The sequence below is a fragment of the Olea europaea genome, chromosome 23, assembly GCF_002742605.1.
Source record: "Olea europaea var. sylvestris chromosome 23, O_europaea_v1, whole genome shotgun sequence".
In the NCBI taxonomy this organism is placed as follows: Eukaryota; Viridiplantae; Streptophyta; class Magnoliopsida; order Lamiales; family Oleaceae; genus Olea; species Olea europaea.
Genome location: NC_036259.1, coordinates 5,410,217 through 5,511,753, shown reverse-complemented (window position 1 = coordinate 5,511,753; position 101,537 = coordinate 5,410,217). Strand labels below are relative to the sequence as shown.

Below are 101,537 nucleotides of genomic sequence, written 5' to 3'. Positions count from 1 at the left end.
GACGGCCAGAGCTGTTCAAAAAGAGGGTGAATGGCGTGGCTAGAATTGAAGGGGGCTAATGAAAAATGGCTGGTTAAAAGAAGGTTACGAGCATCTATAGCCTCTACCTTCGCTTTAGTAATGGTATAAAAACGGTCAACTAAGTTCCTTGAATAGCAAGGAGGAATAAGCCAAGTTTGGCCAAAACCAAACTGACGAGCAAAAAATTGGGGAGCATAAATCTCTACCCCCGCTTTGGCATTGGTCCCAGTTAGAATATCATGAAATACCTCCCTCCCGGTTAAAAACTTGATCCAAATGAGTAGGGAGGTGCTCACGCTATCTATAGTGGAAGGGAGATGTACATAGTTTGGAGTCAAAAAAGGAGGAAAAGGAAAAAAGGAAGGGATTGAATCCAAAGAATAAAAGAATGAAAAAATGTCCCTTCTGGACATATTTACAGGGGCTAAGGGCTCCATGGCTAGCCCATAACAGCTAGCAGAAGAGCGAGAGATGGATGGAGCATCAAATAATGGAAAATAGGATCTCAACCACAGTTGAGTGAACCAAAGAGGTCCACTGCCAGTGGGAGATGCACCATTCTTCAATTGAACTTGAAGAGAGGCCATGCCTCTATAAAAAGCAACCAAAAACAAAGAACACAAATTCAAAGGCCTGCCACGCGCCAATTCGTGCGCTATAGGTAAATAACTCAGGGAGGGCTTTATGCTTGGCACGCACAAAACATATTTACAAAGCCAAACTAGAAGGAAGCCCACTCGCTCAGTATGGAAAGGTTCAGCACTCGAATGATTGTGAAGGGTTTGTAGGCTTGAATAAGAATCGGTGTAATTTTTACCAAACTTTGGGACACTGCCTCCGCATTGTTGAAGAAAGGACCCAAGTAAAACTCATTACGTCCAACGTCGGCGGGCGCGAGAAAACTTGGGGTTATGTATGGGCGACTCAGAAGTTTCTGAAAGTCATCAAAACTAAAGGAATCGCTAGTTTGAGATTGTGAAGTAGCCATTGGAGATGGAACGAAGTTTTTTCAGGGTTACGTAGCAGGGAAGTAAAAGATGAACAGTAAAATCGCGAAGGAGACGTGAAAAATTGAGGCTGATTTAATGGTACAGTGAAATGGCGTGTTTGAGGGTTATAAGGGTTTGCAAAACGACGCACCTTTTCAAAGATATGGAAGGAAATAATGATTGAAATTCTCGGGACTCTCGAAAGTTGCTGGAAACACAAAGTAAATATGGCAAAATTTAATAATTTATTAATTCTGCCATATTGGGAGGTAATTGTTGACACATAAAAATTCAGTCCAAATCGAACGGCCCAAGGAATGAAGCCCAGTTGGAGGATCCCCAAATCAGATAGCCCAAAGAACGAAGCCCAATCAGACAATTCAAGATGAAGGCCCAAATAAGGAGGCCCAAAAACGCAGTAACGCCATCGCCCAAGTTTACAAGTCGCCCAGAATCTGAGCGAATGGAGTGCCATGCAGTCGCCCAGAGCTGTTACCCTATTCTCGCTCAAGCCTTCAGGTCGCCCAAGGTTTTAACAATCATAAAGCGTTGTGGTGCAGTTATCAAAGCAGTTATCAAAGCAGCCCCATCACGTTCCACGATTCAAGGAATTCAATCGAAAGCGGTTGAACGATGAAGAGTAATGACAGCAGTTAAAAAAGGCAGTTTTCATGACAAGTTGGCCATTACGAAGAAAGTGGGCAGTTATAGGACGATCAAGCAGTTTTTAGGGCGGTTGATCACAAAGAGATCGTCCATGAAGTATAAAAGGAAGAAAGGACATAGAAACAAAGGACAGAATCAAAAACTCTCGAACAGAGAATATGTAATTTTCATTTCCTTAGTTTTTAAATTTAAACATTTTTCTTTCAGTAACTCGTGTGCTTGCGCCCCTTGGAGGCACGTTGTTTTTCATTTCCAATTGTAAAGTTATCGTCAATAAAAGAACACCCCTTTTTGGGACTTTGTCTCAAGAGGTTTGTCCCTTACACAATCGTCTGATCCTTTTTAATTGTTAGCGACTAACCCGCGCGAAACACTTCCTTAATGAAATTTTTGTTGGGGGCACCAGGGGATGCGTGAGGTTCTTTTTTGTCCCTTCTAACTTCCATGGGGCACAATAAATAAGCTCTACAGCCGATTTTTGAGATATGGAATTAAATTTCTTGTAGGCACAATGTACAGGCAGCTCTTATTCTCTGGTCTGTTGGGGTACATCCCACGATTTATCTCCCTCACAAAACTCTAAGGACGAGGCAGTGAAAACCCTCAAGATTGAGGTTCAATTTTTTTTTTTGTAAAATAAGCTCCATCACGCGCGAGCCAATAATTTAATTTTTCTCACCAACTAAAATTACGTTGAATCACTTTATCTAAAAGTTTAACTCCTTAAAAAATAGTAACTTATTTATTCAAATTATATTTTCTATGTGTACCCTCACGTTCAAGTTGGATTTACTTTTATCGTTCAATTAACGTCTATTATAGGCACGATTTTTATAAAATAGGTGATAGCGAGACTTATCCACCTAAACTATTTCCAAACATATAATTTAATCTAAAATTTGGAATCTCAACCATGTCAAACCATATGTTGCACGTTTCAATTTCCAGCCCGTACAAATTGAAAAAATGGGCAAATGAAAGTAAGGGTGCTTGGAATTGATATTTATGTACATTTTGTTCGCATCCACCCATATTTGTACGATGAATTGAAACTTCAGACAATAATTTAGGTTTCGAGTTTGTCAAAAATGTCAACCAAATGGCCAATTAATGTTAAAGTTTTCAAATCTTCCAAGGCTAGATTAATGTCAAGGAATAATTTAAAGTCGTCTAAATACAATGTTAATGGTTAACATATAAGAATTCGTACTACTTGGATAGAACTTGATGAATATATATATATATTTTCTATCGAAAGTTTAAAGTTTGAATTTTATTACTACTTGGGATGACAATTTACCCCGCCCCGAACGGGTTGGCGGGGAGGCCGAACCCGTCCCGTGAAGAAAAAAATAAAAATAATTTAAAAATAAATTTATTTCTAGACAATTTATCTGTTAAAAATTTATTTTGAATTTGTATTTCATTCTCTAATAATAACATAATTCGAAACTTTTAAATTGAAAAAAAATTTAAAAAATTAAACGGGGCAACAAACGGGTCAAAAAGTTGCCCCGTCCCGTCTAAGGTGGGGCTAGGCGTGTCCCGCCCCGAACCCATCCCGTTGCCATCACTAATTACTACATTCATAGTCTCTGTCATTCCTTTTTGTAAGTAGGCCTTTATTATTATTATTATTATTTATTATTATTATTATTATTTTTTAATTTCTATCCCTCTTCCTCAATTAGTTAAAAGTAATCTCATTAGTGTTTAGAATATTTTCCAAGATCACACCACCATTTCTTCCCCGGTAACGATTATCTAGGCTCTCAACAGACTAAAGATCATAATAGGAATTTGATATTTACACGTTAGAATATTTTCAAAATACTCTCTATTTCTAAATGTCATATTTTGTAATTTAGAGTGTATTTATATATTTTTAAGTACTCCAACAGATTTTTTATATTTAATACATAAATTTATTACTTTGAAATAATATTTATTTTATTTCTATCTATTACTTTCACTAGTTTTTGTCCAAATTATTGTATTATTTCCCTTCATTTAAAATTAGAATACTTCGAATGCATTTAATTATAGAAAATAAGATTGACTATCTACATTTTTCGAAAGCTAAACTCTCTTTTTATTTCAAAATTTTATTTTAAAGAGTCTCTCGTTAAATAAATTTAAAGCTGACTCTTTAAAATAGATATATCTTCTTGAATATACTTTTATTGTTAAATAATAGTAAAATGTAAAGCTTATGAAAAATTATCAGCCATTTATTGTCATATATGTCAGTTCTCCTTTTTCTCCTAATTTATAGATGTTAGCCCGCCACTACAAAATTTATTATAATAAAAAAAGGTTTACAAGAGAAAATTACTCACCTATTTTCTCTAATATCTCTCTCTATTATGATGACGATCAAAAAGTTTAATGACAACTCTTTACTTATAAGACAAATTAGGGTAAAATAAAAAATTTAAAATGATTCAAATTTCTAAGACGAAATTTATAAGAACACAAATTCCTAAACTTCCTTAATGAAACTTTTGTTGGGGTATCCAGATGGGGGGGGGGGGGGGGGGGGGTTTTTTTTGTCCCTTCTAACTTTCATGGCGCCACAAAAAATAAGCTCCACAACTGCACAATTGTACCTTTCACATGTGCAAGCCAATTATTTTATTTTTCTCACCAACTAAAATTACGTTGAATCACTCTATCTAAAAGTTTAATTCCTTAAAAAATAGTAATTTATTTATTCAAATTATATTTTCTATGTGTACCCTCACGTTCAAGTTAGATTTAATTTTATCGTTCAATTAACGTCTATTATAGGCACGATTTTTATAAAATAGGTGATAGCGAGACTTATCCACCTAAACTATTTCAAAGCATATAATTTAATCTAAAATTTGGAATCTCAACCATGTCAAAACATATGTTGCACGTTTCAATTTCCAACCCGTACAAATTGAAATAATGGGCAAATGAAAGTAAGGGTGCTTGGAATTCATATTTATGTACATTTTGTTCACTTGCTACCTATATTTGTACGATGAATTGAAACTTCAGACAATAATTTAGGTTTCGAGTTTGTCAAAAATGTCAACCAAATGTTAAGGAATAATTTAAAGTCGTCTAAATACAATGTTAATGGTCAACATATAAGAATTCGTACTACTTGGATAGAACTTGATGGAAAAGAAAAAAACATATTTTCTATTGAAAGTTTAAAGTTTGAATTTTATTACTACTAGAGATGACAATTTACCCTACCCCGAACGGGTTGGCGGGGAGGCCGAACCCGTCCCGTGAAGAAAAAAAATAAAAATAATTTTATTTCTAGACAATTCATCTGTTAAAAACTTATTTTGAATTTGTATTTTATTCTCTAATAATAATATAATTCGAAACTTTCAAAATGAAAAAAAAAAAAAATTAAAAGAGGCAACAAACGAGGCAAAAAGTTGCCCCGTCCCGTCTAAGGTGGGGCTGGGCGCGTCCCGCCCCAAATCCACCCCGTTGCCATCACTAATTACTTCATTCATAGTCTCTGTCATTCCTTTTTGTAAGTATGCCTTTATTATTATTATTATTATTTATTTATTTTTTTTTTTAAATTTCTATCCCTCTTCCTCATTTAGTTAAAAGTAATTTCATTAGTGTTTAGAATATTTTCCAAGACCACACCACCATTTCTTCCCTGGTAACGATTATCTTGGCTCTCATTGTTGACTAAAGATCATAATAGGAATTTGATATTTACACGTAAGAGTATTTTCAAAAAACTCTCTATTTCTAAATGTCATATTTTGTAATTTAGAGTGTATTTATATATTTTTAAGTACTCCAACAGATTTTTTATATTTAATACATAAATTTATTACTTTGAAATGATATTTATTTTATTTTCTATCGATTACTCTCACTACTAAAAAACATGGCTTCAGGCACGAATTTTCCATTCCTAAACCCTTGATATCCGTTGCTATTACTCTTCACCAACAGAATATTTGCAACCACAAATCCGTTGTTAATTTAGGGGTTGCTGATAGTTACCAATAGATTATATCATAGGTAAAGAATAAACATTTTACGAATGAAAATTTTGCTGGTAATGTGTGAATTTTTTACCAACGAAATTTTCGTTGGTAAAAATCTTTTGTCCCTTATCACTTTCATGGCAATTCCGTTGGTAAAAATCTTTTGTCCCTTATAACTTTCATGGCGCCACAAAAAATAAGCTCCACAACTGCACAATTGTACCTTTCACATGTGCGAGCCAATTATTTTATTTTTCTCGCCAACTTAAATTATGTTGAACTACTTTATCTAAAAATTTAACCCCTTAAAAAATGGTTTACGGGGATAAGTCTAGCACATTGAGGGTAAACTTATTTATTCAAAATTGCAAATTATATTTCCAATGTGTACCCTCACATTCTAGTTAGATAAACTTTTATCGTTCAATGTCTAATACATGCACGATTTTTATAAAATAGGTGATAGCAAGACTTATCCACCTAAACTATTTCAAAGCATATAATTTAATCTAAAATTTGAAATCTCAACCACGTCAAAACATATGTTGCACGTTTCAATTTCCAACCCGTACAAATTGAAAAAATGGGCAAATGAAAGTAAGGGCGCTTGGGAATTGATATTTATGTACTTGTGTTCACTTGCTACCTATTCTTGGCTGTCATTGTTGACTAAAGATCCTAATATGAATTTGACATTTACAGTTTCAAGACACTCTTTACTTTTAAATAATATATTTTATAATTTAGAGTGTATTTATATATTTTTAAGTACTACAATAGATTCTTAATGTTTAACACTTAAATTTGCTACTTTGAATTCAACAAATTCTTTATATTTAACACCTAAATTTGCTACTCTAAAATAATATTTATTTTACTTTTTTTTTCACTAGTTTTCGTTCAAATTATTATATTATTTCCCTTCATTGAAAATTAAAATAATTTGAATACATTTAATTGCAGAGAGTGAAATCGACTATCAAAATTTGGAAAGCTAAACTCTCACTTTATTTTAAAATTTTAATTTAAATAGTCTCTCGTAACATAAATTTAAAACCGATTCTTTAAAATAAAGATATCTTCTTGAAGATACTTTTACGAAAAATTATCAGCCATTTATTGTCATATATGTCAGTTCTCCTTTTTCTCACGAGTACCACAAATGACACACAAACAGCGCAGCTGTATGGTATTTAATAATTGTAGAAGAATTAAAAAAGAACAAAAGCTTTGTTCTACATATGTCTTATCGACCCTTCACAGGGGTCGGTCCCACACGAGTCCTGATGTAATAAAACATGAAGAAAAAAATTCCGACCCCACCCTTTTGTAATGTCTGCTCATTAAAAAAAGGAAAAAGGAAAAAATGGAAAAGTCCCTTGTGCACTCTATAAATGAAGCAGTGGAAATATGCAGGCCCTTATTATGTAGAAAACCAGAAGAAAACAATTAGCAATGGCAAGAAACGAGAGTAAAATCCTTATAATTGGAGGAACAGGTTACATTGGCAGCTATATGGTGAAGGCCAGCATCAAATTAGGCCATCCCACTTATGTTTACTCAAGGCCAAACTCCTCCAAGAAAGAATCGCTTAACGAGTTTGAGTCGATGGGCGCTCTTATTGTCAAAGTATGTAATTTCTAACTTTCCAGTGTCGGGTTTTATACACTCCAAAGTGATATTTACTCGTAAATCTTAATGTGCATGTAGGGAGAGTTACAGGATCATGAGAAGCTTGTTTCAGTGATTAGGGAAGTAGATGTGGTGATCTCTGCAGTAGCTTATCCTCAAGTTCTTGATCAACTCAACATCATAGAGGCTATCAAGGTTGCTGGTGGCATAAAGGTACACCCCAAATCATTTAAGGAAAAAAATGACAATTATTAAAACAAATGTAAAAGAAAAAGGGACATTAATTTAATGATCCACCCTAACTTTTTAATATTTTAAGTGGATTGTACTGGTCATTATGAGATTAATATTTTGTGAAATATTTAATAATTTTTTATTTTTTAACCACTAAACCGGCATGTCTTATTGAAAAGGAGGATAAAATCGAATACAGATTGAAGGGTTCTCGGCTTCACTTTCAACTAAATCTAAAGGTGCAAGAAGATAAACTGCAAAGAGTTCCTAATTTTCTACGTATTTAAAGATTTTTTGCTTGGAAAATTAGTTATAAAGAACTAATTAAGGCCTTTCCCATTTGTTTTTCACCAAGGTCGTATATTGAACCTCAACATCTCAAAATGATTATCGTTTCTCGTTCAAACTATGTTAGATTACCAGTAAACTTGTATTTGAAGATCCATTTCGCTACAAAGTTTTAGCTTTTTGGTACAAAGGTACGGGAGAATATTGAATTTAATCGTATTGTACACTTATTAGCTCGACATGTTACGGTCTTTGGGTCAATTGTGCAAGAGGAGTGGGAGACTTGTAACCTTTTCACCATTATAGTTTAAACCAGCATGTGTGTGGGCCCACAGTGGATCCTTGTGGGTCACTTGACCTGCCAACTTAAAATTTATTTATTTATTTTTTTGTTTCCTCATAAATCAGATTTGAAGCCTTAGGAAATTATTTCTTTTTGATGATTTCTTTTGTATTTTCTTATGAAATGGAATTAGGGATTTCTTTGAGTGTTCCAAATTCTATCTTGTTTTGACGATTTTATGGTATTGGATTCTTGCAATGATTTTTTTTGTCTTTATTTGAACTGTAATGTAGTTGATAATGTAACATTCAGAATTTGCTATGATTTTTGTATTTTTCACTTGAATCGATTGTTTTCATTAATTGTGATGGAAAAATAATTAAAATGTAAATATGGTTTATCTTTTGATGACACATTGTTAATGAAAAGATTATTCGATATAAAAGTGATGAAAATGATGTTTTAGATAAAAAAAAAAAAATGACAAACTTGGTGATATTTGAGATAAACATATTTGTATTCTTTGCGTGTTTGATTGTGCCCCACCAACTTAAAATATTTGCGTCCGCCACCGTGTGTGAACTTTGCTCCTTTTATCATCTCTCAATTTAATTGATATAAAACTTACCATCCTTTATTGAAATTTAACTTGTTTAAATGCTGAACCTTAAATGAATTGAATGGAGTAATGAAAAACAATTCATTCGACTTCAAATTGTAGAGAATAAGACTCGTTTTATTGTCGTTGCAGAGGTTTCTTCCATCAGATTTCGGCTGCGAAGAGGACAGAATCAGTGTGCTGCCTCCATTCCAAGCATTCCTTGACAAGAAGAAGAAAATCAGAAGGGCAATAGAGCAAGCAAATATTCCATACACTTTTGTGTCTGCGAATTGCTTTGGTGCATATTTCATAAATTACTTGCTTCATCCACATGAACTAAAGGAGGAGATAACTGTATATGGCAGTGGTCAGGCCAAAGGTAAATCCAAAAAGACTACAAGCTCTCAAAATAATTTTTTATTTTATTTACAAAAAAAAAAAAAGAAAAAAAAAGAAGGAAAATTGGTGTCCAAGTGATTATAAGTACATAAACTAAGCAAAACTCAGGGTATACGATGCAATTAGAGTCGTTACAGTCCAACCTCAACGGTCACAACTGCCCATAACTAGGTAACTTCACGGAACACAATCTTCTACAAAAAATAACCCTCTTTAGATTACCCCGTCCACAATGAGAGTCATCCGTAGAGGTGTTTGCTTTGACAATTTACAAAGAATTTTGCTATTTGTATATTAATTTTTGATATTTTGATTGACACTTGTATTGTTGTCAAATATCAATCGGATAAAAAATCTGTTTGAAATTTAAACTATTTAATAGGATAATGTCACATTGCAAAGTGTACATCATAGTGTATATGTAGCAAGATTCATTTACAAATGCATTGGGTATATAACCAACCCTTAAAGCAACTTATAAATGGAGGTTGGCCATGGTTATGATCCCAGAAACAAAGCATTCAAGTTAACTATGTTGGATGCAATTAGATTCATTACTTCTCTCCATTTAGACGTAGATGTTGCAAAATACCAAATGAAATGGCAAATAAAGATTTATATAGCTTCGAATTAAATGTATTGAGAATAAGGCGCCACGAAGATAGCATGGTGGCACCTCGACGTCATCTCTCTTGATGATTTCAGTACTGTACCTCCTTTAATATTTTCATCATAACTTTCTTTATCGAAATCTGTTTGAGGTGATTTAAAATAGGCTGTAAAGATAACTCAAAGGGTTATAATTTTACTAGATATAGATCTTTTCCAATTTGAATGTTTACTAGATCAAAAATGGGTCTCAATCTTCAACTGAAAATCTAGAACATCTTTGTGCGGTTGAAAATTGACTTGTAAAAATATTTTGATCATATTTCACTCCTCTTGACTTGTAATTATATCCGATTGACCCATAGCATTTTTGAATCTTCACTGTGAGGTTTAACACAACTTTTGAATATTTACACTTTAGTATCCAAACTTTAGATCTGACCATTTTTTGCTTGTTTCTTTTAATTTCAGTTCTATTCATCGAGTTTCACATAATAAACGAAATATACAATAAATTTATAATTGTTCAAAAGAACTAGTCTATATTTCTAGGTCCAAATAAGTGTATACAATACACTTATCAACTCATTTTGTTATCATTGTTGTTTCACTCCATTCAATCTATTTCTACATTTGTTCACCAAAAAAACTCATTTTTTCCCCATGTTTTATACGTTCAAGCTGTGCTGAATTTTGAAGAAGATATTGGAATTTATACTATAAAAGTGGCAACTGATCCAAGGGCATGCAATCGGGTTGTTTTATATCGGCCTCCAACCAACATTATATCGCAGCTGGAATTGATCTCTTTATGGGAGAAGAAAACTGGTCGGACTTTCAAGAAAATTCATGTCCCTGAGGAAAAAATTGTCACTCTTTCAAAGAGTAAGTCATCTTTTTCCCATTCAGTTTTACATCAAACTGCAAAAGTATTTTTTCCAATTCGATGATGTTTTATATATTTCCTATTGAATGTGAAATACCAAATGACATGTCTTCAACAAGTAAATCTGATGTTTGACAAAATAAATAAGTTTGATTTACTTTTAAGGACAACTAAACATAACTCTTAGATAAGGAGTATATTTAGCTAAGTGGAAAGTTAGTTTTAAGTAGTTAATTTAGGGAAGTATGTTTAAGGTTTTTGAAAAGTTGCTATCTTTCTCGAACTTTTAGTACAAAATCTCGTTATGGTATACTTTTCGTAAGCTTGACCACAACCCTAAAAGTCTACCATTTTCCGTGTATCTTTTCATTTTGCTTTCAACCTACTTTCAAGTTTTGTTGTACTCTTTCTTATACTTCTGAGGATTCAATTTGGTACAATAGCCAAGTGGAGTTATCTAAACGACATTTTTGGCTATTGGAGCTAGACCTCCTGCATTCCTGAAACCTTAAAAGCATGTCCAATGGGCTTGTAGATTGCACTAAAGTGTGTCACATCACCCCAAAATATTTACGTGCAAGGAAAAAGAGTGGAGGACTTGTGGAGGATGACCTCGACAAGCTAATTTTTTATAATTTATCCCCACTCTCACTACATCCTCTTTCTTCCTCATCACCAAATTATGTCAACAATTGTTGTACATGTCCACCACAATTACCCCAATCGACATTATTGCATTGGAGAGGCTTTTCTCCCCATGCATTATAACAATCCACATTGTTACATTAATAATGCCCAAAACTTTGGTGGAGATATATAGCATGCCTTGGTGAACTTTTAAGCGGGTCTAAAAAAGCTTGCACTTGCCCCCTCGAGGCGTAACTCAGTGGTGCAAAGGACATGAGTGAGATAGTCTCAGCCTTGCTGGCAACTGTAGTGTGAGGGTTCAATTCCTGAAATATGGAATTGGACTCCTTGTGGACATTAGTGTACGAACAAGTTCTTGTTCCCTAACCTATTGGGGCACATCCCATGATTTACTTCCTTCACGATGCTCTAGAGACGGGATAGTGGGGGTTCTCAAGATTGGGGTTCAACTTTTTTTCAAAAAAGCTTGCACTTTTTTGATATTTATTGATTTCCTAAAACTTGTCCTTTTGTGAACCTTTATCTCTTGTTTGTAAGGTAAGTTTTACAATGAAATATTAAAAAATAAATTATAATATGAATTGTACTACCTTGTAACATTTGAGATACTCTAAGCTTTGGGGGAGATCCATAGCAAGCTTTGGTGCATCTATCAAAAGAGTTAGAAAAAATCTGACTTCTAAGTGTGGGTCTGAAAATGCTTCCATCCTTTTGAGTTTCTTGATTTTCCAAAACTCGTCTTTTCTACTTTTAAGGAACCTTTATCTCTTGTTTGGTCAGGAAAATTTTGTAAGAATTATACTGTATTAATAGTCTGTTTTGTTTCTTCGGCAGCTTTACCCGATCCAAATAATATACCAGTCTCCATCCTTCACAGTGTCTTCATAAAGGGAGTTACAATGAATTTTGATCTTGGAGAGAATGATATTGAAGCTTCACTGCTCTATCCAGACATTAAGTTCACTACAGTTGATGATCTTCTTGACGTTTTCTTGCGCAACCCACCAAAGCCCGCTTCTGCTGCATTTGAATGAGCCTTAAAGAATGATGTACTCTGAATATGAACATGGAAAGGGACCGCTTTATTCCTTTTTAGTTATTGCCCATATAGCTTCTATGTTAACGTTAGATTCTTATTTTAATATGGGAATTTTTTTATAGATGTCACAAAATTTGAAAGTGCGATGAACTGTAGTGAACTTGGAGAACTTTTTTGGGTGCATTTAATGCTCATTGATGCCATGATTTGATATTTTGACCAAATTTTCTTTTAAAAAAATCTCAGGGCCTGTTTGGTACCCATTTTTTTCAAAATGCATTTTTCTCTCTTTTTTTTTCAACCACACATTCTTTATTAAAATAATATTACACGTAAATAAAAAACTTTTCCTTATTTTTTAACCACACATTTCCCATTAATTTACTATTCAAAAATGCATTTTCCCATAAAAATCTCTACCAAACACCCTCTCAATTCATCTTTCATTTTGAGAGTAGCATTTATGAATTGTTTTCCGTTTTTATCTTATAACTTACTATTTTGAAATTGTTAAATGCAACATGCTTATATTAATTTGCAAATTAGTATCCAGTCATTTGGATTGACTTTACAAATATTTATGAATAAAGATAGTAACATCCTCCTTAAAATGTTGTAAAGGATTGAATGCAATAAAAATTTCATCAATATCCTAACAACTAAAAATGCAGAATGTCAAAATTTAAAAACCATCATTTTTCCATGTCAGTCATGAACATTCATCTATCATTGCCTCTTCATATGCATTTTCGTTTTACCTCATTTATATATCACGAATCCATTTCCTGCAACACCCATTCATTGTCTTTGTTATAATTCTTATCTTGGTTCTTCTTGGTATAAACATACAATTGAGCAACCAAGTTTCATCTGATTTGTAGAATGTTATATGTCTTTGGCATTTCATTTAACTTTTTATTGATGAAGTATTCTGCATACCTAATGACATAAAAGAAAGAATTAAGATAATTAAAGAACTAAACATCGAATAAAAAAAAAATGAACATATCTTTAGAAAGTAATCTAACCCTTTTTTTGTTGAGGAAGTTTTGGAATCATGTTTACAACTAATGGTTTCATAGCATCTTCTTCTGTAATGCCTTTCCCCTCAAAGAAGTCGATGTTTAAAAGTAGAAGAGGAATTTTAACTAACAACACATGCATGTTTCAAGAAAGTGACAGAAATTAAAAAAAAAAAAAAGTGATAAACACTAAAAAAAAATTGACAAACAATAAAAAAAAAAGTGACAAAAATTCAAAAAAGTAACAAACACTAAAAAAAAGTGACAAAAAAATGATAAACATTCAAAAAATTAAAAAAAAAAAAAAAAGTGCCAGAAATTGTATGATCGTGACTGTCTTTGAATAATTAGTATCTATTTTAATTTGTTAAGACTTTTGATAGTATTTAGAAATATAAGCAATTTTCATTCTATTTCTAAAGTTTATAAAATAGCACTTTGTAATAAATATTTAGGTAACGATTTAGCAATTTTCATTCTATTTCAATTAAAAAAAAGTTGCCATTTCTCTCATCTATTTAGGAAACGAGTAGTAATAAATAAAGAACATTAAACTTTGTAATTTTGCAATTAAAGGTATTTGAAATTTGCAGAACCTCTTAACCAACATCCAAAAAGTGAGAAAATATATTTATTTAAGAAAAGTTCTCAAAAAAAGAAAAAAGAAAAAAATGGAGGGCACATTCTGATATATAACGCTGCTCACTGGCTTTCTCATAATGAGCCAAGGCAATCAAGAGCATTTAAATCACACATTTAACTAATTGTGCTACTATTCCTATCTCCAAACTGTCTAGTTGAAAGAATAATTCATGTACAAACTTTTAGGGGCATCTAAGGATGACAATTGGGCTTGGGTCTCTCGTGGCTCGGAAGCACCAAGCCAAAACTCGGGTTGAGCCTCATTTTTTAGAATTGGCTTGAACCAGGCTGGCCCGTATCATTAAAAAAAAAGAAAAAAAAAAGAGGAAAAATCTGCTGCCTGTTTGGCAGCTAAAATAGTTGCCAAACAGGCAATTAAACTGCCTTAATCGGCAGCTATATCAAGCTGCGAACCGGTAGCAAATCTGCTGCTGGTTGACAACAGATTAGCTACCTGTTGGCAGCTAAAATAGCTGCCAAATAGGTAGCAAGATGTATAAAAAAAAAAAAAAAATTCAGAAAAGCTCGATAAAACCCGAGCAGAAAGCTTGGGTGGAGCCTTAATTTTCTGACCGAACTTTTGCTCGGTCTGACTAAAGCCAAAAAAAGCCCGCCTTACAAATGCTCAAGCCAAGTTCGAGCCAAAAATTTTGGCTCGCGAGCCGACTCGTTGACATCTCTAGAGGCATCTCAGATTTTCAAAATTCACTAAGTTTTCAATCAAATACTAGCAGGTGATTTTTCGGACCTTAAATACCAAAAGTGCAAGCTTTTAACAGAGTTTCATTCACCATTAGAGGCGGATCAAACAATGGCAGGCCTAGGCTATAGTCCAGCCTTGCCTCCAACCCACATGGTAAGACAAAAGAATTTTTATGGTTAAATTGGCCCAAATTCAATATTAGCCCATGTTCATATTGAGTCTCAGCCCAATTCCAATTATCCACATATGATATTAATGAAATGTGAACATTACCAAATTAGATTTTTATTTAATGCATTTTAATTTTAATTATATATTTATAATAAATAAAATTGTATTGATTAGAGTTGAAACAAATTACTTATTTTATTAGTAGGAGATACTAAATATTTAGCTAAGCTTAAAGTAATTAAATCTTTTAATTCTAAAAATATTTTCATATATAACTTATTCATACTTATAAGAAAGAAATTTAGGGTCCGTTTGATTATAAAGATGTAATTGAATTCAATTGAAAACAAATTCAATGGAATTAAATTGTTTAGAAATTATTTTCCTGAGAAATTATTGTATTTGATTAATATAATTTTTCACGTGGAAAATGTTGAAATAAATTTATTTTTTAGTGTTCGTTTGTCTTTAATTTACTAGTATTGGGGATGAAATTTATTTTAATTGTCTACCAAAAAAATAAATAAATCAAGAAAATCAACTATCTTTGGGTGTTCGTTTGACTTTGTTTTACATAAAATTTGTTAGTTAAAGAGAAATTTTTTTTACAATAATTCTTAGAATTTGTTTCCATTGCCAACAAAATAATAATAATAATAATAATAATAATAATAATAATAATAATAATATCGAAAAAAATGCTATAGTAACCCGGAAAATGAATTCTCACAAATATGGTGAGAATTCGAATTCAAGAAAAAGCTAGAAAATGTTGACATGGCTGCCAAAGGTGGAAAACGAATTCCTTGAAAAATTTTGTCAATCAAACAGGCCAAAAGTGAAAGTTTGAATTTGTTTTCCATTTTCCTTATAAAATAAGTGGCTATCAGACATAGCCTTAGAATATGTTTGATAGGTGAAAATTTTCCCTAAAAAATGGAAAATCAATTCCATCTTCAATGTTAAGAGTGTCTAATAACCAAAATTTTCCCTAGAATTCTATTTCCAAGTTTCTTGTCACATAAGCCATTTTCTAGGTTTTCCTTGAATTGGAATTCTCATCCAATTCTAGTCACTGAAGCTTTTTTTTTTTGTTGGCAATGGAAACAAATTATAAGAAATATTGTAAAAAGATATTTCCCTTTAATTGATAATTTCCATATAAAACACAGTTAAACGAACACAAAAAGATAAATGATTTTCCTTATTATTTATTTATTTATTTTTTGCAGTGGAAACAAATTCCATCTTCAATACCAGTAAATTCTATTCCTTTATTGACGGTTTTCATATAAAACAAAATCAAACGAATACCACAAAATACTTTTATTTCAAAATTTTCTACACAGAAAATTATATCAATTAAATACAATAATTTACAATTTCCAAGAAAACAATTTTTAGGCAATTCAGTTCCCTGGAATTCATTTTCTTTCCATCCAAATTTCATCTTCGTAATCAAACGGACCCTTATTTATTTTGACCATGAAATAAATGTTACTTTCAAAATAAGTAAATTACTTTATATTTAATCTTATAATAAAAAAAATATTTAAAAGAACTTATTCATATATAAATAATAAGATTATGTGTATATTATAGAAGTCGATCAAACATGGACGTGAAAGAAATAAATTTTTTTACCCTCGAAATTCCTTGTCTTTGTTTTTCTTTGGTTGGATTCTTTACTCGCCGTGGAATGTGTTGGTATAAAGTCCACATTAAATAATCTTTTGAGAATGGTGGAGTACAATAACATATTTTCGATTGCCTTTTTGGGTCAAACCTTTCAGCTGTTTGGATTAGCTGGTTGTAAAATTCTTTAGAATAGTACTCATTAAGTTTTTTTTTTTTTTATTGGTGGATATATAACACTGGCTTATGTTTATCATGCTTATATCAGTTTATAATTTCTAAGGTGAGCGTAATCTTCTAAACTCGATATATTATAATGTAAGTTTATTTAGAATTTTGAAATTTTAGCCCACCCCTTAATCATTTTCTGGCTTCGCCCTTGTTCACCATAACAAAAGCATGGAGGTTGGACATATTCTGGAAATTAAAGAGATTAACCAACCAATCAACTGAGAATAAACAACAAACAAGAGAATTATCGATCATTTGCAGATTACAGAATACAACAGTACCCAATTCTTGTTCCAAGTAAACTTGGGGTCAGTTACATGAATTCCTTTTTGTCATCGCTCATTCAATCCAAAAGTACCTCTTATGAAATGTCCAATGAAATCAATCTTTTGCAACTCCGTAACGTAACATTAATTTGGTCTAGCTATTCCTCTTTTAACATAAAAGGGAGTGCATATTTTACATTTTCTTCCCTTTTTCTGTCTGTACGTTCAAAGGAGGGGGCAGGGGTAAAGCACTCCGGGACAGGCTAATCTTATCAATTTCGAGTTAATTAAAGATTTTGGTTATGAAAAAAAACAATCTCTTGTACATGAAATTACAGTCTTGTGGTCTAACAATAAAAGTGACAACGATTTATTCTTGGAAGGCAAGGATTTATTCTTGGAAGGCAAGTGGGAACTTGGAAGGCAAGGATTATTCTTGGAAGGCAAGGTGCAACTTGGATTGACTTGCTTGGCACTTTGTCAGACCAGGTGGGGAGCGCTCGGACCCTGGCCAGTTGGAGGCACATCCTGCGATTAACCGGACTGTGTGAAGAGGGGCCGGATCACAGACCCAAGGATTAGTCTAGAATAGGACACCTTGTAAAAAAAAAAATAAATAAATAAAAGTGACAACGAAATCGAAAGGCAATGCAATTTGAAAATTCAAGTACCTGCCACACTATGCTGACCAGTGACTAGTATGGTTCAAAAGGGTTTATAATATCCATTGGATACCTTACATAAATTCCATCCAATTGGGATAGATATAATGGCTAGATATCGACCCTACAGGTGGAAATAGCAATCAAATCCTAGTCTTGCCTCTCCAATGTCACTAAGGATATTAAACACTCTAGATACTTGCCTCTCCATCTTTAATAAGAGTAGAAATACTAGTCTCATTTGTGCTGAAAATAAAAATCGTGATCTCTAATGACTGAAAATGGAATAAATAGTCAAAATCCTTAAAACGTTTTGAAAAAAATTCTTTTCTTCTTTGAAGATGCTTCTTCATCAACAATTATTTTTATCTTCGACCCACTTTTTCCAGCCATTGCAGACTTCAAAGTCAGGTTAGTTTTTTTATTTCAAAGTAAGAATCAGGTGAGGGTTTTTGCTATTAGTGATTTGGGGCTTTTAAGGCTTGATGTTTAAGAGGTCCTCGGAGAGGAGACGGAGGAAGACAGCAGAGCTTCGAGGATGACAGAGATGAGGGTTCTGAAATGAGAGAGAGAGAGAGAGAGAGTTGTGGTTTTGTAAGGAATAATGTGAGAAAGGGTTGAGGTTCGGAGATTTTAGCCCCCGTTTGTTTCCCATTTTCAACACATATTCTGTAAATTTTTGCCCATTGAAACAGTAAGTCGGCCATACACAGGCATCTTTTTTGACTCAACATCATGGAAATTTCCTGAAATGCTCCCTCCTTAACTTTGAAATAAATGCAAAAAAGGGTAAAAATGTAAAAACATTTCTGATGGACATTAAATGCACCTGCTTTTTTACTGTGTAACAATGCAAATTCTTCTACAAATGAAAATGAAAATGGCAACCAAACACATGTTTAGTAAGGACATAAATAATACAGTTTATACGAAGTTTAATTTTTATTTAGAGCATTAATAGACTCTTTTCAATTTTTAGAGTATTTGGCCTAATTTTCCCATAATTAGTGGAAATTACATAGTAACTGATGTTTAAAGACTACTTTTCAAAAATCAGGTTCAACATTTGATTAATCATAAATCAGGTATTGATTTATCCAAACGTCAACCCCAACCTCAACCCACCACACCGTATCCCAATTCACACCAAACCTATTTTCATCTTCACCAAGGTAGCTTTTTCCTCCTCCACCTCATTTTCTCCATTTATTTTTCTTTTCTTTCTTCATCAGAACGGCGTCTCTGCGAAGCCCAGATCGAAATCTAAGTCACGACGCTCAGATCGAAATCTGAGCCGTGATATGCAACAATGAATTGAGCCACGACTGGCATGTTGCTGCTTCAGCAATTTTGTGTTGTTCTATGGTGGTTTGTGGTGATTTTTGTAACGATTTTGTGGTGTTGTTGTCAGTGTTTCTTGGCGGTTTTAAGGTGGTGTTAATGGGTGTTTTGTGGTGGTCTTTCTATCTTCATTGGAGTGGCACTGTTGGAGACGAACCCTGTTCTGTACATTTGGTGCTTCTAGAATTTGAATCTTGGTAAATCGTGTTTATGTGAAGTGCGACTTAATAAGTGGTGGTAACTTAATTGGATGACTAACACGTGGATAAATTCTGGACGTTGGATGGAAGATATTCTTTGGACTCCTTGTGCCAGTTCATCTGCCTTCTTTAAAAGGCTAGAGTCTTTTGCAATGACTGACTTTTTCATTCTCTTGGTTCATTATGTCTCTAGCATTTTTGGAGGAGAAAAAGGGCGATTTGAGAGAGATGATCTTTTCTGTAGTGTTTCATGCTTAAAATCTTTGATTTTTTGTATAGTGTATTGAGGTCTTCCTTCGATTTGTAATATTCTATGTGGATAGTGAAGAAATCTGAGTGATTTCTCTATTGTAACTTCGTGGTGATGTTCAAAGGGTTTGAGGGCTGAGATCTTAGTGAATCTCTGTAGATCCATCACTATTCTTGAGAGATAAGTCTCATTTTCATCTCTCTGAATAATATGTAATTTTTGTTGCCATTTTGGTTGTTTATTGCAACCGAACGTAATCCAAATCTTTGGATGCTCAACGGGGGATGTAGGCGTTAGAAGCGGTCATCGAATTTTCGGGGCTTAGGCCGAAATAATTCCTTTCTGTTCATTTTCAATTTTTCTGCAATTTTTATTTCTATTCGATTAAGGTTTTTCTTGTTTCTTGGATTTAATATCGTGTGAAGGAGCCTTTCAGGCGCCTCTGTGAGCACCAATGCAACCATTGCTTTGGCAATAGCGGAGATATATCTCTCCACTATCTTTTTTTCTTCATTGAAGTGGAGCTCTCGTTGTTGGAGTAGTAGCGGTTTGTGGTGGTTTTTGTGGTGATTTTTAAGATGGATTTGTGGTGGTTTTTAACTGATTTTGTGGTGCTGTTGGTGGGCTGGTTCCGAGATTTGATGTTCATCCGCTCGCTACAGCTCAGCGGGATCTTGTGAACGACGGTGCTGCGTGTGATCTATGACCACGGTAGTGTGTCTGCTTGGTTTGTAGTATTGCCGTGGTGGTGGCTTTTGTTGGATTTGTTGGTTTTTCATGTTTTAGTGTCCGGTGGTTTTTGTTGGAGTTGTGGCGGTAATGGAGGCAATGGTGACGACGGGATGGGATGAAGAGTGTTTGTAGTCTATTTGGTTGATTTGTGGTCAAGTATTAGTGGTTGATTGGGATCGGGGGTTGGGTATTTGGTGTATGTGACCAATTATTTCATTCTTTTAACTTACTATTAAACTGCGATCTTAAAATTTGATAATTTGTGATCAACAAATTTGAAAATATGTGATCGATTGATAAACTGTGACCTGTAAATATTTTTAATCTGTAATCAACGAAATAAATTGTCACCTATAAATTTTTTGATTTGTGACATCGAAATAATTTGTGACTAATAAATACGTTGTGACATATAATTATGTACATGTGACCATTAATTATATAATTGTGATCTTATCATATTTAATTAATAAATAAATACCCAATTTTTCATTTTTAAACCTAAGACATGAAAATTGAATTGGTGATACTTGACACTTGATTTATGATTTTTTCCCCCATTAATTATTGGGGACAATAGCCCATGAATTGGCTCGTACAGAGTGTAGAAAACGATCAGGCCCCCTACCCTAGCTTGGCCTTTTTAATGGTCTACTCATCTTAACGGGCTATCATCCTCGTCGGTTGAGAATGTGCATTGCCAAACCCCACATGGTTAATAGTGTGCCGCCTAATATGTATAGCATTTGAAAGTTAGTATAGTGATACTAAGAAAGTCCATCTAGAGTTTTACTATTTCACACGAATTTAATACTTCTCCATTGACTCATTTATTTGTGTCAATATCAAATGACAATAGAGATATGGTCTTTGCACAACTTCAACTACCAATTTTACTCTAATTCGACTTTCATAGCTCTCTTCAAATAAGTGGATAATATTTGTGGGTTAATGGAAATATGTGTTTGAAAATAAAGTTTGACTATTTACAACTAATTTATAAATTAGCTCGACGAAGACTAAATCTATTAGATAGATGCGCTACTCCATGAATTTTAGGCATTCTTTGCTGATTAGAATAGTAAACTTATAGCGGAGTTGGATCCGTTATCTTGATCGTATTGTCCTTTTAGTTGTCTTTAATCCATTTTGACAATTCTTATTAGCAAACGGGAAGACGCAACATATTTTGTGAGACGTTAACATATTCTCAGTTGCTTATAAGAGGTGGTGTGTCGAAATGTCAAAAATGTATCTGGAGAACAAATAGCACAAATGGACCCCTTAAAACATGTTGGATTTGATTTGTTTATCTTACTTATAATAAATAACATAGTGTTCAACATACATTTATAGTTTGTTTGATAATTCGTACAACATAGCACAAGAAATAAGTGAAATGAAAAAAATCCATCTACAGTTGTACTGTTTCTCTATTGACTAATTTTAATGTGCCAAAATTATTTAACATAGAAGTTAGTTTTCCATAACTTCAACTACCATTTCTCACTTGAATTTGTTTTCCATAACCCTCTCAAAATTCCAAAATAGTTAAATTATTCCATACTTGTGTGAGTAGTCACACCGTGAATTTAGACAACCAGTTGTCATAAAAAAGTTATAATGACGTTATGGCTGATACTATTCATTTCTTAGTCGGATGACAAACATGCACTTATAACACTGTGCAAATATCTAACTACCAAAATAAAACATGGGAAAATTTCATAATTAAGAATTTAAGTATCACACATTTCAAAATTAAGAAAATAAGTTCCAAACTTCAAAAATCAGATTTTTATTAAAATGTATTTATGATTTAATTAGTTAATTAATTATTTTATTAATGAAATATATTTACGTCACATATCTACACAATTTGGTCACAAATTAACAATTTAATTAGTTACTTATTAATTTGACCAAATCAAAAATTTTATGTCAAATTTTTTTATGATCATAATTCAAAAATTTTGTAAGTCACAGTTTGTTCATCGAACATAAATCAAAAAAATAATTAGTTACGGTTTAATTTTTAGTCACAACTTAGTTTTCGGTCACAAATCTAAATTTTTAATATCACAATTTTGTACGTCGATCACAGACAAAAGATTTGTACATCACAATTTATTTATAGATCACAAATCACAAATATTATAAGTCACAACTTATTAAATAGCTACAAATTATCAATTTTTTAGGTCACATATTATTTTTTCGTCACAATTTATCTTTCTTATTGGTCACAGATTAACCAAGTTAATGGTCACAATCAACCAATGAATCTATGACCATCACCAAACAACTACTGTCTCAATCACAAACGCATTGTCACGGCCAAAACCACCACCACCATTACCCCACAGCAACACCACTATCCCAAACAAAATCAACATACATCACTCCCACACACCCCCACACCATCACCACACATTGCCACCTCCACGCCACACACATCTTCACACCACCGCCACACACTGCCACACCACTAAACAAATAACTTATCACCACCAACTCCAAATAGCACAATCACCGTCGTCGCTGTCTCAAACAAATCCACACGTCACAGGAAAATAACACCACATACGAGATCCACCACAACCTCAGTAGACCTATCTCCACCACCATCTCACTCACAATCACCGCTGCTGCACATCATTGAGTGCAACCACCCGTTGCCATCGCTACAACTACAGTCGTATGAATCAACAATCACCACAACCACCTCCTCAAGTCCACCATCTCCTTTATCTCTATCACAGATGCAAATGAAGATCGTGCCGAATCACAGCAAGTGCTTCACTCCAGTGGGCTACTTTCCGAATCGTAGCAAGCGCTTCACGCTGAATCGCAGCAAGCACTTAACTTCGTAATGGTACTGTGAGTGGAAGCACCGGTGAATGAAGGGGTGATCGTGCGACTTCAGTCCGGCCGAGAGAGAGACAACAATATACAGAGAGAGAGAAATGAGGATTCTGGCAGAGCTGAGAATAGAGAGCGACGTGGGGAGAAATAAATTAGGGATTGAAATTGTGTTTAGGTAAATTGATTAATTAATTTTTTAATATATTAATAAATTTAAAAATTTTGATTTTTGAAAAACTAAACTTCACATATGATATGTGAAATGGAATTTGTAAATGTATTAGATTATGTAATTTCCACATAAAACATTCATGCCAGGTTGGATTGGATAAGACTATATAAGATGGTATATACAAGTCCTTTAATGAACAAATCCCGCGTACTAAACCTACATTTATGACTTGTTTGGTAAGGTCGATCCTAGACCTCTCATTGTCCAATTTTGCTTAGAAAACATTGCCTTTAAGTATGTTTTAATATATTGGGCCAAAATTTCTATTATCATATTGGACAGCTTCATCTAAATTCAACTAATATCTCCTCCTCCTGAGCAGGAAGTCAAGCATGTCTCAATCTCCTGTACATGGCATCACTCTTTATTTTCTGTCAATCACTTTTGCATGTTATGGGTCTTCTATTTATGTATTGACTTCTTATTTTAGTTTCTCTCTCGTCTTCTTTCTTTCCCATTCCACTGAAATTGATCCCAAATCCACAATTTTCTTGGAAAAAAATGAGTGGCTCATACTCAAGAATCAGACACGTCAGTAAAACCAGATCAAAATCTATAGATCTTTCTGATCTTTCTTTCCCATCGTATACACCAAGATCCAATGCTAAAAACACCCCGAAATCCATGGAAATAAAACAAAAGAGCCCTAAAAACAATCCCAGAATGCCGGATTCAATAGCCGAACACAAAATTGAGGATGGCATAGGAGAGATTTTTGGAGAAATATTGAAGAGAAAATGCTCTGTCCCTTCCCATAGGGACATGACTGAGAAATCATATGTTCAAACAGCGGTGAAGAGGTCTTTTTTTTTAAAGAAATCTTCTTCAGTGTCTGAAGGGTATAGTAGAATCCATCAACAGACTGATTTAACTGCTGATCATGATGATGATGAACACTTGAAGAACTCAAATTCACTGGCAAAACCCAAGAAGAAAGGCAAGATTCTTCAAGCTTGTAGGCGTTTATTTGGATTTTAGATGAATTACATTTGTTTCGAGGCTTGTTGGGGCTGAATCTATTTCAGGGTTAACTATATTAATATAATGATTGTACCTCGTTCGGATCAGGTTCATTACTAGGTTCACCTGTAAGATCTATAGTAATTGGATATTTTTCAAGTAGATTAGTTGCACTATGAATATTACCTACTACAAATTTAGATTCTTTGAAGATTGTAAACATTTATTTGGATTTTAGATGAATTACTTTAGTTTCTATTTATATAAGTTGTGACAATGATGACAACAAACAAATTTATTTTTGTTCTCAATAAATTTTTAATAAGTTGCATATATCCTTTTCCACAACCCAGTTAACTTGAATATTAAATTTATTAGAAGATATATAAAGCAAGTTTTTACTATCTCAAGTGATAGATGGTAAATAGTTACGAGAGGTGCAAGCACAACCATGGTGTCTTGGATGCAAGAATCGATGCATAAATTAACTTTTTGTGTAATTGACAAATGCAAGGCAAAAAATATATATTTTATTACATCAAGCTCGAACTCGAAAATTATTGCTTTTGTTCATCATGACATACATTTGAAAAGGAAAAGAAATATGAATTCTGCGAGGCTAAGGGGTGTTCTCTTTGTGTTTCAGTTTTGTGTTTTGAGTTTTGAATTCATTTTGAGTTTTGTATTTTGAGTTTTTGTTTTGAAATTCTTGAAAATGCGTTCTTTTTGTTAGTTTCTCAAAACAAAAAAAAAATAATTTTTTTTTTAGAATTTTGAGAATCACCACAACACCACCTCAAAACACCAAAAAAAAAAAAAAAAATTAATTTTTATTTTTATTTTTTAAATTTTGAGAATCATCACACTATCTCCTCAAAAAAAAAAAAATTTTAATTTTTAATATATATATATATATATATATATATTTTTTTTTTTTTTTTTTTTTTTTTTTTTTGAAAATTGAAAAAACCCCCCCCCCCCCCCCCAAAAAAAAAAAAAAAAAAAAAAAAAAAAAAAAAGTGTTTCTCGCGTTTTCAATTTTTTCAAGTTTTACACTGAAAACGCCCAAAACGACAAAAAAGTCGTTTTGTGTTTTCTTCACAAATTTTTTTCGTTTTCGAAAACGTTTTCGAAAATTCGTTTTCGAAAACGGGAAAGAGAACACGTTTTCACCGTTTTGAAAAATCGAAAACAGAAAACGACCCGAAAACGGTAAAGAGAACAGGGCCTAAGTGCCTAAGGACCGACCCACACAGCATGGGACATGAAACAACAAAAGAAAAATTTTAACATAAATAATTTCATACTTATTGAGAATAAGATTTAGGTTTTATCATATTGTTAAATATATCGACTTTAAAAAAAGAAAATTGTATTATATTTTTAATATTATGTGAATTTACTTAAAATAGACATATATAAAATTAAATAAAAATATATCATTCTAAATTCATTCACTAATATGTACTTTCATTAAATTCTTTTTGACCCTTTTATAAAACCCTTATATTCACAAGAGCTTCAGTGTTTGAAGTTTAATCTTAAGTTATTAAAAAATAACTTGGATTGTTTCGTCTTGTTCCACTTGAGAAGATCATGTTTATGTCACTAAATATTGAAACTTAAGTTACACATCAAAAGATCAACTTTATTTTGAAGTGTAGCTTGAACCATTATATATTGATAATCATTATTATTGTATTAAAACGATATAAATTTACTTCAAATATATTGTTGCAAGATAGTGAGTCATTTGAAAACAACGATTATAAATTTTGGCGGCATATTTAAGCTTTAGATAGATTGATTACTCTACTAATATATTTACATAACCAATAGAAAATGAATTAAATTAAAATTTTATAAATCTAGTCAATAATATGCATAATGATTATCCAAGCTCCTATAGACATTATCTTACCCTAAAGAAAAATAGTGATAAATATTTATCTAATATTCTATATAACCTAGAGTTAGTACATGTTGAAAGTAAATTCTAAACTGTTTGTTAGTTTTATAAATTTTATTTAATTGTTTTATTATTCAATAAGAAACTTTATAACCAAAGAAGAAAAATCATATAATTACTGCCTCTGCCCAGGATAAAATCAATGAAACTATTTTCGAGGAAATAGGATTCAGGTGAAGAATAAGACAGAGAGAATGATACTCCTACTATAGTAAAAAACTATCTAAGTCGAAGTTCAAGGTAAAGCTGGTGCTGGTGTTGATGTTTTAGAATAGGGAACACCAAGTGAAAGAGCTGATATCTAGAACTTAAGAAGGGGACGGACTACTTTGATTGATTCTTGTATACGATCTGAACTCGCGGATATTGAAATGACAAACGAGAGAAAATGGAGAGGTTTTTTCAACCTTTTTAGATATTTTAAGCTACACTCCAAGGTAAAATCAATGTTATATATGCATAATGTGTTGTGTTACCATATATTATTTGTGTGACTTTTTGATCCATAGATTAACGTTTATGTCACTGTGTTACTTGTTCTCAAACCCAAACACTACCTCGTCAATCACTATTTTCAACCATCATCTTCATCTTCGCCTTCACCACTGCTCATCTCCATTGCCTACTACCACCATTTAGTGGTGGAGTTTTTAGAGCTAACATTGATTTGGGATTGAGATCGATATGGTTCTTGAGACATTCCCTAAGATGTTCTCAAAGTCTGAAGTTAAATAAATCTAGACAAGATGAACACGTCTTTGATGGAATTGACGAAGGAGCTCCAAAATGCCAAGGCTTTTTTCAAGGTTGTTAGGTCCAATGTTGTAATTGGCAATTCTATGAACAAAAAGGACTTAATTGATCATGTGTAAAAAGTCAATTTGTATAGATGGTTTAGACTAGTGTTTGAGTTTGAAACAAGGTAGAAGACTCACTGAATTTTGGCTAGCTTTTCACCAAGTTGTTGCTCAAGCGTTAAAAATAGTTTTTGATCTGGCAACCAAGTTTTGGAAAAACATCAAAGGTTCGAGAATCCAAAGGACCTGGCTTCCTTAATTCTTTGAGGAAGTGACTCTCTCACTGGAGATTGAGAGATGTGGACTTCAAGCTCATGAAAAGCACAGGAGGTTCTTGAAATTCCACTTATAAGAGACAATTGGTATAAGATCTGGAGGCTGGAAGAAGATAGTAGATCTTGGAGGTTGTAGGAGGTAGATCGGGAAGTCTAGTTGAGTGGCTAGATAGTATCTACGGCAGCAGATCATGATACTTGAAGATTGATAGCCAATCTTAGAGATTACAGGAATTACAAGAGCTAGAACTAGTGAAAGTTGCTAGAGTGGAATCACACTGTATCCTTAATCGTCTATAGTGGAGGTAACTGGCTTAGTCCCGAAGTTTTTCCCACGTTGGTTTTTCCATCAACAAATCTTGTGTTTTTACTGCTTTCCATATTATTATAGATGCATTCAAACTTAGGAAAATTTGACTTGTATATATAATCATCTAAAAAACTAATTAAAGGTGACTTGTTTTTTAATTAGTCAATTCCACACGTAAGGCCGAATTAATAAATTGTCTAGAACATAAACTTGATAACTTTAAAAGTTGAAGTATTGTGTAACGTCCCAGACCCAATTTCACAAGTGGTATCAAAGCCTATTTGCGTGTCCTGCCCTTATGTTATCTAGATGAGTACCTCGTCCACAATTTTGCCCCATCTTGACGGTAACAAGTACACATATTGGAAAGTTAGGATAATGCCATTTTTGGTCTAAGGCTGAATTAGATAGATATAACTAGAATAGCAAAGCCTTTGATGCCATATTTATGGCTATTTTCCCAGAAAAGTTTAGGAGAGTGTCCATGTGTAAAGTTGCGAAAAAAGTTTGGGATATCTTAGAAAACACGTACGAGGAAACTCAGGTGGTTAAAAATTTGAATTTGTAGATACTGACCACTAGGTTTGAAAAAAATCAGGATGAAAGATGATTAGACTTTTGATGTCTTCTATGAGAGCCTAAATGATATAGTAAATTCTAGCTTAAACCTAGGAGAGAAAATCCCTGAACATAAGATAGTAAGAAATATTCTTAGATCTTTACCCGAGCGTTTCAGGCCTAAAGTCATAACGATTGAGGGAAGTAAGGACATAGATACTATCAATGAGGAAGAGTTAGTTGGATCCTTCCATATCTATGAGCTGACCTTAGATAAACCCGTTATGGAAAAGCCTTTGGCCTTGAAATCTGTGAGGAATAACAAGATCGAATATTCTGATTTAGATTCATCCAATGATGAGGAGTTGGCCTACCTAATAAGAAGAAGCCTCAGGAATGACAAAGGGATTGCCAGAGTGAATCTAGGAAAAGATAGAAATCAGTGAGATGTCATAACTGTCAAGGTTTCGGTCATGTAAGGAATGTGTGCTTTGGTGCTAGGAGAGTTGAGGAAAAGGCTATGAATATTACTCTCACTGATGACAAGTCTAGCTCAAACAATTAGAGTAAGAAATCCACTCGTGAGGAAAGTGAAAAATATGTAGCTTCGTTGCAAGGGTTAAGAGTAAATTTGACTAGGGAAGTGAGAGAAATGATGACATAAATATTGGTGAGGAAACTGAAGGAGAATCTGAAAGTGAGGAAGATATCCAAGAGGCATATGAGAAAATGTATCAAAAGAGTTTTAAGATTCTCAATAAGAACAAAGCCTTAAGTACAACGGCTAAGGAGCTTCAATTGGAAAAAGAGAAGTTAGTCGCATACATTAAGGAATATTCCTCAATCCTGAGTGAACTAAAATTGATGAATGAATCTTCAGGGTCTCAGGTTAAGAATCTCACCGATGAGCTTGAGAGGTCCTCTAAGAAAGTCAGTGAGCTGACCGTCAAGAATGAGACTTTAGAAATCCAGGTTACGAACCTTATGAGCGATTTAGAGCATTCTAAGTCTCAACTGCTTGCCTTCACTAGTGGTTCATCAAAGTTAGATAACATTCTATGAATGGGCAAGCCGTTGAAAACTAAGGAGGTTTAAGATATAAGGGAAAAGATCATGATGTTGCTAGCACGTCCAAGACCACATTTGTCCTTGTCACAAACCAGTCTAAACATGTGCCTAACCCCAAACCTAAGGATAAGGATCTGTAGGACAAAAGTCTATCAGACTGCGTAGGACCCATCAACCTACGAATAGATGTCAGCCTCTACATAAAATTGGTCCTATGTTTATCCCTACATGTTATCACTGTGGAAAGTTAGGTCACGTATGCTCGAGATGTTATCATTACCTAAAAAGAAATAGGAACATGACCATCAATAGAAACAAAAAAAATCAGCTATTTATTGGTCAGATTGGATTCCTTATTGATCAGGCGAATTGTTTGACCAAATTGGTGACACAACTATCTGGGATCTCCTCTCCCACTGGACAAATATGGGTGGAAAACTATGATTTGCAAAATCTTGAAGTAGATCACGGTGATCTTAAGGAAAAAAGCACTCATATACCTAACTGATTAGTATTTTTTATGCATGCTTATTCTTAACCGTCATATGATTTATGCATGCATCCCCTGGATTTGTATATTTCTTTTTTGTTTCATGCATGTGCATTTTCATTGGTTTGCATTGATGCATGCATATTTTACTTTGTTTTGTGTGCTTGAAATTTAATTTAATTTAATTTTTTTTTTGTATGCTACACATTCATTTTTGAAAAGGAAAAACACAAAAAAAATTTAAAAGATGAAAAAAAAATACAAAAATTTGGGAAAATGGAAACTTCCACTACAACATGATATATAATTCTTGAAATTACAAGTTGTGATCATGTATTGGTAAAATTGATATGCTGCAGCATAATTTCCATTTCTTGCTTAGGTTATAGTGGAGTGCTTAATATAGGTGTTTTCATGTGCTATCTGTACTATACACACTATGAAATTGTTAATGGGACTTTAAAGTGTGTGTAAGATTTGGGATGGCTGTCGCACTTAGCTAAAAAATATTCCCCAATCATATAAAAGCTCAATATCTTAATGTTTTTCTTGGGGCCTATTTGATTCGAGTAATTAAGCCTGCGGGGTTCCTTAAAACTTGGTATTTGTGGTTAACTGACTTGAGTTAATCGGTCTAAAGCTTGCTTCGGGGGTCATCTTAGTTGCCTAATGGATAAGAACCTACACTTAAAATAAAAATGAATGAGCTTGAAAAATTTGAAAAATATAATGAGCTAGAAAAATGTGAAAATTTGAAAAATATAAATGCTAAAAGTCAGGAGAAGAAAAATGTAAATAATAAGTATAGGTTTTAATGCGCTTACATTGTTTGACTTTCGTAAGTAGGAGACTATACTTATTGGCAGTGATTAGCATATCCCTTCTTACATAATTAAGGTTTGGAGTTCTGCTTGCATTAGATTAGTGACGCTTTACACACATGAGCCACTTATATTAGTTACTCCATTTTTAATTAAAATGAGTACATAAGGAGGTTTGCTACTTGTTAATTATACTTCTGTATGCTATCAACTACATTTTTAAGTGGTTATATTTTATTGTTCTAATTGATTTTGATATAATTTCCTTTAGCATTTGTGACAAAAAGGGGGAGAGAAATATGAAACTGAGGGGAAGAGAGAAAATAAAAAGCGTATACATAGGGGGAGAGAGATAAAATAAAGAGCATATACGTAGGGGGAGAGCAATTGAATTGCATTTGTTGATATTTATGTCCAGGGGTTATTGGGGAGAGACATAGTACATAGTATTACTACTTAAAGGGTGAGTTTTGCATTTCATTCCATATCATGTCCATTGATGTTTGAATTTTGATGTTTAGTGATGTTAGTGATTCGATTGGTGTTTTGATTGACAATAATGTCACGTCTCAAACTAGCATGTTGATTTGTAATTAAGTGTTTTATTTGTTATATTTTCTGTATCATGTGCTTTCAAATTGGGTATGTGAGTTTTGGATTTCAGGAAACAAGTTTAACAAGGAATGCAAGACTCAATGATTGGGTATACTGGGTAGACTAATTTATTTATTTTCAAGTCTTGACTTAATTTGCATAGTTTTGTTATAGAATGTCAAATGGGGAGATTGTTAGGTTCAATGTTGTAATTGAAAATTTTGTGAACAAAAAGGACTTAATTGATCATGTGTAAAAAGTCAAGGACTTGGGTTGAAATTTGTATAGATAGTTTAGGCTAGGGTTTGAGTTTGGAACAAGACAGAAAACTCACCAAATTTTTGCTAACTGCTTACCAAGTTGTTGCTTGAGCATTAAAAATAGTAAGCTTGTCGCTCGCTTGTCGCCCCTGCGTCGCTCGAGCAAAAAGTCGTTGCTCGTTTTTCGTTGAGTTGTTGCTTGAGTGATAGTGTTACATAGTCAAACCCTAAGTCATGATTTTGGAGAATTTTACACGACCCATGACACCTATTCGCCCCCAATTATAAATATACAAGTCATGGACGAAATCTTGAAGGTTGCTAAATTGTGCTTCATCTTCATAACATCTTCACAACATATTTTGAGAAATCCAAGGAGTGTTTCAAACATTGATCCATTCATGTTGATCTTGTAATCCGGCAGCCGAGTTTTGGAAAAATATCGAAGGTTCGAGAATCCAAAACATTTGGTTTTCTTAATTCTTTGAGGAAGGAAATCTCTCATTGAGGATTTAGAGAGGTGGACTTCAAGGGCATGAAAAACACAAAAATAGGAGGTTCTTAGAATTCCAATTAGAAGAGACAATCAGTATAAGATCAGGAGGCTGAAAGAAGACATCGGATCTTGGAGGCGACAGGAGATAGATCGGGAAATCTAGTGGAGTGGCTGTATAGTATCTACAACAATAGATCGTGAGATTAGAAGATTGACAGCGAATTTTAGAGATTATTGGAATTACAATAGCTAGAACTAGTGAAAGTTGCTAGACTGAAATCGCATTGTATCCATAATGTCTATATGGAAGTAACTGGCTTGATTCTAGAATTTTTCCCACGTTGGGTTTCTCCATCAACAAATCTTGTGTTTTACTGCTTTTCATATTATTTTTGCGACATTAAAACTTGGGAAATTTGACTTGTATGTATAATCATCCAGAAAACTAATTAAAAGTGACTTGTTGCTTTAATTAGTCAATTTTCTTTTATAAAGTCGAATTAATAAATTGTTTGGAACGTAAACCTGGTAATTTTAAAAGTTGAAGTAATGTGTAACGTCCCAGACCCTATATCACAAAGCCTAGCAGTGGAGATGATTTGACTTTGATGGTTGGACTTTCTCATCCCAAGTCTCCTAGTATTAAGAGAGGTAAAAAAGGAAGATGTCTAACAAGAAGATCGATGAGAAACCAAAAGAGAAGAAGGCTAAGACCGATGATAAAACAAGGAAAACTGATTCATTTGTGTAGAAAGGTCAATGGAAGAGAAATTTCTTCAAATAGCTGGCTAAGGGGAAGAAATGTAAAGGTAATGCTCATTTTATTGAGCCTTGCTTTGTGGTTGATTCTTCTAACATATGTTCTATGGATTCTAGAGTCAATAATCTTATTTGCAACTCCTTGCAAGGGCTCTAGGTAACAATGGATCCAGTGATGAAGAGTGCTCTCTGAGTGTTGTCACATGAGCAATAGTGCAGACTGTAGCTTGAAATCCTTAATTTATGTTATCTAATTATTTATGTTTGTTTTTGGATGAATGTTATTATGCTTGCAAAGTTATAGAGAACTTGGTTTCCAGTGCAAAAGTGCTAGGTATTAGGTACTTTGTATTCTTCCAAGGCTAATATTAAGTTGAATAATTTTCCTAATTGATCGGCGTAAGGTTAACAATCTATATGGAATAAATCATTATGATTGGGGATGTCTATCACATGTATTAAAGGAAAAGGCAAATAAAACAGAGTCAAGGTCGGAGTTTTGTCTATTTATGGTTATCCAGAATGAACAAGTGGTTACTACTATAGCCCTCTAGAGGAAAAGGTATTTGTTAGTTTAAACACAACCCTTTTACAAGACAACTCTACTAACATGGTTCAAACAACTCGGCTACATATTTCCACATAGAGTAAACACTAAAGACTTAGAAACCTCTCATGGAACCAATAGTCACTAGATCTAATGAGACGAATGTGCAAGTGGTTCCACCAAGAGTTGCGCCCATAGACCATAAATGAACACGTGAAAAATTGGAGGTAATATTGAATGAGGTACCCATTATTCTACCTCAACTGTATGTCATGATAAGGAAGTCGAAAAGATTAGTCCCAGTAAGGGATAAGACCTAGAAGTGGGAGGAATGAAATAACCATTAGTCGAATAAGTGTACGCCAAAGGTTCCACATAGTCGGAGGATTGTGATACCATATTCTAGATACTTGTTCAATGGAGTGTCTTATCAGGATGTCTCTATTGAATAAGAGGAGGATCATTTAAGAAGGCGTGATAGAAGATGTAGATATTAACTCGTGGAAAGCTTCCATGAATTTAGAGATAGAATATGTATATATACCAACAAGGTTTTGGATCTTGTAGACGCATCTAATGTGGTCAAATATATGGTAAGCAAGTGGGTCTTTAAAACTAGAAGAGGGGTAGATTGGAATGTTAAGACCATCAAGGGCTAAGGTTTTATCTAAAGAGAAGGTAGCGAGTACGAGGAAACATTCTTGTCGATCGTTATGATTAAGTCTATCCAAATTCGTTTATATATTTATTGCTCATTATGACTATAAAGAGTGATGAATGGATGTTAAGAATTGTTGGGCTGTGATGCCATTTGATCCAGTCCAACTATTAGGCAATGATGAAAAGACCCAAATATGGATTCAATACTTGGTCCATTAATTAGATACCTAGAAGGCCCACTTAACCGAGCCCAATACCCAGCCCACACATCTTAGTCGCTCTTGGACCGTTGGATTGACCCGCTGATCAACGGTTGATGATATTATCTATAAATAGGATCCTTAGCTCGTGTTTGGGAGCTGGATCGTCATTCTGTTCTCTGATTTTTCTCTCTGCCTTCTGGAACCTTCGTGTTCTTCGTCTTTGTGACACTTCCTTCTTCTCTGTGTGAGAGTTCTGGTTGATTATCTTTGTGATAATTGTGTTCTTGTGTGATTCTCCTTTGTGTGAGTAATCTGTTGAAGGTAGGCAGTCCTTTTTTGGTTTCCAGTGAAGCGACCTTGATGTGTTGGGGTTATGAGGGCTTGTGTTTGAGTCTCGGTGCCTCTGTGATGGTAAAAGGGGCGTGGTCTGAGCCTACAATTGAAAGATCTAAACCTTGATGTAGTAGTTTAGGATTTATATTGTAATCTGCAGTTTCCATAATTAGGTTGAATATTTTTAGATCTTGTTTTAATAAGAACTCTTTCCTTAATGGATATCTTGAGAAGACCATCTACATCATGAAACCTTAGGAGTTTGCAAAAGAAGGCCGTGGGAGGAAATTTGTCAAGTTGCTAAGGCTCATTTATGTACTTAAGCAAATGTCCAAGTCTTGATATGTTAAATTTGATCAAACTATTAAGACCTACTATTTTGATCAAAATATGGATAAGCCTTACATATACAAGCATAAACAAGGAACTTGGGAATATCTGGCGTTGCTCTAGGCATCCGTATCTTTGCAGATACAAAGAACAAATGGATAAATTTATCCTAAACTTTATTTATTGATAAGATATTGTCTAAATTTGCAGTGCATAATTTCAAAATACTATAAATTATTTTACACGCTAAATTTATCTATCTAAGGAGCATTCTTCCAAGACTTCTAATGAGATGATTACATGAAAATGCTCTTTACGATTTGACTGCTGAAAGCCTCACGTATAATATGTTTTGCATTAGACCACATATCTAATTATAGTATTGTTAGTCACTATCAACCTAACCCGAGACTAGAACAATGGACAATGAGTATCAGAGAACAAGAGATTTTATGCTTTGTCTATTTAGGGGATGATTTGACTCCAATTGGGTATGCCCACTCGGACTTTTGTTCCAACTGAAAATCTAGGAAGTCAACATTGAGATTTATGTTTTTGATTGTTGGAGTTGTGGTATTAAGAAGTATCAATCAATCTTGAATGATCATTCCACCGTAAAGGAAAAATATCTAGCAGCTTGTAAAGCTACTAAGGATGCTATATGGCTTAGGAAGATTTTGATAGACCTTGAAGTTGTACTTTCAGCAAAAGAGCCTAGGAGTTATTAATGTGATAAGTATGTCTAATAATCTTGCGAACCTATTTAATAAGCACTTATCTGCTTAAGTTTTTGAAGGTCTTCTCGAGAGGATAGGTATGCTTGATATGTCATACTTACTCTAAAGGACAAGTGGAAGATTGTTACTTCAGTGCCAACAGAAAGAATTTTGTGAATGACATATATTTGATTTTATCATTTTATTGGTATCTGATATGAGTGATTAATCTAAGTTCCCATGATAATATGAGATTATACAAAATGTAGAATTGATAGGTGTAGTGACACAATTTGTAATGTGATCGGAAGTCATCATTGGCAATTAGTAGATATAGTTGGACACTTTATCTTGATGACATTGAATTGATTTCATTAAGGTTTGTCTAGATTAAGAACAATGATGTGTTAGGAATACATTAAACAAGACCTCGTAAATATCTTATTTGTGGCCAATTGGAGTAAGATTTTACTCAATTATCGAATGAGTCACCTTAATCTTGATGGGCTAATGTAGCATTAATCGCTATTCATATTCTTTGAGGCCCTAATGAGTGGGATCGTATTTAGGAGATCAACGCTTCGATGTTTTGGGAATGAAGAATCAACGATTTCGGAGAGTATATTTCCAATACATAGTTCATTAATCAATTAGTGAGACAATCGTGACTCCAAGGGGGTTTAACTTTAAAAAGAAATAATTTTGTGCACTATCATATATTGTGCTTTCATAGTTTTCAAAAACTTGTCTTTCAGATTATCAAAAAAATAACATCTTGTTTGGTAAGGTTGCAGTGACAATATTAGAGAATCTGTTATATCGTCAAGTCTTATCCAATACTCTATTTATTTTTACGGTTTTTTTTTTTTCTTTGGCAGCTTTGTCAGATCCAATCAACATACCAGTCTCCATACTTCATTGTCTTTATAAAGGGAGTTACCATGAACTTTGATCATGGAGAGAATGACATTGAAGCTTCAGTGCTATATTCATACCTCAAATTCACTAAAATGGATGAATTCCTTGATATTTTCCTGCATCCTTCAGCGCTTCTCCTGCTTTTGAATAAGCCTAAAACAATGATGTCATCTGAATGCAGATGTGGAAGGGAACTGCTTTAATCTTTCTCCTTTTTTTTTTTTTCCCGCTTTTTATGGATTTTTTATTAAAATTTAATGCTTATTTGTATGAGACTAGAAGCTATAATGTAATTACGATTAAGTTGCATTGTGTTTGTTTAGAAGTTGCTGCCGCAAGCATATGATTTTGTTAATTGAAATATTTAATTTTGAGATCATTTGTCATTGTTAATCAAATAACTTATTGATCGAACAAGTGCTCAATATTGTGTAGAATCAACTAGATAGTGATTTTAAAGAATCCTCCGTATTTGGTTGAAATAAAGAGTATTTATTGGTCAATTTAATCTTGATTTCTATCTCCATCAAATGAAATGTGTGAAACAATGAAAGTCAATCACATTCATGAGTCTTACAACTTTTTTTGACATGCTCGACTTGATTATAGGAGGAAAAAATAAGTTAAAGCTTTGTATTATCATTATATGGTAGTATTGTTCAATACTGTGTACCATAAGATGAGTAAGTGTTGAACTCAATTGCAAATTATTGGTCGTTGGAGTAGGCCAAGCTTCCTTGCAGAGGTCCGCACAACCAACTCAAATGCATGACACGACTCACATTTTATAAAAGCTATGTCAATTTGACCCTAGAGAAGAATTTGAGGCTCAAAGCGGTCTACCATGTCGTGGTTGGAGTACGAGCCTAATTGCATCTTAATGTGTTCTTCGGTTTGTTATTGAGGGAAAAAAGCCGATGAGCTGGCTCGTACAGAGTGGAGAAAACGACTAAGGCCCCTTACCCTAGCTTGGCCTTGTTTAATTGTCTACTTGTCTAGATAGCCCACCATCCTCGTCCACCAAGAATGTGCATTGCCAACCAACACATAATTTGCAACATCCCATGTTGTCTACAAGCAGACACAACAAATTCCACAAGGCTAATAGAGTGGAACCTAATACTTATAGCATTTAATATCACTGCTAAGAGAGTCCATCTAGAGTTCTTCTATTTCACACAGATATAATACTCTCCAATCTCCATTGACTCATTTATTTGTGCCGACGTTATATGACAACAGAGAGATGGTTTTTCCACAACTTCCAACCACCATTTCTAATCTAATTTGACTTTCATAGCCCCCTCCAAATCCAAGTTTTTATCTTACACAATACTTGGCCTCTGTTTGAGAAGAATTTATCAATGGTTCAATTTACGAATACATAGAAATGAGTCGCAAATAAGTGGATAATATTTGTGGGTTAATTGAAATGTGTGTCTGAAAAAAAAGTTTAACCATTTATAAATAATTTACAAATTATTTATAACTTAGCTAGACGAAGGCTAAATCTAATTGATACATGCGTTACTCCATGAATTTGGGCCTTATGTGCTAATCAGAATTGTAAACTTGTAGTGGAGTTGGATTTTTTTATCTTGAACTTACTATCCCATTAGTTGTCCCTAATACATTTTGACAATTCTTATTAGCAAATGGGATACAAAACATATTTTTTCACACCTTAACTTCTTCTCAGTTGCTTTTAAAATGTGATGTGTCGAAGTGTCAAAATTGTATTTGAAAGACAAGTTCGGAATAGCAAATATGGACTCCTTATAACATGTTGGATTGGATATGTCTCTCTTACTTGTAAACAACGTAATATTCAATACTTACATACAAACGTTTATAGTTTTTTCAATAATTCGTATGACATAGTCCAAGGTATAACTAAAAGGAAAAACCCATCTACAGTTGAACTATTTCTCCACTGTCTAATTTAAATTTGCCAACATTATTTTGACATCGAAATTAGTTTTCCATAACTTCAACTACCATTTCTCGCTTTATTTTTGCCATGTGAAACTGTGACAAATAGATGTCATAAAAAGTTACTGTTATAATATTCATATTTTAATGAGATGACAAACATGCACCTACTGCAATGCAAATATCTATTTACCAAAGTACATGTTGGATTGGATAAGACTAATCGTTTGTTTTATTTGGATTAAAATCTTATTTTAATTTAAATTAAAATCAAATAATTAATATTAGCCACATTTTTCATGAATCCTACAACTTTTTAACCACACATTTTAAAAATTTCTATCACAATTTACTAAAAAAAATCTAATTTTAATCATTACCAAACATCCTCTAAGTCAGATAGTATATAGAAGTCCTTTATTGAACAAACCCCACGTACCAGACATACGTTTATGACTTGTTTGGTAAGGTTGATTGTAAAACTTCGGCATTCGTAAACTTGTAATAAAGTATGTTTAGTACACTAGTTAAGCTTTTTTTCTCTTACCATAATCACTAGCGAATCTAGCACCTGGCAAGCTCCAACGGCTGCGAGTGCTGGATTTGCCAGGAGTTTTTTTTTTTTTTTTTTTTTTTTCTTGGCTAAGAATAGACAAGGATTTAGGATATATTACTAGTATTTCATTTTTCTTTCAACCATTCCTTCTAGATAAGTTGGCTAACGCTTGCAAATGTTTCTTGGATGTCCCGAGTTCTAAACTTTTGTCCACCAATTTATTGTATAACATTTTCAGTTATACAATTTTTACCAAAAACCATTGAAACAAGGAAAGGACCAGTGGGGAATTGAACCTGCGAGCTATTCAAAAATACATTGAAAGCTTGACTTTTATGACACTTGCTAAATTCAAAATAATATATGTAAGATTTTAGTGGTTTTAATGCAATTGTAAAAGTTCTAACACCGTGCTCTTTCTTTGAATTATATAAAACAACAATATTATTTGGTGAATACGATTTATTCTTATAACAAAATTATGTATGTTCAACTTCAACAAAATAATTATTTTATTTAAATTTTAAGCGTTGTTTGATTCTCATTTAGTTTAGAATACATTTTTCTTTCCCTTATTTTCGATCAAACATTCTTCAATAAAATAATATTACGCGCAAATTAAATTATTATTTTTTTTTAACTACACATTCTCCATCAAATTACTATTCCAAAATGCTATTGGGGAAGAGGTCATCTTCTTTAAAGAAATCTTCTTCAGTGTCTGAAGGGTATAGTAGAATCCATTACCAGAGTGATTTAACTGCTGATGATGATGATGAACACTTGAAGAACTCAAATTTACAGGCAAAAGCCAAGAAGAAGAAAGGAAAAATTCTTCAATCTTGCAGGCGTTCATTATTATTATTATTATTATTTTGGATGACAGAAGAATCCGTAGTCACTACGTTCGAGTGTATATTGGGTAAACCTTCGGGTTGATGCAATAGTCTACAAACCACGTCAATCAGATAAACCGCACTAGACAAACCCGAAGCAATAAATAAACCGCACTCGATGAATTATATTTGTTTCGAGGCAAGTTTGTCGGGGCTGACCACATATCTTTGGGGTCGGCTACAAAAGCCTAAATTATATTTCTAAATCTATCTTAGGGTTAAACTTCATTACTCTATTTTTATACCTTGCTCAGTTCAGGTTCATTACAAGATTCACTTGGTCGATCTAAAGAAATTGGAACTTTTCAAGTCGTATTAGTTGCATTATGAATATTACCGTGTATTTAGATTCTTAGAAGTTGAAGGCATTCATTTGGATTTTAGATGAATTACTTTTGTTTCAATTTATACGAGTGGCGACAACAATGATAACAAACTGTTGGTATTTCAACAACGTGTTTGTTCGATTTTGAGAAATTTAAAACGAATTTCAGAAAATAGAAATAAGAACACAGAGAATTTTTCACCCATAAAGGGTCCGGATGTTCGGTCACAAAACCTACTCACCCGTTGAGCATCGATTGCGCGATTAAACTCTAGATCCACTAAATCACCAAGAAACGTACAAATGTATGAAGAAATTACAGATTTCTTCAATTTCCCTCTAACCTCTCTATTTGAAATATGGTAACACTAAACCTTACACAAAGATTTTGTATACAACTCTAAACACTAATTGCAGAGAAATCATCACGAAGATGAATAGTTACCAATTTGAAAAGAACCCTAGTTCATACACACAAATAGAACATTCGAGAGAGAAAGAAAGAACTGCACAGCCGAAGAATGAAGAGCCCAGAGTTTAAATACTTAAAAGCAATCGTCACAGATCAAGGGCAGCCAAGAAGCCACGTGTACGGCAGATGGCTTCACTTGAGGGAGGCCAAAAACGTTATTTGCAAAGGACACACGTTTGATTATAATAATGAAATTTGGATAGAAAAAAATAAATTTCAGATAAATGAATTGCTTAGAACTTATTTTTTTGGGAATTATCAATTAAATATTTTTGATTGGTATAATTTATACTTGAAAATGTTGAAATTTTCTATTTTTTGATGTTCGTTTAGTTTTATTTTTCATAAAAATTGTCAATTAAAGGGATTAATTTATTACAATTGGAAATAAAATTTGTTCTAATTGCCAAAAAAATAAAAAAGCTGAAAAATCAATTTCCATCAAAATCGAAGGAAAATCAATTCCTTGAAAACATGAAGAAATGGGTCACATCAAAGGTTTGGTGGAAAACCAATCTCTAACATGGAAAATGGAGCCTATCATGCCCTAAATCACTTTTGAGCAAGAAGTCAAGCATGTCTTAATCTCCTTCTGAACATGGCATCACTTTTTATTTCCTGTCACCCACTTTTGCATGTTATAGGTCTTTTCTATGTATGATTGACTTCTTATTTTAGTTTCTCTCGTCTTCGTTCTTTCACATTCCACTGAAATTCATCCCAAATCTACAATTTCTCTTGAAAAAATGAGTGGATCATACTCAATAATCAGACCAAGTTTATAAAACAAGATCAAAATCTATAGATCTTTCTGATCTTTCTTTCCCATCTCATACACCAACATCTATTGCTAAAACCCCCCCAAATCCCTGGAAATAAAACAAAAATGCCCTAAAAATTATCCCAGAATGCCGGATTAGATAGCCAACACGAAATTGAGGATGGCCTAGGAGAGATTTTTGGAGAAATCTTGAAGAGAAAATGTTCTGTCCCTTCTCATAAGGACGTGACTGAGAAATCTTTTATTCAAAGAGTGGGGAAGAGGTCATCTTCTTTAAAGAAATCTTCTTCAGTGTCTGAAGGGTATAGTAGAATCCATTACCAGAGTGATTTAACTGCTGATGATGATGATGAACACTTGAAGAACTCAAATTTACAGGCAAAAGCCAAGAAGAAGAAAGGAAAAATTCTTCAATCTTGCAGGCATTCATTATTATTATTATTATTATTTTGGATGACAGAAGAATCCGTAGCCACTACCTTCGAGTGTATATTGGGTAAACCTTCGGGTTGATGCAATAGTCTACAAACCACGTCAATCAGATAAACCGCACTAGACAAACCCGAAGCAATAAATAAACCGCACTCGATGAATTATATTTGTTTCGAGGCAAGTTTGTCGGGGCTGACCACGTATCTTTGGGGTCGGCTACAAAAGCCTAAATTATATTTCTAAATCTATCTTAGGGTTAAACTTCATTACTCTATTTTTATACCTTGCTCAGTTCAGGTTCATTACAAGATTCACTTGGTCGATCTAAAGAAATTGGAACTTTTCAAGTCGTATTAGTTGCATTATGAATATTACCGTGTATTTAGATTCTTAGAAGTTGAAGGCATTCATTTGGATTTTAGATGAATTACTTTTGTTTCAATTTATACGAGTGGCGACAACAATGATAACAAACTGTTGGTATTTCAACAACGTGTTTGTTCGATTTTGAGAAATTTAAAACGAATTTCAGAAAATAGAAATAAGAACACAGAGAATTTTTCACCCATAAAGGGTCCGGATGTTCGGTCACAAAACCTACTCACCCGTTGAGCATCGATTGCGCGATTAAACTCTAGATCCACTAAATCACCAAGAAACGTACAAATGTATGAAGAAATTACAGATTTCTTCAATTTCCCTCTAACCTCTCTATTTGAAATATGGTAACACTAAACCTTACACAAAGATTTTGTATACAACTCTAAACACTAATTGCAGAGAAATCATCACGAAGATGAATAGTTACCAATTTGAAAAGAACCCTAGTTCATACACACAAATAGAACATTCGAGAGAGAAAGAAAGAACTGCACAGCCGAAGAATGAAGAGCCCAGAGTTTAAATACTTAAAAGCAATCGTCACAGATCAAGGGCAGCCAAGAAGCCACGTGTACGGCAGATGGCTTCACTTGAGGGAGGCCAAAAACGTTATTTGCAAAGGACACATTTTTGTTAATGGGCCGGGTACTAAACCAATGAGATAGGCCCAATTCTTTAGAAATAGCGAGGTAGCCCAAATAATAACAAACTCCACCTTGATGAGCTATTTCTTGTTTAATTAATGGATAGCCAATGAGTTTCACCTGGGTTTGCCATGAATCTACTCAAAATACTTATTCCATGAGCTAGATCTGGTCTAGTGCATACCATAAGATACATTATAGATCCTATTGCATTAGCATATGGGACATTTTTCATTCTATCAATTTCTTCTTTAGTTTTTGGTGACTGATCACATGATAATTTGAAATGATTTGCAAGGGGCAGGGATACAGATTTACATTCAATCATAGAAAACTTATCTAGAATTTTCTTTACATAGTTTTCTTGTTTTAGACATAGCATGTAATTATTTCTGTCCCTTTCTATATCCATTCCTAGAATTCTTTTAGCTTTACCTAGATCTTTCATTTCAAATTCTGATTTCAGTTTAAACTTGACAGATTCTATTTCAGATTTATCATGGCATGCAAGTAACATATCATCAATATACAATAGCAAATTAATGGATTCAGGACCATCAGATCTCTTGAAGAAGAAACATGAATCATAATTACTTTTCATAAACCCCAAGGTATTTACATATGAGTAAAATTTAATATACCACTGCCTAGGAGCTTGCTTAAACCCATAAAGTGATTTTTTCAATAAACAAACCTGTTGAGTTTTTGATTTTATTTGATACCCCTTTGGTTGGTTCATGTATATTTTTTCATCAAGTTCTCCATTAAGAAAAGCTGTCTTGACATCCAATTGTTCTAATTCCCAGTTAAAATGTGCAGTTAGTGCAAGAAGGATTCTGATTGAGGTGTATTTAGCAACTGGAGAGAAAATTTCATTGTAATCTACATCTTCTTTTTGGATGAAGCCTTTTGCTACTAATCTAGCTTTATACCTCTTATTTTCTGAGTTAGAGTCATCTTGTTTTATTTTGAAAATCCACTTACAATCAACTATCCTTTTGTCTTTTGGTTTATTTACCAATACCCAAGTTTCATTTTTTATCAGAGAATTCATTTCATCATCCATAGCTTCCTTCCAGAAATTTGAATCAGGACAAATAACAGCTTCTTCATAGGTGTTTGGTTCTGAATTCAAAGTATCTAGACCAGAAAATAAGGTGACAAATTCATCAGTATTAAATCTGGTAGAGGGTATTCTATTTCTCCTCTCCCTATCTCTTGTTAGTTGATAATCAGTAAGAGATGCATTTTCAGATTCAAATACAGGTTCAGGTAGATCACTTTCAGCTTCAGATTGAGTGGTCTCCACCTCAATCTGATCATTATGATCAATGGGGCTATCAATTTGATTTTTCAGAACAGTTTCTTTTATGATTGTAGATTCATTTGATTTTGGTCCAGATGAATTTAAGCATGACATATCCTTTTCATTGAATATGACATTTCTACTTATAATAACTTTGAAACCATTTTGTTCCTTCACCCAAAGTCTATATCCTTTGGTTTCCTCTCTATAACCAAGAAAGACACATTTTTGCGATCTAGGTTCCAATTTCCCTTCATTTTGATGAGCATAGGCAGCACAGCCAAATACTCTTAATTTTCTGTAATCTGGTATAGTTCCTGACCACAATTTTTCAGGTATTTAAAAGTTAATAGCACTTGATGGACTTTTATTTATAAGATAGGTTGCAGTTTTGAGGGCTTCTTCCCAGAAAAATTTTGGTAAGCCAGAACTATGTAACATACAACTGACCTTTTCTAATAAGGTCCTATTCATTCTTTCAGCAACAACATTCTGTTGCGGAGTGTATGTCACAGTTCTGTGCCTTAATATACCATTTTCTTTACAAAAGAAATCAAATTCAGTATTACAAAATTCGAGTCCATTGTCAGTTCTAAGTGCTTTAATTTTCTTGTTGGTTTGATTTTCAATAATCAACTTCCATTGTTTAAAGATTTGAAATGTATCAGATTTTTGTTTCAACAGAAAGGTCCATGTTTTTCTTGAAAAATCATCTACAATTAGTAGATAAAATCTAAAACCACTCAGTGTATTTACAGAGGCTGGTTCCCAGAGATCAACATGTAAATATTCTAGAATGGATGATTTTTTATGAATTCCAGGTTTGAAAGATTGTTTTTGGTGTTTTCCAAAAATACAGTCTTCACAAAAATCTAACCTTTCAATGTTATCTTTTCTAAAACAGCCAAGTTTATTTAAGAGAAGAAGACCTTTTTCTGAAATGTGACCAAGTCTTTTATGCCAGATTAGAGATTGATTTGTTTTAGGATTTACAGCTGTGGAGGTGGAACCTACAATAGATTATTTTTTGAACGAGTTTTCAATAAAATTTAATAACCTGCATTTATCCTTTTACTCAAAACCGGTTAACTTGAATATTAAATTTATTAGAAGATATAAAGCAAGTTTTTATTATCTCAGATGATAGATGAGAAGTAATTACGAGAGGTGCACCTAAGTAGCACGGCCATGGTGTGTAGAACATGCAAGAATCGATACATAAATTAACTTTTTATGTAATTGACAATTACAGGACAAAAAACTTATATATTATTACATCAAGCTCAAACTCAAAATTGTTGTGCTCGTTGAGCATGCCATTCCATTTAAAAGGAAAAGAAATAAAAAAAAAAAATGCGTGAGACCAAGTGCCTAAAGTAACATTCCTAATTTGGGGTTAGCTACATGAATTGAAACAACAAAAGAAAAATTCACATAATTTATTAACAATAAGATTTAATTCTCTACGTTATATTTTATTGAGTCCTTAGACCTCAAGGTTCGAATTCATATCCAAAGCAAATGCCGATCAACTCCAAAACCGGATCAAAAGCAAGCAGTGAAATAAATTTTCAATCATTCATGTAAAATTTTCAATCATTCATATATAATATGAACTCCTTATAACATGTTGGATTGGATATGTCTCTCTTACTTATAAATAACGTAATGTTCAATACGTACATACAAAAGTTTATAGTTTTTCGATAATTCGTATGACGGTCCAAGGTATAACTTAAAGGAAAAGCCCATCTACAGTTGAACTGTTTCTGCATTGTCAAATTTAAATGTGTCATTATTTTGACATCGAAATTAGTTTGCCATAACTTCAACTACCATTTCTCGCTTTATTTTTGCCATGTGAAACTGTGACAAATAAATGTCATAAAAAGTTACAATGGCGTTATGACTGTTATAATATTCATATTTTAATGAGATGACGAACATGTACCTACTGCAATGCAAATATCTATTTACCAAAATACATGTTGGATTGGATAAGCCTAAGTGCTTGTCTGATTTTGAGGATTGGATAAGACTAAGCGCTTGTCTGATTAAAATCGTGCAAATATCTATTTACCAAAATACACGTTGGATTGGATAAGACTAAGCGCTTGTTTGATTTTGATTAAAATCTGATTTTAATCCAAGTCAAAATTAAATAATTAATATTAGTCACATTTTTCATAGATCATATAACTTTTTAACTATACATTTCAAAAACTTTTATTACTATTTACTAAAAAAATCTAATTTAATCCTTGCCAAACATCTTCTAAATAAGATAGTATATAGAAGCCCTTTATTGAACAAATCCCACGTACTAAAACATACATTTATGACTTGTTTGGTAAGGTTGATTGTAAAGCTTTGACATCGGTAAACATGTAATAAAGTATATTTAGTATACTAGTTAAGCCTTTTTTTTTTTTTCCTATTACCATATTGAATCATTTCGTCTGAGGGTTCGTTTGATTGCAAGAACGGAATTTGGATGGAAAGAAAATGAATTCTAGGGAATTGAATTGCCTAAAATTTATTTTTCTGAAAATTGTTAATTAAATGCATTTGATTGATATAATTTTTTATCTGAAAAATATTGAAATTCTCTATTTTTTGATGTTCGTCTGGTTTTACTTTTCATGAAAATTATCAATTAAAAGGACTAATTTGTTACAATTGGAAATAAAATTTATTCTAATTGCCAAAAAAAAAATTAAAAATATAAAAAAATCTGAAAAATCAATTTCCATCAAAACCGAAGGAAAATCAATTCCTTGAAAACATGAAAAAATGGGTCACATGAAAAGTTGGGTGGAAAACCAATCTCTAACATGGAAAATGGAACCTATCAGGCCCTAAATCACTTTTTAGCAAGTCAAGCATGTCTCAATCTCCTTCTGAACGTGGATCACTTTTTATTTTCTGTCCCCACTTTTGCATGTTATGGGTCTTTTCTATGTATGATTGACTTCTTATTTTAGTTTCTCTCGTCTTCTTTCTTTCACATTCCACTGAAATTCATCCCAAACCAACAATTTCTCTTGAAAAAAATGAGTGAATCATACTCGATAATCAGACCAAGTTAGTAAAACAAGATCAAAATCTTTACATCTTTCTGATTTTTCTTTCCCATCTCGTACACCAACATCTATTGCTAAAAACACCCCCAAATCCCTGGAAATCAAACAAAAATGCCCTAAAAACTATCCCAGAATGCCGGATTATATAGCCAAACACGAAATTGAGGATGGCATAGGAGAGATTTTTGGAGAAATCTTGAAGAGAAAATGTTCTGTCCCTTCTCATAAGGACGTGACTGAGAAATCCTTTTTTCAAACAGTGGTAAAGAGGTCATTTTCTTTAAAGAAATCTTCTTCAGTGTCTGAAGGGTATAGTAGAATCCATCACCAGAGTGATTTAACTGCTGATCATGATGACGATGATGATGAACACTTGAAGAACTCAAATTCACAGTCAAAAGCCAAGAAGAAGAAAGGAAAAATTCTTCAATCTTGTAGGCGTTCATTTGGATTCTAGATGAATTATAGGCAAGTTTGTTGGGGCTAGGGATGTCAATTGAGCTCATCGGCTCAGGCTGCCCGTGGCTCGGGTCGAGCCCAATTGTTAGGTTCCGGGCAAAGCCCAAGTCAAAAGATCGGGTCGAACCTTGTTTTTTTGGTTGAACTTTTGCTCGGCTCGACTCGAACTCGAAAAAAGCCTGTTTAATTTTACTCTCGGCTCGATTTGACTCGTTGACAACCCTAGTTGGGGCTTACCACATATCTTTGGGGTCGGCTACAAAAGTCTAAATTATATTTCTAAATCTATCTTAGGGTTAAACTGCATTACTCTATTTTTATACCTTGCTCAGTTCAGGTTCATTACAAGATTCACTTGGTCGATCTAAAGAAATTGGAACTTTTCAAGTCGTATTAGTTGCATTATGAATATTACCAACTATGTATTTAGATTCTTAGAAGTTGTAGGTATTTATTTGGATTTTAGATGAATTACTTTTATTTCAATTTATACAAGTGGTGACAACAATGACAACAAAGAAATTTATCTATGTTCTCAATAAATTAATTTTTGAACGAGTTTTCAACAAATTTAATAACCTGCATTTATCCTTTTACTCAAAACCGGTTGACTTGATTATTAAATTTATTAGAAGATATAGAGCAAGTTTTTATTATCTCAGATGATAGATGAGAAGTAATTACGAGAGGTGCACCTAAGTAGCACGACCATGGTGTGTAAAACATGCAGGGGCGGAGCTAGAAAATTCGTTCAGTATAGTCATAATTTAACCCACGTCGAACATTGAGTTTTGGCAATGAATTTAATGATGATAAAACTATAAAACAAAATTGCGATAATACTAAAAATGAAAGTTTATAATTAAACGTATTTCTTGCAAGTTTTCATACTTTAATATCGTTGTACAATAACGTTATTATCAAGTAATTGAAAGCAAAAATAAGTAACAGAAAGCAAAAGTAAGTGAAGCCCAAATCAAATTATGCCTAAAATCAAGCAAATCTTGGGCCATTGCTAATATTAATAAAAAAAAAAAGAAAAAAAAAAGGAGAAGTAATTATTGGATTGGGCCTCAAAGTTAAGTGCGGGCCATTGCTAATATTTAAAAAAATGTAATTTATTGGGTTGAGCCTCAAAGTTCAGTGCTGGCATATGCCCAATGCCCGCACTGGACATAATGAGGCTCCGCCTTCGAGAACCTGTAAGAATTGATACATAAATTAACTTTTTATGTAATTAACAATTACAAGGCGAAAAACATATATATTATTACATCAAGCTCAAACTCGAAAATTGTTGTGCTTGTTGACCATGCCATTCCATTTAAAAGGAAAAGAAATAAAAATGGGTGAGACCGAGTGCCTAAAGACCCAAAAAATATGGGTCATTAACATCCCTAATTTGGGATTAGCTACATGAATTGAAACAACAAAAGAAAAATTCACATAAATGATTTCAAATTTATTAGGAATAAGATTTAATTCTCTACTATATATTTTATTGAGTCCTTGGATGAGATCCTTCTCAAGGTTCAAAATTCATATCCGAAGCAAATTATTTTCAAGGTAGAAAGCCCTCGATGGAATTTTTTCAGTACATGTTTACTGTATTGTGTAACCAAAACCTTTCTTTCCTATAACGAACGTACTCAATACTCCAGCATGGATTAAGTCAACGAAGTTGTATCTAACTTCCATTTTCTATAAACAACTGAGTGGGGATAAAAAAATTAACATTGTCAATTTCAAGTTTATTGAAAACAAGACTTAATTTATTGTTGTCTTGTCGTATCTAACCTCCATTACCATCCTTGTAGAGCAGCATATGACCTATTTGCAATCAATAATCAGCATAGAATTTGTCCAAACTGTACTAGATTTCCTACATGTCCCCTGCAAAACCTTTACATGTCCCCTGCAAAACCTTTTGTTCATGTACAAAGTACTAGACATGTTTAGGTGATATAACGAAAAAGATTTCAAGTCTCTTTTTCTTCCTTGATACTATGCAATGCTATCGAATTTTACACTAGTTACCACACAAGATTGGATAGTGTAATGAATAAAATTGTAACATTTTTTTCTCTTAATAATATCTAGAGCAATCATATCCTCCCTACTTAAACTTCGGGCAAAACCTTTTGTTCATGTACGTAGTACTAGACTCGTTTAGACGATATAAAGAAAAAGATTTCATGTCCTAATTTTCTTAAAATCGTATGTAGACATGTTCGTGTTGTGTGCTGTGCATCCTAGTCTGCCATCCTCGGAATCCTAACTTTGCTCCAATTATCATACTGAAATCAAACTTAAAAGGAGTCACAATAAATTTTGAATCAAGCTACAAGTATAGAAATTTTTTGACTAGAAAACTTTACAGACAACACTTGACATGACATCATTGGGAAAAAAAATCCACTTATATTGTGCCACGTCAGCGTTAATACAAGTTCTGTTAAAATTTTTCTATACTTATGGTTTTATTGATAAATTTTAGTGAATTTTCAATAGTGCAGCCGTAGAAAATACATTCTGTAGACGAGAAGTTCTTGCTAATTTTCTGAAAATACTCACGTTCCAATTTGGCTCTACTTCTGGCTCATTTTGGTAAGATGAATTGTGCAAAGTATCATTTAAAGAAGAAGAAGAAAATAAAAAATTACCAAAAAAACTAAACATGATTTCCCATAGTCCTGTCTAATTCACAACTTCATGCATAGCTTAAGAAATTTGTAAGAACACTCAAATCAGAAAGTCAGATATAATACCAAATTTCATCATTCAAAACTCCTCAAAGGAATTTAATTCTTCCACAAGCCTGCCTATAATACTTGGATAAAAAGAGAGATTTTGCAGTTTGCTGCACATTTTTTGTTACGCTAAGCGTAAGGAAATTACAAAATTCACAAACTAATATCAAACCAAGACATTCTTATGAAATAGTTGTTACAGACAGACTCTGTTATTGCATCCCTGCATGCCAATACATCGATTTTCTTGTGAACATCTTTCTCCTGAGATCTTGTCCAACGATACCTGAGATAAAAATATAAACATCTTAGACACTAAATTGATAAATCCACATCCCGTGTATTTTGCTTAATACACTCAAATGGGAAATACCTTTTGGGAGTTCAACAATTAAAAGTTCTGCAGAAGGGGAGCTTTCCAGTATGTAGGACATGACATGTATAGGTATAGAGATCATCGCGTCCTTGCACATAACATTTATCCTTGAACGCTTAATATTTATCAAGAGTTGCTGCTCCTGTAAATGAGTAATTGCAAAACCAATTTAAACGATTTTTTCCCTTTTTTCTCTCAAGAATCAATCTGGGTTCGTCTGTTCGAATTCTTTTTTACATTAATGATTTGATAAACTCACAACATCTAATCTTTTACTGAATTTCAAGTTCAAGACATAAGTAAGAGTAAAAGTAAGGTCAGAAGATAAGCTTTATACCTTAGGATCGTCCAAATCCAATATCGTGATCTCAGAGACGTTACCCTCCAATAAGGGTGTAACAGTATTAATCGGAATTGTCAACACTGTATGTTTATCCTCTGCCATGAACTTTATATACCTCAAATTTTGAAATATAGAAGGTCCATATACTTGTAAATAAGGAATGGCAGATAGAATCTAGGAAAAGTCGAAATACATAAGTAAGTACATATTCAGAAACAGATTATCCTGAATACTGTTCGAAATAAGAAGAACTGCATGGAAAACTTAACATATAAACAATCTACTTTTATGATTTTAAATTTGAACACAATTAATGGAATTACTATCTTTAACTTCAATAAAATGGATATTTTCTTAAATTTGATCCTTCAATGCTAAAATTTGTGCTAGAAATCTAAGTCTTTAGACAATGAATTGACATTACTGAATTCTTTTATCATGCATAAACATTAAGTTCTGAAATACCTCAATCGTGTTCAGCGACAAAGCAAGAGACTTCACTTCACATAGTTGATGGAGCATACTCATACAAAATTCCGATGTCCTTCGCCTTCTCTCACTCACATCAACCATTGCGCACGCCGTTGGACAATACAAATCAATGCAAACTTCATCTAAACACCAGATATCCTCCTTGAAATCTACATTTGGAATATGACCTTGAAACTTAACCGAACAAAGCCTAGGCGCATTTACACTAATCATATGTTCATCAAAACATCTCCACGGACTCCTCCAATGCCTTATCTCCAAATTCTTAAGGTTCAAACATTTCACATCCAAAACCTTGACTTCACCATCAGGCCTTATTGAACACTTATTCAAAATCAATGTCTCAAGATTAGGACACCCCAAGAAAAGTTCACCATTATAGTTTTCGTCTGAAAACACAAAATTTTTTAGCCGTAAAACTTTTAATCCCGGCAATGCAAGCGACTTTGGCAACATTATACTACAACATGACACGTTATTGAGGCGTAAAATTCTCAATGATGAGGAGTTAAGCAACAAACTTGGCAATGTCAATGGCGAATGCTCATCAGCGTAAGCCCGGATTCTGAGATGTTCCACCTTGTGTTTCATCGCATAAGCAATACAATTATCAAGAAAGCCCGAATTCACCTGCTCTTTCAACGAAAGACGAAACATACTGAGATTGCTGTGTTCCCTGCGTTCAAGAACATGGTTAACAAACGACAAAAAACGATCAACAGAACATCCATGAAACTTGAAATCAAGACATTGAAGCGAAGTCCACAAAAGTCTGTAACGCTTAGACAACACAGAGGTTTTGATAGCTGATTCTGTATCGAGAAAGGACAGTATATGAATCAGAATACAGTCTGGTAAACTACTGAGTTTATCCTCATTAGATTCTTGTTTTTGATTTACAATTTTCTTGATTTTGGGTGCAACCATGATGATTTGGGGCTGATGATCAGAAGTTGAAAGGGTATTTATAATATCAAGAAATGGCTTCCCAATTCGAATTGTTCCCAAATAGATTCACAAATCAAAGTAACATCTTGGATCTTGCCTATCGTGAATTGGGGATTTGAATGCTCTGAGATTAGGTGTCTTCATCGAGCGGTGTGAAGGGGGCGAGGGAAGAGTGTTTGGCTAAACTTAAAAGGCTCAGTCATAAGTATTATTCCCTGATTGATGACCATTGTAAATAGAAATGGATACAAGAAAAATAATGTTTTGAAAAGTGATTTTTTGAAAAATAAGTAAGAAAATATTTGAGTTTATTTGTGTAAACATGGAGTTAAAAATAAGTATCAGAAATAAAAAGTTCAGACATAAAGACATGTTTGAGACCCATTGTCTAATTTTTATTTTTAAATTCATTTTCAACCACACACACATTCTCTCAATAAATTAATTTGTATGTAAATTCAAATCTTGCCATATTTTTTAACAACATATTCTCAAGAAATTTATTATTACTAAATTCAAATTTGATTAAAAAAATGGAGCACAATCAAGGGCTAAATGAATAAGAGAAAAATAGAAGAGAAAAAATAAAGCCGGTCAAATTTCAAGTATTTAATTTACAATTATGATACATGTATATAATAGTTTACATACACATGACGTGGTGAAATATGATTAAGTCGGAATTTCTTCAACAAAAATAAAAAATAAAAACTCTCATCTCTTTTTGACAACTCATTCGTATGTAACCATTATATTGATTTGATGCCATCAGTTTGAATTTATTCTTTCTAAATACTCTTAGAGATGTATATGTCCTAACCCATCATTGACTTGTCATTTCCACGGGAATTCGAATCAACTTTGATATTTCTAAATGAACGAACGGATCCCGCACTCAAAATTATGCGAAAAGTATCCGAATTAAATTATTCTTCCAATAATCCCCCACATAAATAAAAATTGAAAGAGACACATAAACGGGAAGCATAAAATTTTGATGATATAATTTAACAGTTGAAATCTATACAGGATGTTAATGAGATTATCAATGATTACAGAGATTGTCGAATATTACGACAATAGTACTATTATTATTATTGTATCATGTATAGAAATATTGTTTTTATTATATTTAAATTATATGTTAATATTAGTTAATATTGTAATTGATTGCTAACATATTTAGTGCTGATTTTGATTCTATATAAAGCGAGAACCTCTCACATCAAGGACATAAAATTTTATTGAATATTATTCAGTATATTTGACATGGTATTAGAGCGAATTTTATTTTATTTAGGTTAAACTTGCAAGCTCCTGTTCTTTAGTGAGCGACCTTGTGTCGCTCATCCGATCAAATTACCTTGTTTGTTTTTGTAAGTGCTTCAAAGTGCAAAAATGGATCCCTAGATATCGGCTTTTTAGTTGGACTTGGTGATTTCCAGCTATCTCCGTCCGGATGCCATCAGTCAACCCTTTATGACATAGTAATTAAAGGTCAATCATCACCTGGTCACATAGACATGGGTATCAAAGTAGTAACTTCATCTGTGCCTATAAACCCCCTATTTTGCTCTAAATTTACTACTTATCATAGTCTACGCCGACGTCCATAGTCCTATCTTGTGTTTTCGACATCGATTGCTAGTCAGCGTCCATAGTTGATCCTCTGTTCATCCAGGTCGAATGCAGATGGTCAAGTCTTGTTTCTTTCTAGCAGTGCCTCGTCTTGTTTAGATGCTATATGGTTCTCTTTGGTGCCGTTTGAAGGGAGTTCCAATCTCCGGCGTCTCTAAAGGTTGATTCATCGCTGCGACAAGCTAACTTCACATGAAAGTTGAATGAGAGAGCGAAGGTGGTGATCTTCTCTGTTTTGGGCCTCAATTGTTTATTGTACCTATGTGGTTTGGGCGGAACACGTGTTTTTTCCCCTTTGTGTTGAGCTTAAATTGATTTTGTTGGGTTTTGGAATTTGGGTCAATAATATCAAGTAATGGGCTTATTTCGGTTGGGCCATCTTTAGTCTTGAGATTTATTTTTGCTAAATTTCTTATAGTGGGCTCATTATTTTAGTTTTCTTTTGAGCTTTGTTATTTTTAATGAATGGGTTAGGTGTTGGAGATTTTAATAGATGCTTATGATTTATGAGCAATTGGATTATAAATTGTGGCTTTTCTTTGTGGGCTAATTTTGTGTAAGCTTTGGAATATGGCTTGATTTTCTTCCGATAAGAAACTTGTGGACCTTATTGATGGGTCATATGGATGAGAGAGACATGAGAGTGCAGATATTTGTGTTTTAATTGCTCGAATGATGAGCTAAAGTTTTGGATTCTCAAAGGAGGATTATCCTTTGATGGTTTTTGGATTCTCAGGAGAGGATTATCTTGGTGTACGCTGATTTGTGGGATTTCTTCAAACTGCAGCATCTTGGTCAGCGATATATTGCTGGAAATTTGGTCAGTGTATTGGCGTTAGAGCTTTTTTCGAAACACGAATTATGTGTTCGATTAAGTTCTCTCGACATATAGAGTTCACTGTGTGTGTCGGCACACTTCGTGGATTTCTTTTGGAAAGTCTTCTTGGGATGTGAGCTCGCTGAACTGTTTTTTTTTTTTTTAGTGTTCTTGGAGTGTCTTTGGAGTAGTTCTTAGTTGTTTCTACACTATTTGTTGTTCTTAATCTCTTGTCATCACTAATTTTCCTAGCTGATTGCTCTGATTTGGATTTCTTCTTCGTGGGCACAAGTATTGTCACTTTCGCTTGTTGATGATAACAAATTGATACTTTTACTAGCATCAGTTTGAGAGGGATATCAATGAGATTATCGAAGATTATAGAGATTGTTGAAGATTACAATTATATTATTACTATAATTGTATTACCATATTTAAATTATAGGTTACCATTGGTTAATATGGTAATTGATTGCTACCATATTTAGTGGTGATTTTTGTTCAATACAATAAGAGAACCTCTCACATCCAGGGACATCGAGTCTTGTTGAGTATTATTCAATATATTGGACATAGGATAAGTAGATATTGCCCTTTGAACCTTCCCTTATAAAAACTATATTTGCTTTATTAACTAACCAGTAGACACGATGTCTTTTAACTGTTCTTTCTTTTATTTAGATGAAGTACTCTATACAGAATTCTTTCATAGATAATTTAGTTCACATTGTTATGTGCATTGCTGGTCATAAACATACAACTAGTTTTACAAGAGTTTCTAAGAAATGAGCCAAACACAATTTCCTTAAAACGAACTCATTTCTCTCTCACATAGGTGATTTCTTATTACAAGTGACTTATATTACTCTACTCGATTTTTTATGCATAAGAACTACTAAAAGCGTATTACTTATCCTCCATCTTTACGGACATCATTGTTACATCATGGGAATGGGCAGAAAATGTTATCTCCTACAGTGATTCAATACATTCTTTACAATTAAGTTGTCCTTTGAGCCTAGATCTTGGGATCTCCAGCCAGCTATGTTAGGTTTCATTTGTATTAACTCATTCGTTCAAGGGCTTAAATTCGATTCCTTTCGATGACTTTCCAACTAACTCTTTATTTAATCCTTTGGTTAGTGATCCGCAATATCCTTTCGATGCAAATTGCTGAAGTTTTAACCATTTTAAAATATCTTCTAAGAAGCTGTATAGCCACTCTGTCTCTTCCTCAGATTTGTCTAAAAGCTATAAATTCTAATTCCATGGTATAGATGCACGTCTTAATGTGAATACAAATCCACTCATCGACTTTGGTCCTTTATATCAGAAATCTAATTATAATCAATATATCTTTCTATGGCTGCTGAATATCTGGTATATTACAATCAATAGCTACGAGTATATTTTAAGTATCTCAGAACTCTTAATACCTTTCTAGTGGTCAACTCTTGGATTGCTCATATATCTACTCATCAAGTTCACCAATCTTCCAATAATTCTAGAGTATTCTACCTTTCACATTTATTTTAGATGAATGCTAACTTGTATATATTGGTGTTCTAGTCATGCCAGAATCATTTTTGTTAATTTTTTTCCAAAATTTTGTCTACATAATATGATTGGCTTAGAACGAGTTCATCTGACAATCTTGAAATTTTAATTCCAAGTATAATATCAGTTGACCCCATAACTTTTTATATCAAATCTTGAATACAACATATTTTTGTAGATTTGATCATCTTATCGCTACTACCAACTGTAAACTTGTTGTTAATGTAAAGCCATAAATGACATAACTATCTTAGGTATCTTTGACACAAATGTGTTATCATTGAAAAAGTCAAAGATTTCAAATATGGACCAAGGAGAAAAAGTTGGTGCAAAAATACTCGCTAGCTGCACATTGAGTGCTCAAGCGCTCAAAATAAGAGCCTCGCTCGCTTGGCGCAGGACAACACTCGAGCGATGATGCGACGTATAGGAGTCCATTTCATGATTTTCCAACCATTTTTTAATCATATTAAACCTCTAAAATTGTCTATTATAAATATACATGTCGTATTTCATCCAAAGGGTGATTGAACATTATTTTCATTATAGAGATCAATATTTGAAGATCAAATGATCTCTTTATTCAACGCAATATCATTGTTCCATAAAGTTATCCTGAACATATTTTTGTTGGTTAAGCCTTGTTTTAAGTTAAGAAAATATTCCATTGAAGTTCAAATTCACATTCCGATATTCTTTTGCCTCAGCCACAGATCAAAACACAAAAGATTATTATATTGAACAACAAAAACCCTACATTCACATATGAATCTTCAGAGTTCTGAAGTTGGGAGAAGACACACTTGGAGTTTCAATGCTATGAAACAAGCTCATTCTTGGTGATCCATGCAGAGAGAAAGTAGTCCGAAATTGTTGGAAAGTGTAGGTCACACAACCAAAGGAGTTCATTGGTGATTTACTAATTAGATGGTCAGAGTCAGCTAAGGTTTAGCATTGTCTGGATTAATTATAAGTTAACTTTTCTTGTAGATTTTACTAGCAAGTTTTTAATCTTGAGAAGGGGTTTTCCTCCGTGATCTAGTGTTATTTACTTTATTGCTTTTGATCTATACGTTTATGTGATTATTTAAACTTAGGGTTAATTGGATTAATTACCTCAATCATTTAGAGATAATAAAAGTAATTTATTATTTTTTATTTTGTAGTTCTGCATGTTTAGGCCTAAATATTTCCCGACAAGTGGTATGAGAGCTTAATTATATTCCTTGACCTTATTTATCTAGATGAGTCAATCACTTTCCATTCTACCATACTTTGACGAAAAGTATGCATACTGGAAAGTTAGAATAAGAGCCTTTTTTAAATCTATGGATGAAAGTGTTTGGTTAGTGTACAAAGAGGTTGGGCTGCCTCTTCTACATCTGTTACAAATGTAGTTACCCCTACTGAGGTTTTCACTTGATCTAAGAGTGATTTAGATAAGTGTAATTGGAATAGTAGAGTTGTTCATACCTTATTTATAGCTATTTTTCTCGAGGAGTTTAACTGGGTATCTATTTTATGAATTATATAAGCAAGTAAATAACTATTCATGTTATTATATTTAAAAATCCATGAAAAACTGTTATCTCAAAAGAAAGAAAATTTCTATTCTCTCATCACATATTTTGCACGATTTTACATAATTTTAAGTGTGCATATTTGTTTTCACTCATTCCTCTCAGTGGTAATTACTATTTTTCATTTGTTATTCGTGACAAAAAAGGAGAAGATATTAGTACTTATTTGTATTTATTTTAGAAAGTTAAGTATATGAGTTAAGGCGAGAAATTTTTGAAATTAGATTTTGATATTTGTCTTGGGGAGAATCATAGTCATTCCTTGATACTTGATTGATTGATTATCTTACTAGCATGATTGGATATTTTGTTTATTTATATTATGTTACATGTTTTGTATAGTATTAATATCATTTCGTGTTGTTAGTTCGGGTATATATCTCAACTTGTCATGTTTAGATTCTAAGTTATTTGAGGCTTGTAATAGTATGTACGTTGGTGTTATACATATTCTAATTGAGTTATTTATCTAACTTAGTTATATATTTATTATAAGTTTCCTCTTTCCCTTCACGTGATATTATCGTTTTCATGTGTTTCAAGATACATGCATGTATGACAAGATTTGTGTTAAAGTCTGGGAAATCATTCTTTGGATAGATTGTTGTTAGGTTGTTTTGATTTTGACTTTGAAATAAAAGATTTTGTCACGGAATATCAAAGAGGGAGTTTTTTAGGTCCTACTTGTAATCGGCTATTTTCATATCCAAAATCACGTGTTATTGATAATTAAAGTCAAAATAATAATGGATTGGTAGTATAGTCCTTAAAGGAGTCAAAGATGTCGAATATGAATCAAGAAAAAAAAGTTAGCACAAAATCGCTTACTAGCCCTCGCGTCAGGAGTTTGGCCGCTCGTTGGGCACTAGGACAGTGCTAGAGCGATGGTGCGACATATATGAATCTGTTTCACAATGTTCTAGCCGTTTTTCAATCATATTCAACCTCAAAACACTAAATATTATAAATATTCATGTTGTACTTAGTCCAAAGGTTGATTGAACATTATTTTCATTATAGAGATCATTATTTTGAATGTCAATTGCACATTTCCAAAGATCTCCTTATTCAACGTAAGATCATCGTTTCATAAATTTGTTTTGAACATCTGTTGGTTGAACCTTGCTTCAAGTCAAGAGAATATCATTGAAGTTCAAATTCATATTCCAATATTCTTCTGTCTCAACCATAGTTCAAAACTCAAAAGATCATTAGATAAGATACCAAAAACCCCACCTTCACCAATACATCTTTAGAGTTAGAGTTCCAGTGCTCCGAAATGAGTTCATTCTTGGTGATTCGTGCAGAGAGAAAAGTAGGCCAAAGTTGTTGGCAAGTACGGGTTGCACAACTGAAGGACTTCCTTGGTGATTTACTAGTTGGGTAGCCAGAGTTAGCTAATATTTAGTGGTGTCTAGATTGTAACTTAATTTTTAGTGAATTTTATTGGCGAGTTTTCCTCGGAATTTTTAATCCCGAGAAGGGATTTTCCTTATTGATCATATCTGGTGTTATTTACCTTTTGCTCTGATCTATACGTTTATGTGATTATTTAAGCTTAGAGTTGATTGGGTTAATTATCTTAATAATCTAGAGATAATAAAAATGACTTGTTACTTTTAATAGGTTAATTCTATACTTCTCGAAACTTTCATGCCACATTTCAGTGTTGAGGACCCCACGGATTGTCCCATGTAGATTTCTTCCTCTAAATCTCTATTCAAAAAGGTAATTTTAACATCATTTGATATGCTTCAAGATTTTGCAGAGTTCTAATCGTAAGTATCATCTTAAGATGTTATTCTGGTCGCTGAAGGATATAAATCAAAGTAATATAGGCTTTCTCATTATTTGTAACCCTTTATATTTGTCTATCCTTATACTTCTCGATGGTCTATTTGCTTTCATTTCCTTTTGAAAATTCATTTGTAGCTTTAAGGTTTGCTTATTTAGGGAAGATCAACAGCGTGTACGATTTTGCAAAATAGAATCCATTTCACTTTTATTGGCCTCTTTTTACTGAGGTCCTTTTTGAAGAGTTCACGGCTTCTTGGATGTTTTGAGGTTCACTTTTAACATATAAGTCAGAAAAATAGGACCATAAGATTTTTCTTCTATTTCTATTTTGCTACGTTGATAATAACACAATTTGTCACGTTTCCATCGATTTATAATTGTATTTGCATGATATATTAATGCCTAAACGTACTAAGTACCCTTATATTTTGATTTAGGTTGCAAATGGATGAATACAATAGAATTTAGAAGAAAAGAGCGAAAAAGGACTAAAGTGAAACAAAGTGAATGTTCAGGGACCAAGTTGCAAATAATCTAAAAATGAGACGGCGATGGAATGATGATTCGAGAAAGCTAGGAGTCCACTGGGTGCAATCAAAAGTCAAAAGAAGTTAAAAATGACCATAATATTTTCACAAATCAAATTCCAACCGTATAAAGATTTTCCAGATTTTCAGTCGGTGATTGAGATCCACTTTTGACCTTGTAAACATTTGAATTTTGTTAGAAAATTTGTAGCCCCTTTGTGTTAGCTTTCTAACGCACTTTGAATTACATTAATCGAATATCGAGAGAGAAAGTTATTGCCAAAATACAGAATACAATCGCACAGAACAATTTTTGGCCGAATCTTTAAGTTTACTTATTATGTTCAACCTCTTTCAAAAAAAATTTTGGCACTCGGTTTTAAGTCCTAATTCGACCAAAACACGGCCCCCTCATCTCCTATCTCTTTTCTCTCATTTTGGGCACAAGAACTCCATGGAAAAGTAAATTAATCGGTGAAGCCATGAAGGAATTCGGTTAGATTTGAGAATTTCATTGTCTTTTATTATGTGTAAGGTGTTTTTCATTGTTGAAAAATTCTAAATCTAGATTTCTTATGTTATTGGATATGTTTTGGAATTAGGTTAATTCACATTAGATTTTTATGAATTCAATCATGTTTTCTTCATTGAATAATCGAAATATTTATTGAAAAAAGAGAGAGAGAGAGAGAGAGAGAGAGAGAGAATTTTTTATTTTTATTTTTAAGTGATATGATTCTTTACCATTATATACTTGATGTATATAATTGCTTTGGGATCTAATTTTAATAAATCATTGTGGAATTATATTGTGAAAGAAACCTAGATTTGGAATTACTAAAGAAATTAAATAAGGGCTTGAATGTGTTGGGATGAAAACCTTTAATTGAGTATTCTCATGCAAAATTGACATTGATTGAACCCATCTAATTAAAGGAATTCTGGCGCTTCACTATTTCATACATTGATATTAATTCTTTATATCAATTTCTAAATCATCCTCACATAAAGTTACGAAAACCCTAGTTTGTTTCATCCTTTGTGAAACTTTCCATCTCCTTATGGAATCGGCACCCCAAAACTATATTACAATTACCGCGTTATTCTTTGAGCGTAACTAAATTTTGGTGCCATTACAAGGAGACGGTACAAATAATTGAAAGATTCTCGAGCAAAATGGTGATTTCGTTCATCTTCTACATTTTTTTAGTTAGTTTAGTTTATTTTCTTAGTTATTTTGTTATCTCTCATCTAGTTTCATTTTTTTTTATGTCTTATGAACAGGCATCAAGACGAGTGAGGGTGATTCATTGCGAGGTCTCAACTAGTGTTTGAATCACTTTCAACCCTCTCTTTGATTCTGCATTTATTTGCAAGAGTATCACATTACATAACACAATGACTGATAATGAGCCCTATAGGACTTTGCATGATTACCTTTACCCAACACACACATCTACACCGTCATGCATCATCTTTTATCTAATGTGTCACTATAGACCTCAAACTAGGAACGATCCAACTTCTTCCCACTTTTCACGATCTTGAAAATGAACTCACATACTTGCATAATAGGGAATTTGAAGAGGTGGTTGCAACTTTTCACAATCAACGTGGTACAATGGATGTAGTCAGGCATAAATTTTCCTCGTTCTCTCTTATGCAAAAAGCTAGCTATATTCATTGAGATCACGCTCGATTGGGACTTAGGGCGAAATGACTCAAACATTCTTTGGCAAGTACTTTCTCCACCACAAAACAACTGTATCGAAAAAGCAAATCTTTCTTTTACTCAAAAGGAGAGTGAAACTTTATATCAAGCATGGAAAATGTACAAATAATTGCAAGCCATCTGCCCTAACATGGTTATGAAAGTTGGTGCATTGTGAGTTATTTCTATGAAGGATTATTACCTAGGGACCATCAATTTGTTGAAATGATGTGTAATGGGAAATTTTTGTAAAAAGATCCGGATAAGGCCATAGACTATCTAGATGACTTAGCCGAAAAAGCCCATACTTGGACTGGACTTAGTGCTACTGAAAGTACTAATAGGTCACGACCCACTGAAAACTCCAATAGCAGAGGTATTTATCATCTTAGGGAGGAAGACAACCTGAAAGAAAAGGTAAAAGCCCTCACTAGAGAACATGAAGTCCCACGTGTTAAGAATTAAAAAACAACTCGACCTATTTCCCGTGTTGAGTCTTTAGAGCCTTGTTTTGTATTAAAGAGAGTGATCACCCGGCACTGGAGTGTGCCATTTATGCTAAGATAAGGGAACTTTATGAGAAACACTGTAATGCTTTAGGTGTATATCAAAAGCCTTACATCCCTTACTCCGATACTTACAACCCAAGGTGGCGAAATCATCTCAACTTTAGCTGGATGTCCAAGAACTAACAACCTACCCAATCCAATAGAGCTTACAATGCATCCCCCATCAACCCACATCCTCTATGAATTCCTTATAAGACATCTTACGTGCATTCATAATAGCACAATGTAAGACTAATATGAAGTTTGAGACTATGATTATCCAAATTGTTGAGGAAAACAAAGAAATAAAAACTCATATGTCCAAACTCACTAATGCCTTAGCTATAAGGCAATGTGGAAACTTTCCTGCACAAGCTCAACCAAATCCTAAAGGACAACATATGGCACAAACCTCAGGCTCAGGACAATACTACATTAAGGAAGTTAATGCCATAACTACTCGATTTGGAAAAGTTATAGAACAACCCTCGAACCTAGGGAAAATGAAAATGACCCCAGTAGCTCAGAAGAGAGTATCACTAGTGAGGAGGTAGTGAATAATCCATCTAAAGTACCATTCCCTCAAGCTCCCAAGTCTATCTCAAAACCTACTGGACAATAAAGTGAAATCCTAGAACACCTCAAACGGGTAAAAATCAATCTATCTCTCCTGCACATGATTTCACAGGTTCCTACATATGTTAAAGTCCTTAAGGATTTATGCACTGTAAAAAGGAAACATCACGTTAAGAAAATTGCTTTCTTGACTGAACAAGTGAATGCGGTAATTGAGCAAAGGATTCCACCCAAGCATAAGGACCCTGGTTGCCCCACTGTGTCTTGCACATTGGGAACCATGAGTTTGCACAAGCTCTTCTCGATTTAGGGGCTAGTGTCAGCATCATTCCTTATTCTATATACTCAACGTTAGGTCTAGGTGGGATCAAACCTACTTCTGTGGTACTGCAATTAGTTTATCGATCCACTATTAAACATACTGGAGTAGTTGAGGATGTGTTGGTACAAATTGACAAATTTTGCTATCCCACGGATTTCTTAATATTGGACTTGAAACTTGATGGTGAATGTTAACTCTAAGATTCTCATTATTCTTGGTAGACCTTTTCTTGCCACGGTTAATGCTCTTATTAATTGCAGAAATGGTCTAATGAAACTATCATTTGGGAATATGACCTTAGAAGTCAACATTCTTCACATCGTGAAGCAACCCGAGGAAGATGATGAGTTTTATCAAACATTCATGATTGATGCACTGATTCAATAGAAAGCACCTGCGATTATAGACCCCGACCCTTTGAGCTCTTTTCTTTTAAACTCTGAAATTCCGACAGGATATGATGATGAGGAGTATGCTGATATCTGTGCTGCTTTTGATGATTTACAGAATTATGGAATATCATCGGTGCTTATCTCCAATGAGTTTGGTGCAATGCAAAGAAGATTGCAAATGTCTTGGCTAGATGCTGGCTAAAGAAGGCAATACTGGGTCGAGCCAACAACAATAAACAAATGCACTGCTTGAAAGGCAATCCAAGGGGAGTTCGTTCCCTTATCTTTCTTTTTATTTTTATTTTTGGCATTCTTTTTAAGTTTATTCCATCCATTATTCACTACATTCTTTTTATCTTGGTTCAACTTCCACTTTCTCTTCTAGTCCTTGGTCCTGATTATGATCACATTTAGAAGAAATTGCTTCATTTTTGAATTTGTACGAAAATACATGCTCAAAGAGTGAACCAATTCTGAATTCCATCATCATATTTAGTGCACAACTGAGATTTTAGACTATGCATAAGAAATTGATAAACACTACTACGTGTATAGTAAATGAAAATGCAATCTACAGCTTTTTGGGTCTATCTTTACCTCCATGGTATTGGTATAACCAATTTATCAAGACACCTCCATGCTTATAAGTATTTATTAATGGACTTCCTTCCTTTCCAAAACTTATGGGGCTCTTTTTGTTTTCTTTTGGGATACCTTATTTAAAGGATAATTTACCAATAGCACAACTCTCCCTACATGCTCAGAGGTAACCAAGAACATACTAACATAGCATTCATCATTTCTTTTTAAGTACGATTTTTTCGTTCAGTAACAACATTTTGCTGGAGTGAATAAAGTGACATGGTTTCAATTATGACTTCGTATTATGGACAGAATTCAGCAAATGGTACTTCATACTGACCACCTCAGTTTCTTTTCAATGCCTTTATCTTCTTGTTTCTTTAATTTTCAAATTTATTCTTATAGGCAACAAATTGCTCTATTGATTTGTCCTTATTTTTAAGCAAATACACATAACAGTATTTTGTACTATCATAGATAAAAGTAATGAAATAATTGTTGTCGCATCTTATTTATACAAATTTTAAGTCACATATGTTATTGTTAATTTAATCACGTAGTTCTATATTTTTTCAATTGATGAAATGGTGACACTCAATTTTACCTCAATACAAGTTTTGCCCTTCGTTTAGAATCAATATGGAATGTGAGTATATAATTCAAGTTAACTTATCTATGCATAGTATCATAATTAGCATGTCCGACTTTACCATGTCACAATTGGAAGATTCAAGCAAATAAGCAGAATAATTTGTTTTATTCATGGTTAACAACCATTACATTGAGTTTAAACAGTCCATCAAACGCCTAATCCTTTCTAACAAACATTTCACTCTTAGACAAAATAATTTTGTCCAACTTCAACACAATATGGAAACCATGCTTATTTAGAAGCATATCGGACACTAGGTTCTTTTGGATTTCTACTGTACACAACACATTGTTAATAGTCAGCTTGTTCCCAAAATCATCTTCAAAGCCATATTTCCTTAACCCTTGATTTTAAGAGTTGTTGAACTTTTCATGAACAAATTTTGCCCATTCTCAGTTGCTTCGAATGAAGTAAACAACTCTTTATCAAAGCAAACATGTCTCGTAGTATCGATGTTAATTCACCACTCTTTTGGGTTTGAACTCATCAAATTCACTTCAGAAATAATGGTTGCAAGATTTATATCAGACATATCATGTGTCATGTAGTCAACCACATTTGCTTCTTTCTTATTGTTCTTTTTTGGCAATCTGTACTCCGAAGATTTATGGCCTACTTTGTCATAGTTGAAGCGTTTTCCTTGAGACTTTTTCTTATAAATTTACTCTTCAGTCTTAGCTTAGCCACTTTGTGAACAAATGGTCCTAACTTGTCCTTAAAGGTCTTAGAAGTTTAACCATGCTCCACAACATTGGCTTTAGCGACTACAGGATTGAACCCTTTATTTTTTGAATTTCTACTGTCTTTTTCAATTCGATGTCTAACAATCAACTCTTCAATGTTCATTTCCTTTCGCTTGTACATAAGATAATACTTGAATTTTTTCGACGTCGGAGGCAACTTTCAATAATTGCAGCCACAGGAAAGTTTTACCCAAAATCATCCCCTCAGCATGGACCTCATGAAGAATCATTTGAAACTCTTGTACTTGACTGATTATAGTTTTTAAGTCAACCATCTTATACTCTAAAAGAATTGGCCAACAATAAATTTCTTAGCTCTGACATCCTCAATCCCATATTTTTGGTCCAAAATTCCCTCAATTCCTTAGCCGTTTACCTCATACTATATTTATAGTGGATCGATTAAACTGTTCATGATATAGTTACGACACATGAAATTAGAATGGTTCCCAGCATTAAGTGCACTAATAGCTTGGACATTTCCCTTATCCTCATTGAGTTTCAAAGCAGTCCGAGTCAAGAACCTCGCAAGATTAGATGTGGTTAGATGAAACAAAATATTCTGTTGCAACCCTCTGAAATTCGAACCATCAAACTTCTCCAATTTTTCCCATGATTAACCGAGATAGTTACAACATGGCTAGTTGTTTAAGCCATTGTTTGTGTCACAACATGGCTTGATTAGCAATAGGACTAGGAACTTGAGACACATTCGAGTTAATTTGTTTGTCATTTCTAAAAAATCAAACCAATATTAATATTTGAATCATATACTGAAAAGAATAGGATAAGCTAATGACGACAGAACATAAAGAAAGAAGCTAGCAAATCGAGGTTTGTGCAAACACAATGTCCATAAAACAGATTCACTCCCTCAGCGTAAGCACTTGAGATTTTTTTGACCGTCTGTTTCCCATAATACATTAGAGGACCCTGCAGAAGTTGAGCACTGAATTTCTAAATTGGTGAACTAAATTTGCATTTGAACTATACCACCAAAGCTTAGATAGAAAGACAGAAAATTATGGAAATTATTTTCAAACAATGAAAAAAATTTGTGCACAACAGAGAGGAAAACCAACTATATAAATAGGTTCTTATGTGAGGCATAATAGATTGGGAGTTATAGGTGTTACAACCTTTATCACCATCATTAACTTGACTGTTAAATTTCTCCATTAATAGATAATAACCATAGAAGCTTTAGGAGTTGAAAAACTATTTAGAAGAAAAAAATAAAATAAAAATTTATAGAAAATAAAGGCAAAACGAAGACGTTTCTATTAGGGCTGGACAAAACTCTCGAAACGAACCGAACTCGACGGTTCTTCTCAAATTAAATGCCGAACGGGTATTTGAATCAAGAACCGACGGGTATGGTTCGGTTCTCAGTTCTAGGCCAAGACCCGAAGAACCGAATAAGAACCGAATCTCCGTAATTTTTTTAATTAATTTATTTTAAATAAGTAAAATTATTTTATTTTTTCTAAATAAATTTGTTAACTAATTAATTTAGTTCAAACCACAAAATATGATTTTCCTATTTCTAATTTTCAGTTCAAAATCAACTTAATCAAATTTACCCCAATTTTATTCAAATATGTTATTCTACTGTAGTGTCATTTCTACTGGAGAAAATCGAATTAAAACTCCATAATATCTCTCTTAATTATTTTAAGCTCACTATCTTTCTCTTTCTGTGATTTTAATAATCAAATTTATGAAGAATTCAGCAAAGAGAGACGTGAAACATATAAGATTGAACTACGTTATTTTGTAAGAGCTAATATTGAACATATCATTAATTAAATTAACGTAACTTTGTATATATTAAAAAATTTAATTATAATACGGAACCGAATGGAACCGAACCGGATCGAACCGAACCGAATGGAACCGAACCCGAACGGTTCCGTAATTAAATTTGGACCCGACGGTTCCACTTACTAAATACTCGAAAATTTCGAGTTGGCTCGGTTCTCGTTAGAACCGAACCGAACCGGATCATGTCCAGCCCTAGTTTCTATGGGGCCAATTTTGATCTGTTCGATAGGACATTCGTGTAGGCATGTTGTATCTGTACACAAGTTCAAGGTCCAAAGTACTAATTTGGTCTATGATTTGCATCTATACACACACATGGAGAGAGCCTCTATACTAAGTATGATTACACCATTCCAAAATGTAGTCATATATAAACTAGTTATTGCCTTTGTCATTTTCTTACGTGGGACAAGCTAAAATAGTTTTCCTTTCTACACGTAAACATCTTCCAATAATCCACTTTGAACTCCAATTCCTCATTTACCTGATTATTATTTATGGCAGATAATTATATGATTCATGTTTTCAAAGATGAGAACACAAATCAACTTTGATCTTCCAAAATGAATGAACAGGTCCCACTCAAAACTATGCCAAAATTTGCCCAACTAAGTCATTTTCCCAACACATTAAACTTTAAAAAATAAACTTCTAAAAACTTTACAAAATAGTGTAGCCCTATGGTTGTTGTAGTGTTGGTGATTTAGGTCCTGGAAGTGGTGGTTTATGGTGGCAGAAGGTAGTGGTGGAGGTGGTATGGAGGCTCAATTCTGAGCGTTGTGGTGGTCGATAGGATGGGTTAGGGTTTTGCAGGTGGTGGCTTACTGTTGAGGCAAATCGTGCTGATCTTGTGGTGGTGGTGGTGAAAGTGATAAGATGATGGCATTGGTTAAACTTGGTATGTTACAAGTAATTGTGACGGTGACAGAGGTATAACATGGTACGTTACAAGAGACAGGGACAATGATGAAGATAGGAACTAACAATTTGTTACAAATGGTGACATTGAATAGGTAGTAATCCATTATAAAAAATTTGCTTTTTGGAGGAATATTTTGATTAGTTATCCCCCGTTTGGCCCACTATTTCAAATTTAATGAGTGGGATAGTGTTTATTTATTTATTTATTATTTATTATTTTTTTAAAAGAATGGGTGGTTCAAAAAGAAGAAATTATTTTCGATTTAGGTGTAATATTATTTATGAAAGACTATGGTTAGAAAGAAAAATAAAATTTAATTTAAACGGGGATTTAGTTTATTAGTGTGAAGCGACTAAATATATATACAAAACTATTTAGGGATTCTAGCCTAATTCCACATATTTTTATAGATTTTAGCGGATTTCAGGTTTATAACTTGCGTTTGATTTTTATGAAAAATAATAATGATACAATTTGTGCATAATGGTAATAAAAGTAAAAAAGACCACAAACTTAAATACACGTCACGCGCCCCCATTGAAATAAAACAATTTGGCTAATATTTATAATAACATAACAATATTTTCTAAAGTAAAATTTGTAACATCAAGTATTTCAGGATACGATAATTAAAATATGAGTTGAGGAAAACTTTGTTTTAAAGTTTTGCACTCACTAAATTATATAACTACAGATAAATAAATATAGACACGTGAAAAAAAAGGGTAAAGGGAGATCGGAGAGTAGGGTTGGACAAAACTCCCGAACCGACTCGAATCGAGCTGTTCCTTTTAAGTTAGTTAAATACTCGAACGGATATCTGAATCGAGAACTGACGGGTTCGATTTGGTTCGGTGCTCGATTCTAGATCAAGAACCGAATTTCCTTAATTTTTTTAATTAATTCATTTTAAATAAGCCAAATTATTTTATTTTTCGAAATAAATTTGCTAAGTAGTTAATTTAGCTCAAACCCAAAAATATAATTTTTCTATTTCTAATATTCAGTTCAAAGTCAACTTAATCAAATCGACCCCGATTTTATCCAAATATATTACTCTACCGTAATGTCATTTCTACTGCTCTGGAGAAATCAAATTAAAGCTCGACAACATCTTTCTTAATTACTTTGAACTCGCTTTCTTCTTCTTCTTGTGATTTTAACAATCAAGTCTATTAAGAACTCAGTAAAGAGAGACACAAAAATCACATAAAATTGGACTGTTTTATTTTGTAAGAGCTAAAATTAAACATATCATTAGTTGAATTAATATAATTTTGTAAATATTAAAAAAATTTAAGTATAATACAGAATTGAACTGAACCGAATGGAATCAAACTCGAACGGTTTCATAATTAAATTTGGACCCGACCGTTCCTCCTATTAAATACCAGAAAATTATGAATCCGATTCGGTTCTATTTAGAACCGAATCGAATTGGACCATGTTCAGCCCTATTGGAGAGGAGGAAGTATAAATGATGACCAAGGTCGGAGTTGGAGGCTCAGACATGTGATCGTGACATGGCACTTTGAATCACGAGCGTCAACGCATGGACATGATGGAAGTACTTGACACCATAACTATTCAACCCATAAAGACATTGTTATGCAAAAGCGAGAATATACAATATAAAAAATAAGAAATTCATCATATCATGAGTACAAGAGATCCATCCAATCCCTATGCTACCTTCATAATATTGGTTTCACCATATATATCACACCGTGAACATTTTGAGCCTCGTCAAATAGAATTTGGATCATCGTACTCTAATAGAGATGCCTTAATGAATAGTATGGTGGGTGCCACACGATCTCCATTTCTCCAGGTGAGTATCCACTTAATTCGTACCCATTGTGAGACAGAATTTTGGGTCTCACTTTGGATCATCGTACTCTAATAGAGATGCCTTAATGAATAGTATGGTGGGTGCCACACGATCTCCATTTCTCCATGTGAGTATCCACTTCATTCGTTCCCATTGTGAGACAGAATTTTGGGTCTCACTTTGGAGTCCTATACTTCAAAACATAAAACCCTAGTATAAAATGATATTCTTCTACTTTGACATCATCATTTTTTACTTCTACTCTTTTCATTCGATAACGAACTTGGAATTATTAATCCGATGGTACTTGACGCAATATTTTTCGATAATCCAAAAGGAATATTTAAGATACCACGGTTATCGATAATAATGTCAACTGCTTTAGTTTTAATTACATTCTTCATGTACATATATGCAACCGAATATATAAATGCAACATTTCCGATGATATCAAGGATGAAATTACCATCAACAGTTAATGATAGCGTTTCAGTGAGATTATTTCAGTGTCGAACAATTTGTCGATGAGTGGTGACACCACCACCTTGTTTATATGCACTATATTATCATAAATAATTACTGATGAGGTGCATCGATGATATTAGTATAGGTAAATCTTTTTTTTTTTCCCTTAAGCTATCTAAACCACTAACAAATATTAAATTTTCTTCATATCACTTACAATAATATCTTCAGTGAATACGTATATAACTTTTATTGGTGATTATTTGCTCAATTTAATTTGTTATTATTTTTTAAAAGATCCCATAAATTTATTTATTTCTTTATTTATTATTATTACTAATTTTTTTTTTTTTTTTTTTTTTGGGACTAGGGACCGTGAATTGATTGAGCAGCCTCTAAAACTCGTATATATCTAACACTTATACCCGTAGAACTAGGAGGAGGAGACAGTGAAGAGTAGAGAATCATAAGCTTCACCCATCTTACCTTAGCTTCTAGGTCAAAAGCATACCATTTGGAGCGAATGATAGTTGTTGCTTTCAGAAAATGGACCACATGATTTGGATGAGAAAGCTCTGCCATTTTTTTGGGATTTTAATTAGGTCAAAAGCATACCATAGTGGTTGGGATCTTCTTCCTCATCCAGAAGGAAAAACATACAAAATTATGCTCTTCCGATCACCTGGGTAGTTTTTATACAATCCCAGAAATTCAAATTAAGAACCTGCAGCAATTCAATCGAATGTAAAGTTTAGCCGCTCAAAACTGTACAATACCTTTTCACCCTTCAATAAAGTATCCATGGTATCGTTCTCAAATCAACCTTTACACTCTTCAACTATGAGCAAGAATATAGTCTGCAGTTCCAAAATTGAGTATTATGATATAATAAACTCTTCAATAATACATCCTAGATAATTACAGTCTCAACAGTTTATATCCCCTTTTCCCAAGGGTGGGATATTTTACATTTTCACTTCTAATTCTGTGCCTCCCAGTACATTAGTGATCTCTGCAGTTCCCGAGTATTGTTTGGGAAATTCGATAGACGAGGAGAAAACTCTCAAAACGAATACGCTTGCAGGTTGAACTTAAGAAAAGTATCACGCCCCTGAAAGTAAAGCAAATTTACAGATATCAGAAGTATACATGTTGACAACTCACTCTGCCCTCGCACGTTTTGAATGAGTTTGCCTCAACCAATCAACGCATTCGTCTGTAGATCCAGAGGGATGTGCGAGCTGCCACTCGAGCAGTTTTTGTTGCTGAAAGAAGGGAAAACAAATTTTATTATCAGTCATCAGCATACCATGCATAGTGTTAAAAGTTTGGCTAGATGAGCAAGAATAAGACATACCCATTCCTTGACTACGGGTCCTCCTGATTTGATCTCCAAGACATTCATGATATCCTTTCCATTCACCAATGGTTTCATTTCCCATACTTTCTCTAAACCTGCAGCATAAGAAAAGTAGACTCTAATCATTTGAAGGTTTCCATCAAAGAGAGATGGCAGGGATGGGTTTTCCAAGGGTGTGGCAGATTTTTGTTCTTTTTTCCACTTTTCAATTAATCTATATTAATATTTCTTGTAAAATAATTGAGTATATAGTAGTTTTCATTGTATTTTGAAATTCTCAATTTAATCAAATTTTATGGGCACAACAATGTTATTAATCAAAACTGTCATGTAAGTAATTGTGAAGACAATGGTGGAAGCATGTGAGCAATACCTAGTTCCAAAATTGCTTTCTCAATCCCCTTAAATAATTCGCCTTTCTTGTCCAATTCAGATTCCTCTTTTGATGAATTTGTAGTGCAACCAATAATGGATGGGTGCAACAGCATAGAAAGCACAAGGGCAGCACGCCAAAAATCTTTAATTTCTCGCAGCAGCAATCCTGAAGGTTTGAACAGAGTTAGTAAATATATGCATATTCAAAGACGAAAGTTATATTGGTCAAAAATATTATCCATTAGAAACGGAAGTAAATCAGTCCAGATTTGAAGTTTATGAAGCGTCTCATGTATCTTGCTTTCTGCATTTCGTAAAATGATGTTTATGCAGCCTCCAGAATTCTCAAGTCCCTGTACAATCCTATATTCCATGATTACTTACATTTGATGTCACCATAAATGAACAGCATGACTAACTAGGACGTCTGCCAGATTTAATAAAAGAGAACATAAGCACAAACCCTTAAGAATCAAGTAAAGATTCTGTATAATGGTAAGTAATCATAATTGAGCGCCATTTATTCAGAATAGATTTTGTGAAAAGTGATTTTTTTTAAAGTATGTATGATTAAGTAGGGGAAAGTTTTGGATTTACATGCAAAATTATTCTACAGGAAGAATGTGTGGTTAGGAATGAGTTTGTGGAAAAATGAGTTTTAAAGAATGGGGCTCAAATAGGGACCTAATGAAATTCAATGGATATATAGATCCCAATTACGAAAAGTAAACCAATCAAAGTTTTCAGTTACAATGAAGAGATATTTTCATGCTTCTAGCTAGTTTAGCAATTAACTCTATTTAATAGAGAACTGGTTGTTATAAAGTTCCCTTTGCCGTTAATACATTCTACTAGACCCCATTATGAGATCAACCAAAAACACTTATAGAAGATTATGGAATAGTTTCAGATCCCCAACTATAGTTTCAGAGTTATGATTATAGCTACATTTCTTAACATGAATAAATTTTGATGATAATAGTCTCAACATAAACACTGTTTGTTCTGGTTGGGCATATTTCACTCACTAAGAGATGAAAATTACACTTCCAAAATTCTATAGATAAGACAGGTCAGGTAGATCTCTACAAACAAGCACTATACATTTACTTAATATTCAATATATAATTTAGACAAAATGGTATGTGTGAATTTTCTGCAGGTGAGAGGCTGCATATTGAAGAAACAACATTCTGAGTTTTGAAGCATCAGGAGGATCAATATTCTGAGTTATTATTTAAGTGGAGACACTGTCACGTTATATTTAAGCGGAGAAAGAGGATTTTACCAGCCAATATTCTGAGTTTTGAAGTAAGACAGGTCAGGTAGATCTCTACAAACAAGCACTAGACATTTACTTCATATTCAATATAGACTTTAGACAAACGGTAGGTGCAAATTTTCCACAGGTGAGCAGCGGCATATTGAAGAAACAACATTCTGAGTTTTGAAGCATCAATATTCTGAGTTATTATTTAAGTGGAGACACAGTCACATGTTATATTTAAGCTGAGAAAGATCATTTTACCAGCCAATATTCTGAGTTTTGAAGCATCAGGAACATCAATAATTTCTCTTTTCCAGTCAACTTCGAGAATTTGTATATCCTCATTAGACAGGATCAAAGGAATCAAGGATACGAATTTTTCCGCTGCAAAATGCAAACTCAGAACCTGTCCATCAATTACAATTCTATTGATAGTAAGAAACTTCCCCATTAGCGCAGAGAGAGAGAGAGAGAGAGAGAGAGAGAGTATGATCTCTTGATTCCAAAAAGTAAGCTAACATGCAAAACATTAAAATATAATAATTAAACATAGTGGTCAGTTCGTACAGTTTCAGCATCACTAGCCTTCAGCTTGAGAGAATTGCGAAATATGTAACTCACAACTGGGATCTGTCAAAATATGAATTAATATCAACAGAAATTAGAGAATAGAAGGAACCAAAAAAAGAGTCTCAAATCAACTTTATGATATCTGTCATGCACAATAGTAAATGACAAGGAACATCCAAGAGAAACATAGGAAATTATAGTTTGTAATTACATTCATCATAATTTTACCTTTTTCCCTTTCTTGTCTGTGTAAATAGTCTTCCTAAAGGGAAGGAAAAAAGCAGCATACAGGCATAGCCTTCTCTGGTCATCCTAAAAATCACAAGAAGAATGTGAAATGGAAATACCTTACAAATAAACCTCCTATTAAGGATAACAAGTGCCAGTGAAAATTAACGAGGAATTCTGCAATTATGTTATCCTCAGTTTATTGGAGAGGATATTCTCTAGCCTACTAGATACTATTTTACTTGGCTTATACATAAATCATGAAATAAAATAAAGGAGCATGCAAGCAGTATTAAAACATTTTACATTTGTTCAGCAAATAGAAGGGCTCTATATTTTATTTATAACCGGCACTAATTACTTTGAAGTAGATTCTGCATATAAAAAGTCTACTCCACTTGAATTGGGACCAAATCTCGCTACACAACTTACCAATGCCAACTGAATTTCTCTTCCTATATAAGGACACTGCTATATCTCGATCAATATAAATAATGCAAGGAAAATAATTATATTTTATAACAATAAACATACAGTCACTCCACTACTCACAGTGAATGAGGAGAGCTCAAGTAACTGCAAAAGTCTCCATGTGGAATCCATGCAAGCAACACAAAGCCTGGTCAGACAATTTAAAAAAAAAAAAGAAAAGTAAGATCTTGAAGCACGTGGTCACAAGGAGCACTCACAAAGATACATGCAGATTAAAACAACTAAATATATATAAATATTTATAGATAGATAGATAGATAGATAGATAGATAGATAGATAGATAGATAGATAGAAGTGCAACTTAAACTATATTGAAGTGATTTATTAATCATCGACTCCTCTTCGAGACACCAAGTTCAAAGAGACCCACAAGCATTCACATAAATAATAAATCTTTGTGAGATATTTCTAAATCTAGTTTGTTTTTCTTCTGATTTTTGTATCTGCCATCTATTTTAGTTGTTTACCAGAGCATTATGATCAGCAACTGTCCCGATGCATAAAGCACAAATTATGACATCAGAAAAAGAGCTTGACGAAACTTATATTTGGGGCAACAATTCAAAGATTTAGTTGGCAAAGCTAGTACGAGGACAAGAAAGTGAGTTGGAAGAATGCTCAAATGCCTGTATAACAAGGCTAGCAAATCAAGTAAAATATTTCACAGCATTCATACCATAATAATCCACATTGGAATTTAAATAAGCCCCTGTTTGATACAAATTAAAATCCAAATTTTAATCTAAGTCAAAGCCACACACTTTATGGGACCCACAACTTTTTAACCACACATTTCAACAACTTTTATCAAAATCTACTAAAAATCTGATTTTAATCCCCACCAAACAAGGGCTAAATAAAAACTATTGGAGAATTGGAGCTTCAACTTCGCCGAATTCCAAATACACAGCTTCCCAACTGCTACCGCATAAAATTATATTCAATATTAACTTACTAGAAACCACCATTATCTCCTTTCTTTTACTAAAAGGAAATGGATTAATAATGAACTTTAGAACAAGGAAGAAACCTTTCACATCCTTCTGAAGTTGAAGGCTCTGGCTCAGGAGGAAGACTAAATACTGCCCAGAATAACTGCAGTTCAGAAATATATGTCATTGCTTTCACAGGATGATTGCCAGATATCATGAGATCAATCTGTTCCATGAGACGTAAGAAACAAACCAACGTGAACATGTTAGTACCAGGCAAAAAAAATGACTGGAAATTTTGAGAACATATTGATCCACACAACAAATAATACAAGCATACTTCATGACCAATACGTTCTCTACTAATTTTATCTGCAATAGCGGCTTTGACTTCATCATCTGCAGCAGCTATCTTCAGTTCTTCATCTAGCATAAAACCAAACCTCGCACCTAAAGAATCACGATCAGGTTGGCTTCTGACATAAGAGATTTTAATTTTAATTTTATGTTATAAATTAAATAACATATTTTCTGCAGAATCATATCTTCACACCATAGCACTTGCTAATGTAATTGGTAAAAAATCATCATTTCTGCTTGCTAAGGCGTGAATAATCTAATTTAAAGACTTTAGAACATTGTAACATGTGAACTACCAAATCGGATAGCTCGAAGAACACGCAGAGGATCATCCAAAAACGTCTGCTTTGGAGGCAATGGGGTCACTATTTTTCCCAACTTCAAGTCCATAATGCCTGTATTTAAAGAGAAAGGGAGTTTTGGGGGGGGCGGGGTGGAATTATTAGTGAGGGTGAATTTTTTTTTAACATGAGTAGCTTGATTTGACTGACTGAACTAGTAATGGCAAAAATGTACTAACCTCTTCCAGTTAAATCTTCAACAGAACTTGTGTTGATATTGTAGAACAAACTGTACAGTAGCAATTTCAGAAGGGGGCAAAAGAATCAGCCTATTCTACACATTTCAATGATATCAAAATAAATGGATTATAAAACCAAGAACAGGAATGGAATAATAGCACTACAAAGAAAGAATGCAAATAACTTGCATATTTTCTAAAGTCGAATTACATGAACATACATAGGGGATACAACAGTGTTTCTTTATTCTAGGACTGTTTACTGTGTTTAGATAACAAGATCAAAACTAATTAATTCATTCAATAAGTAATCCTAAAGTTGAGGAAACAACTCCTATCGTAACAATATGGAACCAAATCAGGAACTTTATTTCAAAATCTTCAATATTCCCCCTCAAACTGGACTATACAAATTGAATAATCCCAGCTTGTTCAACATTTTTTCAAATAGTGGTTCAAACAACACTTTGTTAACAGATCCGCAACTTGCTTGGATGAAGGTACATATACCATACAGATAGTCCCATCTTCTATCTTCTCCTTGATGAAGTGTCTGCCTACCTCCATGTGCTTTGTCCGATCATAATGAACGGGATTATTTGAAATTGCAATAGCCACTTCGTTATCACAGTAAACTTTCGTAGGCTCTGGTCTTACAATTTTAAATTCATTTATTAATAGTTTTAGCCACATTATTTCACAAATGCCATGAGCCAAAGCTCTAAATTCTGCTTTTGCACCACTCCTAACAACAACTGTTTGCTTCTTGCTTCTCCAAGTGACTAAATTACCACAAACAAATGTACAACATAATGTTGTAGACCTCGTCTTTCACTGATCCTGCCCCATCTACATCTGTAAATGTTTCAATAGCTCTCTCAGAATTCTTTCTAAAAAATAAACCAAGTCCTGGAGTCCCTTTTAAATATCTCAAAATCTGATTAACTACTTCCATATGTTCTTTATAGGGAGATGCATAAACTGGCTCACGACAGTAACAACAAATATAATATAAGGTCCAATATGAGATAGGTAAATAAGGTTACCTACTAGAAGTTGAGATATACCTTTATCAACTGGAGTACCTTAAAGACAATCTCCCAACTTATGATTCGGATTCATAGGAACATCAGAAGGCATACCAACAAACCTACATGTTTCTTCTAAAAGATCAAAAACATACTTCCAAGACAGAGATACCACTACTGTTTCCAGCAACTTCCATCCCCAGAAAATACTACAAGGCACCCAAATCTTTTATTTCAAATTCGGTTGCAAGAGCTTTCTTTATTTCTTCATAGTTGTCGCCTGTTAAGAGCAATATCATCCACATAAACTATTAGACAGGTAATCTTTCCTCCTAAGTACATGTAGAGAACGTAGTATGATTTGATTGGGCTTGTTTATATCCTTGTTCACAAACAGCTTTCAAAAATCTTCCAAATTAAGCTCGAGGAGATTGTTTTAGCCCACGTAACGATTTTTCTAGCTTACATACTTTCCCATGATCCTTTACTTCATCAAACCCAGATAACAAGTCCATATAAACTTCTTCCAGGTCACCATTTAAAAAAGCATTCTTGAGTCAAGAGTTTCCGATCTAAATTAGCTACACGAGACAATAGGACCCTTACAGTATTTAATTTTGCAACTGGAGTAAAGGTCTCTGATAGCCTACCCAAAAGATTGAGAATATCCACTTGCTACCAATCTCACTCTATATCATTCTACCGAGCCATCTACTCATATTTAATTGTAAAGACCCATTTGCACCCCACCATTGACTTCTCTTTGGGCTTCTCCACAACTTGCCATGTTTTATTTTTCTTAAAAGCTACAATTTCTTCCTCAACTGCTTTTCTCTACTCTGGAATAGACAGCTTCCGGAATGAATTTTGGTATCTCTATTGATGATAGATTAGTAGCAAGAGCTTGGACAGATTCAGACAAGTGACTATAACCAAAAAAGTTGGATATCGGATGTTGAGTACAAGATTTAACTCCTTTCCAAAGAGCTATGGGAACATCCAAATCATTAGTAGCATCAAAATGAGGGGTACAATTCTTACCTGAATTTAGTTCAGATTCATGGCTATGCATCTAATCCATGAGATGTTCTACTATTTCTGGATTTTTTCTCCTTGACTAAACATGTAGCTTAGGAGGCGCAACAAGTTGTTTATCTTTCCCTATCATTAAACTTGGCTGCAAGGAAGAATTAGTAACATGTGGCTGAGAAAGCAAAGGAAAACTTGATGAAAGAAGCTCTGATGAAGGAAAATTTGATGAAGGAGATGAAGGTTTGGTTAGTTCAACTCTTGAGAGGAAAGGCTAGAAAGATGACTCAACATCCCAAAAATACCCATCTGTATGATTCTCATATTTCTCCTCCTGAAGGGAATTTTGGAAGAAATAAGGTTGAGATTCAAAGAAGGTAAAATCCATAGAATTATAATATTTCTAAGTCTTAGTGGAGTAACATTTATAGCCCTTTTGAGTAGGAGAATAGCCTAAGAAAACACACTTTCGAGCTTTAGGATCCAATTTAGTTCTTTCATGATCATAGATATGTGCAAAGACAGTACAACCAAACACTTTTAATGGTATTAAAAGAATAGACCAAATTTGAGGATATATAGTAGACAACAGATTTAATGGTGTCTCAAAAATTATGGACACAAGTAGGCATTCTGTTTACAATGTATCAAGCAGTCAGGACAGCATCTCCCCAAAAATATTTTGGAACACAATTAGTAAACATGATAGCTCTAGTAGTTTCAAGAAGGTGGCGATTTTTTTCTTTCAGAGGTCCTATTGTGTTGAGGGGTTATGATACGAGAACTTTGATGAATGATTTCATTTTCAATTAGAAAAATTCCAAGAACACGATTAAAATACTCTTTTCTGTTATCCGTTTTCAAAATTTTTAAGATTGTATCAAATTGGGTTTTAATCATGGAATAAAATTTTTTAAAAACTTTTGTAGTTCAGATTTATCTTTTAATAGATACACCCAATATACCCTCGTATAATCATCAGTAAAAGTGATAAACCAACGTTTGACAATAATGTGCTTAATCTTAAGAGGACCCCCATAGATCCCTTTGAATCATAGTAAATGGCAAAGATGATTTATAATTATGAGATGGAAATGAAGAATGAGAATGTTTGGCCATTTGACAAGTATCACACTAAAAATTGTCATTATTATGAAACAATGATGGAAGCAAATATTTAAGATAAGAAAAACTAGGGTGGCCTAAACGGTGATGCCATAACAATATTTGTTGCTCTCTAGGAATAGACTCACAACTTGTGGTTTGAGCTTATTTACTTAAGTTGACTTCATCCATGAAATAATATAGTCTCTCACTTTCTTTAGTCTTGCTAATAGAGATCAAATTGCTAGACAGATTTAGGACATGCAAAATAGATTTTAATTCAAGTGTTGAACTCAGCCTTACTGTCCCGATGACAACTAAGGACAGAGAGCCATCTTCAATTTTTACTTTATAATGTCCAGAACTTGGTGAGTAGGAACAAAAAAAAAAAAAATTCCACAACCCTTCATGTGATCAGTGGCTCCAAAGTCAACAAACCAACGTTCCACATAGCGTTTGCTAATTAATGCTGACATAAAATTACTTTGAGCCAACAATCTAGAGGAAAGGCTCAAAGTCTAGAGGAAGTCGGTAGATTTAAAATAGGAGTAATGAGTGTATAAAGCTGCTCAAGTTGTGCCTTTGTAAAGGGAAAATGAACATATTTAGATTGGGTATTGGCAGGAGAGGCTTCGATAGAGCTTTGGAACTCAATCAACTCACGAGATCGAGGTTCATTGCATTGGTTTTGGTTCTGCCTGTCGTCGTCATGGTTCTATTGTCTTCTGCTTAGTGTTTTTTCGTGCAACTGCCCGGAGTATGGTTGGTGCTCTCACAATGGTCGCAGGCATAGATTATTTCTCTTGTTCGACGAGAGTTAATGATGCAAGATCAGGGATGATTCCTGCAGAATAATTAGAAATAGCAAAATTGCACAACTAGCAAGCAGAATTCCAGCGAGAAGAAGAAGAAGAAGGCAGCAAGAAGGGGGAAAGGGCCGAAGAGAAAGGGGGAGAAAACCAGAGAAGAAGTAGAAATCAGGGAAAAGGGAAGAAGGAGGGAGCCATAGGCAACAACCCAAGCATTCTATTCTTTAATTCATCAATTCATCAACTGTCTCAAATACGCAACAAAATAGAAATAAATAACAAAACAAAAACCCTAAAGAGAAGGGTTTGGGCGAAACCCGCTAAACAAGCCCAATAACAGAAATATAAATAATAATCCTAATAGAATATAACTAATAGTCCAAATAAAAAATAAATAGTAAATGAAAGAAAATAAATAGTAAATAAATGTCCGCATCAGTTTACCTGTCCACAAAACGGTAAGAGCAAACTTTTCAGAGATGGGATTCCTAGGTTCACCGAGCATGACACGTTTCCGACTAGCCTCCCAATGAACCTCAGCAAAACCTCATCAATCACGGGCGGCAGTTTCATTGCTAGCAAACATTTAACCCAGCCAAAAAATCATAGATTCTTTCTTTCTCAACATGTTTTCTAACTTTTCAGCATCTCCAGGATTTTCCCAATCAATTATGACGAACATATCGATCTCCTTCCAAAGCTTCTAGAGTGCACTATAGTATTGGGTGTCATCAAGATCTTGTTGAAGATTGCAAACTTGGTTTCGAAGTTCAAAAAATTGGGACGAGTTGTCTAAATCTGAGAACGCAACAGTAAGGGCATCCCAGAGACCCTTAGAAGTAGAAAAATACAAGTAATACTCTTTAATCTCCTCTTCCATAGAGTTGACAATCCATGCCATCACCATAGAGTTCTAAGCATCCCACATAGGAAGGTTAGGTCTTGTTCTTCTACTTTGGTGGTGGTTCCAATCGTAGCCAAGACACCCACGCCCACGAATGACCATAAGAGCTGAACAGGACCATTGTACAAGTGGTTGTGATCTGTAAGGAGTTCTTCGAGAGAGTGGCGGGGGTAAAGAGCGGCTAATTGTAGCGGATGCACTTGTAGAGAGGATCAGATGTCTCCGTAGAAGCGCCGGAATCCTCATCTCTGCGTGCACTAGTCATGGCCGTGTTGATCATTCAGTTCTCAAACAATTACGGGCTCTGATACCGTAAATCCAGGAAAGGGAATGGAATAATAGCACTACAGAGAGTGCAAATAACTTGTATATTTTCTACAATCGAATTACATGAATATATATAGGGGATACAACACTATGTTTCTTTATTCTAGGACTGTCTAATGTATTTAGATAACAGGATCAAAACTAATTTTAATTCAATTAATAACTAATCATGAAGCTGAGGAAACAACTCTTATCCTAACAATATGGAACCAAATCGGGAACTTTATTTTGAAATTTTCAACAGAGTAACGTATTCCCAGGTATATCATCATACACACTTGGAAATGCACACGTGGTACCTATGGGGATAAAATATCAAAATCTATTGCTATTCTAAACTCGGAGACCGGAAGGAGAAGAAGAAACAAAAAGAAGACCATAAAAATTGAGGAAGCTAAAGTATTCATTTCTGCCCTGCTATAGAGCTTGCTCTAGTGTCGTCAGCAAACTACAGATAATAGAGAAAAGTACCTATTGATGGTTAAATCCCTGCGATAAGCATCCTCTTCTGCAGTGCCAAATTTCTACAAAAGAAATGTTAAGTAAAATATTTTCACTTATTAAGAAGCTTATAATGCGCCAATAATTTAAAGAAATACAAAAATATGAAATTGATTTTTTGGCAAACATGCACGACATGTCATCGAGGAAGCATGCCCAGAGAGAGGGAGGCAAGTGAAACGATAAACTAAATTTGGATCTTTATATTGCATAGGCAAATCTACTTCCAACGGTTCCATGCAAAATATGCAATATTCAGCATTTTGGTTAATAGATTTCATATTTTCCTGAGAAAAATACACAAGAAATTTCAAAAATATTTACCATAGTTGGAATCCGGCTATTCTCACTATAGTCTTCAGATCTTAAGTTGACAAAATCAATCCATACATCAAAAAGGCGCATCCTAGCTGTTTCCAAATGTTTTGACTGGTCAGGATTGCTACAAAACCAAAACAATGCTATTAATGAATAACTTCCACTGTGAAGCAAAAATTACATACAGAAACGGCTTTCCTATGGAAACAATTGAAAAGTAGTCAAAGTAAAAATAGCAGGACCACAAATGGTGAATATTTTTCAGCAGATAAAAGAAGAAGAAAAGTTGATAAAGGAAACACTTGGAGCAAGCAAATAATCATTTTAAGTAAAATTTTGTAGAAAAATTGCATCAATCCTCAATAGTTGTTGAGTAAGAAGAGTTTCCTAGATTATTTTATAACCAAATAAATGTCAACAAATTGCAACAGAGCCACATAATACCCTCACGGTTGAAAAATAAAAACAGAAGAAATGTACCAACATCTGTACCATGTAAAACTTCGAACCGATGTTTTTACGCTCGGCTCGGACATTGAAATGGAAAAGTAGAATGTCAAAGGTCGGATAGGTAGTAAAAAAAAATTTTAAAAATAATTATACTTAAACTTATTTAAAATATATATATAAATATAAGTGCTCAATCCAAAACGACTCTAATCGAGCCTTCTATGAACGCACTAAACACATTGAGGTTGATTGCCAGTACATTTGAAAAATAAAAAATAAAATAAAAATTCTAAAAAAATAAATTCTAAATATTTTTAAAAAATAAAATTCTACATAGAAAATTTTGATAAATTCTAAAAATAATAAAAATTTTGAAAAATATAAAATCTAAAATTCTTAAAAATTAAAATTTTAAAAATAAAGATTTTAAAAAAAATAAAAATTCTAGATCAGTAAAAATTGTATCAGCAACTTTGATTATGATGTAGTTGCTGATAAGAAAAAGGGTGACTAATCGTTGTTTACATAAAATTCTTTAAAAAATATATTTTATGAACATAGATAAAATATCTCACTTTATGTCATCAATTTTTGTTTTTTCCCCGATGTTTTGCAAATTCATCTTATTGTTTGTTTTTATTTTACTTTTATGATTCACCAATTTTAAAATGTATATAGTATTTGATAAAAAAATAAAAAAAAATAAAAAAAATTCTATTTTATTATATATATAATTTGATCGAATTAAATGTTATAAAACAATTTTTCAAAATTCAAAACAAATGTTTTTCTAGTTTTCTATTTTGAGAAGCAACTTTTCAAACTGAGAAATAGTTTCTCAATCTGAAAAATCAAACGCGTTTTTAGCAATATTAAAACAGACACTCGAAACAAAAAACTCAAAATGAACTCAAAACTGTAAGCTGAAACACAAACCAAATGGGCCTTAATATTTCATTAATAAAAACAAAAATAGTATAAATAACCAAACAATAAGATTTGATGTTAATTACATCCATAACAAAAGGATATTAAAATTTCTACGTTGCCAATTCCAAAGCAATTAAAAAAATTAAAATTTCACCCCTATTTAGTGGATATTAATATAAGATTTTTAATTGATAAAAGTTAATAAAATGTGTAGTTGAAAAGTTACGAACTTTATAAAATATGTGTTTAAAATGAATTGTTGATTTTGACTTTGATAAAAAAAAGAAAAAAAAAAAAAACTAGATTATAATATCTATCAAACAGGGGCTCAATATTAGACTGAGCCCTATTTTTTCTCCATTCTTGTACCACCATTATTAGTATCTTTAAATACCATTAAATCTTATCTACTCAATAAAATAGCACCCAATGCCCACCCATTACTCTATGAGCAGCACAAAGCCCCCATCAGATTCCATTTTCATCTAGTGCACTTTTACTGGACTCTCTTCCCATCTATGTAGCGACCAACAAAACACCATATCAACTTATATTAAATCCCAAAACTTCAAGAAATACCACTCAAATTAAGATCCATTTCCTATTTAATTGCTCCTATGAAGGCAATAGAAATGGCGAAAGCATGGTACCAATTACCAAGATGAAAGCGAACATGGTACGATTTTTATTTTTATAGTAAACTGTAAAAACCATAAACAATGGCCTGTTCATGGGTACCTAGTTGACCAGTTGTTTCCAGGGTTTTCTTCAGATGACTTTTTCCTTCAAACCAAACCAGTTTACAGACCTGGTTCCCCATTTTTCTGTAGGACCAGCCTGTCCGGTCCAATTTTAAAAGCATTGCTTACAATATTACCATCCAATAAAAAATAAATGATATGTTATTTATGTATTCACTTATTCACTTAAGTAAAAAAAATAAAAAATAACAAAAATCTGCCAACATACCAGTAATTCGGACGAAAAATTGTCACCAACAACTTATTCAGAAACATTATCTTCAACTACACTCATATAATTGATACTTATGTATTCAATTAAAATAAAAAATAACAAAAATCTGAAAACATACCAGTAAACTGGATGGTAAATTGTCACCAAAAACTTATTCAGAAACAGAATTTTCAACCACACTCATATAATTGATACTCTTATAAATACTAAGGTACAAAAAGATTTCCTGTAAACTGCACAATCCAAAAAGAGGAGAAAAGGGAACATACCTCTGAATGACACCAATACCATGTGTCTCTTCCCCTGTTGATAATAAGTACTCATTTACTTTTTCACAGAACTCCTTTCCTAACATGTTGTCCAGTGCAATGTCAATATCATAACATTCTTTGCCCAAAAGCTGTAAGATTAATGATGAATATTGAGTAGAGCACAAAAAAAATAAAAAAGAACGTTGCAGATCAAAGTAAATCAACTAGTTAAGAAACTTATTTTCCATATAGGAAAAAGAAAAAGCAATCTTTCTGCTATATTCACCCACATCCACTCCTAAATTAAAATACAACACTGCAGGTAGTCATACAAGTTAAAATATATGTATTTATAAACTAGACAATCAGAGGATGAGTTCTGAAGCTCGCATAAACACATATTAGAAGTCATAATTTTCACGTCGAGGAACAAAGTACGTAAGAAACTATGTAGCTCCACCACAATAGCGTTTTACCAGAAAATAAGGAGCAAATTTCCAAACAAAGGTATAATCTCCCATCACGCACTTCAGCATTTGTACCTAGCTGTAGCATTATAAGAACGGTATCTTAAGAACCCAAAAGGCGCACAAGCATAAGCATGTAGGCATACAATTATATACCCTCTTCCACCAAAATCATACTTTAATTCATTTTTTACCACAAAAAACGATAAATTGTAATGACCTTATCGCGAACCCAGCCGCCCGCAACACGAAGCTGGGTTTGGAGATTGAAGTGGCGCAGAACTTCCAGAAGACGGTCGAAGATTTGCTTCTCCTTAGCCGTCAGATCGATTTGGTCCTTGACATTATCACACACCGAAGATGTACACATTGTTGCCGTTCCTAAATCAGTTTTTGCGAAACTATAATTATAATAACAAAAATATTTCAAACGGCGTTTTGAAATTTGATTAAAATTGATTGTTCGAGAAGAAATAGAGCGGAATTTCAGGTTCTGGGATGGGAATTTCAAAGAGTTTAAGAGAAGGGAAAGAGCGTTTTGGAAATGGAAGAGACGATGAGTTTCTAGGTACAGTTTCATTCTGCTTCTGCTTATTTTGAGAAAGTACTTTTTTTAGATAATCAAAAACTGTACGACGAGTATATTTTATAATAAATAATTTTTTATTGATTAATTAGAAATTAATTATTTATTTATCCACACTCGGTCTAGATTTTATTCTGTTTTGTTAAAATTTTACTTTTAAAAAATGAATGATAAATATGTGAATATTACATGTAATTTTTACAAATATTTGATTCTTTAAAGTAGAATTTTCTTTCTATTCATGTAAAATTTATTAGTAACTTTTAGAAGGAAGATGAATAGATCCCCGAAAATGTATTAACAATAGGGTAATTGGCACAAAACCTCCCTATCCTTCGAGTGTATTGTGGAAAACATCTCTACTTTTCATTTTTTGACATTTTTGTCCTTATTTCCACCTTTCTTTCCGTTGAAGGTCCTTTTCACTTTTTTTTGTGTAAAATGATCAATTTGCCCTCCTATTTAAATAAAAGAAAAAAGAAAAGAAAAGAAAAAACTTACAATTATAGGCGAAATTTCTAAAAAAGTGCAAATGCCCTCTAAAACTTCACCTTGTTCTCACATTTCACCCCACGCCATCGTCATTTGCCAGCATTTTTAGTGACCTTCCGGTCAGTTTTATCGTCGGACCAATATACCAACTTGAAGCACTCACTTCCCCCTTCACAACTCACCCAACCAATGGCCGGAAATCTAAAGGAATTGGTCGAAAAATTGTGCCAAAATAGGCTGCTCACGCAACTTCAACAGCAAATTTGACAAATTCAACTCCATTTTTCGGACCCGACGTCATGATCGACAACGACGGACCACCCCTCCTAGCACCGCCTCTTCAAGGAAAACCTAATGAACGTATGGGTCATCGTCGGTTTTGACCAGAAATTGTAGAAACAACCTCAACAGTTCGTACACAAAGAAACTCGGCCAATCCCCTTTCGATTGATGATACTACAAGACTTCAATCCACCAATTCTATCATGTACAACTATGGGTCCTCCATCAATTGCATCAATTCATCAACCAAACGAACAATTTTCAAGATTGAACTCAAGAACTACCGGTCGAACACGAACTCTGATTTCTGGTTATAGATTTTGATTTTCAACTTTGTTTGATGATATGGAGACATCTATAGGAGCACAATGAAGAGCATAATCGACCTGGAGGATAAGTGTGCCATGGGTGTCATCGGATATGGAGTTTTTGGCCTCCATTTTCGGGCGTTTCATATTGCATGAGCAGCCTATTTTGGCGCAATTTTTCAGCCAACTCCTTTAGATTTCCAACCAGTGGTTGGGTGGATTTTGAAGAGGGAAGTGAGGGCTTCAAGTTAATATATTGGTCCGACGACCAAGCTAATCGGAAAGTGGCTGAAAATTGCCAGCAAGTGACGGTGGCGTGGGGGTAAAGTGTGGAAAGAAGGTGAAGTTTTTTTTGGAGGGGGGTTGCACTTTTTTACAAGTTTCGCCTATAATTATAATTTTTTCTTTTCTTTTCTTTTCTTTTTTCTTTTATTTAAATAGGAGGGCATATTGGTCATTTTACACCCAAAAAAACAGTGAAAAGGATTTTCGACATAAAGAAAGGCGGAAATATGGACAAAAATGCCAAAAAATGAAATGTATGAACGTTTTCCACAATACACTCGAAAGGTAAGGACGTTTCGTGCCGCGTAGTAGTTATTTTTCAGTGAATCCCACACACATAGGAGTTCATTGACAACTAACAGTAATAACGAGTAAAATAATATCATTCTTACAAAGTTTAGAGTTTATCTTAATTTTGATCAATCTAAACATAAATTAAATACACACAATCGATTATTGAAATCAAGTAGCAATGATTTTAACTACACCTTATGATTTTAAAACGTGATTTTATGAGGAAAAAATCAAGTAAGAAAATTGTGCTAGGAATTTGATTCTACATTAGTATACACTATAATTGTCAATTTCTCACTTTTAATCAAACTAGTCAAAGTTGAACGTACATTGCACGTTATTCTAAAATATTTTATAAGTAATATCTGGTACCAATTTGTTAGAGGATTTGATGAGTCTTGGACAAATTAATGAAAATAAAATTTAGCATAGAATTTTAAGAGAAGAAAATTGTACTCTCAAAACTGAATTTCTATGATTTAAATTTTTTTATAATGATGAAATATTATAAATGAACAACCTTTTTATATTACATTCGATACATAAAAATTAATTGTTAATACATAAATTTAAACACCATTAAATTTTTTAGATACGTAAATATGAATAAATTCATCTATAATAACTCTAAAATCATGTAATTCAAGATTCACAAAGTGAAAATTCATTGAATCTAGGTTAACATGAATGTTACTTAATTGAAAATTAAAAACATAAATTTCATGACAGAAATTATGTAGTAGTTATTACATATTGAACAACGAAAAGTAAAGTATTATTGAAATAATTGAATTGTATAGGAGTTAAAATCATTCAAAAAATGATTCTCCCCTGATGTGATATTTTAATATATTATAGAATTATAGATTTATGGTTAAATTTGACCATAATATTTTTAAGTTGTCAAACAATCTTTTTCAAGTAAAGTTAAATATATTCTCGTGTACGATCCAAATTATTCTTTCCCGAATCTAAGTATATAAAAACGTATTCCAAAAAGTGATGTTCACCTCAAAAAGTGTGCCTCTAGGTGGCCAACAGATCCCAAGACGACCTCTCACGTCCGAACAAGCCGTTTTTCTGCACGCTAGAACAAACCGTTAGACACACGTGGCCTTCTCCAGTGGGAGTAGAGCTGGCCTGCGTACTTTGACGGTCAAGTCAGTTGGGGAAGATATATGTGAGTGTGGAAGAGCTTTTTAACGTGAGCCTCCAGTATAAAATAAAGTGGGTTGGAGTCGGGAGTAGAAAATATAGAGAGCAAAGTTATAGCATCAAAATCTAAACTTGCATTACCTCTCAATGACACTAAATGTGAGCTTTTATAGTATGAGATAGTGAGTGAAGACCGTCACATGAGAAGACAAGTGGCCTCATTCATGTGGGCACAATCTCCCATCATGGGAATCAATCAATCATAAGACTTGAATGGTAATATCGACTTGCCTTTCAGAGTTCATAGTTTGCGGCCATAAATTCAACCAAACAGGTTGGCAGTGTCAAGGAATAGTCAAATTAGTCATGTCACTAGAGTTGATTTAGGAAATCTCTTGTCAATCAACCTTCTTACTAATCTCGTTTCTTTTGCCTGGGTCCCTGTGGGACGGTTCACCTCCACAGGTTCGGGTGTGTTGATTCAGATAGGAATGGGTTCGATCTTGAGGTGTTCACCTATTCGGCTAGTTATCCCATGGGTTCGGCTGATAAAGTGTGCGGAGCGCCTATGGTTTCGCTTGCCACGTGGTGTGTTCCACCTACCACGTGGCGTGTTTTGGGCCCCTATTGAAAAAAGGGTATAACAGTTATTATCCAATTTTACTTGCACAAAGCATAGACAATTATCTCTAACGTCCATATGACTTTTTTGTTGGTTCTCAGTTATGAGCTAAACCTACTTTGAACCTCTCGAAAGTAAAATAAGTCACAAATGTATTTTCAAGTTGTTCATTCCTTCAAATGACAATCAAACTATTGACAGCAATCAATCCAACATAAGTTGAGAATCTAAAAGAAGAATTCTTGAATTACAATTTCAACTAATGGTTTATATCATCATCTTATGCACAAGAGTGTCAGCCTGTCATGTTTTAGTTATAAGAACACAAAATAAATTGAGAATTTATCACTCGGAATATTTAATTGCAAGAAAATTTTGAATATTAATTTTTGTCCTCTTGAATGTCTCCAATGGAGTGCCCAAGAAATTCCAATTCTCTCTTGCTTAAGATCTCGATTTTCTTGGTTCAAATGAAGAATCTCTAGAGAAACTCCGAATTTTGCCTCATTTTTCCTTCCAAAATCCCATATAAAGGTCTTGAAATCGAGTATATAATGTATGTTTTTGTATACAAGCTCCTATGTTTCTACAATAGATGTACTCTGTATCCATAGTCCTCAAGATAGGTTAAATCAGTGCATAAATCCCATTCCTTATAGAAGTTGACTTAAGTTTGGAAACAAAATCTTTTTTGTAAATGTGAAATTAAAGAATAAATGCATTTGAACTGCATCTGTTGACATCCCTTCATGACTAATGACCTTGCATAAAAGTAGGAAAGCTCAATTGTGAACATCATGATTTTTTACGTGCTTGATTCTAGAATAAATTGATTACATACGATCAAAGATGGTAGTTAACTAGCTAGAAAGGAGGGTATATATTTTGTTGGACTGAGTAAGAGTTGGAATAAATTTATTTGTATTATTGACAATTGAAAATCTAATTATATTCAACTTTCTCTCTCGAGTCAAGTCAAACCCATTCTAAGCACGACCCGATTATTATCACTAATTTATATGCAAACTAATGCATTCATTTACATTATTATCTATATAATTGCATACTCAATAAATTCCATCTCTGAAATTTATTGATATGTGTGTTGACCTTGCAATGTTCTAAACTTATCATCAACCTCCCGATAATATAATAAGCAACCAATTACCTAAAGGTTGTGCAAACATTCAATTAATTTAACCAGGCATACAAGATCAATCAAGAACTAAGATTTTTCATCTTTATCCCAACAAGAAATAGATCTAACCTAGCATGTTTCTAATAAAATTACTATAAAAGTTGTGAAAATTCATCACCTGGAATGCGGAAATGCAATAGAGAGATGTGAAGTCTATTTTTTGTTTTTGATTTTCAATCTTGAGTCTTGAATCTTCAACTTTTTGATGTTAATTGCCTTCAATTCCTCTCTAGACTTGTTCTTCTCCTCAAAGTAAGATATATCAACCTCCCTTACTTTTAAGATTTTTATGTTATGTATGATATAAGGGACCATATCGTTATGTACTCACGGAGGATAAAATTAGTTCAATAATCATGTCCAAAGTGATTTTTCAAAAGGAGTTTGTATCATATGAGGAAACTAGCCCGTCTGTCGGTGAATATCCATGTGATCGCACCCTATATAGGGCAGAGATTGCATCAGCCAAGTAAATTTGCTACGGGTTTCCATGTGCGATTGCAAGCCTTTATTTTCCAAAAGCTCCACTTTGGTCCTTAAGTTTTGCTCCATTGCCCAATCAAGCCTTTTCTTCATAGGATTTTCATCATTTGCCTTCTAATTTCATCCAATTGACTCCATATGATCTTAAATTGTTATTCCTTGGTTCGAATCAAATTTTTAGATTTGCAATTTAGTCCCTAAACTTTGAAAATCTTTCTTTTTAGCTCCATTTTGTCCCTTTCTTCCAAAATCATGTTTAATCATCAAGTTTACCTTACAAATAATATATATACAAGAGATTAAGTTATAAGTTATCAAAAGCACTCTCAAATATCCATGTTTAACAATATAGATAAGTGCATAAAATACATTTATCACTAATCGAGCTACCCCATTATTTTAGATATATATATCTACTAATATATACAAGAAGATGATAATATTTTTTATATATTATTTTAGTTATTTATTTATCATTTAGAAAAAAAAATCGGGAAAAAATAAAAATAAAAAACCTGATAGGTAGAATATACAGGCACTATTTGTTTCCAATTGTTTAAGGACAAAAATGCATTTTTTGACCTTTTTTGCTAGCACATGAGACCCATTGTGAGATAAAAAGTCAAAAATCACGACTTACCATGTTGCAACGGTCCAAAAATGCATTTGAATTGGGCAAAAAATTGGAAACAAACGGGGGCATAAATATTCAGGAAATATGAAACCTTATATAAACCTTAAATAAAATAATATGGTTTTGTTAGTAATTTTTATCAAATTATTTTAAACGGTTTGTTTGATAATATGCAAAAAATCACCTAAATCTAACTGTGTTCATACATAAATTGTACACCATCCTTTCTAAATTGGTTAATTATGCCAACGGTTACTGAAGTGTTGAGCAAGTATCCAAGCGATCATCAAAGTTATTTTCTTACTACAGTAGTCAATCAACTTTTTAATGGTTACACCGATATTTAAACGTCAACTTTTTATCAAATAACATTATTTATTATATCAGATCAGAGAGGATGAAAATTATGAATTGATGATTAAACATGTTCACATAAGAAAAAACCATAATGCTACTTTAAATATTTTCCTTTTTTTCTCTTGGCTTAAATCTACAATATATTAAAATGGGGGATTTAGAAGAAACTTTTGATTACCAATTGTACCCTTACATATTTAGTTTTAAATTCAATATACCCTCATTTATCCTCATGTCTTTACTTTTCCATTTTACCCTTATATTTTTAAGATTATGGTCAATAATACCCTTAAAATTAAATTTATTTCAACTAAATTCAATTATTATTAAAATTAAAATTATTTATCTTTTAAATTAAGTCAAATAATTTCCATTAAATACTATTATTACTAATTATTAGTATACGATTAATAAAAATTTATATAAAAACAAAATAAAAATTATAACAATAGCACCTATATAATTAACATGAAATGACATAGACTATTAAATCAATTAATATTAATATATAAGATTTATAAAAACAATAAAATTATAACTACACTTAAATTTTTTTAAACATAATATTATAGATTAAAAGGCATTCCTAAAAGATTTCATTGAAAATAAAACATTAGTAGTTTATCACAATAGGCACTGATCAAATAGGAGAACTTGATTTGATTCCGAGATATTTGCTAAATAGACGTTGGTCAGTCCGTTGTTAGCCGAGGAATGCGTGTTAGGGTTTCCCGTTTGTAGGCTTGGTAAATTATTATAATTTCATTGAATTTAATTATGTCCTCTTTTTCAAACTGATTTCAGAGGTCTAAAAATAGATCTGAAAATATTTCAAATATTTTTCAAAATGAAGAAAAAATTGATCAAACATCTGCATCATATGTATCAAATGATTTCAATAGTCATAAACTTCAAATTGAACAAAGATCGCGTCACTAGACTATTCCAAAGGTAGAAAAGAATTCTATCTATGAAATAGAAAGTTTAATTTTACTAAAAATTATGTTATCAAAAATTTTGAACAAACATTATCTATCAAAAATCAAAATGCACACATCAATTTATTTTCAAAAGAATCAATTAAATCCTACAGGAAGAAATTCAAATATCTTCATGTTGGATTAGTTCAAATTGCTATCAAACCTTTGTTTAGACTTGGATTAGACATTTCTATTCTCTTAACTCTTCGAGATAAGAGACTTCTCAAATTTGAAAATTCATTATTATCCGTTCTAGAGTCAAATCTAGAAAGTGGTCCAATTTATTCAAATTGTTATCTCAATTTTTCAATCAATCTCAATGATGGAGCTATTCTTAATGCTCTAAATCTTCATATTCAAATGAAAAATCTTGATTTAGATAATTGTTCAAATGCTTTTGCTGTAATATACAAAATATATTACAAGCTTATGAATACTCAACTCAATATTGGTGCTTTACGTTCATCCCCTAAAGATGAAAGTCTTTTGGTTGAATGTAATCCTTTTCATTCAAACACAATGATTTCCAAGAGAATACCTTAGAATCTTCAAACTCGAGGCCTAGAATGGAATTTTAAAAATGTTTAAAATCATGTTCTTGCTCCTGTTCAAACAATTCCTAATTAAATTCTTACTTTTTCTGATGGAAACGTCGAAATGGTTTTCAAAGGATCTTCTTCTAGTTTTTAAAGATCTTATTCTTCTAGATTTAAAGATAAAACTAGATCTTCTTTTCAATCAGCTAGATTTTCAACATCTTCTCTCAGAGGTGTTGACTTCACTCCAAATATTCCAAAACATCAATATACAGAAAAATAAGAAGAATCAGAACAACCTGAGTCTCCAACTTTTTCTGATATGTTTTCTTTTCAAAATGAAAGACTTGATCGTCAAACTAATGTTATTTCTTCAAGAATTGATAGAAGAAATGAATTCAAAAATGATCAAACTCCTGATGTTAAAACTTTTCGAAAAATATTTCGTTAAAGTTCTTCAAAAGAAGAAAGAGAATCTTATTGGGAAAAAAATTTTGAATTCCTAGAAAATTCAAGTTTTTATGAATTGTTGTATTTCAAAGTTTTTAACAAAAAACCTTCTTTTTCAAAGAAGGAAAAAGTTTCTTCAAAATCAAAGAATGAAAAAACTATTCAAATTACAAATATTCCACAAAAGATTTGGAAAACTCCTTTTGGAGAGAATATTCAATCTTCTCATCCTTCTTTGCAAGAGATAGTAGTTCCACATGGAAGTACTGAAATTGTTACTTCTCCTTTCAAAATGATATTTGAAGAACAACTTGAACAATTTGGAGTTGTTGTTAAAAATATAAAAAATATTCAAGCTCAAAATAATTATACAAACATAGTTCTCCAATTTGTCTGTTCTCAGCTTAACAGAATTGAAATAAATTCTGAAACTGAGACATCATCTTCCTCAAAAGGTATTAAGCCCATAGAGTTAGTTTTAATAAGCAGGCATGAGGCTAAACTGAAAAATGATTTTAAAATTGAGATTAATGTTCTCAAAGAACTTGCTGCTCAGTTATAAAAAATGTCATCTTCCTCTACTTCAAATAATATCAATATTATTGGTGATATTGAATATCAGTTTATTGATAATGAAGTTCCTCAAATAAACAAACTTCAAAGTAAAAAAGTTCAATTTTCAAAAATTCCTTCTTATTATCCAAAAAATACTCCTCCAAATTTATTTTTCGAACAAAATGCTAAAATGCCTACAACATTCTTTAGAAGCAGTATAACTATTTGGAATATTGATGGTTTAACCGAATATCAAAATTTTGAAATTCTTGAAAGTATGGGTGAATGTTATAATGCCTATATTCAAGAAGGACTTTCTCCAATTGAGTCAACAAACAATATTATTCAAGGTTTTGCTGGTCAACTCAATAATTTGTGGTTCAATTATATTTCTGAACAAGAAAAAAATTCAAATTACTCAAGCTCTCAAACCTGATGGTATAAATGGTAGTTTTAATACTGCGGGTAAATAGAAATAAATGGGATTGGCGTAAAATTTCCCAACATTTTCATATAATAGAAAAGGATATCAAATAAATTTTAAGCCTTAGAAGAATTTATAAACATTTCATTTTATAAATAAATAGAAATGAGTAATCGAAATGAGTAATCCATAGAAATATGTGGTCAAAAATGAAATTTGACCATGTTAAATAGAAACTAACTTATTCATCAATGGGAAGAATGAAGTATCGTGCAATTAGGAGAGAAAAACATTGCGCATGGATTTTAGGTAATTAGGAGGGGAAATTTAAGCGGGGTGGAAAATATAGACATTTAATGTGTTAAGGAAGGATTAAATCGACAGATTAATTGAATGGGCTAAAACTAAAATTCAAAAAGCCACTATTTTGCTTTTTTCATGTTCTAATAAAATGAAAAAATTCAAATTGCTCACGATCTTCAGGAACAATCAAATATTATTACAATAAATTATACAATGACTTACTCTTCAAGAGTAAAATTATAATTTACGATTGTATTTAATTATACTCTTTGGGATCAAGTAAAATTTAACTAAAATATTTGTCAATAATTAATGTGCTTTTTCAGGAGCAACATGTAAATATTCTTCTAGAATATCGAAAATTATAATTTATGCTTTTCATGAGCAAATAATATTATTCTAGAATATTAATTATAACGTCGTGTTACTTTAGGAGCAAAAATACAGTATAACAATAACTTGATGATTAATTGAATGATAAACAAGAAGCAAAAGAATCATGTACAGAGGTTGTTCCTAAAGAATTTAAGAATATTCATACGGTGGTTGCACAATTGTAATTGCTTAATAATTATGCACAATATGGTGATATATGTTTATTGCTTTAAACAAATAGTGAACATAATTTAGCAATTAAATTACTATGGTGTGACTAATCCCAGTATACATAATTACATAATATGCACATAAACTTATAGAATTATGAGTGCGGCTAATTACGTGGCACCAATTTCAAGGTGTTGACATATACATATGTAGAATTCAATAGAAACAACCAGAATTCTTGCCAAATGTGTTGAATCCATCCAAGATCGAGATGGATGCCTGACACAAGGCATGTAATCTTGATGTTCATGAGATTCAAGGAGAGGAATTGATGGTGGAGACAACAGTACATAGCAATAATTATAAAAATTGCACACAAACTTGCAACTGCAAAGAGAGAGAAGAAAAATTATAGTGTTCGAATAATTTAAAAGAAGAAAATCCGTTGAAAACACGTCACTTATATATTTTTTCTAAGAAAAATAGTAATTAAATAAAAGTGCTTGTGTTGATAATGTGTTACGAAAAGAGAGGGTAAAAGTCAATAGATTTATGTGTATTTTATTAAGAATCAAAGCCTTATATTTATAAGGCAGAATTAGGAATGCACCAGTAATAATTGGTGTTCAAAATGGAGTAGATATTTGGAAAGCATGTTGTAATTACTGTGGCAAAGAACTTAATTGAAAGTCCGATTCGAGTGCAACACATTTGAATAGACCCATATTAAGGAGTGCAAAGCGAAACCAGTCGATCTCAACCCGAAACAGACCAAACTTGTGTTTGATGGTTCTTATTTTGCTCTCCACCTTTTTATATTCACAAGAAAGATTTCGTGAAGAAATTACTGCAACAAAGACGTCGCTTACGATAATTGACTCAATACACCTTACCCGGTTCGCGCAGAATTATCTCCAACCCAAATATTCTTCTTATTATAGAAATACTTTTCATTCAGATATTATAAAATCATATAATAAAAGAAAACAAATTGATATTGAAGGTCTAAAAATTTTTAATAATGTTATATCGTTTACTTCTAATTTATGGACTTATGGTAATAGAAAATATTATATTGTTGATATGGCTCATTATGTTGATTAGCTGTGGCTTCTACAGAAAAGGATTACTGCATTCAGATGTGTAGAATATTCTCATAATGCCACTAACATATACATAAGTTTAAAAGATATAATACATGAATATGTTATACAAGTTATGGTTTGAAATTATACTTTTGATAATGTTAGTATGAACAAATGTGTTATCGAAAGATTTATTAATGATCTTAATCATACATTTGAAAATTTATCTTTCATCAATGTTGTATATGTCATATTATCAATTTGATTGTAAAAGTTGGATTAGAACATATAAATTCTTCTTTAGATAAAATTAGATAAACAATAAATTTTATTACTGTATTACCGACAAGAAAACAAACATTTAATACTTTGTGTACAGAGTATGGCTTACAGGAGAAATCATTTGCCGCTAATATAATACATAGATGAAACTCTATATATCTTATGTTACATTCATGCGAAAATTATGATAAAGTCATTTCACTATATTATAATGGTAGGCATACATATGGACGTGAACATAATTTAGAAGATTGAGAATGGTCATTGCATTTCAGGTGAAAAAATTCTTAAAATATTTTTTCGATGTTACAAAGGAATGCATCAGTGTTTATTATCCTACATCTTCACTTGTTTTACAATATTTTTACTACATTTCAAAAACATTTCATAAATAGGAATTTACCACTTTTTGTTGACGTAGTCTGTTCTATGAAATTAAAATTTCGTAAATATTAGGAAGAGTTGCCCTTTTTATTTATTTTAGTTTCAGTAATGGACCCTAAACTTAATTTGATTGGCACAAAAGCCACTGTAAATGAGATTTTGAATTTTATGAATGTTGAATTATCACATGTGCATAAAGAATCTATGTTGTGAAATGTATAATTATTATGCTAAAAAGAAGGTCACGGTAATTCTACTTCCAAAGTTCATTTTCAAGAAATATTTCAACAAGTTCAAGTAATTTATGGAATTATTTGAAAAGTAATACAAGTGTTCCCTCGTTTAGTTCTAATTCATCAATATCTAGAGCGATAAATGTTGGTAGTACAAATCTTGAAATTTTCTCTGAGTTAGCTAGGTATATGTGCGTAGACGTTTGTAGTATGTTACAACCAAAAGAATTACATGAATTTAGTCATATATCATGGTGGGAGTGTAACGAAAGGTAATATCCAATTGTATCAAAAATTACACGTGATCATTAACACCTCTATTGTCTACAGTAGCATCGAGGGCTGTATTCAGTTTAGGTGGTCGAATTTTATCAGATAAAAGTTCAAGACTAAAAAAAGATATATTGGAGGCTTTAATATGCTTGAAGGACTAGAAATGTTCGGAGTTATGTATTCAAGAGCATGTTGACAGTATAATGGTCGAAAAATTGCAGTAGATCCAAAAATAGAATGTTGTAAGTTTTTAAATTAATTTGTTCAAAAAAATATGTAATTTTTAAATTTATTTGTTTCAAGAAAATGTACATAAAATATTTTATTCGTGTACAATTTTAACTCTACCTATGTCATGTGGCCAGCCCCAAGTCCGGAAAAATGAGGAGGGTTGTAAGTTGTAATTTTTATTTAATTTGTAATTCGTATAAATTAGGCAATTTTGTCAGCTGTAACTTGCATAAATTATGCAATTTTTAAATTCTTTAAAAAAAGTTAGATTTATAATTTTCTCCCGAATAAAAAAAGAAAGAAAAGAGAGCCGGCCCGGCCCGGCTCGGGCTCGAGCTAGAAAAAAGCTCGTTTCATTTTGCTTGAGCCAGCTCGAGCTTTGACCAATTATGTTGATATAAAAGGAAAATGATTGAGCAATTATTTATTTATTGTTGACAAAAGAAGAACTAAAATACTAAGGCCTGTTTAGATATATTCTTTCAAAAAAATACATTCTTAAACAATGATTTGATATTATTTCAATGACACATTTTTCAATAAAATAATATTACACGCAAACTCAAAATTTTTATCCATTTTTTAACCACACATTCTCCATCAACCTACTATTCCAAAATATATTCTTTCAAAATAATGTGGCTCAAATACACACTAAGACCCTGTTTGTTTCTCATTATTTATCCATTAAAATGAAAAATATGACCGTTCTCCATCACATCAAGCCACCATATTTGATTTTCTCACCATATTTGATTTTCTATCTCTTGTGTGAGACTCATAACGGCTATATTTTTCATTCTCATTTTTACATTAATGTATACCAAACGGGACCTAAGTTTTGGTCTACCTTAGTGTTTTGGACTCCCTTTTTCTAAAATTCCCATAGTCCTACCAATTTAGAATATGAAAATTAGAGTAAGCATTTTAGAGCCTGTTTGGAAGTGATTTTAAGAATTGATTTTTTAACCATTAGGAGAAAAGGGGGTTCACCTATGAGAGAAGAAATCAAATATAACAGCTGGAAAGTGAAATAATGGTCAAAAAATCAATTTGGGGAGGGGGGAACACTCCCAAACAGGCTTTTAGGGTGCGTGAATGCCAGTCTTTTAGGTAGGTTTGGTACCTAATACTCTATTATACAATTATAACATAAATTTAGTACAGGTGATTAATTAATATAAAGAGGAAATTACAAGAAGAGTCAAAATTTCACTTTGCGTTATCAAAAATGTCATCTTTTTAAAGTTCTATAAAAATTGTCATTAATACCTTATGTGTCCTTCATATGACCAGACTATTAAAAATTGTACAAAAACCTGTGAAATGCCATGATAAAATGTTGGAAATAGAAGAAAGAAAGGAAGAAGGTGAAACAAGAAAAAAAGAAACAGGCTGAAAGTTTGAAACCCACTTCACTCTCTCACTGGAATCACCCACCTACGACCCGTCGACGACCACCGTGAAGACGTTCACCGTCGAAGACGATCACAACAAAATACAAACTCACTCCCCTCTAACATTCGAATTAGTTGAAGTCGAGCACTGACTCCCTGTCATTCGAATCGTCCAACGCCCAACCGTCGACGATCGCCGTGAATCAGCCCACAGCCGACGAAGACCGTCCCTAGTATCTTTAGGTTGGTGTTTTATTCTGTTTTTATAATTTTGTGGAGAAGAGAAAATGTTTTTATTGCGTAGACCTAGTTTGGGATGATGATATGTTGAAGCTTTTTTATGTTGTACGTATGATATGAAAATTCATATGTGAAAAACCCATTTTGAGTTATTATACATATAAATGAGTATTTGGATTAATTGAATGGAGTTAGTAGGTAGAAAAATTAAAAATTTTAGAAAATTAAAGATGTGCATATTAGGTGTTTGTCATAATGTAAGAATGAATATGAATTCAAATCCCAGTGAGTGATCTACTTAAGTTGGTGAATTAGACAATGCTATCCCTGTACACATCTTTTAGGAATGAGTTTAATGTAGCTTGCTTTCAATATACTATGAATAAACTTAGGTATAAAAGGTATACCTACAGCAAGTAATTTCAATTTCACGTCAAACCAAACTTAATTCAAGGTTCGCACATGTAATTCTTACTAGACAACACAAAAGTATTCCCTATTTTTTTTTCCTCCCTCAATGTGAAAATAGTTTACAGCTCTTCAAGTGAACAGAACTAAGCCTCATTATCGCTTGGCTACATGGATACCCCTATTTTGCTCTACTATAGTAAATATTAAGGCCTAAAGTGCATCTATGGTACGCAATACTTGACAAGAAAATATAAAAAAATAAAAATTTAGCTTTATGTTCTTTGTTCATGTTGTCTGGTAGCATCCAAATCCCTAACCAAACATGCCAAAAGAGTTGATATTCC

General features: G+C 33.0%; 3 protein-coding genes across 6 annotated transcripts; 1 reads left to right on the top strand and 2 right to left on the bottom strand.

The window, feature by feature from the left end:
• Positions 1-7,073: 7,073 nt before the first annotated feature.
• LOC111372185 (eugenol synthase 1-like) lies at positions 7,074-12,507 on the top strand. Its single transcript, XM_022994390.1, has 5 exons — positions 7,074-7,303; positions 7,385-7,519; positions 8,863-9,091; positions 10,402-10,605; positions 12,089-12,507. The coding sequence occupies exons 1-5, from the start codon at positions 7,130-7,132 to the stop codon at positions 12,286-12,288; spliced, it is 942 nt and encodes a 313-aa protein (XP_022850158.1). The 5' UTR covers positions 7,074-7,129; the 3' UTR covers positions 12,289-12,507.
• A 37,814-nt stretch (positions 12,508-50,321) lies between these two features.
• On the bottom strand, positions 50,322-52,702 carry LOC111372184 (F-box/FBD/LRR-repeat protein At2g04230-like). Of its 2 annotated transcripts, XM_022994388.1 has the most exons (4): positions 51,511-52,701; positions 51,040-51,219; positions 50,700-50,844; positions 50,322-50,612 (listed from the first exon to the last, which is right to left on the bottom strand). In XM_022994388.1, exons 1-4 carry the CDS (start codon positions 52,462-52,464, stop codon positions 50,539-50,541), a joined length of 1,353 nt encoding a protein of 450 aa, XP_022850156.1. In that variant the 5' UTR covers positions 52,465-52,701; the 3' UTR covers positions 50,322-50,538. The 2 variants fall into 2 exon arrangements, with proteins under 2 accessions (XP_022850156.1, XP_022850157.1); XM_022994389.1 differs by lacking the exon at positions 51,040-51,219 and having other exon boundaries at positions 51,511-52,702.
• A 19,012-nt stretch (positions 52,703-71,714) lies between these two features.
• On the bottom strand, positions 71,715-86,766 carry LOC111372183 (putative CCA tRNA nucleotidyltransferase 2). Of its 3 annotated transcripts, none has more exons than XM_022994385.1 (16): positions 86,388-86,765; positions 86,177-86,246; positions 85,719-85,797; positions 83,101-83,218; positions 82,747-82,799; positions 77,075-77,124; positions 76,851-76,949; positions 76,535-76,644; positions 76,293-76,420; positions 75,322-75,388; positions 74,770-74,853; positions 74,539-74,601; positions 74,233-74,377; positions 72,703-72,870; positions 72,327-72,424; positions 71,715-72,234 (listed from the first exon to the last, which is right to left on the bottom strand). In XM_022994385.1, exons 1-16 carry the CDS (start codon positions 86,745-86,747, stop codon positions 72,130-72,132), a joined length of 1,797 nt encoding a protein of 598 aa, XP_022850153.1. In that variant the 5' UTR covers positions 86,748-86,765; the 3' UTR covers positions 71,715-72,129. The 3 variants fall into 3 exon arrangements, with proteins under 3 accessions (XP_022850153.1, XP_022850155.1, XP_022850154.1); XM_022994387.1 differs by having other exon boundaries at positions 71,756-72,234; positions 85,719-85,849; positions 86,388-86,766; XM_022994386.1 differs by lacking the exon at positions 86,177-86,246 and having other exon boundaries at positions 71,756-72,234; positions 85,719-85,849.
• Between the last annotated feature and the right edge of the window lie 14,771 nt (positions 86,767-101,537).

Excerpts from the sequence above, each read along its gene's own strand:
- LOC111372184 (XM_022994388.1), bottom strand. The coding sequence starts at position 52,464 with ATGGTTGCACCCAAAATCAAGAAAATTGTAAATCAAAAACAAGAATCT. Across the intron at positions 51,220-51,510 it reads TGTCGCTGAACACGATTGAG|ATTCTATCTGCCATTCCTTA; the intron begins GTATTTCAGAAC and ends GACTTTTCCTAG. Across the intron at positions 50,845-51,039 it reads TGGATTTGGACGATCCTAAG|GAGCAGCAACTCTTGATAAA; the intron begins GTATAAAGCTTA and ends ACTCATTTACAG.
- LOC111372183 (XM_022994385.1), bottom strand. The coding sequence starts at position 86,747 with ATGAAACTGTACCTAGAAACTCATCGTCTCTTCCATTTCCAAAACGCT. Across the intron at positions 77,125-82,746 it reads AGGGATTTAACCATCAATAG|TTTGTTCTACAATATCAACA; the intron begins GTACTTTTCTCT and ends GCTACTGTACAG. Across the intron at positions 74,854-75,321 it reads TTGAGCTCTCCTCATTCACT|GATGACCAGAGAAGGCTATG; the intron begins GTGAGTAGTGGA and ends TGTGATTTTTAG.
- LOC111372185 (XM_022994390.1), top strand. The coding sequence starts at position 7,130 with ATGGCAAGAAACGAGAGTAAAATCCTTATAATTGGAGGAACAGGTTAC. Across the intron at positions 7,304-7,384 it reads TGGGCGCTCTTATTGTCAAA|GGAGAGTTACAGGATCATGA; the intron begins GTATGTAATTTC and ends ATGTGCATGTAG. Across the intron at positions 7,520-8,862 it reads AGGTTGCTGGTGGCATAAAG|AGGTTTCTTCCATCAGATTT; the intron begins GTACACCCCAAA and ends TTGTCGTTGCAG.